At 44.7% G+C, this 115000-nt stretch overlaps 3 protein-coding genes across 16 annotated transcripts in view; 2 read left to right on the top strand and 1 right to left on the bottom strand.

Moving 5' to 3' along the window:
- Window positions 1-5291: 5291 nt before the first annotated feature.
- arhgap24 (Rho GTPase activating protein 24) lies at window positions 5292-62398 on the top strand. 5 transcript variants are annotated; one of them, XM_060038159.1, is made up of 10 exons: window positions 5292-6096; window positions 15265-15495; window positions 25876-25963; window positions 51499-51621; window positions 54591-54798; window positions 56899-57031; window positions 57551-57624; window positions 57735-57856; window positions 58070-59363; window positions 60237-62398. In XM_060038159.1, exons 2-10 carry the CDS (start codon window positions 15292-15294, stop codon window positions 60520-60522), a joined length of 2532 nt encoding a protein of 843 aa, XP_059894142.1. In that variant the 5' UTR covers window positions 5292-6096; window positions 15265-15291; the 3' UTR covers window positions 60523-62398. The 5 variants fall into 5 exon arrangements, with proteins under 5 accessions (XP_059894142.1, XP_059894141.1, XP_059894145.1 ...); XM_060038158.1 differs by lacking the exon at window positions 5292-6096 and adding an exon at window positions 9510-9989; XM_060038162.1 differs by lacking the exons at window positions 5292-6096; window positions 15265-15495; window positions 25876-25963 and adding an exon at window positions 36794-37127.
- On the bottom strand, window positions 62391-94908 carry mapk10 (mitogen-activated protein kinase 10). Of its 7 annotated transcripts, none has more exons than XM_060038211.1 (14): window positions 94461-94908; window positions 84675-84746; window positions 83823-83992; window positions 78830-78959; window positions 78654-78712; window positions 77685-77823; window positions 77130-77295; window positions 75184-75255; window positions 73086-73268; window positions 72536-72660; window positions 71727-71753; window positions 70393-70456; window positions 69838-69915; window positions 62391-67846 (listed from the first exon to the last, which is right to left on the bottom strand). In XM_060038211.1, exons 1-14 carry the CDS (start codon window positions 94461-94463, stop codon window positions 67704-67706), a joined length of 1431 nt encoding a protein of 476 aa, XP_059894194.1. In that variant the 5' UTR covers window positions 94464-94908; the 3' UTR covers window positions 62391-67703. The 7 variants fall into 7 exon arrangements, with proteins under 7 accessions (XP_059894194.1, XP_059894192.1, XP_059894195.1 ...); XM_060038209.1 differs by lacking the exon at window positions 75184-75255 and adding an exon at window positions 76624-76695 and having other exon boundaries at window positions 94461-94904; XM_060038212.1 differs by lacking the exon at window positions 75184-75255 and adding an exon at window positions 76624-76695 and having other exon boundaries at window positions 84647-84746; window positions 94461-94903.
- A 1977-nt stretch (window positions 94909-96885) lies between these two features.
- ptpn13 (protein tyrosine phosphatase non-receptor type 13) overlaps window positions 96886-115000 on the top strand; it is a 64682-nt gene continuing 46567 nt past the window's right edge. For 3 of the 4 annotated variants that reach the window (XM_060038108.1, XM_060038107.1, XM_060038105.1), the window contains exons 1-6: window positions 96886-97286; window positions 102104-102223; window positions 109101-109267; window positions 111219-111284; window positions 112199-112384; window positions 113744-113831. In XM_060038108.1, the coding sequence (XP_059894091.1) occupies window positions 102109-102223; window positions 109101-109267; window positions 111219-111284; window positions 112199-112384; window positions 113744-113831 (622 nt within the window). In that variant the 5' untranslated portion in view covers window positions 96886-97286; window positions 102104-102108. Of the gene's footprint in view, window positions 97287-100179; window positions 100317-102103; window positions 102224-109100; window positions 109268-111218; window positions 111285-112198; window positions 112385-113743; window positions 113832-115000 lie in introns of those variants that run through there. The other variant, XM_060038106.1, reaches the window with a different exon arrangement.

Below are 115000 nucleotides of genomic sequence, written 5' to 3'. Positions count from 1 at the left end.
AATCCCTTTCATTTTTATAATTGCCACATAGGCCTATGGGAAGTTTGCTGATTTTGTTATTAACAATAATAATTATTTGACAACTATGGATATCTTTATATTCTTAGAGCTATAAAAACAGCACTAGGCAATCTAGCACACGAATTTACTATCCATTTAAATAACTTTTCATTCGGAAATATTTATACATAATATGTTGCTGAACTTAGCACCGTCGAACTAAAAAAAGCCATTGAAATAATTATTTTCTCCTAAATGCAGCCACCAGAGGGCGACAACGCACTATCGCTAACGCTAACGCAGTGGAACCACGAGTCGAACAGACGTTGGATGAAACGTTAACAACAACGAAAGCTGTTTCAGTCACATGTGCCATGGCATTGCAATTATAAGAGAATGAAATAAGAATAGTATGCATTAGTAGTACCTGACCGACAGCATGTTTAGTGCCGCGCTGACCTCATCCAGGATGCGAGGCAACAGTGTTATCCACGACGTCTTTCTGGAAGGACTGATGAAAGTAAGTGCCTATCTTTCAATTAAGCGTGAAACTTCAGATGAGCCACCGTAGCCTTGTAATAATCAGGGTTGTCGACGTACGAAAAAGGAAACGGGATGCAGGTAAATCAGGTAAAGTATATATATGAGAAAGAAAAAAACGTTGTTGGTTATTAGTGGCTCACCTGGAACAGCAGGCCCACTGGGATTTCTTCAAACAGTTTCTGTATTCGACGAGGACAGACCACAATACCAACCGTTCTGTTTGTTTGACGTTTCCCTGTAGACCATTCCTTAAAATGCGTTTTCAATGTCGCTTAAACAACTCCAACCCATTTATTTGAAAATGAATGTGTTTTTCTCTAATAAGATTGCATACTTATCGTGCATAATTTCACTGACCACCTCGGTAGAGAATGACTTGAGCACTTGTGTTTAAGAGGCGGGGACCGTTGTGGTTGAAGTACAAATATACAAATATAAGTTTGAATTATATCCAGCCGTGTTGGAGCCGCCTGTGGGTGTTGTTGTAATACTCTGCGTCTCCATGGGGTAGCGCAAACATCACAGCCAGTTAGCTGATATGCGGGCTGTGGTAAAAATATATGGTCCAGGAAGGAATATCAAGTACTGCAATGGCGAAGGCATGACCCATCCCAACTCTGGTTGCCTTACTTAGCCTTACAGAAAGGACAACGAGAAAGGTTACCCTAAACCTAGCCAAATAGTTGTGTTTCCTAAACCTAACAACACTTGTCAGAGCCTGAGCAGGATTCTAAATTTCCCATCCAGGAAGCGACTAGAGAACATCACATCACACGAAATGCAATCTACTGTCTCAGGGAGGGTTTTCGACACACAGAATTATAATCTGTTGACTATTCCTCTTTAGTTTAATATGATGATATTTATATTTTATATAACAGCATTCCTGTTTAATATTTTAAAAAACAACCCATCTCAATTATATGACTTTAGGCGCCATCATTGTATGTCGATAATACATCACTCCACTTCCTGTCCAGCAGGAATGAAAACCCCACAGGGTAGCCATGGGTCCCCGGGTCGCAGTGTGGTCTTCATCCTCTTGGGGGACGAGAACGTCCCCAGATCTCTGACATCTGCCCCATGGTAACCAACTCTCACACAACCCTTGGCTTTAAGTTCATGAGAACCGCCGCCCCAGCGAGATAACGACCTGCTCCCTGACGATCATACGACGCCGTCTAAATCTTAAGATGCGATGTCTCGTAGGAAAGCCGCTTTGCTCTCTGTCGGGGGTCGGTGGAGGGCTTTCCCAGATGTGTTTCTTGCAAATGGCCTCTTCCCTCGTCACAAGGTCGCAGAGTTTCATGTTAGCATTCCTCGTTCTGAGGTTGGCGAAGAGTCAGATGGCTGGAGGGACTGCACTGTTAAACACGTTTTGATGAAGACTGACGCCTGCTACGCCGCACAGAAACAGTTAAAAAAAAAAATAATAATCTAATATTATGTAAAGGAAAGCGAGAGGGAATGGTATTTACATAAACTTAAGTTGAATCAAATGATTAAAATAGGCATTCATGATAAAGACAACTTTATCATGATTCAGAATTTGAGCACATTTTTTGGGGGGCATTTCAGGGTCACCATCGCATTTATTTATTATCTGTCTACTTCAAGTAAAGAAACTTGACTCTTAACCGCCATATCACCAGTTTCACAACTTCTAATCCTTACCCAAACCGTTACAAAATGGACACAGAAATAAAAAGTCTTTGGTCCTTGTGCTGGTGGCCAAAGACCGCTACCTCAGTATTTTCAACAAGGCTGGCATGGATGGAGTGAGTGAGTCAGTCACACAGAGCTTCATGTCGCCTACAGCTGACCGAATAGTGTTTCTAATCCGACCAGGTAAAGTGTGGTTGCCTCCTTGAGCAAAATGTTCCATCAATAGATAATTGATTGAAAGGCATTTTCTCTCAGAGGGAATCATGCCAGTGACCTCACATCATCTACTCTAAACTACGTCATCAACATGTTCTGTTATAGTGTTAGTAGGCTCATACTCAGATATTGTTTTGAATTCGAAGCTTCAGATGTTGAGCACCAGTGGAGTTGGTCTGAAATGTTTTTAAAGAAGGCTGTAAGTTTGCAAAAAACGTGTAATTTGACAGTGAGAGAAAGGGGGGGTGAGAGTGCGTGAAGAGGGTCATTTGCTTGAGTCTCACGCTATATGCGTGAGAGTTGGCAGCTCTGTAAGTTATTCCCTTGTGAAACATCCAAAAGCATCTGTCTAGCAAACAACAGATGTCTGCTTATCACTAGTGCTGTAGATTATGGCCCAAAACACATAACAGCACAATACAGAGCTATGCTAACGCTTTGGCTACTAAATTCTTCAACATGGCATAGGCCTGCTAAGGTTCTTGGTACATGAAAATCTAAGATATTTAGTTTTCTATTGTTTTCTATTGGCCAGATACATAGGCCTATGGATTTTGTTGAGGATAAACACGGTTACCTTGCCTGCACATTGGACCTTTGGCACTGCTTTTGTTCAAATGTATTTAATATTGAGTGTAGATAGAATAAAACCCATCCAGCCATGGCTCACGCAAACATGGGATTGTTTCTCTAAATCAATTTGTTCTTCAGAGGAGAAATATAAGACACACAATCTAATTTTGAACAAAAGTGTTGTCTGTAGTGAAAAGGTTAGGGCTGGTATAAAGGTTATGCTTTAATGCATGTGCTCAGTGACCTGTCATAATAATCTCATTTGTTATCGTGTCCACTTGTCCGTTGTGGGTAGAGCTTGGCGGACCGGGGGCTGACTACACCTGCCCGGTTGTGTTCATAGCGCTCTCTACTCAGTCTAAACTTCAGTAGTTTGAGCCGGTATCGAGACAACCACAACGAGGGTGCAGCATCTGAACCCACAGCATGTTTAATAAGAACAGGAATGTGTGTGTGCATCCATCTTCTCCACCCATCTCCCTCACAGCCTTCTCCATTGTTTGCTTAGTTACGACCACATCAGTATCTTTATGAATCTTGCTTCTTGCCACATCAGGATTTAGGCAGTGATTTATGGATGTCTAATTGTTACACATCTGAATTTGCACTGACTATGTTTGAACAAATTGTGTCTGCTATAGAATAGCCCAGACAAGTTTACTAATCATAGTATTTGCAGTTTAATCAAGACTTCCTGTAGATATAGAACATTTTACACAGGTTAGTGTAAAATTCCCATTATATTATCTTTTTTCAAATACCTTGCCTGGACTGCCTGTCCGATATGCAAGGCACCTGGGGTCTTCAAAAAGACTGAGCAGATTAACCACAGCATGGCTGGGCACAGGAATGCACTTGTCAGAATTCCTTCTGCATGTCAGGGACTCACACACTTAGTTCAACAACATGCTACAGCGGTTGAAGCCTGTTCCCTCTCTCTCTTCTCCTGGTCACCACTTCTTTATTATTTTAGTCATAAATACAGTAGACACTTCAGCGTACAGGGATATGCTTTGTCCAGATGTCGTTAATTACCTTATCCCTTGCGTTTACAATAATACAATGTTGAATTTCTTCACTTTCCAGTGAGTGTTTGAAAGACTTGTTAGATGATCAATAGTACACAGTGTCTTATCTTCTCCGGATGAGCAAGTCGGCTTTAGGAATCTCGCTCAAGGACGTCTACAGGTGGACTGCAGACATGTCAATGGAGATGTAACCCAGACTCCTTCAGCAGGGGGTCAACACCCACCACTGCAGAGCACTTCCCCCTGTGCAGTGTTAAGAGTGGTTTATTCCACTTTTACCACATTCACCAACACTGGTTAGATATTAGTTATGTTCATCTGTAGCGTTATTGGCTTTCGTGAACTTAAGCAGCTGGATTTGTAATATTCTTCCAAGGCGCTTTGGGCAAATTGCTTTTGGGTTGTCAAGGAAACACGTGGTCAATTGCTGTATTCGACTATGTTTTCAGTGCTGGATTTGTAGTGCATTGACTCACGACTGTTAAGAGGCAGGGGTGTCCTGTTATCGAAAAATAAAACACCCCCCCACGTTGTTGACCAATCAGGATCAATTATTCAACAATGCTGCGGTTTATCTTTGTATTAGAACTAATGGAGAGGAGGAAAAACAGGCCGCTCCCACCATGCAAACAAGAGGGTTCTCTTTGCGCCACTGCTGTGTAAACAGCTGGGGTTTACTCTGTGGTGAACAGCGAGAGGCTGGGCTGTTTTCTCCTATTTTACGGTTTGTCCCAGTAGCCACGCTAACACTTAATTTATCTGAGTCGTTACGAGGACACCTCGCAACTGGGGCAGAGTTTGCACGTAGCAAGTTGAAGCACAAGCGCGCACACAGACACGTACTAACACACAAAGACACACATGTGTGGACACACACATCACATCTGCATGCACACACACACACACACACACACACACACACACATGTGCATAAACATGTGTGTGCATGCACAAACACACAAAGACACACGCGTGTGGACACACACACACACGTGTGTACGCACACACACACAAAGACACACACATGTGGACACACACACACATATGTGCAGGCACACACACTTGCACAGAATCTCCAATCTTTTTTAAGAAAGCATGGTGTTTCTATCTGTTGTTTGCAACAGGAGGGACTTTCTCAGTCTCAAGAATAAATCTCATCTTGACACTTCCTCAAACATGCTCACACTAATACCCCTCACCCCTTCTCTTTTCACTCTCTTTTCCTCTCTCTCTTCCTCTCTCTGCCTCTCTCCCTCTTTCACAGTCCCCCCTCCCCTCACCCATCGCTCCCTCCCAACACACACAGTCACCCTCACAGCTCTCTCTCTCTCTCTCTCTCTCTCTCTCTCTCTCTCTCTCTCTCTCTCTCTCTCTCTCTCTCTCTCTCTCTCTCTCTCTGTACGCTCAGCGCAGAGTGAGCACGTCTCACTCTGACTGTCAGGCTGTTTGAGGAAGACCCTAAGGATTCATTAAGCAGGCTGCCGACTTGTTGAAAAGTGCGCACGGGAGAGTGTGTGCTCCATTGACTCCTCCTGGCTGCCTTTGCCTCCTCAGTTTGTGCGTGTGTGCGCGTGAGTGTGTGCGTGTGTGTGTGTGTGTGTGTCGGCGTGTGTGTGACAACGCGGACCGTGGGCCTGCCGTCTCTCTCTCTCTTTCCTCCGCACTCTTGAAGCGGCTACAAAGGCAGACTTTCCCGTAGCCTAGCGAGCCGGTCAACAGAAGAAGAGGAGAAGGAGGAGTGGGAGGGGGAGAGCGGGGGGGGCGGGAGGGTGTGGAGGAAAAGTTTACAACCATAACTTGATCCAGCAGTCCGGTCATCGCAGCGCACTCACCGGGAGACACGCGAGCTGAGCCTCAGCAGAAGGGCTCCTACAGGGGGGGGGACCGGCTACCGCGGCACGGAGATAAACGGCGTCCGTCCGGGACGGTCGGCGACCAGGATCGCTATTATTTACTACTACTCTTATGCCGCTGTCCCCGGTGCGCCGCTGGGCTCAAGCGCTCCCGTCGGACTGGATTTAACCCTGTTGCACCTGAGAGAGTCCTCTGCTGCGGCCGGAGCCCTAACAGGGTGAGTGGATGGAAGTGGGCTTTGTTTATTGCTTGATGTCAGTTATTTCGCTGTATTTTCGGCTGACATTCTTTGCTACTTAGACGGAAAAGAGGGTTGTTTTGGTTTATGGTCCAACTGCGTCTGTGAATCAAGCAGAAGACCGCATCAACACCGAGTCAACGCTTTTACAGACACTGTTGTCTTGGCAACGGATTGACATTTAACGACTAACGGCTATCTGACGGAGAGGGAACACGATTTGTGAAGGGTGTTCTTGTTGTTCAGTAAGCGTTGCTATAACCACCTGCTAATGTAAGAACTACTGTATATACGCATAGAGGCAAGTTTGTGTGGTTGGACTGGTTTCACCCAGAAGTTAATGAATCGCCTTCAAACAGCCTCTGACCGGTCTTTAGTCAGCCACAATGCGTACCCATGCAGCAAAGTGCGTCGTTTACCACTACTGTGTGTCCCCCGTTTATTAGATACACAGAGGTACCCCATAAAACCCCCCAATGTACCGGACACCCCCCATGGAGCTGGCCAACTTTATTAGCTACCTTGATGCAGTTAATAAACGATCAAACGCTACACTTCTTTTGAAATATGCCACACTTTAGTGCACAGGTCGAGACACAACACCGTAAAAAGAAAAAGCCTCCCCCCCCCACCCCCCACCCACCCACTGGTTCTCCTTGAAGTTCCATTTCACAGCGGTACGATGCAAACATTAGTCACGGCTCTCGTGTCATGTCGGGGCTCGGGGGGAGACGAGCAGAGGAGGAAGTGATTCGGCGGTAACGGTGGGTATCCATGTCACTGATCTACAGCGCGCCACCTGGGTGGGCAGGCTCTGGCACGGCCGCCACGCCGGCGTCTCATTACAGGATGGAGGCAAATAGAAGCAGCGGTGGCCCGAAGGAGCCTCGTGAATCGCTTACTCGCAGTAAGTTGTGTACAGTCAGAGGCAAGGGCGGAAAGGGAGAGCGGCACTCTGTTCAGAAGCGTGACCACAAGCCCTACCTGCTCCTTAAGGACGTGTGTCGGGATACACTGGCGGTCGCTGCGGATGACATTGTCGGTTAAATGACTGAATACATGAATATAAGGGGAGTGAATGTATAATGGAACATAAGAACAGAATAGCACGACCGTTTTACGTAAAGAGATCCGTACCGAGGGATAGCGAATGCAGAAATAAATTCAGATGTTTCTAACTATAAGCATATTAGGCACGGATGGAGTATGCGCTATCAAGGTCTCACTAAGACCTTAATGAGACCATAATGAGACCTTTCTCGTTGAGGTCTTAAAATCTGCAACACTGAGGTTGAAGGTTGAATTCAAAGGTAAAGGTAAAAATTGTCGTAAAAAGAAAAGCATAAATACAAATGAAAGAAGGAAACAGGCTGATACCGTGCGTACAAAATAAACCATACTCCATGTGGTAGGGCACGGTCCACCATGGTGTTGTCCAGGAATGTGTGCTGCAGTGTGTTGGGAGAGCTCAGCTGCTGCTCTGCCTTGTGGCTCCAGGTCGGGCTGTGTGTTTAGGGTTAGTGTTTACGGGCATGGGATGGAGAGGAACCAGAAGGAACCGTGGAAACGAGACATGAGAGCAAACCCAAACCCAGCACTCATTTAATTACACTTTCAAAATGCAAATATAGAACCAATTCCATTCAAAAGTGTTATAAACTGATGCAGGATATGGATGATGTTTGGTGGACCGGACACACTATCCAAAGTGTCCTATAATACCATTGAGTTGTTATATTATTAGCAGTGGGAGCATTAATGCCAGGTTCTACCAGTTGAGCTAGTGTAATTCTTGCCAATGAACTACACAGAGTACACCTTCCTTCAGATTTCATGCAAACAGGCAAAAGGCTGTTGTAAAGTTTGACCCTCTCGCGACATGTCAGACACACCTGGGAACAGATGACCGTCACATCCCAGAAACAGCTACATGGGTCTAAAGAGTTCTTGTAACTCTGTCTGAAAAGGACACCAGCAGGGTCAGAGGCTGCAGAAGGCACCCGCTGAATAATGGCTTTTATTATGACTTGTTAGGGTTACTGGAAAACACTTTCAGTATGCCAGTGTGAGTCAGCATGCGGAATGGGTTTTTGGAAGGACCTCAGGGTTTTATACGCTGACATAGTGCGTGACACATGCAAGGATCATGGGAGAGCACAGTTGGTGCACACATCCATTTATAAATATAGAAACAAACACGCATTCTGTGTGTGTCCGTGTGAATCTGTGTTGAGTGTGTGCATTTGTCCGTGTCTAGCTGTGTGTGTTTGCACGTGTCTGTATCTGTGTGTGTGCTTGCGTGGGTATGTGTGTGTGTGTGTGTGTGTGGTCGTGGGTGTGTTTAGTTGACTCTTATTGCGGTTACACCGATTTTCCAATCAGTGATCACCCTGCAGTCTGGGTCAATAGGCCCGTGTGCAGACGTAGCCAAGTGTATTGTTTCCCGATCCATATGTGTGCGCAACTTCGCACGAGACGGGATGGGTCTGACCGTTCTTCCACATGAAGCCGTTTCACCCTGCTTAACCTCATCTTCTTTACCAAAGAGTAGCGAGTAACACAGCACAGGGGGAAACTGGCCCCGCTTCTCATCTCTCTGTGACTTTGCTAGAGGTCAACAGAAACTGCCTTCTCTAACTCTCTCTCTCTCTCTCTCTCTCTCTCTCTCTCTCTCTCTCTCTCTCTCTCTCTCTCTCTCTCTCTCTCTCTCTCTCTCTCTCTAACTTCCCCCCAACATGCAGCTTCGGTGACAGGGGGTTATATTTGTCTTCGGTACATACAGGCTGACGACGAGACCCAGTCGTGACCAGACTACGGGTGGGGGGTGCTCTGATGGGACAAAGGGAGGTGGCCTGGGATATTTAAAGGGGTTTACAGCATGACCAGCGGGTGTTATATAAAGATCGTGCATTTTCAGTGCCCCGCTGGTTTTAATGGAGTCTGTCTTCAGTCTGTTTTGTTATAACAACTTCAAAGTATGGATACTACGAAGAAGAATCGAATTCTTTAGACTTCTGTAAACATCATGCATACCCTTTGTTAAGTGTGTATTCATCACAACATTAATAAGAGCCAGAATGACAATTACAAAAAGAAAATGATATGAACTGGGGAGCTGCCAGTAAAGAAAGATGGCTAACAGGTAAATAGCTGAGTAGATAAAGACTGTGGCTTTGTAGATCGGCCAACAACAGTCTCCTCTCGAAGTACAGTTCTGAAGTTACCACTCTCTCCGTGTGGGAAACACCATGCCAAGTGTTTCAAGGGCAAAGCCCTCTGTCACTCACTGCCTCCGTCTGATTTACCTCCTCCAGAGGGCGGTTGTCATCTGCACTTCTCTGAGCGCTCTGCCCATCATGCTTGAGAGAGAGGCGGGCGCTGCCGGTCTGGGATGAGGCTTGTCAACGCTGGCATGAATCTGTGATGGCCCGCTACACAGCTCCTCGTGTGAATCCTAATGCCGGGCCTTTTAAAAGCAGAGCGTTTTGCATGCTGGCCACCTTGCCACACAGAGGCGTGACGCTGTGAAACAACCGAAAGGAGAAGTTTGATTTGCATGGGTGATGAAGCACTCATGGACTGTGTTGGAAGTAATATGTTTATGGTTTAAGTGCAGTAGATTCTCATGTTTGCAGCCTTTCTTTTGCTGTTTTAGTTAAAGTGAATTTGCTCAGCTGGTTTTAGGCTGATTGGTTTTGAGCGTGATGTTTTATCCAGCTGTCTAAAACATGAGATTGCATAATTTTTGGGACCAATCGACCAATCATTGATCCAATTTAATGAAGCAGGTTGATGTGAAGCCGTATGTCCCATCAGTATCACATTTCAAGAAAACCTCAAGAATCTATGCAAGAAAAGGTTGCAAGAAAAAAGTAAGTAAAATCAAAGTCCCTCAAGCTCCTTCCTGTATTGGATATATTTAGAAGTCAACGGTGGTTGTTCTCTTTTCCCCGAACCATTGTGGCTTTTCTGTGCTTCTATATTTAGCCATCAGGCTTTGGCTTTAATGTCCTTGAGAAAATTGATATGGAGACCGGGTCATAAAACAGCAGGCTATAGGACGAATGTAGCATACGACAGCTGTGAGGCAGCAATGAACACGACTGTAGACAGACGGACAGACGGCCCTGCTCATGGGGCTGTCTGCCACTTGCTAAAGGAGGCGAATAAGAAAGAACATTTCCTATTCATCTGGGAATAATGAAGCGTGTTAAGTGGCAGTAGATGATGAAGCGATTTGTGTTAGATGGTTGGTGAATCAATAGCGTGTTTGGATGGATGGCCTTGTTGTGTGAGTCATGTTTGGAAACTAAAGGGAATGTCCAGAAATAATTTGCCACTCGCTTATTGATTGTATTGAAAATACCCATTTATTTGTAGCCGAGGGTCCACCAGGGACACATCATCTCATCATAGGGTCATATTGGGTCCCAGTGAAGTTCAAATTTCGAGGACAGAAGTGCATCGGGAGCTTGGCTCCCTTTTGAACTTTCGTTTTTCATTTGAGGGATCACAGGCGGGCTAGTGTTTCAGACGCGGGACTTGTCAAACGATAATCACCATGTTTATATGCTTTGTGCTCAATCTCATTCCGATACCGAGGGGAACAAACCCGCCGTGTGTACGCACTGGACGAGAACAGCTGCCGGCCGATGACGGCGGAGCCCAGGGCGCCGGCGGCCACCACCCGCTAACCCGCATCCCGTTTCATAGTTTTGTTTTATAAGAACTCATCAAGCACGCTTTACGGACTTTCACACCTCCCCCCCTCCAAATAATCCTATCTCCTGGCTTCTCATGTTGCTGACACAAACCATAGTCTCATGTGAACTTAAAGCGAGAACTTAGAGACCTCACATACAGCGAGTGGTTCAGTGAGGTAGTGGGCTTTCCACTGTTCCACAAGTTCTCAGGTTTTCATGTTGGGAACCTGTGTTTGCAAATCAAAACTGCTGTTATATGGACTGCAAACTCACTTAAACAAATGAGTTTTATTTGGTAGAATATCCCGGAACCAGCCGTCAGCCCGCCCCTTTCTGTTGCTGGGTTCCTGCCCAAGCTCTGAGCGCCCTTCCCCGGGGGGTTCTGCTGCCACATAGGGGACTGCTGCACCAGGGGTTAAGCTCTGCTGGGCTTTCCTATAAAAAGCTCAAATTACAAAAACAAACCGTAAAAATGGCTGAAATATATAGCCATCCGTCAAGGTGTTTTATTGTATTTTTGTTAGTTCACAATTTCTTGTCTTATTACTCTGCTGAGGATGGGGAGGAGAAACTAGAAAAGATTAATACACGTCTGTATACATGTCTGATTTACTAGATGGAATATTTTATTTATGAGGGTCATCAATGGGGTCTTTCAGTCTGGACACGGTCGACGAGCCCGGGGGACAAAGCAGCACTGTTACACGCTGACCCCGGTGACTTTGGGATACAGTGCGGACCGAGGCACACACACGGCTATATGGAGGGAAATGTTATGCTGCACAACTGCTCACACAGGCACGTCGACACACGCTGACACAGAGTCACACATACCCACATATTCATAGACCCACACATCCACGAACACACACACATACACACACACACACACACCTACATACACGCACACACACACACACACACACACATGTCACACACACACACACACACACACACACACACACACACACACACACACACACACACATACACATCCATGACACACACACACACACACACACACACACGCATAGAGACACACACACAGAAACACATACAAATAGAGAGACAAACACACAAACATAGAGACACAAACACACATAGAGAGACACACACAGACACACACACGAGTGTTGCAATTGTTTTAGTGATGTGTCAGATATGAAGCAGATTGTTATTACTCCTCAGTGACATGTTGAGGGTGTTTTGGTGTGGGTCCAGTTTTATATTCCCTCTTAATGTGTTATCATGTATCATGTGCTCACATGTCATTAATACCCATAGAGTGAACCGGTACGTGCATAACACAACACACATCTTGTCACCAAAATCCCTTCTTGCTGTAAGAAAACTGAGTACATTAACAAGGCACATGACAGAGCACAGAGAACTACAACCATCATTATAACAGAACTACAACCATCATTATAACAGAACTACAGCCATTATCGTAACTTACAACGACAACTCACAGAGTTACGTGTTTTTTGTCTGAGAGGAAACACATGAGCAGCAGCAGTGGTAGCGGGGATGGAGGGGAGAGTAGCCTAGCGGTAGCATACACAGGATGAATCTATCACTGAGCAGGAGTCCTGGCCGCTACGTGCTAGCGCTGTGGGGCTAGCCCGACAGAACACCGCGGGGGACCTTATAAACAGATGGGCGTGTCACCTCTATGCTGCTGCTGCTGCTGGCAAGTCTGTGTTTGTGTCTGTGTCTGTGTGTTGCTTTTAGTGGAGTGTGTGTGTGTGTGTGTGTGTGTGTGTGTGTGTGTGTGTGTGTGTGTGTGTGTGTGTGTGTGTGTGTGTGTGTGTGTGTGTGTGTGTGTGTGTGTGTGTGTGACTGTGTGTTGGTGTTAGTGGAGTGTGTGTGTGTGTGTGTGTGTGTGCGTGTGCGTGTGTGTGACTGTCTGACTGTGTGTTGGTTTGTGTGTGACTGTGTGTGTGTGTGTGTGTTTGTGTGTGCGTTGGTTTTAGTGGTAGTGCCCTTGTTTTGTTGATCTTTAGTGGTTGTGTGTTCAAAGGTTTGTGTGTAAAAGAGAACCAGGAGTAAAGAAAAGCCTTATGAAGCCACATTAAGTGTGCTTAAGTCCTCCTTAGCCTGGAGCACAGCTCCAGTTCTCCAGCCCGCTGTATCAGCTGGATCCCGCCACCATAGCTCAATAGATACTTTATTATTATTTCCTTCATGTTACAAACAGCTGAGGAAGCGCAGTACTTACACCGCAGTGATATGAGCCGATATTATCAACAAACCAAAAACCTCCAGTAGCTTCAATAATATTTGAACTGCTCCCTAATATTTACATCCATATATTACAGCCTACTCGCACACACATAAATCCAGTCGGCTCTTGCCGCACACTGCCAGCCGAAGCAGTGGGAAGTCACATGTCCTCCTGATGCACTTGTTCCACCGCCGCTGCTGACGAGGCCAAGCGCTGCACGCCCACATCTGGCGCTCATCTGGATCTCATCTGGTTCCCCTGGTCGTTTGGACGGCGCCCAGGCCTAATGTCTTCCCTCGGACCGCTGATAGTGTGGCCGTGGGTGAGGGCGGCAGCAGGCCGACAGAGGAAGGGTTACCGGGGAACAGATGAGTTCAGGACGGCGCATCGTGTTGTAGGAGATGGTACACTGTTGAGGGCGGATTTATGGTTCTGATGAAGCTTTCATAGACTTGAAATGCCTTTTTGTGTGTGTTTGTGCATGTGTGTGCGTGTGTGCCCGCGCACACTCAAGACTTTGTTCATGACACAACCAATCATCTTGGGACAACAGACGATATGAGTTACTTATTTCCCCCATACTTTATCCCAAACCTAGAGTCAAAACAATAGCAGAATAGATACTGCACATATATATACATAAATCTGATACCAGAATAATTCAATCTATTGTCCTTTGTACCACAAAATAACTTCCCAATGCTGAGGAACACACAGTTTTATTTTTATGTACGTCAAGCCGGTCTCGTGTTCCAAACGTTTATAGAAGAGTGAACAACATGTGCTTTGTAATCCATCTGACCTGTCTCTCTCTGACGACTCCAGACCACCAAGGAATGGGAGCCATGTGTAGGTTATATGTATATCATACATTGTGTGGGAAGGCTAGCAAACTTTGGGTATGTCTTATTATTGTCTCATGCGCATTCAAAGTGTCATTCATTCATCAAGCCAGTTAATGACATACTTTGACAAACACTGTGGCATTCATTTTATTTCCTGCTCCTCCTCCATTTTCATAAATATTAAAGTACTTAATCTAAGCCATTTTTTAATCAAACCAAATCTCTCGCTCTAGATTTTCAGAATTATTCCAACGGGAAGACATGAGTAGGGGGAAGAGAAATGTACATTGTGTTTTTGTTTATTGTGGAAATATTGCCCTCATCCACTGTCCAATCACTGACTAGTGGGATGGAAATGACATGTCATGGGGCCAATGAACAAGCTCCAGCTTGTTCAAGTTACACATTTGTGACAACAGTGAGGCCCAATCCCATTTCTACCCCTTACCCCTCCCCCTTCCCCTTACCCCTTCAAAACAAGGGGGAGGGGTAAGGGGTAGGTAGAAATGAGATTGGGCCTTAAGCTTAGATACTCTTCTTTAGTTGAGGTAAAAAGTGTAAGCTTAGGTATTATGTGGTTCGTTTTGGGTATCAGGTTGGTGGGGTTAAAGGAGAAGAGAACTGGGAGACATTTCTGCACACAGATAAGACTCTAGCACCAGTTAATTAAAAGAGAGAGACACGACAGGTGTTAAAATAGTCTTTGATGAATTATTTAAAGTCAACATTCAACGTCCTTTGTGAGCAAGGATGGATTTAACATCCTTTTATGCCTGTGCTAATTGTGGACTTAAACAGTGTGAGAGTGGTTACTTGTCTCAACAGGCAGAGACAGGGAGTCTTATGCAATAGAAGATGAAAACAGAGAGACAGAGAAACAGAACAAGAAACCCCTAGACAAGTGGGAGAACATTGGCACGTGGGCGGGGAAGTTTAGATGTTTTCCCCTTACTCCGATTTCTCAGGATAACACACACGCATCAGAACATGTAATATATGCAGTTTATTATCATGGATCTTGAACATATCACAGCAGTACGCAGTGCCAGAACACGTTGACTTTGTTATTTAATTCATGAAACACTTCGTGACAAAACAACTCGACTAATAACGAGGGATATTAAAAACCATAACTATAACAGCAGCCCGCCAAACCATTTGCCAGGTCCCTTTATAGAGCCCTTTACTGACTCAATAAATGACTGGCCTATTTCGACCTAACCTCTCCTGCCTTCAATGGCTTACATCTAAGTAGCCTTCACGGTTAGTTTGAGTCTACAACACAAGTCAATACATTTGTTTTACTTTGTCCTTCGTTTCCGAACGCAATAGTAAATAACACAATGGTAAATATCCTTCCACTTGTTCACAGATCGCGTTTCCTGCGCCGCCTCTCTCGATGGAGGACCAGGCGGTCTCCCAGAGAGTCGGGGGCCCCGCCGCCCGCGTCCCGGGGCCCGGCGGCGGGCCGGCGGCCCGGGTCGTCCGGTGTGGGTGGCTGAAGAAGCAGGGCGGCTTCGTGAAGACCTGGCACACCCGCTGGTTCGTGCTGCGCCGGGAGCAGCTGTGCTACTACAAGGACGAGGAGGAGAGCAAGGCCCTGGTGAGTCTGAGGACGGCCCAGGGGGAACCCACCCTGTGGCCGTTACGCTGCTCCTACCGTTACCTAAGCAACCCGACGATCCAGCCACAGCCAAGGAAGCGTGTTTATATAGCACGCCTCAATCACAAAGGCTCCCCTGCCATGGTCGATGGTGTAAGATGTCTGCATATGGAATATATATAGATATGGCTTTTATTAAATCTATTTTATAGTTCCTCCGTCATCCTGGAAACCGTAAAGGTGGCCGCACGTTTTCTTCATTTCTATACAGGAGGTCTTCCGTCTTTCTCTGAAAGACGGTAATAATTACAATACATAAATTTAGCACGAGAAATCTCCGGTGGGTGCAGTAGGACAGCCTTTGTTACGGAGCAGAAGATGATGTCGTGGCGTACCTCTCCTGGCCTAGATCCTGGGAGGGACCCTGACTGTCATAACACTGCTTTGATTTTCCCCTTCTTGTATCCGTGTGCTGGATAGTGTACTGGTGGGAATAGCGACAACAATGCGAGTCACTGCAGCGGTTGTTGTCGTCAGACGCTCCACAAACTCAGAAAAAAGCGAGGATGGAGGGTTATTGGGTTAGACTCGTGGAAGGAACTGGATCAACATCAGAGAAGCATCGGGGCGACGTGAAGGTGGTTTTATGTTAAAGGTAAACAGCAGAGCGCTGGCTCGGAGGAGTCAACATGGAACGTCAGTACTGTGGACTGATGTAAGCATTCCCGACACTGTCTTCCCTTTGTCTGGGTGTCGTTTTCCCAGTGACTGTGATTTTCCAGCAGGAATGGAAACCTTTTTAGTCGGTACCCCTGCATGCTACTCAACCCTTGGTTCGGACGCAAAGAAAGCGTTCTTCGATTGTTGTTCTTGGGTGTACTTTGGGTTTGATAGATCGGTACCAGTTAAAGGGTTTTCCTGGAGAATGACCCACTCCTGGACAGCATCTCTCGTACATAAACTGACGTTAAAAGCCCTGGAAAGCGCTCTCAGATCAATTAGTGAGTTCAGATAGTTCCAGAAGCTTTCTCTTCTTTTGTTTATGCCTTTCCTACCATCTATTCATTCATTATTCCCCACAAACTTCTGCTGCCGGCGGAAGATAGTGTTCAGTAAAGTCGAGTCGTTTTTCTTTCCTTTGCCCTACTTCTCGGGGAGAGACTACATACATTTCAGATAGACATTTTTCCCCCTTTAAAACGGTAACTTATTTTTTACGTCTTCAGTGGAAAACTTTAATAAAACTTTAACAAAAAACTAGGCCAGGCACAGAGCAATGTGTTCAAAGTCCCTAAATCTCCGTGGCTAGCCGGGCGGAACAGTCTCGCAGATACACTCACACACATTTACTCCCGAACACGCACACACACACACACACACACACGCACACACACGCACGCACGCACGCACGCACGCGCGCGCGCACACACACACACACACACATGCACTCCCGAGCACAGACACACACGCACACACACACTCCCCCACAAAGTAAAAGTACCTAAAGAGAAGTCGGAAGAAAAGGAAAGTTGTTTCCAGATGGAGATAATACGGAGATAGGCCTCTTTGGATGCTCCCAGTTTAAAAATGCTTCTTAAAGGTTCACACTGGAATGTTCAGGCGTCCTGATCTCTGAGCGTGGAGCCGACTGATTTAGAAATGAATAGTTAATGGCTCTCTGTTGCATTATTTCTCAGTCATAAAACCCACATGCACCCACACACACACACAAACACACATACGCACACAATGACAATGTGGATCTATATTCAGATTGTTATTGTCAGCTCGTGTGAGGCAAGGCGTTTGTTACCTATTACTTTCCCATTATTTACCGCTACTGCTAATGGCGTCCTCTGTTGCCCATAAATAACATGCATGAAACGTTCAGGAACGGATAGTAAAACGTACCGAACCAAACAGAGAAACACAGACTAGCCAAAGGAAATTACTTCTCCTATTTTCATATGCGCATACAATAGCATGCAGCAGTAAGTACATACACTATCCCTAATTCCCTGCGTATAAGAAAAATATAAAAAAAATACTAATCTTGAAAATAGTCCCAGAATGCAACTATCTGATGATGCAACGATTACAACATGAACTTTGTGATATATGTTGTTGCTCAAGCAGTAACTGCAGCGGAATGTTTCGATCCGCTTTTCTAAGAAGATTGGATGATGAGGATGATGATGGCTGTTATGATGATGATGTTTATGATGATGATGATTGTGGTGTGTGTGTGTGTGTGTGTGTGTGTGTGTGTGTGTGTGTGTGTGTGTGTGTGTGTGTGTGTGTGTGTGTGTGTGTGTGTGTGTGTGTGTGTGTGTGTGTGTGTGTGTGTGTGTGTGTGTGTCTGTGTCACTTCATCAGTACCCAGCCGCTCCCTGGAATCTGAGGAATGGGAGAGGAGATTCGGGTGAAGGGTCAGGGAAGCGTGTGTGTGTGTGTGTGTGTGGGAGGGGGGTTTGAGCACGTGTGCGTTTGGCATCACCACTCTGTTGACATGCCCCACTCCCCCCCCCCCCCCCCTCGATACAGCTGCCCACTGCAGACACACAGGCAAAGACTAATTAAGTTTCAGTATAGTAGGCACTCGTGCAAAGAAATGTTAATTCCATCATCATGTATAGGGAACTATGTATAACATAATGTATTTGTATAGCATAATATAGTATGATCATAACCTCATATATTTTCCTGTTGTATAAAAGCAGCTCATGCAGTTCGTTACAAAAGCATTTAGGGGTGCATACCAAACTCCTACCTTTCTTGTGTACGCCAATCACCCTATTCTCTTTCTGACTCCTCAACGAATCGTCCCCCTGACACACCCACCCACACACACACATCAGTCTAGACACCCTCACCGCACCACAATACGTAATCGTAAATAAAGGCAGTGGGGCTGCCAACCACCATCCATACTCAAACCAGCCAGACAGGGAGAGCCCGCCCGCCCCCCCCCCCCCCCCCCCCCGCTCATTGCCGCTCGGCTGCGTCTGCACGCGCTCAGAGGGGTAAGGCGAGAGCAGAGGGCGGGGGTCTGGACTGCAGCAGATAACAGTTGCTGGTCCCACGGCGCGGGGGTCTTCTCGGACCGGCGTCGCTCCTATAGCGGGGTTTATTATTTCAGAAACAGCCCGCGCGGCGTGTGTGACACTCGCCAGCTGAACGGTTTAACAAGTTCCAGTGTGAGCGTGTGGTGGCGTGTCTCGGCGCTGATGCTGAAGTATAAAAACACGGCGGTGGTGGATCCTTTTTCTCAGCGGGGTCATCGCTCATAGCACTAATTGTTGGGCTGGTGTTTTTACGGGGCACGGGTAGAAGAGTTCTATCCACCAGTTTAGTCCACCATCCTTGCCCTGGTACGTAAAGTGGAGCAGACCTATAATTAGTGTTCTGAGGAACACCTGTGGTTGCCCTACGATATCACCTCGTGAACAGGTCTTCAGGGTGTGTGAAGAAGTAGTCCTCCAATACAATTATGCTAATTGGTGTGTTTTAACAAAATGTGAGATCAGCGTTTGTTGTTCCAGCCTTTGAAGCTATTATCCCTAAAGCCAGATAGTCTAGTGGGGGCCTAGGGTGTTGGGCTCCCAGCATCATTCAGCAAGATTCCTTAACGCCTACCTTCTCCTTAATATAAGCTATCTATGAGGCTTTGGATAAAACTGTCTGCTAAATGACTAAATAGTAGAACTTTTTTTGATACTCTTTTTAATCTACTTCATTGGTATACGTCCGTTTTTTTGGAATTGTCATTTATACAGTTGAAAGTTATGTATATAGTTCCTTCTTTTCAGTTAGCCAGCAAAGTTGAATCCGTCCTCAGCTTGGCCGTGTGGGAGCGTTTTCCTTTGAAGCTAGGTGCCACTTGATTTCTGGTGTCAGCTAACATCCTCACCGCCAAGCTGGGAATGTTTTGGCCTCGGCAGGGCCGGCACTCTGGCAGTGTGGATTCTTATCGGCGCCATTCCGTGGGCTTTGGTCTAGGGGGAGACAGATAAATCAGACTCATGCATGGGGATTACTTTAATGCGCCACCGTTTGAAACGCCAGCGAGTGAGAAGGTTGTAATAAGCTGCTGAGAGGCGAGGTCTTAAGGTCGCTGCGAGGGGCTCTAAAACACGCACACATGCCCACACAACACATCCATACATGCACACACACACACACACACACACACACACACACACACACACACACACACACACACACACACACACACACACACACACATGCACAAACTTTGAAAAGACACAAACTCAGTGTGTTTACTAGCTTGATTTAAAAGTATATGTGCACATTTTTAAAGGAGCGATGTGTAGGATTTAGCGCCATCTGGCAGTGAGGTTGCAGATTGAAACCGACTGAATACCCCCCTCAGCTCTTCCTTTCGAACGACAGAGGAGAAGCTATGGTGGTCTGTCCTGGTACAAAAGGATTTAATTGTGTACGACAGTATCGAGCAGCCTAGTGTCAAGTTGTTGGTCCGTCCTGAGCTGCTTAACGAACATGGCGGTGCAACATGGTGAGCTCCGTGGAGGACCTTCTCCCTATGGAGACATAAAGGGCTCGTTCTGAGTTACTAGAAACACAAGGATCTATGTTTTCATCGGATTATACACACATTCAAACATGCAAAAATTATATTTGATTCCATATCTTCCAATTCCGTTGCGCTAGATGCCACTAAATTCTACACACTGCACCTTTAAGAAATCAAACATTTTGACTTTGACTTTCCACTAGGTTCGACAAACCTGTGTTTTTTTTGTACTTCCAACGGTAAATGGAGTGTAAAGGATGACTAATGATAGAATACCGGTTAATATAAACCATATAAAAGGCAGGTCACTGAGGTTACGTACTTTCTGAAGGAGCTTTCACACCTCATTCACTTTTACTCCTTAATGAGGAATGACTCTGGCCCGGTGCGACCTGGACTCTGGCCCACAGCCCCGACTCGTTTTTTCCTACTTCGTCTTTTAGCAGACACGTTCATCCAAAGCCTCTTACAGTCATTCAGGAGCAGCTGCGAGCCATCTCTTCCCTATGATACCTCGCAGCTCAGGCTGCAGACACTGGGCATCGAACCCGGTACCTTTCAGCTGTGAGCTTCAACACCCGAGACGCCAGAAACCTACAGTAGAAAGGGGCGTAGTACATATAAGACGTGAGTTATATTAAGGAAGATCTGTAAAAGAGGTGTTATTGGTTCATTTTAGAGCGCCTTTGTTAATCACTTTCATTTGTCAGTCAAATTCATCATTTTTGTTGTTATTGCTATTGCAGTTCGGATGTTTATTACTATTGGATTTTACTACTAGCACAGTTTATGAAACATAAACATTTGCTGGTGGTGGAAAAACACCATCTTCAAAAAAACAAGATTAAGAATTTACTCAACCACCACAATTTCATAGATTCAATGAAAATTCGCTTTTTTATTCACTACAGAGAATAATACATGTGCTATCCTGCAGCCATTGGATCATAGGGTATCAAATATTAACAGGCAAGGCACAAGTTATACTCCCTCTATAAGTTTCCTAATTGGTGTAACTATTGCCAAAGAGACCTCCCCAAACACACTCCTCTGTGTGGGAAGGTGGAGGGAGCAACTGATCAATCATTCATTTCACACTTTTGGAATGAAAAACGAACAAAATAGGATTGATCCTCAGCTGAAGTGAGTTTCCCTTCCTCGAGTAGACTAGGGTGGGGACAACTGTTCAAACATTATAATATGATTCTTGATTTTATTTTTTTATGTCTACGAAATTGACTCGCAAATCATTAAATCAATAAATCAGAGCAGTCAGACCCAACCGATCACATGAACATATTGAAATGCTCTCTGGAATCATTTGTCTAATTGGTTTCAGAGTTGTACACTGATACCAACTCTCCTGTGGCCATCCATAGCTGGTGAGTCAAGTCAGTCCGAGTCATGTAGTAGTTTATAAAGAAGCAGGTTTTCTAGGGTGAGATATTTTGTTGACATATGGTCCGGCAAACTCATTTCAGAAATCTGGTCACGTTAACGTTAACATTTCTGTCATTCTTGGTATTTTTATATCTAGCCGTGTTTCTCTGAACATGGACAATGCAGTGCTGCAGTGGGGAGCCATCAAAAGAGTCCCTTTATAGTCTCTTTATGGCTATACTACGAACAATAATAAAAACGATCACATTCATACGAGAGAGAGGGGGAAAGTAAGAAATGGAAGAAGAGAGGGGGGGGGGGGGGGAGAAGTATTGTGAAGATAGGGACCTAAGTTCAGGAACTTAACTCTATTCTGTATGTTCAACTACGAATCCCCATTGTGAAGTGTGCTTGGTACATACCATGTGACCTTCCTTGTGATTAAGGTGCTGTTGGGTCACTAGCTCAGTGCTCTTATTACCGTGCTAATAAGCTTCCTTCTCACACGTCTGCACACATGCTGTTAGCAACACACTTAACCCCAAAAGCTAACTCCTCAGACTAATGGGATGAGACAAGAAAATACAACTACTTTGATTAAAAAAGGGGTTACCTCGTTTTGTGTCTTACTTTTAGGGCTGGCATCATATTACAATCATTGAGCTGGCACTGGAAGAGTCTGTGATTTCAACAGGAGTTCTATTGAGACAGTTATCATGGTAGTTACCCTCTGTGCCTTTCAGTCACATTGAGGGAGCGAGGCACGAGATTATTTATAACTAAAGTTATCCACAACACCACATGGTTGCACACTTAAAAATACAGCTTCATGTATGGCAGGTGGGGGTTGTGGGTCTGTTCATGTGCTGATGAAGACGCATGTGTGTTCGGCTGGTTTATATCTGGCCTGGATTTGGACCCCAGGTGAGCCTGGGGACAATCAAGGGGGAGAGTGTGGGGGGGGGGGGGGGGGGGGCTGTGTTACCAAACGGAGGTATGACCTCCACCGGTTTGACTAATTAGTGAAATGCATGCGTGTACATGCGGAAATGCACCCTTGGGTGACTGAACAGCTGCCGAAGCTAGGAATCCTAACTTTTGCGTTTCCAGCATCGCTGCTATATTCAACTTTGTGCTTCCGGGGAAAGGGAAAACACATTCCTGGTGTGCCGCTTGCAGTAAACACCCTCGTCGCTGTAAGCAGAGGTCGCACTAAAACGGCGCCCTTAATCCAGGCCTTGACCTCAGCTGTATTTTTAGGAGCACACATTTCTATCCAAAGTGACTTACAGTGAATTCACTGGACAGAGGTCCAGGTTATTAAGGAGCAGATAGGGGTTATGGCATGTGGCTCAGGGATGCTGACAGATAGAGTGATAGTCCGGACATTGGGGTTCGAACCCAGAACTTTTGCGGCTGGGACTGAAACATCCTAACCGCTAAAGAGTGAGCTAGCCCTCTGCTCTGCGCTTCACCGCCTTGCGGGAATAAATACTTTTTATATAAATACATTTGGCGTTAGGAATTTCAACCGACAACCTCTGAGACCATCTCCGACGCTGAATCTGCGGGCTGTGCACTTTCCCAGTGCGCTCGTAGAAAATAGATACACCAGACGCGCTATTCTGAAAAGGAAATGCCAAGCGACAAAATGATGCCTTTCTATTCTTAAACCACTCAGCTCCTCATGTAGTGGGACAACACCAGGGACCTGTGTGTGTGTGTGAGCGTGTGTGCGTGCTCTTGTATATGTCCCTGTTTGTGTGTGAGCGTGTTTGCGTGCACTTGTACTCGTGTGCGTGTGTGTGTGTGTGTGTGTGTGTGTGTGTGTGTGTGTGTGTGTGTGTGTGTGTGCGCTTGTACGTGTTAGTGTGTGTGCGCTAGTACGTGTGTGTGTGTGTGTGTGTCTGTGTGTGTGTGTGCACCAACACCACCACTACCATCACAAAATACAATATTGACCTCATCTCCAACGTGTGTGTGTGTGTGTGTGTGTGTGTGTGTGTGTGTGTGTGTGTGTGTGTGTGTGTGTGTGTGTGTGTGTGTGTGTGTGTGTGTGTGTGTGTGTGTGTGTGTGCGCGCTTGTACGTGTTTGTGTGTGTGCGCTAGTACGTGTGTGTGTGTGTCTGTGTGTGTGTGCACCAACACCACCACTACCATCACAAAATACAATGTACACGAAGGCAATATAAAAAACAATACTCCAATTCACTCTGGTTCGGTGACCTGTTACAAACCCAAATGCTGTCTATGGAAGCAGTGCAGGAGCTGACCTTACAGAGCACTACATTTTCTCGGAGAGCAGAACAGCAAACCACTGGTCCGCGGAGGGGAGGTGTGGTCCTCTGCTTTGGGCACGGGTCTATAAATATTGTTTTGTCTGAGACGGCTGGGTTCCTCTTCAGCAAAACAAGAGCCCAAGGAGGGGAGAACACCCCTGTGGAAAGTGTGGCTGTGGCCGAGAGAGAGAGGGAGAGAGGGAGGGAGCGCTAGCACCCCGCCAGTGTTGTGGTTTTTAAGGAAAAATGGTTATAATATAGAGGAAGAAAACATGGCTCCGGTGGTCGGAACACACCCAGATCAGCCCACACAGACGTGCATGTATTCTTGGCTGTGCACACACACATGCACGCACGTACGCGTGCATGCATGCATACGCAAACACACAAACAAACCCGCGCGCAAACACACACACACACGCACGCATACACACAAACATGCATGCATACACATTACACACGCATACATACAAACCTACACACACTTAATTACAGCAGTAGTAGAACTACTTGTGGTAGCATGATGTCATCCCTAACAATTCACTTGTGGCGGCTTTTGGTTGTAATCCCGCTCATGGCGTCAGGCTAACACACTCCCACATGCAAACACAAACAGTAATAGCCGTAGTAGTAGTAGTAGTATGAGTCATACCTAACAACCCAACTGTGGTCGCTTTCATGTTGCTTAGTCGTAATCCCTATAAAAAAATCTCACGTGTTGCACGACCACTGATGCATTTGACACTGCATTCTGTTAACCCCTTGGATGTCATCATGTGACATTGGTCCAGACCTCTCTATTGCTGTGCTCAACAAAACAGCAACAATCCCCCCTCTCCGCTGGGCCTGATCCCTTCCCAGCCCGCCGCGACACAGCCTTTTTTAAGTCTTGTCGCTCGGGGTGTCGGGTCTCCTCCGGTTCGGGTCAGCTTCCTGCTTGTCACGGTGTTTATGGCTTATTAAAGCCCTCTCTCTAATCATGTGTCTGTAGCCTGTGAGCAGGAAGCAGACCGACCGAAAAAAAACCTCCCTTAGAAGTCAGTGGCGAGCTGGACCCCCGTCCACAGCTTGCCTGCGTTAGCATCGTTAGCCTCTCCCCGCCGGCGAGATAAGGGTCGCTCTGACGGCGATCACATGTCGCCAAAGGTCGGAAGGTGCGACGCTAATTTAGTCAAGGGACAATCACTCTCTGTTTATTGTGTGTGTCGTGCATTAAAGTGATCAGGTTCAAGTGTGTGGACCTTTATCGCAGAGGCGTTGTCGCAGGGCAAACACAGGTGTCGCTCATTACACTAATTATGAGTCTGCTCCACCTTTGATGTACCGCTTGTACTACTAGACTGAACTAGGGGAGATAAGTCTACTACAAAGGTAGCAGACGCATCATTAGTGTTATGAGCCCTGTCTGTGTTAGTCCCTATAATGATGCCTTTAATGATAATAAAGGGTCGATTATTATGTGAGGCTGGTTTACCAATGTTTAATATTTGTTAGGTCCTGGGTCTATTCAATGACCGTGATGTTCTTGATGGTTGATTACATGGTACTTGGTATCTGATTGATCCATATCTTTCTCTTTCACTCCCTCTTCTTCCATTCATTGCTCTCTCTTCTCCTCCCTTTTTTAACTTGCTCCATCAGTCTGTTCCATACTTTCCTCTCTAACTCCATCTCTCTCCACCTCCCTTTTTGACTGGCTCCATCGCTCTTTTCCCTTCCTTCCTCTCTACCCCTCTCTCCTTCTCCCTTTTGAACTTGCGCCATGTCTCTCTTCCCTTCCTTCCTCTCTCCCCCTCTCTCCTCCTCTGTTTTATTACTTGCTCCATCGCTCTCTTCCCTCCCTTCCTCTCTCCCCCTCTCTCCTCCTCCCTTTTTAACTTGCTCACTCTCTCTCTACCCTTTCATCCTCTCTCCCTCCATCTCTCTCCTTCCTTATGGACTTGGTCCATCTCTCTCTCCCCTTCCATCCTCTCTCCCTCCATCCTCTCCTCCTCCCTTCTGTGGTTCCTGGTCTCAGGGATGGTCTCATGCATCAATGCGATATGGTTTCAAATGAGGATGTTTGTCCAGTGAGGCATGAGTCGATGTTCCTGGTGAAACGATGTATCCTGTACCTTCAGCCTCTGACTCCTGTCCTTTTCCCTTGTGTGTTTTGTTGTGTTTCAGGGCACCATTGTGTTATCTGGAAACAGAGTCACGGAGCACGCGACCAACGGCGACGAAGGAGGGAAGTTTCTCTTCGAGATCGCTCCAGGTACTGAAAAACATGAAACATTTGCAATCAACCCGTCATAAGAAAAACTTTTATTTTTTATTAAGTTGACTTGGAGTCATCAAAACTGAATGTGCGCGACCGTAACTCGTGAATGTACTCCCGGTTTCAGCCCACGGGGGTAGGGTCGCTGCTCCTACAAAACGACTGTACTAAAAAAATACCACAAACTTCATCCACACCAACCTCTGGATACTTTTTTAGTACCGTTGTTGTGTACAAGCGTTACAATCAGCGATGTTGCATATGAAATTTGCAACACCCGGTATGCTATAATTGTTGGAGAAGCTTAGCCCCCAATCGGACACGGCCATCAAACTAAACCACTGCAAGACATATTCCCATGTTTAAAACCAAATAAATTGTTTTGAGTTTACTGGCTCTTAAAAACAATGTTGTAAATCTAAGTGTGGAGTCAGCTTAACTCATTTAATTTCGCAAGTCAAACCGCGCAAATCCTTTTTCTTCTCGGTTCCTTCATTTGATTTCCGGTCAACTGACTTTGAAATGTGCCTGTTTTAGGCCCAATCCCATTTCTACCCCTTACCCCTCCCCCTTGTTTTGAAGGGGTAAGGGGAAGGGGTAAGGGGTAGAAATGAGATTGGGCCTTAATGCTGAAGCAGCAACAGCAGAGGGCGGGAGTGTGGGCTCTCAAAGTCTACTACATTCAATTCACACACACAAATTCACACATGCACGCACACACACACACACACGCACAAGCACACGCACACACACACACACACGCACACACCAAAGGCAGCATCCACCAATGTAAGGTAACAAGCGGTTCATTGGTTGCACCACCCAGTACTCGGCTGTCCCAGATTGACCTTGAGTCTCATGCCAGGAGCGGCTGCGGTCACTGCCGTAGTCCCCAGCACTGTCGTAGCCTCGCTGTAATGTGTCTGATACAGAGTCTCAGGAACCACAAATAGCAGCTCATCGATTCAGAGACTACGAAGGGAAGGTAATGGGGAGATTGTACAAGTACATGTTGTATTGTATTGTATTATAGTACTTAACTGTGTAGCAACTGCAGTAGCTGCTATCATGGCTGTAACACGGGGAATTGGTTAGCCTAGCGATTGTTGTACTTGCACTTGGTTCTATGAACATCCTTTCTGTACCGAGTCCCGACAGCGATATATTGATGCACTTCTTATGACAAATGTACTTATTGTAAGTCGCTTTGGATAAAAGCGTCTGCTAAATGCCCTAAATGTTAATGTAAATGTAAATGGGAGATGGAATCTCAGCATGAACCAAAAATCACAAGTAGAGAGAAAAATAGGGAATGAGCGAGATCCTATTTTTGTTTCTTTCTGTCCTGTTTTGTTTTGACATCCTGTTTTGTGCATTTGAATATTTAACGACAGGTCCTTTTACCTGTATGTCTATCGATGGCTTCTCCTCCTGTGTGACTCAATGTGCACAAAAACACCCAAACTCTGACAGAATACATTAAGTTTCTCTCTCCAGCTTTCTCTCTCTCTCTCTGTCTCTTTCTCTCTTGTTGCTTTATTTCTCGATACCTTTTTTCTTTGTTTTGCACTCTTCCTCACATGCACAGATAAGCTGTCAGTGATACACACACACGCACGCACACACACGTACACACACAGATGCCGTGACAGACCAGTATCTGAGGTCGGTAAGGATTGATCGCGGGCTGGAAAGAGATAGCAGATATTTTCCCAGACTACGAGTTTGCCTCCTGGGAATTGGAGTCCTGGGAATGTGTTTTTGTAAACACATTGACAACACACACACTAACACACACACAAACACACAAAAGTTCTCAGCTGTTCATCTCAGATGCTCTTGGCCAGAGCATCACCAAATGCATCTGAATGTGTACATCAGAATTGCGGCAGAAGTTTCACCAACATATGCTGTGAGCCCTCACTGTCGACGTGTATTTGATGCCTGTCTCTCAAGTCTCCAAACTTTATTTATTTATTTGATTACCCTGCAGTGACTCACTGCTGTTTAGGCAAAAGGCAGAGAGAGCAACACTTTGCACTATCTCTGACAGGAAAGCAACACTGCACTTCCTGTTTTACCAGCAGATTGAAGAAACTGCCGATGGACGTGCTGAAATAGTTTATTATTAACCATAATTTCGTCGTATCTCTCTCTCAATCTCACTCTCACTCTCTCTGTCTCCCTCTTGCTCTCTGTCTCTCTCACTCTCTCTGTCTCCATCGTGCCCTCTCTCTCTCTCTCTCTCTCTCTTTCTGAGTAGAGTCTGTTTGCCACTATAATATAGGATTTATGCTTTATGGTTTTAATCACAGCAAAACACAACTTTAAAAAGTTAAACAGTGCTCCTCATGGTAACTTAATATATCCGAGTACTAAAGACTTGAAGAAGGTCAGCTCATTGCTTGGAGTTCATTTCGCTGCAAAGAAAAAGGGAACTCTTTTTTCAAGTGTCAAGTTTCCTGCCAGATTTGTCAAGACAGTAAATAAAGAGCTCTTAGAGTACAGAGAGAGAGCGATAGAGAGGGAGAGTGACAAAGTGAATGACGAGGGAAAAGACGACAAACAAATTCCTCAAGTCTCACAGAGACCCAGTGGCTTTTTGAACACAACGCACTGTCACTGGTAAACACTGGCAACCACGCGTTCTGAAGCGGCTTGGCAACGGGGAGGAAACACAGAGAGTAACAGTGAGAGAGGGAGAGAATAAGAGTGTGAGAGAAAGAAGGAGAGATGGCGTGAGAAAGAGAGACGGAGACAGTGAGAGATGAAGAGAGTGAGAAAAGGGGACAGAGAAAGCGAGAGAGATAGTAAGAGCAAGAGAGACAGGGAAGGAGAGAGACAGAGAGAATGAGAGAAATGGAGAGAGAAAGCGAGAGAGGAGAAAGAGAGAGAGACGTGGAGAGAACGAGAAAGAGAGAGAGAGAGAGAGTGGAAGACAGGGAAAGATGTAGGGAATGAGAAAGAGGGAGAGAGAGAAGAGAGAGAGAGTCAGACATGGAGGGAACGAGAAAGAGGGAGAGAGGGAAAGCGAGAGTGGATAGAGAGAGAGAGACAGAGAGAGTGTGAAAGGGAAGGAAATGGATGGATGGAAGAAAGGAAAGCACAGAGTTTTCTATTGTCTTAATGGGTGACGAGGATGGAGCCCTCTGGACCAGTGCCGGGCATAGCTGCCAGCGGCTAGCGCTGGAGCCCCAGGACAACAGCTGAGCTCACCGCCATGCTCCACGGCAACAATGCGGCTGTGACCTCCAGACTGGCGCAGAGCCGCGCATTCATCCATACATCACACGGGCTGTCCAGCTCAACACACTGGAGCCCTAGGAAAATGGAGCCTCGCCCTGCCGGGAAGAGAGTGGGTGGATGGGGGGGCTGTAAGAGGGGTCTCCTCCAAAGAGTGTGTGTGTGTGTGTGTGTGTGTGTGTGTGTGTGTGTGTGTGTGTGTGTGTGTGTGTGTGTGTGTGTGTGTGTGTGTGTGTGTGTGTGTGTGTGTGAGCGCACACATAGCATAGCATTAACACCTCCAGGGTTAGGGGTTCGATACTCTCTGCCACCCAAGCCAAGAGTTTAAGCACTAATCTTATTTACGCGTTTATGTGGCTGTGTGTGTGTGCCTGCGCATGTGAGTTTGTCTGTCATTACAAGGGTTCCTTTCTCTACTGCTTTCCAGTTTGTCTTACGAAACAGTTTTCTCCCTTTGACAACTAAATATATATATATTCCATACTGCCATCTCTTTCTCTCTTCGTCTCTATCCCTCCCCCTCTTTCTATATCTCTCTCTCTCTCTCTCTCTCTCTGTCGCTCTCTCTCTGTCGCTCTCTCTCTGTCGCTCTCTCTCTCTCTCTCTCTCTCTCTCTCTCTCTCCCTCTCTGTCTCTCTCTCTCTCTCTTTCTTTCTTTCTTTCTCTCTCTCTCTCTCTCTCTCTCTCTCTCTCTCTCTCTCTCTCTCTCTCTCTCTCTCTCTCTCTCTCTGTCTCTCTCTCTCATCTCTCTCTGAAATCCCTCCTGTGGTGCGGGAGGACTCTCTTTGCCGTCACAGCTGCCAGTTAGACTGAGCTCTGCTTTACCTGTGATGTGTGGAAACAAACTTCCCAACCCAGAAAAAGTGTGAAAAGTGTTTGTCGTTTTATGGAGCCGATTTTGACCAAGCGTCCCTCCGGTGTTTAGACTGCGCTCACGGAGCCCTCACACACGTGTAGACCCAGGGGAAATTAAGAACCGCAGTATTGTTTCGCCCAGGCCTGGTTCTAAGAGGCCGGCACCATCACTGTTTTCATGACGCCAAAGCCTAGGACTTGTTCTGACACGTACGAGCGCCGAAGGAGTTCAACAAAGAGGCTATAGGAGAATGCAAAAATGTGCCGTAGGTTATGTTTACATTCTTGCAGGTCCAGAGATTACGCACTCTGTGCATGCAGGAACGATAACAACATACCATGTTTCATGATTGAATCGATTGTTTGATAATAACATACCTTGGCCAATGTGTCTAGACAGTATCAAATACACAGCTTTGCATTCACTTACTGCTCTTGAAAGATAAGAAGAGAAAAGTAAGGTTGACTTTTGGGCAAGACCACCGCACATGCAAAGGCTCCAGCTTTGAAAGCCCTTCATTCCTGATATCCATATCTGTATATTGAATATATACCGCTATCTGTAGAGTCAACAAGCTGTCCGATGCTGTTGAAATCTCCCATGAAATCCAGGTACGATGTGAACACAGCAACCTGTCATGACAGGGCTCCGAACACACCGCATGCGGGGGTCTCTCGGGACCAGGAACACCACCAGCAAGTGTTTTGGAGAAGAAGTCGAACTCTTGTAGACTTTCCAGTGGCTATATCCTGAAATCCACTTGAAGTTCCTCTGGGACTTCTTCTATTTAGTTGAGGCGCCCTGTTGGGGTTAGGGCCTAAAGGTGCTCACACAGACAGGCGGCAGACAACCAAACCACATGAATGACGTTATAGCCTCGGGACAAAGACAATATTGATGGATGCTTTTTAAAATATCTTCTAACTCCACAATCGCGTGGATTTTCATGCGTGTGCATTTGTGGAATGTATACGTTAGATGTGTCATTCAGATTGGATTTTACAGTTAATACATGCTATGATATAATGCAAATCTATTTTATAATCTTCCATGGTCTAAATAATGATCTCAGGATAAGGACACCGCCACAGATTAACAAAGTTTGAGTCGTCCATCTGTGGTGAGTAGAGAGGTTTTCCAGGAGGAAGTAGCTCCCTGTTGGGCTTTATATGGTCGCTCGTCTTGACCCAAGCTCTAATAAACATGGTTAGCTGGTATGACTTCCTGTTCCCCATCCTATCCTTCCCTCAACCTCGGTCTCTCTCTCTCTCTCTCGCTCGCTCACTCTCTTTCTCTCCTTCCATGTCCTTTCCATAGGAACGTATTCCTTTTCAATCTTAAAACACGTTGCTGGATGCACTCTTGCCTTGCCAGTGTGCCGTACTGGTCCGGCCAAGCATGAGATTAAGGCTGAGTTATTGACACATTTCCCTGGTCACTCCCTAGAGGAATCCATCCCATAATTCATGGATCACCGTGGATCACCTCATGGGTTCATGTTGCTGTGAGCAGGTGGAAGAGCCGGTAGTCCAACATAAATGCTTTTTATGGCACTATAGAATCAGTTGATAAGATTGTGTTATTATTATATATGTAAAGGTGATAATCCTGTTGAATAATATAATTCATTGTTTTACTCATCCAATAATATTATACATATTCAATTGTTTTCATCCAGAAAATACAATAGCAGGTATTTGGATGGAAATGTCTTTCAGGAATAGGTCAACAGCGCCCTCATATGGTTTTGTGCATTGTTGCAGCTTTGGGAACATATTCTCTGCATCTTATGCAAGTATTTTTAAACAGTTGAATAATTTTATTACGTGATCTGCTTTCAGTTAAATATTTCATTTGAAACAGTCCAACCTTTGATATAGGTCGTTAGGTGGTTACTACTATAAATTAAAAAATCTGTAAATGTCTTGATCTAGTACAAGTGCTTTTATTAAATGTGTGCATGCATACATACATACATACATACATACATACATACATACATACATACGTACGTACGTACATACATACATACATACATACATACATACATACATACATACGTACGTACGTACGTACATACATACATACATACATGCATACATACATACATACATACATACATACATACATACATACATGCATACATACATACATACATACATACATACATACATACATACATACACGCATACAAGCATACATGCATACATGCATACATACAAACATACAACATAGTAAGGGCCCTATAAAACATATGAACTATAAAACTATAAAATAAAACAGCCATTACAATAAAACACATTTTAACAGTGTCAAGGTTTTGCTCAATTGCACTGTAGAAGCTATGAATATATAAGTATCCTGCAGGATTCAGAAGCAATAGTTTCGGGATGGAGACTGACACCTCACTAACTCATACCTGGCAGAGGTGATGGATAGGCCTATCTTTATATTAGATGTCAACACTAAATAAATAAATAACCACACACCCACACACACTCTCTCATGCTCCATCTCCCGCTCTATTTCTCTCTCTCTCTCTCTCTCTCACACACACACACACACACACACACACACACACACACACACACACACACACACACGTTTCCAGTGATCTATGACACAGTGTGGGCTATCTCAGTCAGTCAACACACCGTTAAACCAACAGTTGCATTCTGTTGCTCGACATTGTGTCGGGTTAACGTTTTGCCCACAGTGGAAGCAAACAATATAATATCCATTAGTTCTAAACAACCATACATCAACAAACCGCTTACTACATTGCTACCAATACTCTATGTATGATAAAGGCCCAATCATGCCCGGATCATGCCCCGATGAGAGGGTGAAGCCAGCTCCACCAGGTAGAGGCAGTGGGGGTCTAAGGGACTACTGTTCACTGATACAGCAGGCCGGGAGTACTGTCCCCTTCTGAGTCGACCCCGACACACGCAACAACCACACCAGATGTGCTATTCATAGCTGCTTTACTGTTTGATGTATTTGTTATTTTTGTTATTTATAGATCAATTGTCTCAGATAAACTACAGTTTGAACTAAACCTTACTTTACCAGGCTATACAAGTCATATCACTCTATTGTGGCATTATGGAGGCCTTTCTGAATGGATATATATTATTCAGCCATTAATGTGTGCCTTGGTGTGTGTGTGGGGGGGGGGCTGAAGGCCCATGATGAAACAGAGCCTAACTACGCCCCTGGTGGCAGGCGTTTATAAGGGCCATCACCCATATGAAAAACAATGGGTCATTTAAATCAATTTACCGCCTACCAACACACATAACTCAAGCGAACATACACACACACATCAGTGCACGCACACACATCAGTGCACGCACACACACATGTGCACACGTGCACACAAATAAGCACACCAATACACAGAAATAAATGTGCATACTCACACACATAAACAATCCCACATGCATAAATATATGTCTTGTAATGTAATGCATACTCACTCACATAAACTCACAAACACACACACACACACACACACACACACACACACACACACACACACACACACACACACACACACACTGTGTATGCATGAGTTCTATGCTGACGGTGTCATATATTACGTGGACAGTTTGTTTAGCATGGCGGTGTAGGGCTCGTGGGTTGGTTTGATTTACCGCCGCCCCCCCCCAGCGTGGCGGAAGCTGATGATTAAACCTCCAGCTCCGGGCACCACCAGCCACACCTCGCCTGGTGAGGGGGGTGAAGCCCTGGGTTTGATGACTCTGGAAAAAGAAGTAAAGTGGATGCAGAAAGTAATAATGTTTGAGGTTTGAATATGAATGGTTGGGATCGGTAGAGAGCATTGGAGCCCTAGGTGGTGGGGGCACTCAGGGTCCGCCCGGGGCTGTCCTCCGGCCAGGCTCCTGGAACACCCTGACCGGGCTGTCAGGGTGCTTTAGGGTTCACCATTATCTCTGTGATGTAGGGGGTTCTTTTTGCTTGATCCTTACACTCGCTCTATTGCTCTCGCTCTCTTACTCCTGTTCTCTCTCGCTCCGTCTCTCTCGCTCTCTCGCTCCCTCACTCTCGCTCACTCTCTCTCTCCCCCTCGTGTTCATATACCTAAGCATTTTTGTTTGAAGTTGTCTATGCAAGTGTGTGTGTGTGTCTGTGTGTATGTATATGTGTATATGTGTGTCTGTGTCTAAGTGTGCGTGTTTATGTCTCTGTGCGTGCGTGTGTGTTTATGTCTGTGTGCATGTGTGTGTGTGCACGCAAAAACACACGTATCCGTGCCTGTGTTGGTTCTCCTTGAGATGGTCCATGTCTGGCTGCTGTGCGGGGGCCAATCACTAAGCTGGTGTCTCCATCATGCTGCCATATGGCTTCCCGAGGGAGGGGGGGTGGGGGGGGGGTTGTTCTGCTGTTGACGTATCTCATATTGGACCCGTACTGATTTACAGCCACCGTTGTTCCCTCAATAGAGGAATCCATTACACCCCTGTTTCTTCAGCAGAGCCAGGATATAGGTTATACTGTACAGGTGTGTGTGTGTGTGTGTGTGTGTGTGTGTGTGTGTGTGTGTGTGTGTGTGTGTGTGTGTGTGTGTGTGCGTGTGTGTGCGTGCGTGCGTGCGTGCGTGCGTGCGTGCGTGCGTGCGTGCGTGCGTGCGTGCGTGCGTGCGTGCGTGCGCGCGCGCGCGCGCGCGCGTGTGTGTACATGTGCGTGTGTGTGTGTGTGTGTACATGTGCGTGTGTGTGTGTGTGTGTGTACCATACTCTATCTATATAACCCCTGCTGTGTGCCGTTGAAGTCAACAATGAAGGAGGCGGAGGATTAATGAAATAAAACAATCCCCCTGAGAATCAAACGTAATACCTCGTGTTTCAGAGGTGCCATGAGGCCCATTTGTCACCAGAACGATGACTGATCTCCCCACCAATGCATCGAGACACCAGCCAAACAACAATAACAAGACCCCTGCAGAATGGCATGTTGTGTGCGACGTGCACGTCTCCCCCCAGGGGAGAGCACCAGCCTTGCAGATTGAGTGTGGTTGGTACTAGTGTACTATCATTGACTGAGGGCCGAGCCTTCAGGGGACTCTTGCTGGACTTTGGAGGACAGCACAAGCTAAGATAACGAGGGCCGGATCTAGAAGGAGTTCGCTTGTTTGCAATTAGAGATCAGTCGATAGGGTTTTCAGCGAAAGGAGGGGCACTGAGTGTGTGTTAATAATTAGTGTATAGTGGGCATAGGTCACAGTTTAAGTGGTAAAGTATCATAGTTTAAAATAAAATGTAATTCTGCTCTTGTTTGATTGAATATTGATATTCAATCAATATATATTGCAATTTTTACAATTTATGTCAAAATCAATCTATCTCCGAGTGAACAAAACAAATAGCAGTAGGACATTACTTCACACTTAAACCCCTGTCTGCAGAGGAATGCTTTGGGAAGCATCCAATCCAGCTCCAGTCTATCTCCCGTGGCCAATGGGATATATGTCTTCTGTGCTGTGACACACTACAGGTTTTCCTACCTCCCACCTGTGCACGTGTTTAGGTTTCTCCATCTGTACGCATGCCAAGTACGCTGCATGTGTACTTTTTGCAACTTGGCGTCTCACAAAACATACTCAGATACAGCATAGAGGATCATGATCTCCTCCATCAACCACCCCCCCCCCCCACATATACACACGTGCACACGCATGTGTACACATTATGTACTCCCCCAGATCGCTCTCACGACCCCAACCCCCTCGTGACCCCTAACTCCTCCCCCATGACCTCATCATCCCCCCCCCCCACATGTATCAGGTTGGCTGGGGCTTCGTGGGGGGACTATTTGGAGTGGGTTTCATCCGAACAGCTCCCGGACTGACTTCCATATCTGTTATGAAATGTGGAGTCGTCTGACCCCCGGCTCACCCCCCGGCGACTCTGGTAAATATTTAGACGTCTCTATGGTGCCGGCTTTTTTCCGCTCCTTCCTTCCTCCGTACATACATTCCAGAAGAGCGAAAAGGGAAATCGCAAGATTAGTTTGAATCACAGTGGCATTCCTCCTCCTCTTCTTGCTCCTCCTCCTCCGGCTCCTCCTCCTCTTCCTCTCGCTCTTCCTCCCCATGCTCATCCTCCTCTTCCTCCTCTTCCTCCTCCTCCTCCTCCTCTTCCTCCTCCTCCTGTCTCCATCGATGTCACTGGAGTGATTATTTTGCGGATAAGATCATGTGGACGTAGTCCGACGGGAAGGAAAATTCGGCGGTAGGGTCACGTAGGTCACCTGGGACAGCACTGTACCCGGGATCCTGAACCCCCCCCTCCAGCCTCCCCTTAACATGCATAACACATTTGGCTAAGTGCCCACGCTTTGTACCCCCAGATTTACTGTTACCAAGAAGGGGAACTCGCCTGACCTCGGTCCAGGACTGCTGAGTTACGATCCCCCTCCCTGAGAGAGAGAGAGAGAGAGAGAGAGAGACAGAGAGAGAGAGACAGAGAGACACAGACACAGAGGACAGAGAGACTCACGAGGTGGACAAAGTACTGTAGCCTCGTCTCAGTGTGACCCTGTGTGAGTTCAGCTGTGTGAGCTCAGCTGTGTGTGTGCGTGTTGCACTTGTCTTGGCGCAGACGTCGTCCTGACTCACTATAAAAATAGAGAGACAGAGAGAGGGAGAGCATTTTCAGAGAGAGAGAGAGAGAGAGAGAGAGAGAGAGAGCTCTGATTTTAGGAGAATCATTTTATGGGGGGGGGTGAAAAAAAATTAATGAAAGTAGGTGGAGAATATGGAACGTCGGTGGTGGTGTTGGCGGCGGCGGGTGCTAAGCACTGGGAGCAGCAGGGTGGAGAGGGAGTGGAGCAGCTATCTGGGACTGGATAATGACAGGAGCAGATGACAGGGGCCGTGCCGGCACGGTGTGCAGAGTCCACAGAGAGAGAGCCCGGCGTGTGCCCTCTCCAGGCCCAGACACTGCTGCTGCTGCTAGGGAGAGCAGCTCAACAATCACCTTCCTCCTCCTCCTCCTCTTCTTCATCTGGAACCAATGGCTCTGAACTCCAGCCCAGGTCGGTGTCTCGTCTTTCTCTGGCTCTGGGGTTTCACTCGAGGGCTGGTTTCCATTGGTGTTCGACTGACTCCCCGGATTCATTCATTATTTTTTTAGCGTTTGAGGTTGAGATTTATGAGCGGGATGTTTTTGGACGGTTTTATGATTGCGCTGGCCTGGGGGCTTTGAATGAAAGGCGAGCCTGGTGGAAGGTCTGCGATGGGGAGGCTGCATCTCCCGTGTGCTGCTTCAGCGAACATGTCCGCTATGAGTGTATTGTCAAAGAGACATGTTGTTTTTTTTGGGGGGGGGGGGGGTGATTTTAAGCTCAGTGTGTCAGCAAGGTGCTTGATAACCAATGCTTTTCAATTCGTTGTGCCGCTATTCAGTCTGAATACACTTGTTTGTACCACAACTAGTGTTAGCACAAGCAGACTCAGTGCAAGAAATAGGACATAGACAAGTTTAAATGGAAGTGGTTTGCTGCTTTTCCCAGGGAATGAGTCGATGTGGTGGTTCATAAGGGCAGTGGGTTGGACCTGCTATAGTGAACAGGTATAGCTTCACAAAAACACACATCATGAACACAGACTCACTCACAAACACACTTACCTTCACACACAGAAACATGCAATGTGTGTGCACACACATGCACACAAACATACATACAAACCTGCTCAAACACAGCCATATACAAATACACACATACATACCTGAACACACAAACATGAAATACACACACACACACAGACACGCACACACACACACACACACACACACACACACACACACACACACACACATATACACAAACACACCTACACACATATACACGCAATGCCCACACACGTACGCACACACATCCAGTGCGGTCAGCAGTATTTCTCAGCCCTTCCACCACTCCTTATTTTCCGCCCTTCCCAACCCAACTTGTTCCCCGACCTGCCCTGCATCATCTCAGGTTGCGCCCCCGTCTCAGGTTCTGGCTGCCTCGGGCCAGAACCTACCAGCCAGCCTGGATCACAGACAACAGCCCCGGAGCTGCGAGACAGACAGGACTGCTGCCACGGCAGAATCACCGCACGCTTGTCTTGCTCAAGCTAGGGGCGGGGGAGGTGGGGGGGGGGGGGGGGGGGGGATGCTGTCCACGTTGGCTGGCTGAATAATTGGGCAACAAGTCAACAGAGGGGTTTGTAGTGCATGCCTCCAGGGAATAGAGTATCACACAGATATGCCCATACACACACACACACACACACACACACACACACACACACACACACACACACACACACACACACACACACACACACACACACACACGTACACACACACACACGTACACACACGTACGTACACACAGACAAACACACACACTCACACTCTCTCACACGCACACACACACACACGTGTGTCATAAAACCAGACATATCCAGCAGCAGCAGCAGCAGCAGCAGCCACACAAACATCAAACATGCCCCCACAGGCCGTTGGAATGCAGGAATGTGCAAGTGGACGTATCGCAGAGCCACCGTTAACGGTGCAACAAGAGGTTGTTAATGTGTCCTACCACCTGAACCCTTCATCCAACCCAGCACCGGGTGCTACGGTGTCAAACATAAGCTGTAGGTCAGGGACAGACTCAGCATCGGATGTATCTGCTGTCCAAGAATCCAGATGTGAAAACAAGAGTAATCCGACATTAGCTTTCCTGTTTAATGGTAATGACACTTGCATAGCGATATGTGGATAATAGTGGAGAGAACTTGATTGCTTGTTGTATTTTCATCTTTTCATCCTTCTTTATATGTATCTTGTTTCTTTTGAACAGGCTACGTAGTGCTAGGTAGTCTTATTTAGACTTTAAGAATTCAAGGTTTAATTTGTTTCTGGTCAAAAGTAAAGAGTAGAAGGCTGGTCGATCATTCTTGTGAAGTCTGATTAATCAGGTGGTCCACGTTTCTCTCCACAGCCAGTGTCTTTAGAGTTCAAGCTGGCCTTTTTTTTCCCAGGGCCCGGTTGACTCCTTCCTTACCTACCAATTTCGTCTGAGAGCAGTGCAGGTGTGTGTGTCCTCCCTGGGGTCCTCATCTGTGCTGAAAGATAGTATTAGCGAGTAGTAGTTAGCATTAGGGAACAGAGAAACAGGTGCTTTCTCAAGTCCACTGCAAGCCTTTGTGTCCTTCTTTAAATTGCGGGTCAAAGTTGAGTTTCCTTTTTCGGAAGGAGGGAGGGTTTGGCAGCCTAACTAGACCGTAAATACCTTCCAATTCCTGCAAGGTTTCTTTAGATAAGGAAACAGCTTGTTGAGGTCCAAAGACTATCTGTAGGTGTGTGTTGAGACCTATCCAACTTCGAATGATTAGTCTGCTAAATGATGAGTTACAACGAACATGTAGCAGCCTATTTTATTCTTATTACTCATGTTCAAATTGACTTTCATTGAATTTGTCAACTCGTCATTCAGGAGATGCAGTCAGGTCTCAGCCACTACCTCCAGGAATACAAACTTTACAAGTTCCCATTAATCTGTTTTGCATTCTGGCAGACGTTCCCCTGATGACCTCCTGCACTCTCATGCACCTCGCATTTAAAAGTGGATATACTGCACTTTCCTTTTATGTGTGTGCGTATGTGTGTGGATGTGAGCGAGAGATAGAAGACATTTTTCCTAAAGCTAAGAGGATTAGATAGTAAATAATTACCTGTTGATGTTGACTCTTTTCATCAACCTAAAAGCCTTTAGCTGCCCTGCATAGAGACGCAGAGCTCACATGGCCCCCAGCCATCGCTTCAATCACAGTATAAAGGCTGTAACTTTAATTACATTTGATTCAAGGGTTTTAAACAGTGGCTTCAAGATAAAGGCTGCATTCCTGTGTGTGTGTGTGTGTGTGTGTGTGTGTGTGTGTGTGTGTGTGTGTGTGTGTGTGTGTGTGTGTGTGTGTGTGTGTGTGTGTGTGTGTGTGTGTGTGTGTATGTGTGTATGTGTGAAGGGGAGGGTAGAGAGGGAGGGTCATTATTCACAGAAAGCCCAAATGCACAGATGCTGATGTGGCTGTTAATCATCTGTTGAAGTACTTTACATTGTATATTTTCCTTGTTCAGTTCAACACTTAATGTGTTATTGTATTCAGCCTCCACACGGCATTCATTTTCAGTGAAATAAAAAGCTCTCTGGTGCGTTGAACTCTTAAAGTTTTGCTTCATTCCAGTGAGATAAACCATCATGTCAAATAGTGACATAAAGCGGTATAACAGGATTTATCTTCTGTTTTCCTAGATGTGGATATAGTCATTGAACTACAGAATCAAAAGAAGGATCATTCCTCCTCTCTATCATTCCTCCCCTCCTCCTCACCTTACAAAGGCCCTTTCTCTCTCTCTCTCTGTCTGTCTGTGTCTGTGTCTGTCTGTCTCTGTTTTTTCATCTCTTTCTCTCCGTCTGTCTGTCTGTCTGTCTGTCTGTCTGTCTGTCTGTCTGTCTGTCTGTCTGTCTCTGTCTCAGTCTTTGTCTCTCTTGCTCTTTCTTTATTTCTGTCTCTGACCCTCTCTGTCTCTGTCTTTATTTCTCTCTCTGTCTCGGTCTTTGTCTCTCTCTCTCTCTCTCTCTCTCTCTGGGGGTTTATTTAGTACCGTGCCTTAGCAGGAGTTTCTCATGATACCTAAGAAGCTAGTTAGCATTCCTGCTATCACATTTGAAACCCACCTCCACCACCGCTGTTGTAGTAAAGTGGTAGAACTGAAGACAAGTGAAAACAGCTGCCACTCTTTAGCTTTAACGAGCCACTAATCCTCCTTCAGAAGCCAATGAAGCTGTAGCTGGACTTAATGGCCGCTCTTCATAGTGTGCTTCCTTCGGGAATCTCTTTGCACTCCTTGAACTAACGGCTAAAGGACAAACCCCTAAAGGACCTCGAAAGACCTTGTTTATGAGTTCATTTTGAAGTGAAATAACAACAATGAATTTCATACAAGTCACTGGAAATTAAATTATGTATAAATAAACATAATATATTATGATTATGGTACAAGATGAAGATATCAATATTTAAATACATTAATCTTCAATGACATCCACTCTTGATCTCAATGCCTCAGGGGAAATGAAGGAAAACAGCGTGCACCAACACATGCTTCGAGCTCGGTTTAAGTTCCCAGTTTGACCGTCTCTCATTCCAACATACATCCGTCGTACTGGGAAACTCTGCGTGAACCCAGTGAGCGCCTCCTGGTTTCCGTCCTCAAAGCTGAGATGGATTCCCCTTGCATAATGCTGTGTATTTACAGCCACCTTGGCAGCCCAGGCGGGCAGATGGCGGCAGGCAGCTCTTTATTTAGTTGCTGTGTAATCAGGGCCCTTGGCCGCTTGACAGAACGGCGACGATGACCGAAGCCGCAACAGGCCGCAGCTTCTCTGAAAGACATGGCAAAGCCTTGTTTCATCTTCCACAAAACAGGTTAACCGACGACATCTTGGTTAAATTATGCTCCTTTGAAGGGTGCGATGTCATCAAATGTCTGTTGCATCAGCGTAACTCTAATTGTGAGCAGTCATTCAGTCATTCACAGTTGGATTTTCTGCATTTAGAACCCTGCTATGGAATATATTGGGCGATTATATTACAGTAAACCAGTGATCTTCTTACACACAAACGCACGCATACACACACACACACACACACACACACACACACACACACACACACACACACACACACACACACACACACACACACACATTTACACACACCCAAAAAAACAGCACATCCCGGCCACACACATGTGACATATGACATATGATCATGTTAGACTGTGTGTCAGCTTTCTGTCTGTTAACTATAGAGCGACCAAAAGGTTTGTGTGGAGGAGTGCATAGGTTGATGTCGGGGTCGGGTACGGTTCAAGATAAAGACCACATGCATTGACTACTATTATTTTTCACCCCCCTCTCTCTGTGTTCCCTGTGAGGACATGTGGATGGATGCTGCTGGCCAGGGGAATCTTCACAAGCTTTATGATGAGATGGAATATGAGAAGACATACGCCTGTGTGAAACCGTACGAAAAAATTCACTGCAGAGCAAACACCTCCTGTACAAATTACGTTGAATCAATATGTGAGTGAGGGTGAATTATTGAGTGTCGTCTGCGTGTATGTGTGGGCCTCCCATCTCTTGATCGCCCATGTGTCTCGGCCTCGGCGCCTTACGATAACAGACACTGTATGTGTGAGCCCGGGTTGGTGTTGTCTTTTAGGGTTCTTCTCGTGTGGGGTGACAGAGAGGGTGGGTGGGGGGGGGGGGGGGGGGGGGCGGTGGAATGCCTTTAATGGGGAGGAATGGTGTCATGTTTGCCTTTGTGAGTGTGGCTCCCCAGTGGCCGGCCGGGAGGGACAGTAGAGTCCGACCAAAGCGAAGCCCCCTTTGACCCGACCTTTTGCTATTTGCTTTGTTGCTCAATCAACATCCGAGGGTAATGGATAGCGGCGGAAGAGACCTATGGAGCTCTCTCTACTTTCTCTCCCAAGACACAATGGACCCCAGCCACGACTCAGATAGAGGCTAACGTTCAGCCGTCTCCATACTGATTACAGCCGCTGATAAGCCAGGACCACCGGGAGCTATAGCCACAGAAAGAAAAAAGAAACTTTGAGCAATTTGGCAAACTGAATGCCTTTTGGACTGAGGGGAGGCAAGTGAAAGGAGACACCGATTGTAGATAGATGGAAAGATGGCCCTGGAGGTACAGAAGGCTGGTGAAGCACCTGGGACCAGTGATACAGAGCTCCTGGCGTGCACCTCGGGGTCCCCCGCCCCAGGCCTGGGAAACCCTGCGCATGCATCAGGGTGTGCCTGTGGTCTGTGGTCTGCACACCAAATAAATACTTTGATATTAGAATCTGGTTAGAATGGCATTTGAAACTTTATCCGTGTCAGCTTGTTTTGAATATGGCCTTTTGGATTCTCCCTGTCGTTTGACTGTAGACATGTATACGCACGCCATCGTGCATGTAGTCTCGTCTCGCTCCAGGACATATTCTATCCCTCCCTTTCTCTTTCTGTCCTTGTTCTGCTTGAATATAAACCACACCATATACTCTCCGGAATAATGTAATTAGAAAAATGGCAAAGAAATACAGAAAAAAAATATTTAGAAATACTTTTCTGGTCTCAATTTGCTTATGGGACTTATGGAAAACCGAGTTAAAACCTAGTAAAGACAGTTACAGAATGTGTGTATGAAACACCTTATTCTACTTGCGTGGCTCATTTCTATCATGAGTCGACCAGTGAATGGTTTCCTAACAATGTGCATGAATGGGAGGGAATGGCACTGTGGGGATCCCATGTTTGCTCACGGGGTCATGTCCTGGTGTCAAACCAACAGGCTCTCTGAAGACAGAGCACCCCTCCTATTGTTGCTCCCACTGACATGAAGAGGTTGTGTGTGTGTGTGTGTGTGTGTGTGTGTGTGTGTGTGTGTGTGTGTGTGTGTGTGTGTGTGTGTGTGTGTGTGTGTGTGTGTGTGGGGGGGGGGGTGTGCGCTTCTGTGTGTGTGTGTGTGTGTGTGTGTGTGTGTGTGTGTGTGTGTGTGTGTGTGTGTGTGTGTGTGTGTGTGTGTGTGTGCGCGTGCGCGTGCATATCAGTGGGTGCACATGTGTGGATGTGCGACTATGGACGCCTGTGTGTGTGGGGTGTGTGTGTGGCTTCTTTCTCTGTTTCTCTCCTATTCCCCAGCCCCCCACCTTTCCACCAATCCTCAGGTTCCTCCTTCCCTTCTCTCTCCCACAAACGCTCAGCTGTACACACTTACTCGCACACACACTCGCTCCCACACTCACTCACTCACGCTGAGCTGGGGCCAAAAGAACTATCTGGGAGAGTTACCCCCTTCTACCAGACCTCCACTCCCCCAGCCAGCCACCCAGCCACCCGGGTCTGGTGCTGTGTGTCCCATTCAGAGACCCCCAGGGCTGGCCACGTGAGGAGTGTGACGGGGTGAGCAAATGGAAGTGGTTCACCAGCCGCTGCATCGGTTGCAACAGTATCATGGATTAGCTGATTTACCCTCTTCGCACTCAGGTAACAAACGATAAACTAGCATGGTATGTGCTTTCCAATGGAGCCTGTTGCTGGCTAAACATATACAGGCAGAACAAATTAGCACATTGAAAAGGGCTGAGATCTCCGGGTTACTTGTCTAGACTACTGTGTACGCTTCACTGCAATGGAATGGACTTTTTGCATTAGAAGAATCAGGTTTGTAGTTCTAATTCAATGTATTTTAAACTAGTTTGAAGTAAACCACAACGGATCAAACACGATAAGGGACATTTTAAACATCACCTTCAGTTTTTAACGGAAGTTAGCACGAATAACCGAGCATTTGACTTGTACCCGCACGTGTGTGTACTCCTGTGTGTGTCCTGTGATATTTTCCACACAACCTGCTCCAATGTAAATCTGATACACTGACTTCCTCTGCAGTTCGAAGTATTTATGACACGCAGCCTACTGAGAAGTTTCCAGACTATCATTAGGCACAATATTGAATCTCAACTTGCCCATGCTTGCACACAAACAAACAGTGTGTTCTTGCCACCAGAGAGAGGAGAGAACACTTGACAGAACAGTTGACACACTTTTATGCAGTTAGTAGGCTGCACACATCCAACACCACTATTGCTGACTAGGAAGCTAGCATGCATACAAAAAACAACCAAAAGACAGTCACAACTATTGAAACACACGCACACACACACACACACACACACACACACACACACACACACACACACACACACACACACACACACACACACACACACACACACACACACACACACACACACCTTGAGAGGAACTTGACATATGGTTTAGTCATTCAAAGCCAAACAATGCTGAGGCAGTATATTGAATCATGTGTTTTCCGGAACAGTACAGTTGGCTGCTTCCTCTGTTCTTGGCAAGCAGCACAGAAACTGCAGTAGTAAACGTATATAATACTTGTATATGTTTATTGACACTGTGTAAACTGTTGGGTCTTTATTTGCTAATAAGGACAATCCCTATCGTTGGAGGCCAAGTACAGGGTGTGTATAAGAGTGTATAATGTATAAGGAGCCCCTAGCATTGCTGGGTAATTACAGCATAGGGGCTGCCTTTGTTGTCTCCACCTGTTCACAACCATTAGTTAGGGTTACACTCGCTGCACAGCCCGGCCAAATTTGAAGACTGCTGGTCACAGTCTGAAATACAAGAATACTGCTGCTGGCGATATTCTTGTAATCTCACCCAAACTGACTTGCTGAATTACAGACTACTATGTAGGCATCTTACTCAGTTTTTATTTTTTTTCTATTTCTATATTTAACTTCTTAAGGGTTTTCTTTTCTTTTTTTTCTCCCTGCCAGAAATAACTCGAACTCGGTGACACTTTTAACGTCAGTTCACCGGACGTTAGCAGGAGACTGCCCAGCGTGTAATGTGGGACATGTGCATCCTTGTTTCAACTTCCCCGGTGTTGGTTTAAAACCAAGGAGAGGTGGCGGCGGCAGCTGTCATGACCGTCTCACGTCGGTTACTGCCGCGTCACGGTGGAATCTCCTTGACTGTTGAGGTCTCGCTCGGATTGTAGGAGTGTACGTGGTATCCATGGAGATGACGGCGCGAAGCGCCAGACGCTAGCTGGTGGAGCATCAGATAGACACGCGCTTGATAGGGACATGTGGGTGTTTAAAGGCCACCTGCACCAACCACAGTTTAGCGATTAATGATTCCATGAAAACATTATCAGTCTTTTTTATTAGTGTAACTATGCACAAACTTTTTTGGAAATCGTTTGTGCAATAACGTGTTACCTTAACCCTTTTTACGACTGTGTTGTTGAAATTGCAGTGAAGGTTATGTCTGCTGATTACAACTGAAAGGGTCAATGTGTATGCTCGGAAGGGTGAGTGTGACTTCGGTTTCAGACTTGACGTCTTTTTGCCGTGGGCCGGTTGGGTTGGGGCGTCGACTGATATCGACTACATGGGAGAGGTTAGGAGACACAATCCTGCCATATCTTTTTACGATGGGTTAGGTAATGCAAGGTAAATAAAACCAGCCTTGATTAAATCAGCAACTCTTTAAACAATAAGGGAGACTGGGTCCAATAGTGGTTACAACTCTAGACATCCTTACTTCTCCACGTCGATCTGTCTTGGAATAATGGAATAATACGTCACAAATCCATTTCATTCAATTCACCAAACAGTCCGGCTCCTTGCAGTAGGTCACACCTGGATCAAACCAATGGTCGTATCGACAGAGAAAATTAGGAGCCATTAGGAGCCTCCAGTATAAACTCAATAAATAAGTACATAACTGTGGAAAACCGACAGGAAATGGCAGGAGGACAGCAGCACGGTGCTCTCACACATGTGGTATGCGGTATAATAAGTCTGCTGCACAATATGTATGATGGTGTGTCCCAGTGGCTGCTTCGAGAGGAAAGGCAGCAGCAGTAGGCCAGCGCTTGACAAGGTTCTTGGATTAATAACACGCAGTGTGACCCCCGAGGAATTCACAACACGTCCACGTGATATTATAGGGTTCTGATCGCACAGGAACACAGCGCTTTGAAATGAGAATGAGTCGAGGCTGGTTTTAAATACTCCCACCGTGTAGAATACTTTGCTGGCAATAAACAACGCGTGCGTGTGTATGTGCGCGCGCGCGTGCGTCTGTCTGTATATGCACGGATTTCGCTATCGTCTTATTGGCTCCTTCTTCGTGACTTGTTTCTGCCATACTTCAGTCTATGAAGTGGTTGTTTAGTATCTCATCTACCCGGATAGGGTAGAAGAAAGCAGCTTCTCTCTCTCTCTCTCTCTCTCTCTCTCTCTCTCTCTCTCTCTCTCTCTCTCTCTCTCTCTCTCTCTCTCTCTCTCTCTCTCTCTCTCTCTCTCTCTCTCTCTCTCTCTCTCTCTCTCTCTCTCTCTCTCTCTCTCTCTCTCTCTCTCTCTCTCTCTCTCTCTCTCTCTCTCTCTCTCTCTCTCTCTCTCTCTCTCTCTCTCTCTCTCTCTCTCTCTCTCTCTTCCAATAGCAGTAGTCGACCGAGGGTGAGTTTAGTGCCGTTGTTTGGTCGTTCATCAGCTGGCGGGGGACACGAGCCACATCCGCTTTAATAGCCGTCGTTCACGAGCCGAGCTTGACGTGAACCCGGGAGGTTCATCGACCTTTTGTCATTTTCATACCGTAAGGCAAACTTCTTCTTTCACTGACATGTGTGACAACATTAGATCTGCGTGTGTACCGGTTATTGCCTTGAGGATTTCTGATGTCACTTTTGTGGCTGTGAGTCTGCTGGGATGTTTTAACGGGATTGTACAGTGAGGATTTATGACGGAAATGCCGCATTCAACAGGGCGAACTGAATGTGCTGTTGTAACCAAACCGCTGTAGCGGTGTTGTGGATGAGACGTGGGATCACGTCATACGATCGAGTTCATGATGAGAGCCCTAGACAAGTCTGCGATGCCTCTACCACTTGTTTGTTTTCGAAATTACTGTTACCGCATTTGCATTCAAGTCCAATCGTGTATCGCAAGAGGCGGGCACTTGTTACATCGGCTGTGCCCAGTGAAACGGCGTAGTCTATGTGTGTACTGGATTTTAACTTATTGTGTTGGGGTTGAAGTCAATGTGGCTCATGTGTTATCATATCAAGTTATCAAACAACCTTTTGATAGCCAATGGATATTGCATTTCTGTTTAGTTATATATTGTGTCTATTTTTATCAATAGAGAAACTTGGAGAGAGACATTAGCTGGAGCATATATAGAGCAATGGTTTGCAGTCGCTTGGAGTGGTGTAGAACAAACGGACACAATTTAGGATGATTGTATAGTTAAGATAATTAGATCAAATAACTTAATAGGGTGGTTATGAAAGTTATGTATGGAAATATTTCTACATTCATTGCTTAATTTATTGATAGTTTTTTTCTCGATTTCCTTGACTTATAAATATATGCAAAAGATTGGTGCAGTGATTGCACGAAAATAAAAGATCGGGACAAACCCCCATTCTATAGTTGGTTCTCCTGATCATGTGCAGTTAAGATCAAATGAGATTTACATTAGCAATCCTTGATCAACTACAGACATAAACCACATGCTATTGTGGATGTTTAATAAATTGATCATCAATAATCAATCCACACATTTCTAAACACACTGACCTAATGATACATTCAAAACCCTAACATTTTTACCACTCACTTTTAGTTCCAGTTAAAGACAGTCAAAGGCTTGTGGATAAGCCAGAGCTGAAATGTGCTTCCCACACCTTCTCTAGTCAATGATTAACGATGGTTTTTAAATCCCAGATAGAGTAAGGCATGATTCAAGCACTCAAACTTAAAAGGCGTTTTGTGTGGCCCACACATACTCAGCGTTAAAGCAGACAGCCGTTGGCAAACCAACAGTGCGTTTGGTGATATGCAACCAGAGCATGTGTGTAGGCCGGTCACGTCATCATTCAGTCTGTTATCACTTGATGAAGTTCCACCCGCCCCGTCCTGGAGAAGAGACGTGCCACAGCTGGGAACTTGCCTGCTTGATTATGTAAATCACACCTTCTCCTGAGGCCCTTAAAACCTAGACAGCATAAGCAGAGTAAATAGTCGTGTGAGGCACCGTTCTTGCTGTGCCACAAAGGCAAAGTTTGCGCTGCGAAAGGTCAGAGGTGTGCGATGAATCACTTAATAAACCACATGGTCGCGAGGGCTGCGATTACGTCACTTTCGCTTCACGCCTTTTTGTGTGTTTATGGACCAGATAGAAAGGAGAGACGGGAGAGCAGGTTGGAGAAGAGAGATGGAATGACATGTAGCATCGGACCACAGGTGGGAATCGACCCGGGGTCGCCTCAAGGAGAACTGTCTACGTGGTTGGCACATTAGCCGGTTGACCCACCGAGCCGTCCTGCTCTGTGCTTTCCGAGGAGATGGGTTCTGGAGGTCATCAAGGCCTGTATCTGCCATAGTGACAGAGTGATCACACATGGGAGTGTCCAGAATCCAGACAGATGATGGATCGATCAGCCCACCGGTCTCTGCAGTCCACTGGATCGGCTTGTAGCTTGCGCTATCCATCCATCATACATCTGGGTGGACTGTTCCACGTGTGATTCCACTAACGGGGACATTAGTATGGCTTGTAATGGCTCATCAACATCACAGCTGGTGGTAAAATAGGGGGTTCTTTAAGTACAGTGGTAGAGGGGTCCACACACCAGAAGGTATCCAAACAATGAGGAGCACAACAGGGAGACTCTTGAAGACAGGCAGACTGACAGGAGGGGGGAATGGCAGGCCTCCTTGACCCCTGGTGTTGTAAAGCCTGACCCCTGACAGAGGAACTCCAACAAACAGCTGGGCTCTGGTTTCACGAGAAGGCATCGGAGGTTCTGCCCTCTGCAATGCCAGCAGGAGACAATAAAGGGATTAGGAAGGAGAAAGTAGACAAAGGACATGAAGATGCTAGGGCTTAAGGATGCTTGAACTCTGTTTTGTGTGTAAAGACGTTGCCGGTAGCAACTGATTAATCGGCTGATTTTCTCACTTGGTATTTCTTTGTTAATTTGACCCAACAGTACTAAGAACCAATGCTTGGTTAAAAAAAAACGATATAGTCTAATGTCTAATGTGAGACAGCCGCTTAGCCGTCAAATCACCATTAATATAGCTTTAAGAAGCTAAACAGAAACCCAGAGATGTATTGAGTTTGGGGCATGCGCCCTGCCCACCCCAAACAGTTAACACCTCGGCGTGTACACACATGGGGGTCAGACATATGGTCACTGGGTCTTCTTTGGGGTGGAATCTAATTGAGTGGGTCAGCATTTCAAACATGCAGCATATACACATCGGGTAAACAGTGAAATCTGCTGCCCGTTAACGAGATGTCATCAATCAGACAACAGCCATCAATCTCTTGTCAGGGTTCCACATTGACAGTCAAATGTGGACCTGGTTTCCCATGCTGGGTTAAAGGTGCAAAAGCTGGACCCCTCCAAATACAACCCTGCTGTGTGTGTGTGTGTGTGTGTGTGTGTGTGTGTGTGTGTGTGTGTGTGTGTGTGTGTGTGTGTGTGTGTGTGTGTGTGTGTGTGTGTGTGTGTGTGTGTGTGTGTGTGTGTGTGTGTGTGTGTGTGTGTGTGTGTTTGCTGGATCAGTAGACAAACATCTGGCATTTGGCTTCTAAATTAGCAAAGACCACAGCAGTAGCATTGCTTGTCTCCCATTTGTTTCAGGGAAGTTTTCCAACTACAATTTAATGAACAACCCTAAACTACTTGAATTTATCATTTGTATCCACTTTCTGTGGTTCAGATAGTGCGTTAGTTGCAATATATACCAACTCAGTGCAACAAAATACATCTGTCATCGTGTGTTCACGTCTATAAATAAAGCTTTTACACCAGAAAATTGATCTCATCTTGAGTTGCAATCAATAAATGAAGCCAGAGGAAAGACCCCTGGAGAGTGTGTGATTGTAGGCAGTCGAGAACGCCATGCATAATTTATGCACCCCGCTACATTTTGTACTCAAACTAAACATTTGGTTTTGCTGGAACCAAAGCCTTAATATTGAAAGTAATGTAATGCAGACTCTTTTTTCAAATTCTGCTCCCAAATGAGGTCATAAATTATTACAGGAAATAAAAACTTGCTGGCGCCATGTCTGGGGCATATGGGCTTGGACTAGGAGCATGAACTCAAAAAATATATTGCTAATAGAAGAGAATAAAGGGAATAAAAACATGTAAGTTGTGGCTTTGGCAAGAAGAGGCTCAGCTGTGAGTGTCCAGATCAATAATATATGATGAGTACTCCAATGTTGTGCTGAACTGTTGCAAAGACTTAATACAAGAAGAATCCTGAGCTGGCCACTAGTTGGCGTCAATGAGGGGGTTAAAGGACGCTTTTACTCAATTAAAACGGCCATTTAAAGAAAACGGCTTTAAGAATGTTTTGGCCAGTTACCGGTGACCAGTTTGTGAACGTTGTACTCAGCTCTGAACTCAAGTTGTGTTTTTTTGCGGGATGTCAAAGTGCCTTTTCCTACATCCGCAGCGAGGAGTGTTTGGATGTGTTGGGACCTGTCTGGGCAGGAGTTTTAGTGACAATTGCTAGTGACATATTTTGTTATTCCAGGAACCTCCCCCCAAAATGTGGCCATTGAGGCCTTCAGGGGTCTTAAGTGTCAATCAAGGCGTCTCTGACAGTCCCCGGAGACCCCTTGTGTTTCACCCCCTGGGGCCAGCCCAGAAGAGTCATATGATGGAGAGACGTTGAGGCTTAACTCTACCTGCTTTTGTGCTTTTGTGTTTGACCAGGAGGAGACAGGGAGCGAATGACCGCTAACCATGAGACCTACCTTCTCATGGCCAACACCCAGAATGACATGGAGGATTGGGTGAAGACCATCCGCAGGGTCATCTGGGCACCCTTCGGCGGAGGTCAGTATGTTTCGCCTGTGTTCATAATGTGTGTCCACGACCCACGTCATATAATACTCATTGTGCAGGTTGTTTGGTACACTTTACAATAATGGTACATGAGTTATCCATGAGTTACCAGTAGTTAATGCAGTGATTAGTATTATTATATAGCTTCAGCATAGCATAGGGGTTAATAATAAATAATAATAAATGAAATTTATATAGCGCTTAATATGGTACTCTAAGACGCTTAAACGGTTAGCGTAAGTGGGTTATGGTTAACCCTAACCCTATTCAACAATGTATTGATTAATGCCTTAGTTAAAATGAAGACCATAAACGTAGCCATTAAAAAATAGTAAACTTGAACATCATTAGTAAATGATAACTAGACTTTAGTTATCTTTTTCATTTACAGTTAGTTAATACCAGGCAGATACTCGACATAACAACAAAAATAGGGATATTGAAATATAAGAAGCATGAAAGATAAATATAAACATATATATATAGGTATCATACTGTTATATTAATATTTGTATTGTATATTGTCTGTGAGACAGTAACATCTATACACACTATATATTTCAGTAGTGTGCAAATAAATAATATATCAAGACATTAGCATCAATTAGTTGTTTGCTATGCTTCGCTGCTGGGCTCCCCGGGCACCATATTGACTGGCAGAGGTGTGTGTGTGTGTGTGTGTGTGTGTGTGTGTGTGTGTGTGTGTGTGTGTGTGTGTGTGTGTGTGTGTGTGTGTGTGTGTGTGTGTGTGTGTGTGTGTGTGTGTGTGTGTGTGTGTGTGTGTGTGTGTGTGTGTGTGTGTGTGTGTGTGTTGGATGAAGATGAGTTGGCCCCTGTGTTATCAGTGCCGGGAGTTTGATTTGTATCTCAGTTGACTGCTCTTCAAAAGGACGAGCCATTTGTCAAAGTTGAGAGGTGGGGCTCCGAGCTGGCGTAGGGGGTGGGTGCTCTTTGTCACCCGATCAGGACACACACACACACACACATGCATTCAATGATGCTCGCGCGCACATACTCTCAAACGATCAGTCCCAATTCCCCATGCATAGTCAAAACTCAGTCATTGCTGCGCACGCACACACACAGACAAACAGGAAAACCCTCTTCAAACACCTACAGATTCACATCGATGTCACTTGTATATTCACACACAGTCACACAAACACAGTTATACACACACATTTACATTGATACACACACACGTACAGTGATATATATATATATACACACACACATACACATACACATACACACACACACACACACAGAGTTATACACACAGCCACACACAATATACACATACCCATACACACACACAGTTATACACACAAACACACACACACAGTTATATACACACACACACGGTCATATGCACACACACACACACACACACACACACACACACACACACACACACACACACACACACACACACACACACACACACACACACACACACAGTTATACACACACACACACAGTTCTGCACACATGCACACACAGAGTTATAGACACGCACACAAAGCTCCATATTTCAGCCCAGTCCGGGAGCAGGCTTGCGTAATCCCCCAGGGCCTTGTCTCCTCCTGCTGGAGACAGACTGACGGGGAGACAGACAGACAGACAGACAGACAGAGAAAGAGGTCACCCCCCATAGATCACTGTGAGTTTGACAAAGAGGCAACCATCAGCCATCAGGGGTCCCTTCTTGCCGTCAAAGTCGTCGTTGTGTCCCGCTCCCGCGATGAGAGAAAACCTCCATTGTCATTCATGGGAGTATAAATTGGTGCGTTGCGTTCAGAAGGAGCCGACATGTGCAGCTGCGGCCTCTCGGTGTGGATCTTCAGGGACGCTATGGATGGTAATGTGATGTTCCGTCCAGATCCACACACGTCCTGGTGGGATGCCTTTGTATGTGTTGTTTAGAGGCGTGCTTTGAGGTAGAAGCGTTACATAATCTGTGTCATAAATGCAGGTTGTGCACCCCGGTCTAAATTTATGCATTCTTTATGTACCAATAAAGTTCATGGCGGGGGATAAAAAGACATTGTTGCTCGTTGGACCGCTTCCAGATTCAGGGGAAAGATAGGTTGAATGTGTGTTTAGCCTGATGTATATCTGCATATTATAATATGTCCCACTGTCCCACTGTGTGCATTAGAGCTTTACAGTCTACAATGTGTGCTTTACAAAAATTAAGCTTAACACTAACGTTGATCATAACCTGGTACGTTTGTGTTTTACAATACATGATTTAATTCATAGCATCGGAGTAAAACCTACAAAGTGTGTGTGTGTGTACCGGGGTTCCAGTGTGTGTGCATGTATTGGCCCAGGAAATAGGTGTTAATCCCAGTTTGTATGAGAGACCTGTGCTGATAACCAGGCTGTTACACACACACACACACACACACACACACACACACACACACACACACACACACACACACACACACACACACACACACACACACACACACACACACACACACACACACACACACACACACACACACACACACACACACACAAAGAGCAGCAGGATGTGGAGGGATCGAGTTCCCCTCAGTCCAGACCAAGGCTTTTGCTAGTCTGCATATTCAGTTCATGCTCTCCTCCATATACAACTCTGTACCACAAGCCTTGCATGGAAGCCAACCTAGGGGTTTGTCACAAACTAAGTGGATCAAGTCGCGCTTAAATATATCACCTCACTGCCAGGGGTATTCTGTACACACTAATGGGACAATTACTGTTTGTTGTGTTTGTGTGTGTTTGTGCACAGACATGTTTGTGCCTGAACGTGTTTACGTGTATATTCAGTCATTCAAATCCATTTATTATTGTATGGGTGTAACTGTCGCCTTTCATAATGCCACTATTTCCATTCAATACTGACCTGCTAACTGGGATAACATCATCACGTGTCTGACGTTCTTGGATGGGGCCATGTGTTCCAGGCATCTTCGGCCAGAAGCTGGAGGAGACGGTGCGTTACGAGCGGCGCTATGGCAACAAGCTGGCCCCGATGCTGGTGGAGCAGTGCGTGGACTTCATCCGGGAGCAGGGCCTGCAGGAGGAGGGCCTGTTCAGGCTGCCGGGGCAGGCCAACCTGGTGAAGGAGCTCCAGGACGCCTTCGACTGCGGGGAGAAGCCCTCCTTTGACCGGTAAGGAGAACCTCTCTAGGGATAAGAGAGGTGGAGCAACACAGTCTCACCTCTGGTGTGAGCTGAATATTTCTGATAACTTCAAAATGGTTTGAAAGTCGTTTGTTAACATCTCCCCCTCATCATTACATCTCATCTTTTTTTTTTTATATGGTGATTCATAGTTTTGATCAGTAAATACAACTTGAAATCCTTTTTATTTTAACATGATTATAATGCTTTTTCAAAACTCCCAGTGAGTTTTGACTGAGCTATTTGCTTGTTAAATGTACAGTTCGATTGATTTCAACCTGGCTGCACACAATAACTGACCCAGTAATGATATCATACCATTCACATCAACATGACTTTAGATCAATGACCTTATGTCCTAGGTCTCTAACTCCAATCTGGCCAAGCTTTCACAGCGTAGTGGGACTTTACTGGCTAATTTCACGCTCCACTGGACCTTTTTGGGTGCAACACATTCTTTTTTATAGAGTAGCATGTCGGGTCATTGAGATTCCTGGATTTACCAAGAAGCATTTCACTGGACTGCAGCCGTCTCTGGCAGAGAGGAGATTATGCCTTCAGACTCACAGTAAACCAGAGAGAGCTGGAGGGCCTAGCAGAAGCACTAGAGGGCCTAGCAGAAGCACTAGAGGGCCTAGCAGAAGCACTAGAGGGCCTAGCAGAAGCACTGGAGGGCCTACCAGAAGCACTGGAGGGCCTAGCAGAAGCACTGGAGGGCCTACCAGAAGCTTTAAGCAGCTAGCATCAAATAGTGAATCAGAGCCTTAGCAGGATGATGTGCAGCACTTACCAGTTGACATGAAGCTTAAAGAAAAACGTATCTCCCATGCCAAGAAAGATCTTGGGAAGATGACAAACAGTTGTTAAAACCTGGAATACCAACCTGTAAGAGAGGTGATGCAGTGAGGAGTTAAAAGGCGCCGATCCGAGCATTGGAACCTGTTTATACCAAGCAGAGCCCGGTCAACACCATATATCATCATGACAGCCTCATGACTTATGAAACTGCCTTGCATATGCATGGGAGATGTACTATCTGGAGGTTGGGCGGCCGCAGATGGAATAAGTGCAAGTAAAGTTGCAGGATTTCGACAACTCTCATTTGATTTGCATCTCCTCTTTGGATTTGTTATTGTGTTCTTTCTTTCTTTCTTTCTTTTTTTTCTCCAAAAGTGCTGATATTGATAAATTACTTAATGTTTTAAGAACATTCTACTAATAGCTGAAATGTTGTTAGAGAAGTTACATACCGGCGGTGGCGTAGCCAGCCCTTAAAGTAATTGTATTATCTTAAAAATACAACGCAAAACAAAAATAACACACCAATACAACACTAATTTGAGCATGGTAGCAAGATATACTGACATTTTCTGTGCGCGAAATGACATCTCTTGTATCGGTCTCTGTTATTGTATGTACTGTGGTGGATGCCTGGGTGGTCATGGGACGATGAAACTATTTTCCATGGCAGCGTCTGTACCATAGCTGCTGTGATGATGTATAGCATCATCTATAACTCAGTCTGACACGCACACACACACACACACACACACACACAGTAATGGAATCCTCCTCTTCCTATCTGCAAACCACATCCTCTGCCGAACTCATCTGCCCCCGCCAACTGTATCAATGGAGGGTGATAAATTAGAGCTGAAATGCATTACTTCAAGGAACTTCTGCCAGTACATCACCTGGCTGTCCCTCTTAGGACAGTGGTACATTCACAGATGTATCCGCCCTGGAAGAACGGAAATACTCCTCCTCCTTCCTTTCCTTTTTGGCTAACTCAAGTTAACTTATTTTCTCCATGTTTTATTTACTTATTTTCTCCTTATTTTCTCCAGGCCAATAAGGACGTCATACGCATATTATTTGATGATGCTCATGTTTGCTTGGATAGCTCTCTCTCTCTCTCTTGCATTGGGACGCACAATAGCATGTCATGGTTTGTTTTCTCCTGTTTCTGTACAATGTCTCGCCCACACCTGCTCATAGATGTGTCTTCTGAAGCAATATTTCTATATGCATTTTTCAAAACTAATTTTGCCATCATCCCTCCCTCCCTCCCTCCCTCCCTCTGTACAGCAACACAGACGTCCATACAGTGGCATCTCTGCTGAAGCTGTACCTCCGAGAGCTCCCTGAGCCGGTGGTCCCCTTCTCCCAATACGATTGCTTCTTGGCCTGCACCAAGCTGCTCAGCAAGGACGACGCCACGGTGAGCACCAGGATCAGTCCTGGGGGGGGTGAGGGGCGACCCGCTCCTAGCCGAGAGCTACCTGTGCCCTGGATCCCGGGTGTCCCCATTGACCTCACCTGTCGGCCTCCTAGAGCAAGACACCCTGCGCCTGCTTGTTAACAACGTGCCTCTGAATTGGCAGTCGCTCTGCATAACAGGGGTGCTTAATAAGTAAATAATGTCAACAGCTAATGGAACAAACTACAAGTTGGTCCATTGTGTTAGGCTGTACCTCCACTGACCCCATTCTGTCAGCTGCTTCACTGATTCATCAGTTCTACTGGAATGGATTGAGTTCAAATGATAATTCGGGGTCACATTACCCATTAATCATCTTTTTTTAGTTTTGCCTCCGTGCGTCAAAGTATGTTTTGATATGGCGTCTTGTGTATGGCTGTGTATCATTTTCATAGGCCCTATCATGTCTATAGGTAGTGCATGGGTGGTATGGTATAAGGATGTACAGCGTATTAAACTATGTGTTTGTGTTGTCTGCAGGGTATTGCGGAATTGAGGAAACTTGTGAAAGCTCTACCTCAAGTCAACTACAATCTCCTCACATACATTTGCAGGTTTGTACAATGAAACCCTTTTAATACTGTTTCTAATAAAAATATAGGAAATTGTTGTTTCATTGTGTAACTTTTTCTCATGTTCTCTGATGTTTCTCTCTGTATTGCAGATTCCTAGATGAAGTCCAATCCTACTCAGGAGTGAATAAAATGAGCGTCCAGAATCTAGGCACCGTCTTTGGTCCAAATATCTTGAGACCGAAGATTGAAGATCCTGTAGCAATCATGGAAGGTGAGGGCACATAGAGGTTGATTTACTAAAGTTACAGACCACCCCTGTCCGTGAGTTAGATGTTCTCTTATGATTGTACGTCTATTGATCAACTTTAAGAAAAATAAAACTTGTTGATATATATATCTTTTTTTTTAAATAATTAGAAGAATATAAAAATATGTATTTGTATATATTATTGCCAATAATTCCTGTGTGTCTTTGTGTCATCAGGTACAGTCCTGGTGCAGCAGCTAATGGCGGTTCTGATCGGGCGCCATGACGCCCTGTTCCCCGACGCGGAGGACGTCTCCACGGCGATAGAGCGCGCCAACAACAACAACAACGAGCTCCCGTCGCACCGGCCGCCGCCCGTCTCCTCGGGCTCGGGCTCCGCAGGCCAGAACGCGGCCAACAACAACGCCACCCAGTCGTCACGACAGTGCGCGTGGGAGGCCCCCGACCCCCCCCCGCCGGCCCTGCAGCCCACCCACCCCCAGCACCACGCCATGCACGTGGACAACGGCTCCCCGCCGCCGCCGCACTCGCTCAGCCCCCGGAACAGCCTGGGGGGTCGCTTCGACCTGACGCGCAGCCCGCCGCTCACGCTCAAGAAGAACCCGGCCTTCAGCAAGGGCAGCGGCATCGTCACCAACGGCTCCTTCAGCTCCACCTCCCCCGGGGGCGAGGGCGGGGCCGAGAAGGGCCCCGCCCTCGGAGGAGGGGGAGGAGGAGCGGGAGGAGTGACAGGAGGCGGTAGCCTACCGGGGAGGCGCAACGGCGCCCACAAAGGCTCCGGAACCAAGATGGGCACCAGCGGGGTGACCAACGGGGGCGGGGCGCGGCTGGGCGTGTCCAGCACCGACGTGGTCAACGGGAGCCTGAACGGACGCAACGGCCTCTGGGTGCCCAACGGCCACGTGACGCTGCGGGACAACAGCAAGGCGCGGGACGGCGAGCACGGCCACTCGTCCAGCCAGAACCGGCTGTCCACGTACGACAACGTCCAGCTGAACCAGCTGAACCTCCAGCAGCAGCAGCAGCAGCAGCAGCAGCAGCAGCAGCAGCACCACCACCACCCCCAGCAGCACCACCACCTCCCCCAACACCACCCCCAGCAGACGCAGCCCGGGGACGGCTGCAGCGAGGACAAGCAGAGCGTGGACAGCGCCACCTGGTCCACCTCGTCCTGCGAGATCTCCCTGCCCGACAACTCCACCTCCTGCCGCTCCTCCACCACCACCTGCCCCGAGCAGGACTTCTACGCCGGCCACTACGACGAGCCGGACGGGCCGGCGGCGGCGGCGGCGATGCGCGAGAGCGAGGGGGCGGCCCCCGGGGGCGGGGAGGCGGAGGGGAGGCACGGCGCCAACGGGAGGGGCCGCAGGGGGACCAGCAGCAGCGACACCAGCGACGGCTACCCGGTCAGCAACGGGACCAGCAGCCACAGCGCGCTGCACAGCCTGGTGGCCGGCCTGAAGCAGGAGATGAACAAGCAGAAGAGCGAGTACGAGGCCCGGATCAAGAGGTAGGGGGGAGCACAGTGGAGCTTAACCGAGGCACTGGTCACCTCATGCATCATCTCATGTTCAACCTAATGGATCTGAGCTTAGAGACCCACCCCAAAACATGGCTTTATTCTAGGTGTATTTATTTAACGGTTATAATGTTACGGTCTTGAATAAGAAGAATGTGCCTTCTTAAAGTGGTAAAGTTCCCTCCCTTGTAGAGGGCTTAAGGCACTATGAGGGGATACATACGAAGCACCTGTAAGGAGAACAAACGCAGTCCTTGTGCATCCATGTGCATGAATGCCACGTTGTTCTAGCTCTCGCAGAAAATATGTCTCTGAGGTCGAAGGTTATCATAACTATTTTCCCTTATGTCCTAATATATGAGTACATTCCAAAAGATATTACAAGAATAATCCCAGAGCTGATTAAAAATGTCAAAGCTGTCGGGGAGAGTGACGCAAAAATGTACTTATTTTAATTATATGCCAGGTGTAATAGTGCCAGACCTCGTAGGTGGCCAATCAAACTACTCCCCAGGGGGCCACATGCCACCACCCTTGCATTCTATGAGACATTTACAATTTACACGTAGGGCATTAACCAGACGCTTTTATCCACTTAGCGACTTACAATAACTACATTTGTCAGAAGAAGGAGAAACAATACATGGCTGTCGGTATAGTAACGATGTTCATAGAACCAAGCACCAAGCACTTACAAGTGATAGGTCAACGCATTCCCCTTATACAACAAAGATAGCTAGGACAAGATGCTACACCATGCTAAGCACTAACTACTAACTCACTACTAGAGACAGATCCACGTCTCTCTGCCCGCTCTTCTGCTCGTCGCCTGGCTAACCTCCTGCCCCCTGTCCGCCCACACAGCCTGGAGCAGCGCAACCTGGAGCTGGAGACGGACATGGCCGGCCTGAACGAGGAGCTGGACCAGGAGAGGAAGAAGTACACCATGGTGGAGATCAAGCTGCGCAACGCCGAGCGGGCCAAGGAGGACGCCGAGCGCCGCAACCACATGCTGCAGAAGGAGATGGAGCAGTTCTTCACCACCTTCGGGGACCTGACGGCGGGGCCCGGGGCCTCGACCGCCTCCGCCGCCGCCGCCGCGGAGCCGCCGCGACGGGCGGACCGCGCCAACAGCATCTGGATCCAATGAAGGAACCGGGAGGAAGGGGCGGGAGGAAGGGGAGGGAGGAAGGGGCGGGAGGAAGGGAGGGAGGAAGGGGCGGGAGGAAGGGAGGGAGGAAGGGGCGGGAGCGGATGACGAAACAGGAAGCGCCTCTTCTGCACGGTGATGTGAAAACAGAGGATATCCTGTGGTGGAATATTGTTGTTGTTGTTGTTGTTGTTGTTGTTGTTGTTGTTATTATTATTAATGGGGTGTGAATGTTGTGGAGAGGAGGAGGGTCATTTTTATTTGACTTTCGGGGGCCTACTTGGACGTTTTGTGGGGGCATCTGAACGAAGTAGGCGGATTGGTGTAGGGTGGGGAAAGTGCAAGACCGTGTAGAAATGTAGACCTGTGGAAATGATGACAAGCTTGATCATATCAGTCTTTATCAATCGTTTTTTATATGTTTAAGTTTAAACTGGTGGACTTTCGCTTGAGTTCCCTTCTGGATCAGCTAGAAGGGAACTACAAAGTACAAAATATAAGAACAACAAACCTTTGGATTCAAAAAGGTTAAAGTAAACTTGCTTAATAACTCCCATGATTATGTAAAAATGTATTGTTCGATGTTCTCAGTCATTGGCATTGGTGTTTATATGACAGAGTATATACAACTGAATAAACGTGACGGCATATACAGTATGTAAAGACAAAGTAAAGTGCTATTTTAATGTTTTATCGTATATTTAAGCAGAACTGTGTCAATGTAGGATATTCAGATCATTATTTTCCTCTCAAGGCTTGCCTTGCACTTAAATGTTTGTTAACATTTTGAGACTGTGGTACTGGACTATAATGTTTGTGCGTTGCTTCTGAATGGATAAATATACTGTATATATAGCTTGATGCTTCTGCGCCGCTATTGTTCTCCCCATGACCAAAAAGATTAAGTCTGTACTGTAAATATTTTATAGGTAATTGTTGACACTACTTTCTAGTCTGCACTGTGGCTTTATGCTTATTGTTACAAAAAGAAATAGCATGGATTACAACATCGGATAATGTTTTGTAGCTTAATTGTAGCTAAATTCCCAAAGACTCCCAAAATTGGGTCATTGGGATGAGATCCCCTTTTAAGTTATTGAATATTCGTCATCGATCTGAAACTGTTTTTTCTAGTAAGGTTTCTTCATCGTAACACATTATGCGTTCTCCCTGTACAAAGCGATGTCGTTTTTTGCTGTTCATTCTGTGAATGCTCTTAGAAGTACAGTTTTGCAAGAGCGATATGCTGTGTGTGTATTTAGGAAAAACACACACATCTGTTTGTGTGTGTGCGTGGTAACGATATCCCAGGTGGTTGCTGTTCTGGGCTGGTGGCTTAAGGCTGGTTTATATTTGCATTGAATACCCGCTGGAGTTACGTGGAGGGTCCCCTCTGTATCACCTTCATAGAACACCATCGCTTCTGTGCACCTTAACAAAGTTGTAGCTATCCCTTACAGTTAATTTCTGCTCAATGTAAAAAAGCATGGATCAGATAATAGGGACACACACAACGCATCTTTGTCATTTTATAGGGATCACAAGATCTTGGATGAAATTCATGGCGAGAAAACCAATTAGCGGTCTGTGCACAGAATCATCGACGCAGAACCATCAATAAAACTGTTTGACCCAGAAGTAAAGTTGAGCCTTCGGAAAGAGACCTTGTGTTGATTCTGTCCTCACATAGCACAGACGCACAAGGTTTTCCTTCTATATTTACTGTGAACAAAAGGGCTGTTTTCAATGCGAAAAAAAGGAGGGAGGAAACGATCTAGGTGAAGATGCTTTTTTTGTTAGGAAAATTTTTAAAAAGAAAATGCATACATAAATTGGAAGTATTTTTTTTTGTTACAGCATTATATAAATTATATTTGATTATCATGTAGCTTTAAAACAGTCTATCTTCAGATTTTTGTTTGAGTTCAGAGATGTGAATAGACTGTTAGACAAACATGGCATACATCATTTCCAACACTCACAGTCACAGATACAAAACACAAGTCCATGCACACACACACACACCAACGCAGACCTGACTGTCAAGTGGAGGCCACCAGATCCATCACTCTCAGCCTTCTCTCGCCACTGTTGCATGATGGGACGTTTGGAATGTGCAGACCATTTTAAAAATCTGTCAATCAAAAGTGCCTGAACTAAACGAGGGCCAGAAGGAGAGTCTGGGATTCTCGTCGCAATGCCCTCTAGCAGGCTTTAGACTGGCGGTACATCACAACAGTGTGTGTGTATGTATGTATGTGCGTGTGTGTGAACCCACTCACAATAGGACAGATGACAAGAAATAGATTAGCAAAGAGAGGAAAGACGGGAGTTTGGGGGCAATGGAAAATGTTCCTGGCATGAATACTTGACACACAACAAAATGTCCAATTTGTTATTGATGAATAAACAAGTGTTTTTATGTCAGCTCTTCTGTTGTTTGTGTGTTTTGTTGTATCATCTTCACATGCCTCACCAAAGATGTACATATTCTAACTTCATTACAAAGAATCAAAGTCTACTTTTCATTTTGGAAGTATATTAAACTTTAAGATTTGAATAAATGTTAAATAGCATTGTATACCTTCACAGAATTGCTTTAGCTGCAGTCGCAAGGTGGGTAAATAATTCATTTTAAGGGGGATTCCATAAGGGATTGGTGTATTGCTTGGTTGATTGATAGTTTTGATTGATGTGGTTATATAGGTGGAAGATTGGTTATTATTCATTGATAAGTTGGCCTTAAAGGGTGTGAACAAACAACATGGGTCAAATACAAATAAAGAAAAAACCACACAATTCCAAGGTCAAAGGTTTTTGTTTATTTTCAATCACATACATATACTATTTTTTACATACACAGTTCCTTTAAAATGTTGAGTGTTTAACGTTACAGCTTTCAGTAATTTTTTGAACCACTTCTTTTCATTTGCATTTGTTTTATTTTAGACTTTATTTGGAATTCTATGAACGCCTGAAGCTTCAAAATCATCTGCATGAAAACGGATACATTTGAAACCTGGTATGGTCAACCTGTTTTCATTAACCAGCATAGAATAAAATGAACAAAAACTAAAACACACCACCTGATTCAGATTAACTATACATGGTGTCTCATCTGCTTAGAGGGTTTTCACGTTTAAAACTCCTAAAACACATAGGCCTGTTAGCATTTTCTCCTTGACCTCTCACCCCCCTGTCTGACTGCAGTCACTTCTTCCCATAAATGTATATATATATTTTGCCAATGATCAAAAAGTGATAGATATTATTTATTGGGCAGTTTTAGAACCTAATTTTATTTATTTATTTTTTTGGCTTGATAATTTGATAATTGTTTTGATTGTGACTGAAACTCGTCTTCTTTAAACATGAATGGCATTCAAATTCATCAAATTTAATCCAAAATATTCGATTTTAAAAAAGAATAACGCTTCCATCATATAATCTTTGTTTCATAGGGGATTTGAACACGTAACTATTTCTACATTTCTACCGTAAATGTGAATGAAAATGAACACGCTAATTTCCAAATACACGCGCACACACACGCATGCGCGCGCGCACACACACACACACACACACACACACACACACACACACACACACACGCGCGCGCACACACACACACACACACACAATCCAGCCCACGTATACGCTATCCATCAACATTCCTGAAGTCATATGAGGAATGCTGGTTTCTTTCTCGTTGCACACGCGCATGTATGAACTGTATAGCGATAGAGAGAAAACATACATTTCTACATTCAGTGCTCAGAGACCCCCCCACCCCCATGTTGAGAGAAACTTAACTGAACTGTAATAAGTGGTTTTCATATCACAATAAAAAAAAAAATCACATTCAGAGAAAGGGAACGTGGAGATAAAAGTACCAACGTGCGTCAACGTGTATGTAAGTATGACATTATTTATTTTAGTGAAAAAGGAAATCGGTGTCATGGTTAAAAATGCCCTGTGGAAAAGATACAACCCGCTTTAACACAATAAACCCAGTAGCAGAAATTCAGTACATTATTTCAAACTACTAAATGACACCCCTGTTTTTTACAGTGCCCAGACCAGACCCTGAAGCTAGCTTAGTTTAGCTCGCTAGGCTAACCGCTAGGCTAACCCTACGATGGAGAAGCCTCCCTCCTCCTCCCCTTTTCTCTCCGCCTTTACCTACACTGGTAAAGGTAGGGGGTTTGAGACATAAAGCACAGGGTTAGAGGACAAACACGATAATGGTTATGAGTTATGGCCACAGCTTTTGGTATTATAGTGCGTGTTGTTGTGTTAGGGCCGGCGTTGACATGCAAATGCCACTAGGGATCATGAAGTGGACGTCAACCCGTGGTGAACGGGCCATGTTGTGAGGTCGCTGCCTCTGTTGTTCTGTTGGTTCTGCCTCAGAACACGGCGCACGGCGATACGTCCCTTCACGCTCCCTTTAATGAGCAATGAGTGGCAATTCATGTATGGAATGATCAGGACGCCACACAGGTATTCGTCTTTTAGGAGATATTAGTCATCTGCGATTCCTACTTGGCAAAGGGACAATCCATAGTATTCATATAGTAGATGGAATTGTGTTACTTATAGTCGTTTATTGTAGCACTATTCGTAGGAATGGTTTCTGTACCTGCAGTTTACACCTTATTTACAGATGGAAGAGATTGATAGGGTCCCTGTGCAAAAATGGGTTAGGTAAGTGATATGTTACTCTAATCTAATCTCTGCCCACAAAGAAAAAAATGTCTACCTGCCAATTCAGGGTGTAGTCCTATACCATACAGCAGATGTACAGCCCTGTGTAAAATATGATTATTTCATTATTTACATGAATGGAATACATCCAATTAAATAAAATCTAAACAAGTAAATGAAAAAAAAGCTTTTAAGTAGACAAGCATTTAAGTGTGAGGAGCAAAAGTTGAATTGTGGCGGATCACACCTATAGTGCATACAAATGATATGTGAGTAATATTCATGCAGAGAACAGAGTCATAAATAAAGCCTAGTAGTATTGATGCTGTGTCTGCTATGATGGATGAACATGGGCCTTACTGCACTTCTAACTTTAATCATTTATTTAAGTGACCGGAATATATTCTCAAAAGGCTGCTCTTAAATTCCGTGCTGTTCCTTCCACCCACACAAACGCTTTGGATAATATGATATTATAAACTTGAGAACATTGCCTAGCAACAACTGAGATGTAGTTCTTTTTTTTTTTGTGGCTCACCAATGAAGTGAAATGAGAGGATTGGTTAAGACAGAGAGGAGAGATGGAGGTCGCAAGGAAAACAAACCAGGAGAAGTAGGATTATTGCATTGTGGTGAGTGACCCTCCTTGAAGAAACTTCTGTCAGTTAGAAACTTCAAGAGCTCCTTTCCTCCATCCCTTTACATTGACAGAAAAATAAACTGTATCATTCCAAAAGGCACTTGCCAGATTCAGTTTCAGTTTTAGTAATAATAATATTAATTCTAATAATGTAATAATAAATAATGCAATAAATAACAGGTATTTCTATTTCCTATTCCCTTTTTTTAAATCACAAACGGATGGAATAAGCGGTTATGTCACTAAAATGTATATTTTAGACCAAAAAAAATAGAAGCACATTGAGGTAAAAACTCACCACCCTGCCTTTGTGCCTACACTTTCATCCTTCACATCACACCACACAATCTCTAGATATATCCACCACCTTGACTTGGAAAAGGACAAACCTGCCTTGTATAGGGGGGTGAAAAGGGTTCATAATTACATGCAGTGCTGTTGGCCAACCAGTGAATGGCGTGCTAGACAAACTTGAATGGCACAGTCCACATATATTATCTAACAGATACAAAAAGAGGGGGGAAAATTAACTTGTTAGCAGAAAAGTGTACTGACCCTTTTCGAGCGGAACGCAGTAACAAAAAGACATTCACTTGACTGAATTTCCCTACAGTCTTTGCATGTGTTTGATTGACACAACCTCACGTCTCACGCACAAAAACGCACACACACACACACAAACGCACACACATGCACACTACTATCCTTATCGTCTAAACAGAATCCCTTGAGTATGGATTTGAAGTTGTTTTTTTTGTCCACAAACAAAACAAAAAGGTGTCTATACAGACTCATCTTTAGCAAACAGTGGGTTTAGCGTAGCATCATTTAACCATGCAAGAAGACAATGGGTTTCAGGCAGGGGGGCGGGTCTAAGGTGGAAGGGATGATGTGATGTGGCAAGGTGTGCTAGTCGAGGAACTTGTTTCTGTGTGTGTGTGTGTGTGTGTTTGTTTGCGTGTGTGTGTGTGTGTCTGAACGTGTACACTGGCCGTAAGTCCCACTCACTGCATGCGCCCCCATCAGCTGTACAGAATTACAGTATTTACAAAAACAAAGGAACAGTTAAGAATGCTCCCTGCAGAAGAGTCACATACATACAAACATACATCTGGCACCCTCACGTTAGGCTCCTGGGGGTGGATAGATGGGGGGGAGGGGGTCTCACACACAGGTGAGAAGGGTTAATTTCCATTTAAGTTTCATCATCACATAGGGGTTGCATGGGAGTAAAAGTGGACAAAAGTGAAGTATTTTTCTCTTTGTATTTTATACAGAGATGTGATGGAGGAAACCGCAGCACCACCTTACCAGATGGGTGGTGGAAGCATAAACATTTTGAAAGGTAATGGCGGGAGACCAGTAGCTGGCCACTGTACAGTTTGCAGGGAGAGGTATAAGCATTTTAATATGTATATATATATACATATACATATATATTATATATATGTGTATACATATATTTGTATGTAATGCGAGAGAGGTGGAGATATAAGCGAAAAGCAACTAGATTTCATAAACAAGTATGTCGGCCTATTTAATTTATTTGAAATACAATTGATTATTTTCTTTCTTTCTCATTTTAAGCAAAATATGCAGGCTTGAGATTTTGGTAATGTGTCGTTTTCGCGTGAATGTCTCACCTACTTCTATTTTTCCTGAAGTTAAACTTTATTTTGTGTGTGTTTTTATATTCTTTGTTTGTCGTTTTCTTTCTATTTTAAGTTTTGGATCGTTTGGTGGGGGGGCCGGTTGGTTAGTGGGTGGGTGGGGGGGCCCTAGGGTGTGTTCTTCAACGACGGAAGAACATGGGGTTGCGCAGGCAGGCTGCTAGTCACCTGCAGCACCCCAGCGGCCCCACGGAGGTCTCCAGGCTGCTGTCGGTGTCTGAAGCCAGGGTCTGGTCGGTGGACATGGAGGAGATGTCGTTGACGGAGGTGGACGGAGGGAGGCTCTCGCTGCTGTTCACGGCTGCACCTGCGCTGAGGGAAGCAACGGCGGTACACAGGGTGGGGGGGCGTTACAATTAAATAGGAATCCTCTTCACAACGGGGAGACAGAGACACCTAGAAGGAATGCTGTTCGGTGCAAGGTAATAGTGTAGTACAGTTGTGTTTGAGTTAATATGGGATCCAGAAGTTCTACTTTGTAAAAGCAGGACTTCTTTGGGCTGGGGGTGGATAGGGTCGGAAAACATAACCTGAAAGGGGCAGAGTTTTTACTATTTCCTGCTTCGTTAGGGAAATATTAGACTGAAGAAAACTCGTTTGCACGAGCGGATGAACGGGATTTTTGTGTATTTCTACAGGGATCAGTCTACACATTGCCGATTTATAATCCATTACAGACATCAGATTTTTTTTACAGTTTACTATTGCTAGCCTAGTTTGTGTTCGCCAATTAAGCTTTAACAGATCCTGGCCTCCATCGACATGATTGGTCGAAACAAATAAGAATAGAAAGTGAAAGTCCCCGGGGACCCAGATTAGAGCTCGTCTTCCATCACACTTTAGATATGAATCCAAAGACTGATTTGGGGGACTGCTGGACAACTGACAGGCATGGCATCAGCAATGCAAAATAGTCAAGCCTAACCTAACCCTAGGCATTTTAATCGAAACTCAAGCATCGTAGTCAAGCAAAAGTTTAACGACAAAGATGAATAATAATGGTAACATTGACACCACAATCACGGTACTTCTGTAAAATGAGAGTTGAATGGTTAATGTTGGGGTCTGCTTAATTATCTATTGACCATCAAAGAGGGAGTTGGAGCTATGAAGAGCTTATAGCCCTATTCAGGAACACTGGAGACACAATCTAGAAAGCAAAAAATATATCCTGGAGGAGACGTGTATGTAGAAATCCCTGTTGATTGACGCATCCAAAGAAACTATGATATTCAAATCTACAATATATATTTAGGTGTAGCATAAAATAGCTATGAAGCTTCTGCTCTTTTTTGTTGCCTTCTGCTCTGCATGGGCAGTACTAGTGCAACAGTGCTGCCTGGTGTCACCTCCACTGCAGCACACTGCAAAGTACTACAGCTCTGCACTACATCTGTCATGACTCAATCATGATACTCAACCCATCAGCTAAATGTCTAATGGTGGTGAGCTTTGAAAAGGGATGTGAAATGGGGGAGGGAGGGAGGGAGAGAGAGAGAGAGAGAGAGAGAGAGAGAGAGAGAGAGGGGTTAAGAGAGAGAGAGAGCGTTCGTTCCTGCGTGCGTTCCTGCGTGCGTTCCTGCGTGCGTGCGAGAGCGTTCTGTCTTCAGAAAACTGCAGACAGGGAGATTGCGTTTGGATTCAAGTATTGATCGGTCACAATGGCGTTAAATCTATTCTAAGAGAGTTATCTTGAGAAGAGGTTCTAGTGAATAGTTTAAATCGTGTATTTCAACCAGTGGAAACGAATAACAAAGAGGACACTTTAGATTCTCATCGTTACTATTTCTATATGTGTTGGCTCATTTGTATCGCGTTTGCGGCTGACTAGGACAACTATACACTGCCCCTCCGTGGCGGACTCTATTGCTACACGCACACAGTGATTTAGGATCGAAAATAGCCTGCGCAGAGTAAACAAGCACACAGGGGGCTTCTTAGGAATAACCTAGACCCCAACCTTAAACGATTCGTACATTACATTGATGCACACTTATAAACACAGTCAGAATATCATGCTTAGAATGTTATGAGGCACATTACAACAGTTAATCAGAACATCTTCATTGTATACATTTTAATATAACACGAGATATGGTATGCAAAAAAAGGTTATTAATTTAGGAACCCTTTACACAGAACTAAACTATATATATATTTTAAAAGTGCTAAACAAATTATATTAGACACATGGGAAAAGGCACAATGAGTAATGTGTGTGTACAAACAACAAGGAAGCCCATGAAGGTTTGAAAGGAGGTCCACTTACAGAGCATGGGGCTCATGCACTGAGAGTACCTGAGGGTGAAGGCTGACCCTTCACAACGCCATTCTTCGTTCTCTCCTCAAAGTTCATCACCTCTTTGTAGATCAGCTCTGAGAAACGGCAAATTAGAGGGCTATTGGTGTATGTTTAGAAGACCAGCATATGAGTTTTGTTCAATCCAAGTATTGATATTCTTAAATGATGAGTGGAGGGAGGGCGATTTGATCATCAGTGTGAATGATCTATTTGGGATCGATCAATTATTAGAAAGATAAGATGTATGAATATGAGATTCATTTATCCCAGATGGGAATTGTGTCACAGCAGAAGTACAGTAATACGATTTAAATAATTACATTTTAAAATAAGAATATGCAGAAATCTTTGAGTAAAACCAATTATGAATATACACACTATGAGTAATAAATTGATCATGACGAGTCTACCCTCAGATATTGATAATCAGAAGAAATGTCAAGAAAGTTTCAACAGCAGCAGGGTAAACAAAGGATTTGTATTTAATGGTAGTCATGGTAGAAAATAACAAACTATTCATGACCCATGGTCAGGTGCATTGTGGCCGTTACCTTTCCATTCATCAATGGAGTGTTCTCTCTCATCCAGCTGCTTGTCGTAGATCGCAGGTGGAGGCTGTAAGGGTAGCAACAGAGGACACACTTATCAGACCAACCATAAATGAACAAAACAATCACACATTTATAGCTGCTGGAAAATTATTTTGGGATATTTACTGTTGGTTCAAAATAGAAAAGAAATGTCAATAACTGTCATTGAGAAATGATATGAAGATTTACACTGACAATACACATTAAGTCACCATTTAACATTTGTAGCAGATGCATGGTATATTCACAATGCATCCTTTCCAGGTTTAGAAATACATGAAGTATTACATTTATCAATATAATATACCCATGCACAGTTCAAATAAACAACACGTCTAAACATACGTTGTGACAAGGAACTGGATATTATATTTCACATGACTATAGCTTCTGTGGGTTTCTGTGTTTTTTTCCTTAGGGTTGACAAGAAACAAGATAATGTGGGTAGGAAGAGAGAAGCAAGGCTAATGTTGAGAAGATCTAGCTGAAGAAGGACTTGAAGGGATCAGGAGTAGGATGAAAGAGGTAAGAAAATGCTTCCATGCTATTGATACTTTATTATCTATTTAGAGACAGAGAGATAAACAAAGAAATAAATCTGGCACTAATTTTATACAGTTTATAATTGTATAATAGCTACTAAAGGTCAGCGGTAACTTAAGTCTTGATGAAGGACGAAGACTTAAAGTTTAGACACGTAACGACTTGGCTGTAATGAAGTCTAATTGGCGACGCCTGAAAGTGTTATATATACGGTGATGAGCAACCCTCAGTGACTCATCGCAGAGAAGAGAATATACTTATCAACGTCAACATTCCAGCGGGTCAGAGCACTGTGTTAATGTGTTAACATTAGCAATTCCCTTCTGAACAATTTCTTTCAGCTGTGGGCGTATGGTAGTATTGTATCTCCGGATCAGTATTATGCACACAATATTTATTTCAATTGAACAAGGTTTACAATCAACCAGAATAAATCTTAATGTGCAATTAATTTCCATCGGGAAGCTCCGCATTCTCATAAAGCAGGGAACACCCGTATTCAGACCAAACGCATGCATATACAATAACTCTCTGCTCCCAGTCATAAAGCATTATTAATCCATTTATCTTAACATAATATCTGGTTAACCTCATAACATGATATGAACAAAACAAGATTCAGAGCACATTACCCATTTGTGTTATTTTATATACTCTTAATGGTTTAATATGTTTGAGTTCTTTGCATCAGGACCTTTCCCTTAGTCCGGATAGTGGGGGCGTTTCTGGGATGTAGGAAGGTTGTTATTTACCATTGATATTTGGACGAGATCTCGGGCCTTCATCAGCATGAAATGACATTAGAGAAGGAGGGGGAAACAGCAGAATGTTTGTTTAAACGAGAAATGCCATCGATCTCGCACACACGCACGCACGCACGCAGGCAGACACAAACACACACACACACACACACACATCAGCATCACTAGCAGTAGTACAAAGCAGTTGTTATGCTCGGTCATCAGCAGCCACAGCTAGGTTAGTCATGATGTTCCATTTGAGAACCGGTCACCAGATCCCACTCAGAGAGCTCTTGAAACACACGTATTCATTACGTATTTATTGTGTATTTTAGCAGTGTTCAGAAGCCTTTCAATCGCATGTGTCATGGGTGTGTTATGTGTGTGAACAACGTGGGAAAAACATCTCACCGTCATCCTTATGCTAAGCTCAGATGACAAATGAAGGCTTCACTGAATGAAAATGGAAACCCTGTATGTGTTTTTCTATGACAGACTCCTTTGCTCTAAGACCGATGGTTTGTCATGGATAGTGGAGCAGTGTTTCTGTGTGGGAGTATGTTTGTTGTAGGTTATTGACCTCAACTCTATGATATTACAAGCTTAAGCGAGACATTTTAGTTCGGGAAACCTTTGGGATACAAACATATGACCACAAGGAGGAATGACTCAAAAAAATGAGATGCAAACGTCTTTTTTGTTGTTGTCATACTCTCAGTTCTCAGCATAGAGATGAAAAAACAATGCTGATGCTGTTGTATTCTGCCAACAGTGAAGACCTGGCTGTTAGAGTGCGAGTACGAATCCCTCCTCCAACTCACCGCCTCCACCTCGGCTGGGTCGTACCACACGTTGATGTAGGGGTGCTGCAGGGCCTCGTCCACTGATATCCTCTTAGAGGGGTCTATGATCAGCATCTTGGACAGCAGGTCTCTGGCCTGACTGGCTGGGGGGCCAAGCACACACACACACAACCATACAGTTGAGGAGCACATACGCAAGAACGAGAGACAGATGGAAAGGGGATAAAGAGAGAGAGAGAGAGAGAGAGAGAGGACAGACAAACAAACGGCAACAGCTTTGCAAAACAATGCATTACACATATAACATCGATTATTTTGATTTTATGAATAAATGCAAATTCACACAAATCTGAAATGCTGTAGCTTATCTAAATACATTTAAAATCAATCATATCAATAACCGTGACAGGTTCATGTTCCTCCTGGCCTTCTCAGCATAGAGGATGTAAAACACGACTCAATAAACAGATATGGATCTTGCATACATACAACAAGGGGCAATTCAATGTATTGAATTATTCAGTGAAGTCTTCGTCTGGTTAGTGACCCCTATCCCACAGGGCCTTACCTTTGAGTTTGTTGTGCTCAGAGTCTGCCGGGAACAGGCAGTCTGGGAAGAGCTTGGGGAAGGTGAGGCCGGCGTACTTTGGCCGGTTCTCCACGTAGTTGCGGACCGTGGGCTGCAGCTTCTTCATGAACTCTGCTTGCGGCGTGCCCAGCTGCTCTATGACCTTGTTCCATTGGTCGATGTCTGATCAGGTGACCGCGGGTCAAGGGAAACTTTGGCTCTGTGCAACACCAGTGGTTACACGGTCTACCGTCCCGTCGTTTAACCACCCGCGGCAACAGTCAATGAAAATGCTCCTTAAAGGTGAGATGTTTTTAAATGTAATAATCCCGGAAGGTCTAATATTGGTTAGCGATGTAAACCACTATGGTTGAGTTTATCTGAGGACCACATCTCTTGGTCAATAGACTTTAGTATGAACAAGTCTCTTGTGAGACAATCGGCCAGCAATGATTCATTCACTAATATAACTGGAATAGTCGGCTTACAGATTCAAATTAAAGGAATATTAAAGGAAAATCGTCATCTTCTTCTAAACACAAACAAGTCTCTCTCTCTCTCTCTCTCTCTCTCTCTCTCTCTCTCTCTCTCTCTCTCTCTCTCTCTCTCTCTCTCTCTCTCTCTCTCTCTCTCTCTCTCTCTCTCTCTCTCTCTCTCTCTCTCTCTCTCTTCCCTCCCACCGGGGACCACTTGTGTCTTTCCTACCACTTCCTCTGTTCTCACCGCTGGGTGCCAAAGAAGTCTGCAGCCTGCCAGCACCACAACAGAAGCCCCATTACATCACCCCGTCGGAATGCCACACGTCCACCTCTCTCTCTCCCTCTCTCTCTCGCTCTCCCATTGTCCACATTATGCGTCCACCATTCACACTGTCTCCATAGAAACACTTGTTCTCTTTATATATATTATGCTAAAATTTTCATCGGTGGTGGATTGGCGAGTTTCCATGAAACATTCATGTAGACTTGAGAGGTTGGTTTTTTCCCCTCATAGGTTTGTTTGAAAATGTACACATTTTTGGCAAGCCCTAGTTTCCTGAATGCGCTACTTATACTTACTACGCATTGGGTTACATTTAATCTGGCTTGTAGCTTAAAAAAACCTGGACGTATCTGTAGTCAATGCTGATCAACAGTGATTTCACTAATGTGGTCATTAAAATCACATCCTATAGCACAAATCAATTGATATATCCTACAAATATATATTCTTTGCCAGGTTGTACCTCTCTCTCTGTTTATAAGAATTACTCACTATTGACACACCCAAACCCCCCTCCCCACAAACTCACACCACCCAGCGAGCTGAGCTAAGCTAGTTTGTCAGTTAGAGTGGGCAGAACCATGACTCTGAGATCCAGACTTCCGACAGCATTGGGTTCCCACTTGTAAGTTACCTCGGGGAGACAGAACCATGCCAGGAGGAAGTGAGGCATATTGTGGCTCAAGTCTGAGCATGTTTATTAGAGTCTTGAATGTAGCATGAGTTTGATTTATTCTGAAAGTCTCCCACCTACTAACTGGGAGCGGCTCAATCGAACACAATGCGTCTTTAACCATGATCAATATTACCAGAGCAACACTGGTATTTTGAAGATGTTTCGTTTTTAAACTTTTTAGACACGGTAGGCAGGACCATTAGTGGCAGTTTAATGTACATAAGACTTGAGCTATATGCTATAGGTTACAGGTCGCTAAAGGTTTCTGGGTTTAGGCTATAGGTTTCAGGTCACTAAAGGTCTAGCTATAGGCTATTGGGCTTGTACATAGCAACGTCACATAGCAATGACCACCTCGATTTTGGAAGCATAGGAGCCTTGGAATGTTAGTGGTTGTGTTGGTAGCATTGTTTGATTGGTCTTTTTGAAAATGTTGTTGTCATTGTTGTGTTCGAAAGTACCACAGCATTTCCCATGGGAGACTTGGCAAAAAAAGTCTAGGTCATGTTATATTATGATGATTTAGGATTTTACAACTCCCTTGAGGTTGCTCCAAATGGTGGAGAATTGCCAACAAAACGTCCCATGATGCATTCTGACGTACAGGCCCCATAGGCTGTTGTGTAGCTATATGCTAGCAGTAGCAGGGTAGAAGGATACGGTCAGTCCCAGGGAAAAGCACTGTGCCTCTTACCACCTCTCCAAAGATACAGCCCACTGACCACATGTCCACTGAACACACACGCACATAGACACACACACACACACACACACACACACATAGACACACACATACACAGGCAGACACACATTTGATTACATGGAGGCACACGTACCATTTAAACTCATACATTCCCCCAAGGCATGTACGGAAATTATAGTCAACACACACTCATACACACAGACATCCTCTGCAACGTCAATGTACAAATTGGCTTGGCAGGGATCTCATGTTTCATTATTGTCCTCATTACCTCATCATCTATATCAGAACTCTAAAAGTTATGTGAACTTCTTTTGACGTTTTTGTGGCATTCTCACTTTCGTGTCCTTAAAATGTCAGCCGTTGGTGTCAGCCAAAATAATTAAATATTCACTATATATGTGCACAAACTCACAGTTCCATGAGCTGTTTTTATCGCCTGACAGACGTTACCATGGGGATAGAAAGTAATATGCTCAGCCTCCCAGTTGAGCTACACACTGTGCAAGATGTCAGTCATACTTTAATACAAATGTAATGTTATCTGCAGAGAGAATAAGGGATTCAAATGGCAGATTTGCCAGGTTAATAAACAGTTTGAAGCGTGTTAACAAAGAAATATCGGAGCATCAGCTGAAAACATAGTGGTGGTGGGTGCAGGTTAGCATAAGCTAGTTTGGGTTAGCAGTTAAGGTCGCTATACAGCGCAGGATTAGATGAAAGGGGAGAGGGGAGTATACAGGTAATAGAAATGAACAAAAATGGAGAGCCACAAGAAACTAACAGTTAGGTCTCGTGTCTGAGAGTCAGTTAAAGAGTACGCCTATTGAAATTCGACCAACAATAAAGGGGAAATCAGAGGTGGCTGTTAACAACACAAAAAGCACACAATTTGTTCCAAATACCATCTAAGATCACATGCAACCTACTCTACAGGGGGGACACTTAACCACATGTGTGTAGACAAGTGTATCATTAATTTAATGTTACTATTAACAGTAGTTATTGAATAACTGGGGCTAGTCATTTATTACTTCAAGAGGCAAAAAAAAATTAAATATCTTCTAACGCGTACCATTGTGTTAAATTCCCCATATTTTACCACCATGTGGTTTGTTGATGAGCAATCATAAGCCATTTCCAATGATATCCATTTTGACATCAAAAGTAGGAGTATTCAGGTCCAGCCTTCAAGTCCACAATCAACTCCTTCCAGTAGGTCGAACTCTAATTTAGTGATATCACAAATGGACAGATCTTAGATTGGCTTGTGATGTCTCAAGATGTTGGGGAAATAAGAGAGCCTTTTAACTGAATCAAATACATCTGAGCATTAGACATAAGTATATTTTAGCACTAAACATGCACTGCTTTAAGGAAATAAATTACAAGGATACAGTCCCTGCCTGGGAAGAGTATTTTGTGGCGCACCATTTCTCCCATAATGCATCCCACTGACCATATGTCGACTGGATGTACGGAGGAGGTGAGTGGCAACAAGAGAGAAGAGACAAAACAGATAGATGTTAGTGTTTGATAGACCAAGAGAAGGAGCAGACAGCCATGATGAAGCTGTTATCACACGTTTACAAGGAGTCAGTAAACATATCATCAGGACAAATTCAACTGGCATTCAGGTCAGTAAATGAATAGGTAAATAAATGAAGGTAATAGCCAGCAAATTATGAGAGAAAGAGAGAAGGATAAGCTCAGTATACATTTGATATACTATCAATATTTACTCCACATAGAATAAATACTCAATATTAAGATATTTCGGTACAAAACATTTTTAGGAGAGTAAAAATATTCTTTTGACTTTGATAATTTAGCTGAACTAACTGCAGGCCCGGTTTCCATTGGTTAGTGGCCTGTGAGTAGGGTATTGGGTGAAGTCTCTCACCGTTCTCCTTGTAGCCCATGCCCAGGATGACCTCTGGCGCTCTGTAGTATCTGGTCACCACGTAGGGGGTCATCATGAAGCTGGTGCCAGCTGTCCTGGCCAGGCCGAAGTCCAAGATCTTCAGGGTGCAGTCTGACTTTACCACGATATTGCTTGGCTTCAGGTCCTGGGGAAAAGGAAAACCTGGATTACAAACATACACCCAAGAAGCTCTAAACCTGAGGGTAGGTCCCCATAGGAGATGAATTGGTTTTAGCACCATGTGTGGGAGTGATTTTTCTCTCTCTCTCTCTCTCTCTCTCTCTCTCTCTCTCTCTCTCTCTCTCTCTCCTCTCCCTCTCTCCCTCTCTCCTCTCTCTCTCTCTCTCTCTCTCTCTCTCTCTCTCTCTCTCTCTCTCTCTCTCTCTCTCTCTCTCTCTCTCTCTCTCTCCCTCCCCCCCCTCTCTCTCTCTCTCTCTCTCTGCCATTTGTGATGTCACAAGTGGATAGATCCTAGTGAAAATAACATGTCAAGATAATCCATGTGAGATGAAGTTGTAAGGCGGGTCAATTTACCCTGTGGATGATGCCGGCGGCATGCAGGTGCTTGATGCCACAGAGCATCTGGTAGAGCAGGTAGGACATCCTCTCGTGGTCCAGCTCCATCTGGATCACCTGGCACAGGTTGGCATCCATTAGCTCCATCACGAGATACCTGGTAACCGTGGGAACCGACAGGTGGGACCGTGACCGTGAGTTCATGTGACCGAGCTGGTACAACGAGTACACACGTTAATGCGGTACAATGTGACTGCACTGCACCGTGCTGTGGAAAAACCATCACAGTCAAACATAGTGTGTTGCTGTGATCATGACCGGATGCCCGGCACCTCAAATGACCGCCGGCAGGTGACTCACTAGCCAGCATCTCTTGCAACACCATGGACATAATCCGGGATCCTACTATGTGGTAGCAGAACTTCTAGGGGAGGATGGTGCAGAACCTGGGCCGAAACCAGGAACTGGAAACTAGGCCTTGTTTCCTGTTTAGTTTCTACCAAAGTGATCTCAATTGTGTATCTTCAGTGGCGTATCTATCTTTTCTTCAGTGGTCAGTCTATTCTGCATTGATTTGCAAAGCTTTAAAGACTGCTGTATACAGTTCACTACTGCTGGTTGCTACAGTTTGTGTTCACCAATGAGGTGAACAGATCCCTTCCTCCAGCAATGTGTGGTCGAAATAAGTAAGAAGCAAAAGAAACAGACACGCCCTGTTCTTCAGATCGGAGCTCGTCTGCATTCAGACTGCAGATGCTAATCTAGTGTCTTATTTGTGAGACCATGGATATAGCTCATTTTCAACAATTACAAAAATGTAATTGTACTGTTTATGTTGTTGTGCTACCACTGTATCTGCCAATTTTGGTGGATACAATCATTATCATTACCATTATCATTTATTTCTTGTAAACAAATGATAGATGTTAAATGCTAACTTAAGCATTTCCACATTGAGGAAATGTATAAAAAATATAGTGTACTTACACATCTTGGAATTCCTCTAATGATTTCTGTGGTGTGAAAACATTTAATAAACTGATGATCTGCAAAAGGAAAGAAAAACACCCAGTTGAACACAGATCTTGACCAACATGACACAGCATTCTCCCCTTTATTGTCTTTAAATATATAAAACAAGGCATGCTCTAATAATTCCTCACGTTTTTGTGGTTGACACATTTCATGAGCACTAGCTCCCGGTACGCCCTCTTAGAGTGCGTCTGGTTCTGGAACGGTCTGCTCAGCTTTTTGATGGCCACATTTCTGTCCAGGACCGCATCGTAGCCCGCGCTGCAGGAAGCAACACAGAAACACAGGGTCGCAATCAATATGTTTCTGATATTAATGACAATTACCAGGGAAAAATGACCACCTGCTGTTAGTTCTTGGATCTGATTCAGAATCAGAAAAACGTTGATCTTGACTATTGCAACAACCTCACCCCACCCCACGCACACACACACACACGCATGTATGCGTGTGCACACACACACGAACGCACACTCGCACAGACACAAACAACTCTATACAAGTCGTTTAGATAAGCAAACGCTCTGAAATATTAATGACTCAGGATTACAGGTCAGACGAGCAGCAGTTGATTGCGTGTGAAAGTGACATTTTGTCAATTTGTGAGGCTCCTGGCACATAGCCTGTGGTGGGACTGTTGCTGTGGGAGTTACTGCAACAGTGGAAGTGATGTACCAGCGGATGAGCAAGCCAGCCGGACCATATAACGGTTCCAAATAGGATTTTGGCAGTAGATAAGGAATAGATAAGCTGAAGGCTTTGTACTGTCCATCCAACAGTGACAGAAAATGGTTGAGGCTCCATCAAAATGGGCTCACGTTAATAAACATAAAAACATCAACAACTCACAAAACAACCAGTTGGGAACAGAGTTCTGTTGAGGATGCTAATTGAGTGATAGCGAAGGAATAAAATACATGGTTCTCAATTTACCGTATATATCGTTTTTAACCACTGATCACAATATAAAACTGAGCAATGTGTTTCTGTTTCTGTGTTTCCAGTAGATATCTCTTCCAGGCAGATACAGTATCTATGGCATTTCTTTTGGCTGGTTGCAGCCAGGGCAGGGAGTGACCCAGACCCAGACAACACACAGCATCCTGTAGATAGACCCATTGTCTCCGCTCTAGGATCCTGGAGCCCGTGAGGTCATAGGGTCGAAGCCCTGACCGCCCTTAGCCGATGGAAAACAGAACCACTTGGCTGAGTACCGCGTACAATGGGAATATCAAATCATCAATTCTGAAATAACCTGACCTAGACGATGGACTAGTTCCAATTTATTATGTATTATATGTTGTGTCTTATGAGATACGTCTTCTGCCTGTTGTGCAATAAGAGAGACATTTCCATCTTTAAGATGAGACTTATTGTTTCCCCCCTAAAAGGTTGTTAACGATTAATTAAGCCAGATCCTTTAACTCATATAAAACAGTTTAGGGCTTTTTATTGCATGCAATTTTTCTTTTTTTATGTGTCTGAATAAAATTACACTTATCACTCATTTGGGCATTTATGCATGCACACACGCATGCACGCGCACACATAAGAGCAATATATAAAACAGTTGTTTAGGTAATGAAATGAGCAGCGTGTTACATTCACTAACCGCCTCATGAACAACACATGTCGTTCATAAACTTCATGATAAGTAGTCTTATCAAAAGCATAATGCTTCCCATGAGTGTAAGAATCTTCGGAGAAATTCTTAACACTTAATAAAACCGCAGAACAGATGCCTTGTTAAAATGAGCAGCTCTGCACTCGCACAAAAACAACATCTTAAGGATTATTTTATTGAGAATACTGAAAATTGAAAAATAGATGGAAAATAACTGAAGAAATGTAAAAATAAAGTGATGATGACCTTGTTGAACTTAAGCAAGGTAACATTGAACAAGTGTGTCCCCGCATATGGATTTTTCTTCGTTGCTATGGAAGCACGAGAGACTTCAGCACAAATGGAGTGGAAATGCAGAGGAGGAAAAGATGAATAGAGAACGTACTTCGCCATTGTTCATGTTGCCTTTGTTTCCCCATGAATCTTTCCCATCTCAGACGCCCCACATACTGCAAGCCGGAGACACTCGATGAAAAATGTCCTCATGACTCATGACAACATAATGTTCAATTAAAGTAATATGGTGGCCTTGCTTGCTCAACCATTTAGTGTGGTAGCCATGCATAATATATGCGATGTATCATACAGTATGTAGTGCACCAGGTTTGATTCTGACTTTCAACCCACTTTTATATCCCTCTCCAAACTTCTTTCCATAATTCACACGGCCCATTTAAAGAATATATATATATAGCTGTATCGTAGTGTATGTATAAAGATCCAGTTCTTGCAACCAGCAAAATGCTAACTATCGAAGTGCTACTGCCAACAATTCTAACCAAAAACCTCCTTCATACGCTTTGCCATTGCAATTATAAACTCACTGTTCTAAATAATTATTCTCTCTCTCTTCTCCGCTATGCGCTAATGTCCTCTGGAGAGGGTCTCCGGCCTCGTCTCAGTGTGTGTTAGCGGCCCGCCACACGGTAGGAGCAGGCTGTGTGCCGGCGTCTGCCCTGTCCTCTGACTGTATAGGGTGTGCAGGCCGCGGATGCTGTGGTGCCATGGTAACAGCGGCAGCCTTCTGACTCTGACGAAAGTGTTTGAACCATGTGTGGGGGAGGATGGGGGGGGGGGGGGGGGAGGGGAGGGGGGAGGGGAGGGGGGAGGTAAGTCATCTCCTCCCTGGCTCAGTGAAGGATGATGTCATGATGTCGTCTATCTCAACGACCTCATGCTGTGCGTGCATCGTCGACGCAGAGATCACGGTTTAAGTCCTCGCCGGAAGCAGACCGTCGTGATCAGGCAGGCGGGTGTGGTGTCCAAGCTGTTCCAGTGATATGCTGGTGTGTGTGCTCATGGCTTCACTGCATCGTCAACAGCCACCACAACGTCGACTCCTCGTTACATAAGAGGCACAGAGAGTGAGAGGATGAGCCTCCTTATTTTTGTCTTCGTTTTTGTTCCCTCTTTTGTCTCGACACTGCGAGTATGTTGGGTATGTTTTGTGTGAGTGTATTCACGTGTGCGTGTGCGTGTTGTAGAGGGCGGGTGCGGCTCCACACCACGGCTTTCCTTTACTTATTCATCGTCACTCCAACCCTTATTTATACCTTAACCTATACGTGTAACGTTAACAGGGGGCACTGATAACCCTTGACGCAGGTCTTTGTAGAAATCCCAGGCACCACAAGGGAGGGTATCCAGTAAGGTGTGCAGGCTAAAAAGGTTAAATAAAAGAAGTAACAGTGATAAAAAGCATGGTTGTTTGTAAGACGGTAACTTGAAACGGAATGACATTGTGGCGCCAGTTATAAACGTCAGGAACTCATGCACCGATAAATAAATAATATGATATTATATTTTAATATATATCACAATAATACTAGTGATCATTACAGTGTGTGTGTGTGTGCGTGCGTGGATGGGGATATAGTTTGCCCTTTCAGTGGCTATATGTGAAAATGTTCAACTAAAATACACTTCACTGAGGAGTAAAACCAGATATCCATGAAATAAGATCCAACAGATTAAATGGCATTCCCTTTTTTTTGGTTTCAGACCGAGTAACTTCAGCGCCTCCATTCGATCGACCGTCCTTTACACTCCAACGATGGCTTTACAAACGACCTCTAAACAATCCACATGAATCCCCCTATTTACCACGGATATTTATAATATTCTGTCACATAATCTCCTAGACACGCCAAATTCACTGCGTACTCGGTCATCATCCGCAATCAGGCAGCTGGCTGTTATCCTCAGTCGGGTGGGGTTAATATGGGTTTATAGCGGCGGCGATAACACCATCACCATCTGACAGGGGTGGAGCGGAACAAAAGGGCAGGGCCAGGGGGGAGCCCAGCACAGCGGGTCCGCTCCTCTGGTCCTCCCCGCCCCGCCACCCTGCTGCCCACACGCAAGCCCCCTGAACCAGTTCACCCATGCGGGGCGTGGGCTGGGCCGCCGGGCCGGGCTCTACCCTCTACGGCTCTGTGTGCACGATCGCTTTGGAATAGGACCAGTGAAGGGGTGAGGGATGTGGAGGAGGAGGAGGAGGAGGAGGAGGGAGACAATGAATAAGCTGGTCTTGAAGAGGCTTGTTCAATTCAAGTGCCATTGATTTTGTTTGAAATAAGGCTCTGCTGCTGCACCCCTCATATTTATAGCAGGACTCAAGTGAGATTACCCATGTCCCTTGTTCATGCTGAATTGTTTTGAATTAAATGTAGTGATGTGGAGACTAATACCTTAACCCTCTTAAACCACAATTTAAAAGTAGGACATAATGGGGACTATGACTAGCATGGCTACAACTAAACATTATGAATTCCAAACCATACCGAGGTGCCGTCGTGATTTTGAGGAATAATTAAAAACAAACAGATCACAAACAGATCGTCCCTGTGCAGTCAATGACCGTCTTTGAATTTTGCATTTAGATGTTAGGAGGTTGACAATATGTACAGCATTTGCCACTGCAATCCAAAGCATTTATTCACTGTGCCTAGTTCCTTATGGTCAACTCAAACAGGTTCTTTCTTAAATGTATTTCTTACAGCTTGTAACATGCATGGTCATCATCTTTTCTCTCTCTCTCTCGCTCTCGCTCTCGCTCTCTCTCTCTCTGTCTACACACACATACATATAACATTCAAGTGCTCTAACACAAGAGACCTCTTATACATGTGCAGCCCACATGTAGACCTTGGATGTGCTATTATTGACTCATGCATTTTTATTTCCCATTCGTGAATCCGACTAAGTTGCTGTCATGCAGTCACACCCTTTAATTATGCAACCTTGCAATTCAACTACTGCACAAACCATAATCATATGTATATCTTTAGAGATTCTATATATATTTAAATCCAATCTATCCATCCCTGTAGCCTTCTCATTGTTATTTTCAAACGTGCATTTGTTTTTTATCTCTGAACATTTGCTCACACAAGCAATGAGATACCGTCCTTCTGCATTTGTACTTAGGCGTATAAAATTTTGAACATTTTGAATGAATGAAAAAAATGACCCGGTGTTGACAACCAGGAAGTGCTTACCATACGATGCCCTGGGCCCCCGAGCCAATGGGTTTGAGATTCTGGTAGCGCTTTAGGACTGTGAAGGTAGAGTCTCCCACTTCCACGCTGTAGAACTGGTTGTCCACTTTGCTTTTACTCATGTTGTAATGCTTGCCGATATATGACACATCCACTTGTTTTCCAAAACCCTGTGCGTGGCGGGAAGGGGGAGAGCAGTCAGTGACCATGAAGAGGACGTTTGTGTTTACATTAAAGCAAGAATACATTGCATGGCATAGGCTTGATAACTCATATTAGCAGTTGAAAGATTCATTCATGAGTATTGTTGACATTGCTTAACCAATGACATGTCTATTTCTTATGTCATTGGATGTGTTGGCATCCAGTGCTTGTCATAGGTTAAGTCCCGGTAGATACATATACAATTGGAAATTAATTGTTATTTGTCAATAATCTCTCATAGTTGCAGTTCTTTGCATTACATTCATAATATGGTCACATGAATACTATAGATTCAAAATACTACTGATAATAACAATATTAATAATCACAATTATGAAACGGCAATCAATCAGCATGCCAATTATCACCTTTGTCATAATAATCTTATTCTGTATGGTAACATTACTCTTAATGAAGATTACTTCAGTTCTGGGGGATACAGACGAGACAGTACAGTAACAGTTGTTTAAATCAAATGTTTAAAACGTGTTGTAAACATTTGATGCAGACTAGTCTGTTGTGCTGTAAACATGCACTGCAAAACGTTTTTTGGGACTAATCTGACCCTAAGCACAGAAACAAGACAGTGACGGGAACATGGAACAGAATTGGTACTGTACCTTATTTTTACCTGTAAGGAACACACACCTGACAAAAAGCTATCTTCACATCCAGGATGGGTTGGCTGCAGTTGTATAAGAAATGTCTGCTCATAAATACCTGGAGGACACGAGCAGAGGAGAGGGGAGTAGGCAGAGGAAAGAACGGGATTAGTAAGAGTCTAGTGTAAAAGAAGTAGGGTACAAGTTAACATACATATTTCATACGCGGAAAGATTCATACGCATGCTACAAATAATTGTATTACGGAAAATGTAGAATCATCCTCAATAAAATGCTAAATACCCTAAATAGGTCAGATAACAAGACACACAGTTATTATTATCTAAGGCTAATATATTGATTATTGTATGATTGAAAGTATGAAAAACTGAGAGTCCATCTCCTAACATAACCTCATTAAATGACTAGCACTCGTGGCTGGAGATGCAATTCTCATCGCCACCTGCCCTCTAATAATAATAATTGAGCTCAGTCACTAATCCCAAGGGAGTGGGTGATTTTAAGACAGAAATGTAGGACGGAAAGAAGATTTTCAGTTTGCCCTATTTTAGAGTGACTCTTCCATTCAGCTTTTTACTGCAGTGTCATGGTGGAAAATTGACCGGGGGTTCGGCTATATTAGGCCTAATGTGTGTCTAACGCTGCATATAATGCTGCATAATACATCACACACTAAAACCTGTTATCTCCAATTGCAAAAACTATTTGTGCAGTTTGAAGCACCTTTCCGCTCAATTTAATGCAATGTCAAATTTGTTTCAATTGAAAAGACAAGTATAGCAAGACAGAGCCAGTAAGGGATGTGGATCAGGCCGGCAATGGTGGACATTGTAGATGCAAATCTGTGTTTTTGTGTGGCTATAATTAAAAAAGATATGATTCCGTTTTTTAATGACCAAACGCCAAGTTAATGATATGACAGTCTCATCATATAAATATATTAATAATAAAACAATTATGTCAGCACAAGACAAATATGTCACCCTGCGAAAGCCATAGTTCATATTGTGTTCTAAACCGTAGAATTACACTCATTTCCAAGACATGGCATCAAGAATAGAATGTCTACTTCACATTTAAATTGGATACTAGGTCGCCTTCATGCCTAACTCAATGAGCATCAATTTGCAGATCTTTTGACGGCAAATAAGATACATGGATGTTGACTGAACATACCATAATCCCAAGGCCTGTGTCAATGCTCAGTAAAGAGCTTCCGGCCAATGGAACCCTCAGTTTAAGTTACTCACTGGACTGCAGACAAAATGTTACTTCCTAGCTAATTCTGGGACGGTTATTTACTGTCCATTGTCCCTGTTAAATAAATTACTAAATAAATAATGCTGCTTAAACTGATCTGCTTTCCAACAAGACAGAAACCATCACATTCAACTGCATCATTGCATCATAATCCATAAACATATGATTGTCGTAATATCCCGTAACGTCTCACAATCCATACATGTGAAACCTCAGTTTCGGTTTCAAGAACAGACTACAAATAGGATAGTTTGTACCTGGACTATAAAAATACAAGTTATATACAACAGCACATGTTTACATAATGTAACACAAGCCCAACAGCCAAAAGTACATGCGACGATGAAGGAGGACATACAAACAATATTAGGAAGCTACACAGCCACGGCTGGGAGACATTGCCTTGGCCGGTTTCCTTGGCAACACACACGCCCTTTTGTTTCATCACGATCAGAATGAAGGTACTGGCCTGCTAGTCTCCCAGTCGACTCTCACCCCTCTCCACTTGGATTTCCAATAACTATCTGGCATATCATAACTTTAATAAGCAAGCGCAGACTCCCAAGCCCTGTCCTGGCACAATAGAAGAGGGAAAATGTATTATAATAATAATAAATAGGTAGTCTTCAGCCAGCAGGATTACTACATCAAGAAAAAATAGGTCTAGTAGATGCTGTCAGTATGCCCTTACCAAAGCCTGGAACGATTTCACAAGTAGGGAATAGCAAATATCATCCTGTATTGTAAAACCATTATTCAATCTTGTGTGAACATTATATGAATTACTATTCAAACCACATTTGTGAACGAATAGATGTTGTGGTTATTATTTCAACACGGATAAGGTGCATGATGATGATAATTATAAAGGTAGCTATGCCTTTGCATTACACAACCAAATATAAATGCAATAGTTTCAAAAGTATGGCATGTATTGTTTGAAAATTACTATTCGCTCCATATTTAGTACGCTATAAGGGTACATTTTTATATATTCTTAATAGTTTTAATGGGTTTCCCGGAAATGGGTTTCATTAATTCACCTGATTAATACAAGATGCTGTATTAGTGATGCATTGTACATGTTAATACTCAAATACCTCATCAGAGGAGACACCACACTGGACCCATTATAGCAGACGCACACACAAACACACACACACACACACAAACAGAGACACACACACACACACACACACACACACACACACACACACACACACACACACATACACACACACACACATACACTCACACACGTATACAACCACACACACACACAAAGATACACACACACAACCCCCCCCCCCCACACACACACACACACACACACAGGCACTATCACTCACCTTTCTTTAACATTCACACACAAAACACGAAAGTGACACCACAATGCAGTTATGAGTCTCTGCGACAAGGACACAAACAGACACACAGTGACACACACACACACACACGCACACCTTGAAAGAACACTTGGTCACTTGAGAGAGGCATCAAGGTGGCACTGGCCTCATGAGAGAGTAAAGACGCCCGAGGTTGATCTGGAAACAAGATGGACGCCCTTTTCCTTTTGAAGTGAAATCCTTTTTTCGAGCCTGCAATTGTCTTTGAAGTTATTCAACAATTTTACTAAGGGGATGAAAATAAATCTCTTGTTGCTTTTCTGTTGGTGTGTGTGTGTGTGTGTGTGTGTGTGTGTGTGTGTGTGTGTGTGTGTGTGTGTGTGTGTGTGTGTGTGTGTGTGTGTGTGTGTGTGTGTGTGTGTGTGTGTGTGTGTGTGTGTGTTCTAGTTTATTGGAAATCTGCAGCCTACGTGATCTGATAAAGTTGTTTGTTTCCTCTCTCATAGCAAGACATCAGCTTTCTGTGCCAAAAAAACTCATGAACAAACATAGGGACTGTGTTGTTATTATTATTATGGTTTGTAGTTATTTTACCGTCTTGATGCATAATAGCACAACAGCCTCAACCGAAACAAAGTGAATACAAATACCAATATGATGACATAAATCAGAGCTAATCTAGAACTGACTTTGATTGATTGTGTGTCTTTATACATCTGTGTCATTATATCTGTGTGTGTATCTGTATTTGTATCATATTTGCATCTCAACATCTGTCTATTTGTACATGTGTCTATCTGAGTGGCTTAATTCATGTGTGCCTGTAAGTCTGTTACTCAGTGTAGAGCTTAGTCAGTCCGCCTGCTCTTCTGTGTGTCTTACTGTTTATCTTTGTGTGTCTTCAGGATCGCTTGCCATTCCTCCCTACTGTTGCTGGTCCTTAATATTCACAGGCTGTTCCAGGTTCTGTGGAGACGCCGGGGCGGGGGGGAAGGGGGGGGGGGGGGGCATGGGAACTGGGCAGGGCTTCTCTGACACACTGGACAATAGTCCATGCAAATGCACTCTAATCATTCTGCCTTTGGTCAATGTTGTGTCCCATTGTTGGGTTTCCCCTGATGATGACAATGATGAGGATTACTAATGCCTGATTAATTTAATCTTTATATATAATATCATTGAGATTGACTCAGACTGTCACTATGCAGATACAGATAGTGGGTCTCTTGAGGGTAACTCCAAAGTAAAAGTCTTTCAAATCTCGCCGTAGCTGAAGGAAATAATCCAAAACAAGAAATTGACATTGCTCATAATAAAGATGCCTTCCTATACATATAACTTAAGCTTACAATATCCCTTCAGACATTTATTCAACGTTTAAAAACACAAAAAACACAGTTTCCTTTTATTATGGGAAAACAGTGTAATGCGAGGCAATTCAGGAGCAGTTGTGATCACACAAATGGGACTCGCTCAAATGTAATGTATAACATATTACCTTAAACACCCAAGTCAGACACAATATAATCACCGAAACACCAAACCCTACATAAAAGCCCAGCCAGGGGCCCCATTTAATCTAAATGTCCCCTGAAGGCTAGTTTAACTCCAGGAGGAGGGCCCTGGTAGACACAGTATTCCAAAGGCTAATTCTGTGACAGGTTATCCCATAAAAGGATGTTATCATATACAAAACAATTGACAGAAACCAATGAAGTGCCACCTCTTTAAGATGGTCCACAGAAAAGCAATATCTACCTCTCATCAATCATCATTTCATCTGTTGAAGCCGGGATTCATTCTCGGGCAATTCAGGCCTCCATTTACTCGAAGGATCTTTGTGTCATGTGAATGTCGCAGCATAACAAGTGATTCCGACTATTCACCAGGAAGCTGAATGAACACTGTTCTCTCCCTGATCACAGCCTTTGGTTCTGTACACCGGTCGGATCCAGCAGCAGCCTCCCATGAACAGTCCCTGTCCCATCCTCCCCTTGTGAATGCCTTTATGTGACACCCCTGCATTCACAATGCTCTACAACGTGCCCATGGTTAACCAATTTATGTTTCCCCTTTGTCCCTCCCCCCCAGCCATCTACCTATCCATCCATCATCCATACATCCCCCTGTCACACCATACTTCCATCCGTCCATCTAACCATCTATTCATCCATCAAATCATCCAGAATCCATCCAGAATCCATCCCTCTGGATATCCATTCATCCATCCAACATCCACCATCCAGGCCGCCTTCCATCCCTCCCTTCATCCGTCCATCATTCATCTCTCCATCCATCCATCCATCTCTCACTTCATCCATCCATCCATCCATCTCTCAATTCATCCGTCCATCATTCATCCATCCATCCATCCATCCATCCCTCCCTTCATCCGTCCATCATTCATCCGTCCATCCATCCATCCATCCGTCTGTCCATCCATCCATCCATCCATCCATCCGTCCGTCCGTCCATCCATCCATCCATCCATCCATCCATCCATCCATCCATCCATCCATCCATCCCTCCTTTCAGCAAGCCAGTCATCCCTGTTCCCAGCCTGCCCCCTCTCCGCTCCTCCCTCCCCCCCCCCCCCCCCCCCCCCGCTCCTGGTCTTTACCGGCAGCTCCACGGTGATTGCTCGGTTTAGCAGCCTCAGCCTCTCCTGCAGTACGCGCCGTTGCTTAAGTGTGCAGCCTGAGCCAAACACACGCCCAAGCAGGGCCCTCGCACGGGCCTGCAGCTCGCAGCCCTCCCCCCCCCCCCCCCCCCCCCCTCTGGGACGGCCTCGGCTCCGCAGGCCCCAGCCAGGAAAAACAAGTCGACGCTCCACCCTCCACCACCGCTGTAGAGACGGTACCGCTGCGGAGAGGCTACGGAGAATCAGGGCTCTCCGGCGATTATTTATTGATGTAATTGTTTGTACAGCGGAGCCCAGCCTCTCGGTCTCTCTCGTGTCGTTGTTCTTTGGTCAGGAACACGGCCCCCGTCGTTTAAAGGCTAAACTGTAGAGGCCGGCATCTGACGCTGCAGATTCTCCAGAGTAGATTGGTGTTAATAAGGACGCATAGCCTTCTGTACTTAATGAGCGTGAAGCGCAGTCAGCAGTACCCTGCAGAGAGCAGCCCACCCGGCTGTTCCGCCCCGTCCAGCTTTGCGTCAAAACTCGACGATAATCCGATTCAATCCGTATGCAGAATGTACATAAGGTATCGATAAACAAAGGCACTACGATCCATCCACCCAGACGTCCGCCCTCTGACTAATTGTTGCTTCCTTCTTGCCAAAGATTTGTTCTAAACACTTTGTCCTAATTCATAGCCCATTTCAACACATCCAATTATGTACATAATACTGAATGTCTTCTTTCTCCTCTGAAGTCATGGAAACGCTAGCGAGCACAGGGACACGAGTGACACTCCTGAGAAGGCTTGTTGGAATCTCACTCCCTTTGAATATCAATCTTACTTCATTGATATACTTCCAAATCGAAATATCACTATCTCTTAACTATTGATCTGTTGTAGAGTGTTGATCATGACATGTCTTTGATTCCCAATTCAGAGCAAGTAGGAATTGAGAACTATCAACACTATATTGGAGCATTTCAACCCAAACCAGCTTCAGGGACATGGCAGCGCCACTTGTCTGGCTATTTGTTTCACTCAATCCACAAGGCACTGCTGGGTTTACCCATAACAAGCATGATTTGAACCTTGGACATTCAAAACTAAGTGCAACAATATATTCATGCTGTTTAATATTGTGAATGAATATATTGCGAAGGTAAAACCACATGAAAACAGCAGGATCCTAAATGAATGCAATAGACATCCATACTATGGTACAAACCACAGGAAATGATAAGTATTTCCCTCTTATATTCTCAAGAACTGTTGCTAAAGCTAGAAAGAGCTATAAAAGATAGCGGTGTATGTCCATTGATAGTATTCATTTAACCTCATGGATGGTACGTGTCTTCTACACGCTTCCCGCAGTTATTTCCTCGATTTCCATCTTTTCTCAAATAAAAGTCAGCCTGACAGGTATTGCAATGAGTTCTGAGGCAATACTGAAGTGCATTCATAATTTGTAGCCAGTTCCTTTAGGGACCACACAGTAACCCAGTATCACTATTGAGGAGCATGTTTGTCATTATGTGTGGTGCCATCATGCAGGTTCCATACATACTGTCTGTGGAACAACATATTTGGTGGAAGCAGTCAAGTGTTAAAGGGCCCCTGTTCCACCACCAGGTGTGAGGTGGTTTGGCCTGCCATTTTCAGATCGATTATTTTGTGACATCACAAGTGGGAGTTCCGACTCTGATAAGCGATGGAGAAGACAACGCCAGCCTGCCAGTTGGTCCAGTACACCAGGGATGAGACTGTATACCTGATATAAAGTTGGGGGCTTTATACATACGCTAGCGCATTTAAACAAACACATTCTGTTGTTCCAGTTCCTCCATGCTTCAACTGCGGCTCGTTTCCCTAAAGAATCCTTTGTGGAACGACCAATTAACATAGGTAATCATTAACTTCACCATTAAGAGAGGAGAAGGCCATAATTGGGTAATAATTAGCATCCACAGCTCCTGTTTACATAAAAATCCCCCTGAAAGCGGATCTGCTGTGTGTGTGTCTTGTCATAACAAACTACAATGTGTGCCTTGCAGCAGGGTGGCTGAACATCACACGTAGCAGGATAACAGCTGAAGAGCTGAGGCACCTAACCCTCTTGGTAAACAGCAAAACTAACAGATTCGGTCCTGCTACATCACACATTCTATATTTTTGTCCCAACAATCATCATCCAGCCACGATGAATTAGGTATGAGTTATTTAGTTGTATATTGTTCTCAAATGGAAACTCTAGTCCTGAAATATACTTCAATGGCTGTATCTAATGTTAGGCTACAGTTGCCTGAACAGACACTGGGATGGGAATTTGATTTCACAGTAGATTTCACAGTAGCAGCAGTCTTGGAAGCTCTCTATAACATAATAAAAGAAACGGTCAATAACATGCTTTAAATATCCCTATATACTGCATTGAATTCTACAATGTAGCATATTGTGCAGTTCCATTGGAGTTAACCTCTGCTCATTCATATAACCCAATCTGTTGACTGATTTCCTCCGGCACAAAATACTGCATTACTGTGACATAACAGAGGTGACAATTATTGCAACAAATACATTTAGGTTTAGCAAGGAAAATACCTTCAGATAAATAGTAGTGATTATAGATGTGATCTAAACCTATGTTAACCTTGCCTCGTTACAATTTATCATAATATTAGTATAAACGTCATGAAGATAACAATGATGATGACATCATGAGAATAACCGTGGGGATGAGGAAGATGAATGAACTTTAACAAAATTCTTGAATATATAGATTTACTAACTGTATCCATATAATATAAAAAGCTTTATAAATGGTTAAGTATGCTCTTTGCAGCATTTTAACAGGCACGGTCTCCTGCTTATGAATAATTTAGTACACAAGGTCACAATTCTGAAGCCCTGTTCTTCTCCCCGAATGGACTTTCTGTGCCATCGCAGGAGCTTCTCACGGTTTACCGGCGTCCCGGTATGGGTGATCGTTTGGAACTAAGAGCTTAGGGCTCACTTCAAGTTTAAACTAGACCGATCTGCTGAAGGGGAAGTATCTAAGAAACATTTGGGCGCATGCCAAATCCCAATGAATGGATTGTAATGGGTATTTTCCGTTCAATCAGCAATCCAGGAGAATCTTACATGATGTTTTAAATTAAGCCTATGTGGAACAGAAATATATATTTATCCTTAATATTTGCAGCAATATTTCCCGAAGTGATTTGAGATTAAACAAACGTAGTCCTACCTATCTAGAGGATGATAGACTCGCGGAGGACTGCGTGTTTACGTATTCTGTACCATCCCGTCTGCAGCAAAACTTGGACCTCATCCGAAAGGGACGTCCTCCTCCTCCTCCTCTTCCTCTCCCTCCTCCTCCTCCACCCTTCCCGCAGGTTTGGCCTGCTAACATCTCCTTATCAATAATGCACAAGTTGCACCCCTGCCACACTATTTAGACATAGAAAACATCCAAAGGGTTCATCAAATGTAGGCGGATTTCTGTGTCGAGACAAGCTTCCTGACGTGATGGAAACTGGACATCCTTGCCTTCAAGTAAACAAATCGTGACTTGTGTTAAGGCTTTTTTCTTCTTCTTAACATTTATCCTTCAGAAACGATCACTCTGAAGTAGGACAGAACAGCTCGTTAAAGACACAAGGCTGCAGCAGGTGACTTGCATCCCAAGAGGAAGGATGAGTTGAAAGGCAAAAAAAAGGCACATTACGCAACGCTAGGACTTATTAGAGATATAGCAGACCGCTAAAATTATTCGTGTGTGCGTGCCCATCCGTGCTTGCTCGTGCGTGTGTGGGTGTGTGCGTGTGTTTTGGGGGCTGCTTGTGTTTTGAACGTCATCCAGGCGTCCATTTGCACCACTCCTACTCTGATATGTTCTAACCTCAGCACCGTCAGCCATCATTCCAGATCACCGTGCTCAGAGCCCGGGCGTCAGCACCGAGTCTCACGATCACCGTGCTCAGAGCCCGGGCGTCAGCACCGAGTCTCACTCCACAACACGCTCTTTGAGGAGCCGCTAAAACATCATCATAATAACACGGCAGCACATGTTGTAGCCTACATTCCTAAAACCACCGGGGCAACAGCACCATAACATGTTATTCTGTGTCATGATGTACACGCACACCAGAATGATGCAAAGCCCATTGCCATGATAACGACGTTAAATCGAGCAACAATAATGCGGTATCACCCCCCCCCCGCCCCTTTTTTTGATAATTCAGTGTATCCTGGATTGAGGAGCGCTCGGGACGCAGTGATGCATTTGATGCTCCGTGATGGATCCTTATAGTCGTTGTTGAACAAGAGGTCGCTTCATTAAGGCACACACACACATACACACAGAGTCGCCTATGGTATCAGGGATATTCTCGCTTTTTTTTTCTTTTATCCTCCACCCTTCTTCCACATTTGCATTGCGATCAGTGGACTTCATTAACCTTCGTTTCCGATCCATACTCATCACCCCACCCTCCTGCTCCCATCATCAGCAGCAGCCTCCCCGCATCGCGTCCATCCCGTCCGCGGTGCAGGGGCTGCCGTTCCCCATCCCAGACCTACCATTCCGTGCCAGCTGATGACGGTCCGATCCGAGTCCGGGAACAGTCCTGGTCCAGTCCTGCTCAAAACATTCCGACTGGAAACATTGTTATACTGTCTTTTCCCTCTACGGTGACCTTGCTTGGAATGACGGGTGAAAGGCTGCTGATGGGAAAAGCGCGACAACAATACAAAAATAAATCTCACAAAACAATCGTGGCGTTGAGCAACAGAAAAAAACGGATGCTGAATCACTCCTCGTTCACCGGCTGGCAAGCATCGTTCTGCGTGCTGCAAGATGCTGCTGCTGCCCGTGAAACATTGTGGACCTACCTACCAACACGCGCACACACACACATACACACGCACGCACAAAAGCAAGGGTGGGTGATGAGAGGAAGAAGAAAAAAAACCGGAGAGGGTTAGGGAAACATGTCGCTATAGCAACTAAAACGGAGCACATGTGACGTCAAAGCGCGGAGAGAGAGGGATGGGGCTCAATCGCGGGAAGGGAGGGCTGCGAGGTGGGAGGCTATGTCTCTCCCAACCCCCCTGAGTCTCTCTCTCTCTCTCTCTCTCTCTCTCTCTCTCGCTCTCTCTCTCTCTCTCTCTCTCTCTCTCTCTCTCTCTCTCTCTCTCTCTCTCTCTCTCTCTCTCTCTCTCTCTCTCTCTCTCTCTCTCTCTCTCTCTCTCTCTCTCTCTCTCTCTCTCTCTCTCTCTCTCTCTCTACAGAAGTCTTTATTACTGCCGGCTGGACCCAAAGTAATACTATTGATAATATGAATTATTTAAGTCATAACAATTATTTACAACACGGAATTGGTACAAGCTAATTAACATAATTACATTAAATAAAAAGTGCATGCATATAAGCATATGTTGCCCTGCTATTCGATTAGGCAACTCTTTATTTGGAGATTTAGTAATTATATCAATGAGTCAAATATATAACATTGCTTCATGACACATACAGTAGGCCTATGTAGGCACGCAGACACACCTCTCATTCAGCAGTCAGTAATCAGTCGTTCAGGAACAATCCAATGCTTTTGATTTCCTCATTTGTAGGAACCATGGGAACCGAGTCCCATTAAGCCATTCTAATTGAACCGGTATTAAGAGGCAGCGTAAATACAATTGTTCGATTCAATTCGACAGTTTTACAAACATAAATGTTGTGCAATTTGTTTTAGTGAAATAATATTTGATCTATGTGCTTCACCCTCGCCACTCCACACACACACACAACACACACACACAACACACACACACACACACACACACACACACACACACACACACACACACACACACACACACACACACACACTTTATAATTATAATCTTGAAAATATATTTGTCCTTAACTAGTCTTAGATCACACTTTTCAATACAATTCACTTATTAAAATGCAATTCTGTAAGCTTCATCCCCTCACACGAATGAGTATCTTCGGTAGAATATCTCCACAACGAAACAGGAAATAAGGTGAACTCCACCCCTTTCTGTTTCTGGTTTCCGGCCCAGGTTTTGGGCGGGATGTTTCAAATAAGGGAATAAGAGAGATAAATTATGATTATTTTATTTTCTATTCTTGGATACATACCATACACACATACATGTACCTGTATTTTACAAGTAATTTATACTTTTTCAAAGTAGATTAAACAATTTACTTTGCTGTGAAATATATAGACTAAAAGTGTATTTTTTTATGTATTCTAAATATATATATATATATATGCATATTCAAATCTCGTCTCTCCATATTAATTGAATGCCAAAAAGTTGCAGTCTTATATATTTGTAGGCCCATTGCATGTGCATACATCTAACATCCACCAGATGGCATGACCTCGCGAGAAACGGACTGGCTGCTGTCTGTCCACGGGCTGTTTTATGGCACAGCGCGAGGAAGGAAGTACTCCACTGCGAATTGTTTCCTGACTGCTCAAGCGGCCCGCCTGTTTCCATAACGCCAAAAGTGCTCTGATGTGGTGCAAGTCAAGAATGAACACTGACTGACTATGTTTTATTTTGACCTACAAGACCTAATTCTAAAGAGGCAACGATTATATTAGTTTCCACTTACAAATTCACCTGCATAGCACTTGTTTTTTTAGTGTGTTTGGTATTTGTCTTTAATAGTAGCATTTATTCACGTCGCAATCAACCTAAACCCTTAAACATCCATCCTGTGCTTTTAAGCATCCTTCACTTAGGTCTACACACGTGACAGCCAAGCGCGACACTTGAAATCAACTGAAATATGTGTGTTATGTTATCCTGCCTCTATTATCAATAATGGACCACTTGAATATTTTCCTCCCAGTTGTGTGTTACTATAGTGACGACTCTCAGCCCTGTGACGGGCCGCCAGCCGGCAGCCAATAAGCGGCGGGCGCCGGGTGTCTGGTTCCTCCCCGGTCAGCCCACGCTATGTGGGCAGAGGGAGGAGGAGGGGTTAAACAGCTCTCTGTACGGCAACACGAAAAAATGGTAACTTGGCCGCCACGGATAGAAAAGGGAAGGCTGAAATAGTGCCCAGTGCGGCTTTAAGTGAACCTTTCCAAGAACAATTATACACGTTACTGCTCGCGTCGACACACACTCACACGTTACCGCTGGGTGGAGGGCTAACACGTCGCCTCGAGTAGGGGGGTTTGTACCCTGGTTGTTGGGGAGAAAAAGGTAAACCTGTTGCTGCTCCGCACAGAGCTCCTCCAACTCTCAAGATGTTGCATTGTGGATGGGATGGCGTTGGGGCTCGTCGGTCTGCCCGCTCCTGAGCCTGTTCGGAGTACGAGCCGCTCTTCCTCCAGCTCGTTTCTGACCTACCCTGCCCCGGTGAGTCTCCTTCGGAACCCTCAAAAAGTCCATTCGTCCGGGTAGAAAGTTTCTGAACTGCCGACGAACTGAACCAGCTTTGAGAACAGGCGCTGATAGTGCAGGTCGCACGTATCGGTCATGTTTCTGTCCAGTCCACTGAGTATACATTGGAGATGGGTTTTTGGAACACATTAACGGGTTGATGTTGTCACTGTCACTTTGCGTTTCTGCATAAGAATAGATGTTAACTTAACCTGTGTTTTTTTTTAAATACCGTACGGGAGCTCACACAACTTGATGTAGGACGAGAAAGATCTCACTACAAGTGTGTCCGCTACGCTAGTTTAAAAAAATCGATTTGACTTGGAAATATAAAAGCAGTGGAAAGAAATAGATTTGTTTTCGTGTCGAATTGTTATAACTTCAGTGACGCACAGTCTTGGCATTATCTTGAATATGGGCGGACGGTTTGAATATGAAGACCAATCGTGCCTGCGCCTTCCCAACTCCCCAAACCAAGGCCTGCTAGTCCCAACACATACCCGTCCCACTGTGAGATTGTATCAATCCTGCAGGGAGATCATTAGGATATCTCTCTTCCTCTACCATGACAGATAGTGTACACATGTAAAAACATTTCTAATTAACCATCCAAACTGAAGGTTGCAAGGGAGAATGTATAAAGGTTTAGGACTACTTTATAAGAAGGCTCTTCCAAAGCACCTCCCCCCACCTGCTTCATGAAGGACCACTTGCAGAGGTACTGCAAAATAATCGCTGGCATTCGGCCCTGAGATATCTGGCAAGTGTGAAGGGAGGATGTGAGGGGGAGAAATATAAAAATATTGACCTCATCTCCAACGTGTGTGTGTGTGTGTGTGTGTGTGTGTGTGTGTGTGTGTGTGTGTGTGTGTGTGTGTGTGTGTGTGTGTGTGTGTGTGTGTGTGTGTGTGTGTGTGTGTGTGTGTGTGTGTGTGTGTGTGTGTGTGTGTGCGCGCGCGCGCTTGTTTGGAAAGGGCCGGGTTTTAGACGGACTGACTGGGTGGGGTGTGGTTTAGTAAGAGCATGCTCTGCATGTCACGGTACCCATAGCAACCCTATGATTAGCAGGAATGGGACGGATGAGGTTGAGGGAGACCAAAATTAGGATCCAGGGCCCTCTGTCCTCGTAGCGGGAGTTGATAATCACCGGCCTGGTGGCCTCAGTGGCCCTGGAAAACATTAATAGGCAGAGAGTAGTGGCTTGGTCGTCAGCGGAGGAACAATTATGGAGCCTGCGTAAGGCGTCCACTTTTTTATTTTAATTTGATTTAACCCTAATTTTACCAGGTAGGCCCACTAGAATGTAATTTAGAATTCAATTAGAAAATATTTTCCAAGAGGGCCAAGAGCAGTATAAAACAACATTCACCAAAAACTAAAACAGACAGGAACAGGCATAACCACTATCCTCTGAATAAGTTCCAGTTACATTTGATGCAAAGGCATCAACACCGTGGCTCTCCCTATCCTTTAGGATTGATATCAATTTATGATATTGGTCCCAGTGATTCTTGCTGGCATGTCTATCAAGGTTGATGGTGTGAATCATGGAACACTTTGACTCACTTTGAAATGAGCCACTCGGGTAGCCTGGGTATGAAAAGTTATTTTTGTTTACTGTTAACTTGACTCCAGTCCTTGCATGCATCTACCTGCACTGTCTGCAGCATAACTGTTTTGCATATTGCAACTTGTTCACAGGTGCCATTATATTACTCTAATAATAGATACCGGTCCACGTTTTGGCATGTTAATGTTGCATAAGTTGTTGTTTCACATGAATGACCTGAAGAAGGTTTTCTACTTCGTTGATGGTTTAGGCTATTTCTGGTGTCAATGTTTCTGGTTATAATGTTGAAAAAACAGACAGAAGAAAAGTTGTCTAATCTACTGTCAACTTTGAGACCTTATGTAGAAATATAACAAAATTGGTGTGTAATGCCATAATGCCAAACATCTTATTTTAGTTTTCTTCCAGTCTTGCAGCAGTTTTTGGGTTGAAATTATCTGCTGTCCTTAAAAGCTTTTCTAATCTCTCAATGTTTTACACCAAATCAAGCTGGCAAATCAACCTTTTTATTGGTTTTTCTCTCAGAGATTTGCTAAACGGGAGAATATTTTCTCTGGGGCTTGTTTTGAAAACCCATTACGGGGCTTAAAGCCATGTCACAGAGAGGGAGGGGAGAGAAGCAGGTCTCACCTAAGCACCCAGTAAAGCACGCTATCACGTTTCCTGGATTATTTTCTTAAAAATCCTTGTGACTGGAGCCAGGCCGTAACTCTGCACAGCATCAGAAAGAGTAACAGGCTTTGTGTTTGTGTTTTGGTTTGTGTGTGCTGTAGCGGGGGAATATCACGGAATACCTCACAAACAAACATCCCCCCGCAGGTTTTGAATAAAAGACGGTGGGTTTTGTGGTGGCGTTGATGTTGTGGTGGAGTGGTGGTGGTGATGAAGGCTGTCTGATCTCACTGTTTTGGGCCACTGCCCCCCTAATCCCCCCCCTCCATAATGAGCCAAGACCCCCGGGCCAATGGGAGAGGGGCTGGCCTCCGCTCGCAGCATCCGTGTGGATAAAAAACATTCCACTGTACGTCCCTGTCGAAATAACAAGGGGTGGGGCGAAAAACAATCGGCCTCCACAGAGCCCACTTTACCAGGTTTTAGTGAGTTAGGGGCAGAATAGGGTAGTAACCCACTTTCCCCCCTCCTTTTGCCTCGCGCACCTCCCCGTTAACCGGAATAGTAAACGTGCATTCCTGCATAAACATGGCTGCAGTGATTACTCATTAACGGCTCGCCAAACAGATGCTCATTTGAACAATGTTGCCCCACATCCATCCCTGAGATACGTACATAGTCCTGGCCCCTTTCAGTCCGAGGCTTCGGAGTCAAACATGATGTTGGTTGCTTTGTTCAGTGCTCAATTACTTTGGCCTGGATTTTAGCGCATACACAGATACACCTACTGAATATAGGCTACATACGGGCCCCAACTGGAGTGGGTGAGTGCTTTGGAAACAGGCTTTTAGTTTTGGAGTTGGGACATGAATTATTTTGTTTATGTGAAAGGCAAGGTGTTCTGATTGGTTAAGTTAATTTGGGGGCTGCATTGTTTCCGGTTGCAAACTAGGTTACTTGATGGCATTCCATCTGGATTATCCAAACAGGATGTACGTTTACAACTTGCTTTTCTCAGCCCATAACCTGTTTAAGATTAATACAGGTTTTGGGGATGTTTTTGTTAAGTTAATGATGAAACCAAAGTGGGCGTCCAGTTAATCAAGGGCTTTTGCAGGTTGTTCCTTCTATGGAAAATGTTGTGTTGCTCTTTCAACATCTGCTGGTGCTTTCCCATAGAAGCAATGCAAGGAATGTTGAAAGTTGAATAAGCTTGATTGCATTTCTATTCATTAAGTTCCAACGTTCTTGATGTTGCATGAAGTATTTTTACTTAAATTACCTCTGAAATCATATATTGATGCAACAAGTTTTTTGGTCTTAACTCTTTAAAAATACCAATCTTATTTTTAGCAGTAATTAAAGAAAAACGGTGACATGTTCTAAATCCTATTTCGTTGTATTATTGTAGTCAAGCTTATTGAACTGTTAAACTAGCTTGCCAACGGAGGCCCCACACAGGAAATTGACCCAATTCAGAGGACACACATGAAAACTTTGCACAAATTCAAAGCAAACAAACTGAATGGAAATGACAGGCTTTACTGAACGCCAACCAAAAGAAGTATGAAGTGCGGGTAAACAACTTAATCTTTACAGCCATGTTCAATCCTGCCTTTTTCAACATAAACGATGGCACATTATCTATTTCAATCATTGTAAGCTCGATAATTGAGATTCAGGGAAACCAACCCTTTACCTGATGAGGTTTTTGGAGAGGAGATAGGTTCATGCCGACTCATGACAGGAGCTCTTGGACAAACAGCATGATGATGTGTAAAGTAGGCCTTAGCCATGTATAAAGCATGAGTAAGCACTGTGTGTACACCTGTTCTTGACAGGCCAACAAAAGGGAGATTGGTTTGTTGAGGAAGTTGATTCTTGTGTGTGTTAATTTGTTTGCCCAGTGATAAGAAGACAATTCAAACAGTGTTTTCTTTCTTAGATTTATGTTTTCATTTCTGAATGGATAAAAATTTGTATTTTGTGCTGTACTTGACCTGTAATTGCGTATAATTGAGTATTTGGGATTTTTTAAATCTGTAGAAGTCAACAGAAACCAATTATATTAAGCAAATGAGCTTTTCTCTTCCACTTTGTAAATTATATTATTCATGAGCAGATGTTAAACACTACTAATGAACAGCCATGAGGGCTTTTGCTTTGACAGAGTTGTGTGGTTACCTGGTGTCGTGGTTGCTATGTGATACCACATGGTTCAGCATATGTTCCACCCCTCCATGACTGCCTGAACCTAGCAGGAGTGGCTAGACCTCCCAGACGTGGCTACTAACTAATTCATCATTTATCAACACTATTATGTGTGTTTTTGCAGCTCGATTGCCCTTGTTTTAAGAACATATACCACTGTACTGAATATATCTTATATATATTATACTGCACATTTGATAATAAAAGTTGGACAAGAGAGGGTAGATACTAGATAGTAAATAATTGTCCTAAAATTCATTTGATCAGGCAAAGGGGCACAGAACATAGACGCAACACAAGACGTAATAACACAACACCAGATACCTGAGTTGAGGATATGCATACTTCTGTCCCATGCCACCTCCTAACCCAGTCTCCCTTCCCCCCCTCGCTGTCCCAGGGAAGATGCATGTGTCCCTGGCCGAGGCCCTGGAGGTCCGCGGGGGCCCGCTCCAGGAGGACGAGGTCTGGGCAGTGCTCAGCCAGAGCGCAGAGAGCCTCCACGAGCTCTTCCACAAAGGTAGGAATGTGCCGAGTCAAAGTTACAGCACACACGCATCATTTGGGAATGTCTAGTTCAACGGATAGAGCATGAAATCACGGCTGTGGTTTCATGTGGGGTTCGATCCCAATTGGGAACCGACCATGGTAAGAATGTATTGTATGCACTCACTAGTCACAGTATAGTAAGAAGCTGAAGATAAAAGCGTCCACCAAATGGCATACATATATAATTTCATTGTTGGATATTCTTTTCTCTACCCACGCTTTTTTGGTATCAGAAACAGATGTGTATTTCTTTTTGCCAAAGCAATTCATCTCGGTGAAGGTTTCGGCATTCCTTCAGTGATTGATAAATATAAATGATATAAAATATTACAATTACCTCGTTAACGCCAGTGCATTAGTCGTGACCTCTGTCCATGTTGTTGTCAGAGTTCAGAAGGCTACTAAGGAAACCTCTCTGCATCAGTGGCAGCGATATCCCTCAGGTCACCACCAGGAACATCCGTCACTAGGCAATATGCCCGCCTGCCACGCAATTAATTAAAGGCATTTAGTTCTGGACGAGTACTAGAACAAATAGTACAACTTCTGCTTCGTCCCTGAACTATGCCAATATGTTGACTTGCAGCTTTGTGAATTGTTAAAAAGTATGTTGTAAAATCAATGTCCTACCAGTGGCAAGCTTTGCTTGGTCGGTTCAATCAGTCAGGATGTTTTTTAATTTGTTTGATTAACCTGTGTCTCTGAAATCCGCCTCTTAAATTATATTTCCATACAGCTCAGGGAGGCTGAGTCGGCAAACGAGCTTCCTAACTGGATCAGTAGTTTTGTCCAAGTTTTTAAGTACTTGTACTCTGGTTACTTCCGTTTGTGTCGTTGTGTGCATATATTAACTTTTTCTTGAAGAAATTGCTTCTAGCTTTTAAAGTGGTTTTGAAATATGAAAAAGTCGGCGCATTAAGTGAACCATCGTTAAAAGTTCAAATTAACATTGCATTTTAGCTGCCGTCGCAGGCTACGAAAATGTAAAAAAAAGTATTTAAAAAGTGTTTAAATGTGTCAGAAGTTTGCCATGTCTCAATAGTATCCAGTCTAACTGAGGATGAATGGACTGAAACTATACAAAAATACCTCTTTACATCCTATTATGCATCCTATTCTTAAAGCTCATGCTGTATGTGTGTAGTCTTTGCATAGATATCTAGATATTTTTCTTTTTTCTTTCTTTTTATTTCCCCATTAACTTGTTTGCAAACATTACAGTGTAGTTTTGTCAATTTGTCAGGCAAGCCTAGGACCATAATGGTGCAATAGACCCAAGACAAAAGCGCCTTTATCGTCGACAGGAAGATGTGTTTTTTTCATTGAAACGGTTCAAAAGGCTAAAAGCCAATGTCTTTTCAGGTCTTAATCTGTGCAGAGCAGCCTTCTAAAACACACATACACACACACAAACGCGCACACGCACGCAGGCACACACACGCACACACACAGTGGAATTAATACATTTCACCCACACACACTCGCCTAACTAACCATTCACTGAGTGTGGTGACTTATTGCTTTTGTTAACTGATTTTTACGTTTTCTCTCTTGTTATTGACGATAAAGGACCAGCACCGATGAGGCACTTTGGGGCTATCTCACTATCCTTACGGAGTCATTCTGAATAGAGCAGATATGTGCTTATTCTTCAGTTTGTATCATCTATGGTCAGTGAGACCGTCATCCTTGGAAGGAAAATAAAAGAACTGTGAAGCCATAAAGTCATAAATCATTTCTTGTGTTTTGGTGCACATGCAGTTGTCTCTGCTGTATGTCTTTTAACACGGCAGCAAAAAAAATCCCATTTGAGAGATGGAAGAGGTTGAGTGGCTTGCTGAAATGTGAATCAAGATTTTGTCGGCCTTCCGTTTTGAGGGAAGTGCTGCTCTGAATAGTCTGCTAATCCTGGCCTTGCTGGAGAATGTGCAGACTTCTTGACTTTGGGCTCTTTAGGATATTTTCGTTTTTACAAATTGCAGTCATGCTCAAGTGTTAAAGTACAGCCAAACGGTCTTTTAAATTCCCCACCCTTCTGAACGTCATTTGTTAACCGTGCATCAAAGCCTAATTATCTTCAAATATGTGGGAGCCAATGTGATATTTGTCTGTGCCAAAACAGTTCAAATTATATTAATCCCATGGTTCCTTGAAATAGGCAAATTCCCATGGGGAGTTTAGAAGTATTATGTCTTTGTCTTATTATGTAGTATTGGTCTATTATGTCAATTACACTATCAAAGTAGAAAGCTAACCAATAGCTAGCCATCATGCTCATTTGCAGTTGTGTGCCATTTTAACTTCTAGCTGTATTCTGAGCGCCAAAAGATCAGGATGTAGGCGTATTGTCCCAAGTGTGATTGGCTCTGTTCCGCCGACAGGAAATAAAGTGGACTCTCTTTCATGAAACGTGTTCTGTAAAAACCATCCTCTCTCTGGCGTCACGGCCATTGCTTCAGCGTCACCCCGTTCATGGGATCACACAAAGATCTATTATATGGGACGGCGCTAAGGGCAAACGACTGTGGAGTTCAGCGTTGGGGAATGCGTTTGTGAGTGCAGGCGAAATGTATCGAGGCAGTGATTCCTGAGGATTTTGCCATGATTATTTGCATGCAGGACGCGTCGCAGGGGTTCCTGTTACTGCACGGGTCAGCAGAAATATTTCCATATCGTAGTTGTATAGAACAATAACAATTGAATTGCTTCTCAGGAGTTTAGTGTTGGTAAACGCTGAGGAAGGCTGTTGCACCGTCTGAGGTGCAACAGCGGATATGACTCAATATCATAATGGATTAAATGGCAATATGTTTTGCTGCCTTGCTGCCAAAACGCCATCCATATTTCATGGACATCGACAGTTATTAACTTAGGGCGTTCATTTTGGCTATGCAAAGGTGAAAATCCTTGTGTTGCAGTCTCTCTCAAGAGGCATTTAAACACATCATCTTTTAAAACCCAGCGTGACCTTTTTTCTTTCTGTATCATCATGAACTCATGAGTCGGCTCTTTTTGCATGTTTGGGGTGGGCCGGTGTAGATTTCCCCTTATGTGTACCACATCATGACAGTATTAGACTGGTTGTTCAAACAACCAGACCACTCGTGGTACAGTCATGCATCATGTGTAAACAGCGGTGGTTAACTGCAGTGTTTGTTCAAGGGCGATTTGTTACGTGTATGGGTTTAATTCAGCTGGAGGAATTCCATGTCTTTTTTTTATTTTTCAGCTGAAGTCATGTCAGGTTCACGAACAGCTAACCCAATGGTCTTTGGAGCGGAGTTTCCCGCTGGCTGAGTTCTCATTGGCCCTGCTAAAACGCCAATCATTATCCTCATACCGATCTTCCTACTTCCTAAGCTGTCTCCGGAGAGCTTTGATAGTGATTTGTCCAAGGAGGTTGCACCTCACAACCAACAGACCGGAAGTTGTTATGGATTTTTTGACTATATTTAGATGTGTGTGTAACAAATGACGTCACCTCTTTCTCAAAATCAAACAAGGACAAAATTGATATTTATTTATTATTTATTTTATGAATATTTAATAAATTTCAGGATGCACAGATTGTATGCATGTCAGATACGATTCCCTAGTTATAATGGCCCTCTTTAAAGGAAAAAAAACAAATAGTCGAACACCATTTTGCGGCCCTGCTGATGAAACACACAAATGTATTTATGTTCCCACGTTACCTCAACGCTGTGTACCGCTTTGAAGAAACGTATGTTCTCCTTCCAACAGTGCTGTGCTTGTTTTTTGAAGAAAGCTGCACTCGTCACGAGAAAGCAACATGTTTTGTTCAATCTCGATGCGGCTCAAATGTGTTATTGTGTCTTCGTTCAGGGTATCTCAGGCAGCAGCAGCTAAAGCTCCCGGCTAGCTAGCCATCGCCTCGGTTGCCCCCCTCCTGTCTGTGTATGAATGTTTTTATGCGTCAATGGGTAATTGTAAGGTATTGATTGCCCACAGGCTTTGAAAGGCTGTAGTAGTCACTGGTTACAAGGATGTATGCTCCAGGCCTACTTGGATGGTAGGGGTTAGGTCATGTTCTTTCTTTTAAGGAATGGATTTGTGTACCTTTTAGATTGACGGAACAGAGTGTAAAAGGCTAAGGTGTCCTGTTATCTTAAAATAACACACACCCTTGGAACTTTATTTGAGGATTGCAACAACGTACTTTAACCTGATTGGTCAATAAAGAGAGTGTGTGTGTGTGTGTGTGTGTGTGTGTGTGTGTGTGTGTGTGTGTGTGTGTGTGTGTGTGTGTGTGTGTGTGTGTGTGTGCACGTTCAGAACATAACATTTCTGACACAGGTGGCAATAATTTACTACGGTATATGTCAATGGACTATTGTTTTGTCCCCGGTCAATAGTTAACAACAGCGTATGGTACAAGTAGCAAGCCTTTTTTGGTATCCTTACTGTACGTCCACACCAGGAGCGACCAAAGCGTCAAAGACGCTTTGGTCGCTGCGAATTTTCGCTGCGAATTTTTCTGTTCGCTTTGGTCGCTCAAGTCGCTCATGACGTACAATTCAATTATGCAGACGCATTTAAAGGAGCCGTATGCGTTTAGTAGGCCCTACAGACAGCCATATCAAATATTGAACTCTCCCATACACCTTGGCCATATTGCCGAGACGGTTTTGCTTGTTCGATAAAGTGCTTCGACAACAAGTAGGACAGTGATTCCCCCCAATATAAAAATCCTAAAATGTAGGCTAATTACAACCGAGAACAAAAAACCCTGCGTGCTGTAGTAGTTGAAATATGTTTCACTGATCTGGATCTTCAAATCATGATCTGCACTCATTCGTCGCATTCAAAACAAATAGACGTTAGCGCACATGGCTAATTTGCATACGTGCACAGGACTGGTTGGCTCCGCAAGGCAAATAATGGAACATATCTATCTATCTAGGTCTTTCTGTCTATCTATCTATCAACGCGTGTCTAGTTTTAATGTGATGTATTGTGTGTATGTCCAGTCAGACTTGTTCTGTGTGGTCTTGTAGGCTACTGTCCTGTGTGGGACGAACCACCTAAATGGATTCCCGACGATTTGTGTCGTTTGGTATTAATAAAGACTTGACTATCTATCTATCTAGACTATTTAATTAAAAATTATTCACCTCAGGCTCCGTGAATAGTGGGGAATAGAGGGATAAAAGACAAGAGATATATCCCTTGTCATTTATCCCTCGTCTTGTCGATTAGTTTGTTTATGTGACGGTTTTGTTTAAAGCATGCTACACGCGATTGGTTGGTTAGATTGGTGGCATGTAGAGCAAATTATAATGATTCCCGCTTAAATACGAACGTTCTAGATGTAGCCTATAAATTCTCCCGCTTATCATCACTTGATATCCAAACCACTATGGCGTTTCGATCTCTGAACTGAAAAAGGGTGGGTTCGTACAACACCGGGTGCCCAGTTACAGCCGCGATTAATACGTCAGCCGACATTTTGTTCAGTGAGTGAATAAAGGTAGGTAGGAACCAAAGTGCCTGCCGATGTTCCCTGGGATCCACGCAAGCGAAGAGCGTCTACATTCCGATTGGCTGTCAGTGTTTGGTCGCTGAAGCGAATAATAGTCATTTGCATAAAGTTACAAAGTTTTCAACTTCTTTTTGACGCTCTGGTCGCTCAACTTTGGCCGCTGGTAGCGTTGGTCGCTTTGGTCGCTTTGGTCGCTCTTGCCCATAGAAAGTGAATGACTTCCGGCGATTTGGTCGCTCAATTCGCTTCTGGTGTGGACGGACAGTTACAGTTATTTTCTGGGTACGAAAGACAACTGGTCGGTAGATTGGATTCTAGGTTTTGCTCTGTGTTTGATATAATGGGTCCCAATGGAGGAGGCTGCGATCCGGGCCAAGGGGCCAATCTACTTTGTTCACGCTCAAAGCCCATTGGGCTTTAAACACAAACATTGACGGAGCAACGCAGACAATATGTGCAAAAATAACTTTTGCAGACTTTTGTGTCATCCTTTTAACTTGTTTTCAAGAGTTAGAAGTTATGAAAACCGGGCTGTTTTGACCTCCTGTCTTATAATAATTGTATAGTTTTGGTAGACTTATAATAAACTACGGAGCCTTGGATATAAATTGTATTCACAATAATGTAATTCTAATTCAATATAGCCTACCACTCAAAAACACAATATGTCACTGAATATGTCCCTCCTGCCCACGAAAATAATGGATTAAGCAGCTTTTTTTCTCCCTAATGATAGTAAGGCCCCGTCCACACGAAGCCGATATCATGGCGAAACCGCAAAGGTCTTGTACGGTTCGGCCTTCCGTCCACACGAAGCCGGCGAATCCGCTGACCGAAACCGCAAACTTCTGAAACCACCCTCGGAGGTGGTTTCAAATCTACCCGGTTTCGTTTTGGATTCGTGTGGACGCCTGAAACCGACTGAAACCGTAAACCGTGACGTCATCGCCCCACCCCTCGACCCTCTAGCCAATGACTGTTAAGCCCGCGGAGTCTCAGAACTCACAACAACAAGGATTTCTGTAGCAGAAGCAGCGCCCCTTATGGGCCTGGAATGTGTACTACAGCGTTTCTACAGATCTACCCGGTTTCGCTTGGCTTCGTCTTTACGGAGATACTGCGAAACCGGATAGATCGAAACCGTAACGGTTTCGCCTGTTTCGGCTTCGTGTGGACGGGGCCTAATACAGTGCCTGTGGATAAGTGCATAAAAACCAACCGACCAAAACTTGAAAGCCCTACATCATAATGTCATGTTAATATTTCCATCACAACTAGTCCAAAATGCTGCGGTGTCGTCGTTCCCCGTGTGTGCTGGTGTTCACATCCTCTCTGTTGTCCTCAGACCCCTCAGCCATGGGCTTCATCATCTCCCCCTGGTCCCTGCTGCTCATGCCCTCGGGGAACATCTCCTTCACCGATGAGAACGTCACCCAGCAGGACCTGAGGGCCTTCACGGCCCCCGAGGTCCTTGAGGGGATCCCCTTGGCCTCCGTCTCGGACATAGAGAAGGTAGGAGGAGCCTTGCTTTTATTTTGGAGTGGGGACTTCTATTGTGGAAATCCAATATGGTGGCTTAAGTATAGCTTGTGGTGGTCGTTTTCACTGTGTGTGCACTACTGATACTTGCAAGACAGAAACAAGAGGATTTGAGAGAGGGTCGGCTCACATACATCGAAATAAAGTCTTATTTGATGCCTTCTTGAGTGACACACGTTCTAAAATCCAAACTTGGAGGGTTTCCAGCAAATTTGAGTGTAATACTTGGTAATCTTCCGGTGAAAACAGTGTTATTGCTATTTTCAATAGATTCAGAAAACGGTTGAAAACAGAAGATAAAGTTAGTTCTGATAGTCTAAATCTTATAGAATATTTGGCAAATAAATTCACATTCATGAGTTTATCCATGAGTCCCTGTCCACTGCTTGACAAGAAAGGAAGAAAATTTGACAACTTTGCACCATGTTGCAGCATAAAATGACAAATAAAAAGTTGTATTAAAACTGACATCAAATAAAATATAACGAGATCACCTGTTGACGCACGCACGCAGGCACACGCTCACACACTCGGCTTCTTTTTCAAACAGCACTTTAATAACGGCGGATTAACACGTTTTATCACCAGCTTCCTGTCTGGGCCGCTCTCTGAAGAAACATTGTGCCGAGTCAGCTCTCTCCGGGGGTAGCCTCCATTAACCCAGTTACTTTCCTCTGTGTACAAAACACGCCGTCTCATTATGCTCCATCTTTTTTTGTTAATATCTCAGAGCTGGGATCACGAAAAAATACCTTTTAACTTGGGGTGTGTTAACAGCTGGCTTGGGTGTAAGGAGCATTCAAAAGGCTTTTGATTACCACCACTGCTAGAAAGGAAAAAACGATACAGTAAAAAAAAAGCAAGTTTGCCCTTTAAATCTGTGTCAAGCCCTCCTTTTTTTTTAAGTGAAAAACCTTGAAGGCCGTGTTGCATTCCCTGGCAGTCCCCTGAATTATTCTTTCCTCCACCGAGCCCCGCACGGCAGGGGAAAGGGCTCGGCCTCCCAGAGCTCGGGACAGAGGAAAGAAAAGTGGGAGGGAGAGTCGCTCCACGCAGAAGGGCCTTTTGTCTCCGTTTCCAGAGAAGAATGAATTCAAAATGTTTTATTGCGCCCCCGTTACCGAGACATAGTCTACTTTTCACTTTCGAGGGGTATTTCGGAGAAGGCCGGGGTAGTGTGGACAAGTGGTGTTTTATGACTCAATGCTTCTCAGAATGTCTCTGGTGGTGTTCGCCTGACTGAGGCACACCTGTTTCCAACTGCCATGGAACCAAACAAAACCAAAATGTTCCTTTTATTTTAGAACATGTACCCTCATGTGTTTATTTATACCACACATCAAGATGACGCACATGAAAGTCATTATTGAAGCATAGCAAGATTTCCAAGAGCTTTGTAAAAAGTGCCCTCCCAAGAGCTCTTGTAAATGGTCAATTGGCTGCATTTATGTAGAGCTTTTCTGAACTGTGGGCACTCAAAGCAGTCACAATATTTCCTAACATTCACCCATTCATGCACACATTCACACACCAACGGCGGTGTCAGCCATGCAAGGCGACAGCCAGCTCGTCGGGAGCAGTTTGGTTAGGTGTCCTCTTGCTCAAGGACACTTCGATACTCGAAGTGGAGCCGGGGATCAATCTAGCAACCTTCCGGTAACCAGCCAACCCGCTCTACCTCCTGAGCCACATGCCACCCAAGTAGTCAATCTTTTAGTCTACTTGGAGTCCATTTTCCTTTTCATGTTAAAAAACCCAACCCCCAAACAGGAGTGTCCATATTGGAACACGGTGGAGTGACCGGACTGGAGATACACGCGTTGGTCCTTGTTAAATGTTTCTGCATGCGTCTCACATGGTCAAGGGATTGAGCGGGGCGATAAAGCGGTGCTGACGGGCGTCTGTGTGCTGCTGTTTTCCACAGATGCACATGTACTCACTGGGGATGACCCTGTTCTGGGGAGCGGACTACCAGATCCCCCACAGCCAGGTGAGCCCGCCGCAAACACAGGCCTCAGCTCACGCTCCTCTCTGGAAAATGAAGTTGTACTCCTACACACACCATGTGGTTTTATGATGACATGTATGGAACAGGTTTTGCATGTGCTTACGGCCTACTGATTGATTGATAAAAGCTAAACAAATGGGAGGACATTATTTGCCTTCCAACCCACACATATTTTTTACGATCGAGTCATTTAGCAGATGCTTTGACCCAAAACGACTCGCTGTGAGTGTGAATACAGATTCATTATCATTAAGGAGCAAGTAAGGGTTGGGTTTCCTGCTCAAAGATACCCAAAGCAAGGCCTCAGACATTGGGAATCAAACCCAGAACTTTTAGGCTGGGCGTCAAACCACTAAATACGACTCAACTATCTTGCCCGCTGCTGCAGTTCTACCTACATTAATCAGCAGGAACATCGGTTCCAACTAGGGATGCACCGAATATTGGGCCCCGAAAATGGCCCAAAACATAATTTTCGGTTTCGGCCGAAGGAGTAAAAAGGCCAAAAAAAATACACAAAAAAATGTTTTACTCATTTATTTAAAGGTACATTGTTCTTAAATTCTTGCTATAAGGTCTGCTGGAATGTTAGAAAACGTTCAGTATTAAATATTTTGTAAAAAAATTTGAATTGATTTTTTTTATTGAAAAGCAAGACACAAAAGTTGATTAAGGACATTTAATTGTTTGATTTATGCAATGGTGAAAAATTTAAGCAAAATGAATGAAAAACAGCAAAAGCCACATTCGGTATTCGGTTTCGGCTTTCGGCCAACTGTTTCAGTATATTTGGTTTCGGTTTCGGCCAAGAATTTTCATTTCGGTGCATCCCTAGTTCCAACATGTATCAGTATCATTATAATCGTTGAAATGGATTTCCTCTGGACGTCCTGCAGCCCATGAAGCTGGGCGAGCACCTCAACAGCCTGCTCCTCAACATGTGTGACGACATCACGCTCAGCCGCATGTCGGTGCGCACCGTGCTGGACATCTGCAGCAAGCACATCCGCAACTCGTCCTGCGAGCCGCCCTTCGCCTACGTCAGGAAGCTGGTCCGCCTGGTGCTCGGCAGCCTCTCCCAGGTACGCCCCCCCCCGCTGTGTGTGCGTCCGTGCGTTGTGTGTGTGTGTCCACACGTCCACGCGTTGGGTGTGTGTCCGTGCGTTGGGTGTGTGTCCGTGCGTTGGGTGTGTGTCCGTGCGTTGGGTGTGTGTCCGTGCGTTGGGTGTGTGTCCGTGGCGTGCGTTGGGTGTGTGTCCGTGCGTTGGGTGTGTGTCCGTGCGTTGTGTGTGTGTGTCCGTGCGTTGGGTATGCGTCCGTGCGCTGGGTGTGCGTCCGTGCGTTGTGTGTGCGTCCGTGCGTTGTGTGTGCGTCCGTGCGTTGTGTGTGCATCCGGGAGTTGTGTGTTAGCCCGCGCATTGTTCATGTGTGTCCGTGCGTTGGCTGGGTGTCTGCGGGCTGTGTGTGCGTCTGTGCCTTGTGTGTGCGTCTGTGCCTTGTGTGTGTGTCCGTGAGTTGTGTTGGCGTCCGCGAGTTGTGTGTGCGTCCACGCGTTGTGTGCGCGTCCACGAGTTGTGGTTGTGTCTCTGTGTGTGTGTGTGTCTGTGCCTTGTGTGTGTGTGTGTGTGTGTGTCTTTGCCTTGTGTGTGTGTCTGTGCCTTGTGTGTGCATCCGCGCATTGTGTGTGCGTGTCCGTGTTGTGTGTTTCAGCCGCTTGTTGTGTTGAACATGCAAGTTGTTCGTAAGCCCTCGAGTTGTGTGTACGGCCCGCACCGGTCAACACACCTGCAGAGCACGTTGTGTTATGATGTTTCACAATCGCCCTGATGAGTTTCGTCTGTTTATAGTTTTTGTTTCTGTGGAAACTTGTGTGTGGATTCCTGGGTAATGTGTGTATCAAAGCTGGTGGTTTTTAAAGCACGCGATTCAAAAATTCCTAAAATAAAATTGTTTTAAAATTCCTAAAATAAAAAAGTACTTTGATTGTTTTTGTTGAATTTTAAAGTTGCCGTCGGCAAGAATTGAGAGTTGTAACGGGAGGGCGCAGAATAAGGCTGAAGGGGAGGATTGTGACACTAATCAACTCTAATACCTCTGCATTGAAAGTGTTGCAACTTTTTAATGCCTGTGAGAAATGGAAACACTCCGATATGAATATTTAGGATCTGGGCCCCGGTCTGTTAATGCTCTTCATTAGAGCTTCCAGCTAAAGTGAATAAGCCATCACACGCCCGGTCTAACCACAACAGACTGGGTTTGTATCAGACGGCAAGAACGGGCTGCTCACCTTAAACACGTGATCTAAAAAAGCTAAAGTTGAACTCCACTGTATTTTACAGCCGTAAGGGAGGAAGAAATCTACACTGGTCTTCACACTCCTGTTGCTCACCTTTCCTCTTCCTGTCTGATTGTGGTTGTCTGTCTGTCTGTCCCGGCGCTAGCTGGACGGCCTGCTGACGGACAGAGAGTCTCTGCCGGAGCGCAGCAAGGAGATCCGGGAGAGGCTGCGGGGGAAAGGTCTGCCCTCCGGTAAGAACACCTCCACCTGAGACCCTCCGGACCCCCGGGAACCCTGGGATGGGTTTGACCCGGATGGGGACAACTGGCCATGACCTTTCACTGCTTATGTCTCGCATTCAAACAATAACAAATATTATAATAGTAATGATAATAATAATGTTACTGGTAATAGTAATGATTATATTATAATTCATCATAAAACAATACTTTTTTATTTAGCACACTCAAGACTTTATATAGCACACCTCTCTCTGTCTCCCGTTCTCTCTCTCGTTTTTGTTTTAATACTTTTTAACAAGCACACTCAAGACTTTATACAACACACTCGAGACACTCAAAGACCCTTTACAAAGACATAAAATGCAAGAGCAAATGGCAAACAAAATATCTTGCTTTCCTACAGTCTCTGTAAAGTCCTGAAAGTCACATCCGATTTTGTGTACCATTTAGATAAAACAACATTAAACCTGCCCAATGCGCTGGAAGAGACATCACAAGATAGAGTGGCATTTCACACATCGGCCATCATACATGTCCACAATTAGTCATAGCTCTACCACAATGCTGAATGAGTATGAAAGAGAGTTCTCAGCTGACTCTCTTCATGTTAAAGCGAGGGCTTTCATTGGCCAACGGTGTGAACCGTAGTCAGGGTTCCAGAATGGGCGGTGGTTCCCTGGAACACCTTGTGAACTCTACAAGGCCGGATCCATCGCTGAGTGCATGTGGTCCTATTTATACGAGTTCAAGAGGATATTCACATGACGCTCGCCCTTTCTGCGAAGACAGTTTTCCTTGGAGAAACATTGGTTTGACAATTTTAAGAGAAAGCTTTTATCTGTGAGTACACGGAAGACGGCAGGGTCATGAAGGCTTCTAAATCGTCCAGCCGACGAGAGAGAGAGAGAGAGAGAGAGAGAGAGAGAGAGAGAGAGAGAGAGAGAGAGAGAGAGAGAGAGAGAGAGAGAGAGAGAGAGAGAGAGAGAGAGAGAGAGAGAGAGAGAGAGAGAGAGAGAGAGAGAGAGAGAGAGAGAGAGAGAGAGAGAGAGAGAGAGAGAGAGAGAGGAGAGAGAGAGAGAGAGAGAGAGAGAGAGAGCAAAAACATTCTGCCCTGCTTCACGTGGAAAAAAAAATACAAGTGAAACGGGTTCAATAAAAATATCTCTGAAAGCAGACAA

This window comes from Gadus macrocephalus, chromosome 19 (genome assembly GCF_031168955.1).
Source record: "Gadus macrocephalus chromosome 19, ASM3116895v1".
NCBI lineage: Eukaryota > Metazoa > Chordata > Actinopteri > Gadiformes > Gadidae > Gadus > Gadus macrocephalus.
This window is presented reverse-complemented; position numbering and strand designations above follow the sequence as displayed.

Coding starts and splice junctions, on each gene's coding strand:
- mapk10 (XM_060038211.1), bottom strand. Junction 77,296..77,684: donor CCGCCGGCATCATCCACAGG/GTAAATTGACCC, acceptor CCTTTTCCCCAG/GACCTGAAGCCAAGCAATAT. Junction 71,754..72,535: donor ACCCAGCCGAGGTGGAGGCG/GTGAGTTGGAGG, acceptor ATGCTGATGAAG/GCCCGAGATCTCGTCCAAAT.
- arhgap24 (XM_060038158.1), top strand. CDS start 9,897: ATGAAGCAGGTTGATGTGAAGCCGTATGTCCCATCAGTATCACATTTC. Junction 57,857..58,069: donor TCCTGTAGCAATCATGGAAG/GTGAGGGCACAT, acceptor TTGTGTCATCAG/GTACAGTCCTGGTGCAGCAG. Junction 59,364..60,236: donor TACGAGGCCCGGATCAAGAG/GTAGGGGGGAGC, acceptor CCGCCCACACAG/CCTGGAGCAGCGCAACCTGG.